The sequence below is a fragment of the Cricetulus griseus genome, chromosome 2, assembly GCF_003668045.3.
Source record: "Cricetulus griseus strain 17A/GY chromosome 2, alternate assembly CriGri-PICRH-1.0, whole genome shotgun sequence".
In the NCBI taxonomy this organism is placed as follows: domain Eukaryota; kingdom Metazoa; phylum Chordata; class Mammalia; order Rodentia; family Cricetidae; genus Cricetulus; species Cricetulus griseus.
In genome coordinates, this window is record NC_048595.1 from 202,651,758 (window position 1) to 202,794,886 (window position 143,129).

Here is a 143,129-nt window from a genome sequence, read left to right on the forward strand (position 1 = left end):
CCTTTCCCAGTCATTGCTCATTCCTTTAGTCCTTGACTTAGGGAAAGACCCAGAGGTTAGAGCATCCAAAGTGGTCCCTTCAGCCAGAATCCTTGGCTATGCACAAGCACGTTATGGGGGGTCCAGAGGGCTAGTCATTGCCATGAGAGGTCTTCCTTCTTGGCCTAATTAATGCCCACTCAACCCATCTGTTCATACTCTCCACTTCCTTGTCTCAGACAGGCTGGGTAGGACCAGTTCCCCAAGGGAACCTAACATCACCTAACAGAGCACCCAACCTGGCAGTCAAGAGAACTACTGTGATCCTGGGACCAGAGGACACAGATGTAGGAGGTCCTGGAAGAGACAAAGAGTTTTGTAACCCCATGTCAACATGGTCTGGGGGCAGGTACAGAAGACCTAGGCATAAGACCCTATCTGAGGCGGGCGTTGGTGGCGCACACCTTTAATCCCAGCATTGGGGAGGCAGAGGCAGGCGGATCTCTGTGAGTTTGAGGCCAGCCTGGTCTCCAGAGCGAGTGCCAGGATAGGCTCCAAAGTTACTCAGAGAAACCCTGTCTCAAAAACAAAAAACAAAAACAAAAAAAGACCCTAACTGATTATACAGATTATAGATTATAGAAAGGACATCAGTAGGGGAGAAAGAGTCATATATCCTCCAGGGAGTTTGCCCAGGTCAGGAGAGAAGCAGCCATCCTGAATGACAATCGGAGAGATAAGGCCTCTGGGGGGGGTGGTTAGAGGAAACTCCAGTGAGTTAAGAGGAAACCAGGACACAAGTATCTAACAACATTGAATGTGAAGAAGGGTGGGGCTGCTGCGGTGCCAGTCCTGATGGAGCTTGAGGGACAGAGCCCTAAACTAGAGGAGGGGTTGGCTCTGAAGTTCAGCCCTTTCAAATGTGGGTGTTGCCTTGCATTTTCGGCCTGTGCTGATGTTGGGTAGTGGGGCAGAATCTTCAAGGCCAACATCTAGGATCATGTGTTTTGGGCAGGGAGGAATTTCTTCCCGTATGGGGGGAGGTGCCAGGGCCATAGCTCCACAATGTGACTGTTACAATGTGCCTGGAATCAAGGCTATCAAATGTGCTTCCCGTGATTTTCACAATCCTAAGCAGATAAAATACATCCATCCTGTTACCTCCCCACACTTTGTCCTCCCAGCCAGCACCTCGGCTTCCATGCCCAGCTTTCGTTCCTGGATACCTTAGGGCAGGTGTCCTCATCCAGTCTCTAATCAGTGGAAGCAGGAGGAAGGCCTGAAATCTTTGGGATCTGAGCTCTGGAATGACGAGGCCCCCCTGTCATGTTCCCCAGCTCTTACTCTCTTCCCGAAGCTCTTGTATGCTGGGCTCCTCCAGCGTAGATCTGCTCAGTGGGGGAGGGGATGTACCCGCCTCCCCTAATAAATCAGTAGCTGCTCAGCCTCTAGGATGGGGGAGGGCGCAGGAGCAAGGCAATTAAGAATAAATGGGTTTTAAAAATAATATGGGTGAGGTCTCTGGGAAACCAGGCCTGCCATGCTTCCGTAATGATCCCCTTCCAGTCTTCCGTCTCACATCTCTGTCTCTGGGGAAACCACATAGGGACCAGAGGCTAATCCATCCCAGGCTTGAATACCGCGCCCTCCATCACCGGCCCCCCTCACCCCCTACCCGGGCGAGCCCCGAATCTGCCTGCGCACTCACACCACCAGGCGAGAGATGATCCAGGACACCATGGCGGGGCGGGGACCCAGCCCGGGCTAGGATGCAGCTGCCCGAGGCCGGCGGTGAGGGCTGCAGGAGCTGCAGTTAGCAGCGGCAGCCGCCGTGGGGTCAGCGGAGCGCGGAGTTGCCGCCGTTAAAGGGGAGGTCCCTGCCGCAGCAGCGGGCCGTGGGCGGTGGCGGCTCTTAAAGGGGAGGCCGCAGTGTCGGCGCGCCCCCCCAGCACCTGCTGTGGCTGGGCATGCGCCTTCACCCTCACTGCCCAGCCTTCCTCTCTAAATCGCTTGTTCATTTTCCTTGAGCTTCAAGCTGGAGGCCAACCTCCTGGCGGGGGACCCTTTTGGCTCCATCCTTTGACATCAGCTTCAGCCCACCTCCCGCCCTGCCCAAATCAGGTTGAAGGCTTAAATATCCCCGGAGGAGCAACAGCTGCTTTATTGCTTAACTGCCAGGCCCTTGTGCTTCGAGCTTCCCATGCTATTTCACTGAATCCTCACAACTACCCTATAAGGCAAAAATTATAATTATCCTCATCTTGAAGGTGGGGGTTATTGGTTTCACTACTATGATAAGGGTCCAAAACCACTAATTCATACTGTTACGATATGAAACTAACAAGTGTATTTTACAGGCTACATACTCCAAACACTGACCATCAAACCCTCCTCCCCCATTACTGGCTCCTGGGGCCAGGCACAGCTGCACCCGTCGACTCCAACACTCATCAATAACCGCCAATTCCCAGGTTAAAGGGAACCTGTCCACATGGTTTGATCGCACTTTCGGATGGTAAATTGTGCTGGAGGTTAGGGAGATGTGAAGTCCAATTTCATGGAGAGGGTAGGAGAGAAGAGTGGGTCTCAAGTCGGTGAAAAGTCCAGAGACCTCAGCTCCACCCCCATCAGAAAGTACCACTGGTAGTGGATGTCCTAATTCTGAGGACATTTATATCCAGAATGTAGGCTATCTCACTTTCTGATTTTCACCAAAGCAAGCCTGTTCCAAATCGCCCCTCCTCCACTGCCCCATTTTACAGCTGCTGTATCCCGGTGCCTTTATGTTGGGGAAAAATCCTTTTGGTGAGCGCACTAATATATTAACCTGTCTCACCAGGCTGTAAGGATATGTCCAGGGAGCTGTATTTCAAAGATATTATATATATATATATTATATATATATATATATATATATTATTATAATATGTTTTTTTTTTCGAGACAGGGTTTCTCTATGGCTTTGGAGGCTGTCCTGAAATTAGTTCTTGTAGACCAGGCTGGTCTCGAACTCACAGAGATCTGCCTGGGACTAAAGGCGCGTGCCACCAATGCCCGGCTTCAAAGTTACATAGTCTTAATTATGTTTCCGGGTTCAAATGCTTTGGAGAATGTTTTCAAACAGGTGTCATAGAAGCAGGCCTCTGATGATGTGTCTTGCTTTTCTGTACAACTTCCTTCTCAAAAGGCCACTTTTAACTAGAATGTAGTCTGTCCTTACCCAGCAAGAACACTTTAATTTTGCTTAATAAACAGAACCCCAGTTGGGTCCTCTTCCACCATTTCTGAGGCAATCTAGGGCCACACACTCTACCGTAGGCAGTTGCACAACCTCATAACCTTGCCAGGAGCTTTGTGCAGGTTGCCCATTGAGGCACTGTTCTCTCATTCTGCACCCTAGAGGAAGGAGGACCCTCACTTATCCCTTTTTGTTCATTGAGCATAAACTATAGGGAAACAACCCCTCGACCCACCCACCACTCAGGTGGCTCCTTGCCTAGTCTCATGCTCTTCCTCTCAACTGAGCACAACTCAGCGACCAGGAGCAGAGCAGCAAGACCACCTGAAACCAACTGCCATCTCCAACAAGCCCACAGTGTCGTTTAGGAAGGTTGGAACAGAAAGAATGTCTACTCCAAACAGATTTGTTAGATTTTTAATAAGAACATGGAAATCCCAATCAGCCCTTCAATAAAATTAAAGTACAGAAAGTGAAATTAAAAGTATTCTACAGTAAATGACTTTTATTAAAAAAAAAAAAAAGGTAACTGTGAACATATAAACAAGGCTGCAGGGCAGTACACCTGGAAAGAGATACATTTCCCAATGTACCTATGGGCCAGTGAATTCCATCATTTCCAAGTAAATTCTTAATAAAAACGCCACTGAGTAGGAAAGTTTTGCTGAAAATATTTTCAGACAAAACTCCAAAAAACAAAACCTCTTATATTGGAAACCAAACTTCCCACCCCATTTGGAGAGGCAGGCGGAGTCCCAAGGGAACGCTGGTGGTTTGCAAACGGCTCCTGGAGTCAGCAGTGTGCACGAAGGGGTAGCTCCACAGCTCAGACATGACACGGTGCTTTCTTGGACAACTGCTCCCTCAAGATAAAACTGAGAGGGAGTGGGAGAGACTAAAAGAATTCTAATAAAATGCCAATTCTTTTAAATTACGCTTTGGCTGATTTTGTGCTATAAGGGACAGCTGATTTCTAAAAATCATATCTTTTCAGAGTTTCATTGGAAGGAAGACTAGAGCAACTTGCCTTTCCTCATAGTCCAGGAAAACAACTGTTATTTCAAAAGTTCTAAAAATATCTACTTTCATGAAATAGTAACTATTTCACTACAAACCTATTTTTCACTAAATACACACGTTTCCTAATCCTGGAGTCTCCTGGGAAAAGCTGTGGGCTTTTCCTGGGTCCCAAAGACTCCAGTGTTCACAGAGAGTATGGGGAATGGCTGCATCCCCACCTCCTGGGATGGGCCAGGTCAGAAGTCATGTGCGGAAACACGGCCAGGCTTCCCCCAGGCACATGAAATCATCTTTTTACCAGTTATGATTTCCTCCGCCTCCAAACACAACCCCAATCAGCTAGGCACAAGAGGAACAGAGAATGAAGGTGTGCCCACACTCCTGGTTTCCATGGTCTCAAACCAGGAGAATGTGCAGGAAAGCCCAGCGATGGTCAAGCAACCTGGATTCCCAAAAGGCCACTGAATGGGAATGTGGCACCCTCAGCTTCAAGTCTGAAACTGTGTGTGTGAACAGTGCGACTTTCTTGTGTCAACCTTCAGTGTTGAGGCAGCATAGAAAGAGTGGCTGGAGAGTTTGTAATACTGACCACACTGGCTTGGGGAAGGGCCTCTGCTCTTGCAGAGAGCCCTGCCGTTCCCTGGTAAGTGTTGTGAGAGGCCTGCATCACAGGAGAGCTGCAAGTTTCCAATGCTTTAAGACCTTGCCAGTTTGGATTCGTGGGCCTTGAGAGTGCCGACGGCATCTTTCACTGCATGGTATATAATGTTCTTCACCTAGGGAAAAATCAGCAGTCAGTGCCAGTGGCTCACAGATGCACATCTAGGTCTTACTCCAACAGTAAGCTTACTGAGAAGCTTCCCAAACCAAGCAGGACATGAGGTTCACACTCAAGAGAAGAGTGTGTACGGCCATTATCACTTCTGTTCTCACTAGGTGCGGACACTGTCACTGCACTATTATGTGGACTCCTAGTTGATCATCGGACTCAGCTGCAAGTGGCTTTACTCACTGAACCATCTTGCCAGTTCCCCTCCCAACCTTTTGAGACAGTGTCTTACTATTTAGCCAAGGCTGGCCTCTAACTCTATGATCTTCTTGATTTAGATTCACAAGTAATGGGATTACAAGAATATGCCATCAGGTTAGAGCGTAAGTGTACATTTATCTAAAAGAGACATATTTTACATGTCATGTTGGAGGATTTACTTAACGCTATTAAAATAAATTGATAGGCTAAAGACTTTAAAAAGACTGATAAGATTATTTCTAGGGTGGAAAAGTTAGGTAGGACAAAACGTAAGGACACATTGGTACTTTAACAATGGTGCTGTTGTGTACAAACATGTGTGTATTGTATGAATACATATGACATCTTACTTCAAAAAAAAAAAAAAAAAAAAAAACAGGAGGCTTTGTGATGGGTACACAAGATGCCTTAACAAAATGCACTATGGACTGTGTTTCAGATTTGTTCGAGGGAAAGCTGTTGTGGAATATTAGTTTAAGATGTGCTACATTCGTTTCTGCTGTGGAACATTTGTTTAATGATGCAAAGATGTGTTGTATCTTTTATGTTGCATTTGTTTAACTCTGTGCAGCTGTGTTACTTTGCCTGTCTAAAACACCTGATTGGTCTAATAAAGAGATGAAAGGCCATTAACAAGGCAGGAGAAAGGACAGGCAGGGCTGGCAGGCAGAAGAGAATAACTAGGAGGAGAAAAGGAGAAGAGGATTCTAGAGGCCAGTTACCCAGCTACACAGCCAGCCACTGAATAAGAGTGAAAGTAAGAGTACAGAAGTAAGAAAAGGAAAAAAAGCCCAGAGGCAAAAGGTAGATGGGATAATTTAAGTTAAGGAAAACTGGCCAGAAATGAGCCAAGCTAGGGCCAGGCATTCATAAGAAAAAAATAAGTCTCCATGTGTGATTTATTTGGGAGCTTCCCCTCCCCCCCAAAGAGTAAAACAACCAACAACAGCCAGGCGTTGGTGGCATAGGCCTTTAATCCCAGCACTGGGGAGGCAGAGGCAGGTGGACCTCTATGAGTTCGAGGCCAGCCTGGTCTCTAGAGCGAGTGCCAGGATAGGCTCCAAAGCTACACAGAGAAACCCTGTCTTGAAGAACCAAAAAACCAAAAAACCAAAAAAAAAAAAAAAAAAAAAACAACAGAAAATTGTTAATGAAACAAATATCTGCCTTCACAAAGTTTAATCATGCTTACATTTTAACAAGCTAGCAACGAACAAGTCAAAGCATACACTATGTCAGATGAACAAAATGATCGATGGGACCTGGGAGTAACAGCAGAGTTGATGCTGCTATCATATTGTTTATAGAATTACATTTCCGTATGTGCATGTACACACTGAGTACCATAGGGCATGTGTGAAGGCAGAAAACAACTTGTGGGAGTTCACCACATGGGCCCTGGAATTAGACCCAGGTCACCAGGCTTGGCAACAAGTGCCTTTACGTGCTGAGCCATCTTGTCGACTCCAATATTGTTACTTTATTGATTATTTTAAAAGGTTTATTGTTATTTTATTGTATTGTGTGCCTTCGAGTGTGCATGTACACCATACATGGGCCAGTGCGTGCAGATGCCAAGGGAGGACATCAAGTCCTATGGAATTAGAGGCAGTTGTGAGCCCTGGGAACCAAACCCAGGTTCTCTGCAACAGCAGCATTTTTTTTTTTTAAATTCCCTGAGACAGGGTTTCTGTGAAACAGCCTTAGCTGTCCCAGAACTTAATCTGTAGAGCAGGCTGTCCTGAAACTCAGACATCAGTCTGCCTCTGTCTACTAAGTGCTGGGAATAAAGGCATGCACCACCATAACTGGCTAGCACGAGAAAGCTGTAAGGGAGATGAAGAGTTAGTTCAGTGCTTAAGGGGACACTCTGTTCTTCTAGAATGCCCTTAGTACCAGAGTTACTGTCCAGAACTCTAGCTCCAGAGGATCCAATGTTGTCTTCTTTTTTTTCTTCTCTTAAGAGATTTATTTATTTAATGTGTTCTATCTGCATGTACAATTTTATGCCAGAAGAGGGCACCAGATCTCATTACAGAGAGTTGTGAGCCACCATGTAGCTGCTGGGAATTGAACTCAGGACCTCTGGAAGAGCAGCCAGTGCTCTTAACCTCTGAGCCATCTCTCCAGCCCTTGCCGTCCCTGCCCCCACAATGCTTTCTTCTGGCCTCTACTGGCACTGCACCCACATGCACAAACCCATGAACAAACATGTAATTTTTTTTGTTTTGTTTTTTTCGAGACAAAAACAAAACCGTACTGCTTCAGCTGGGTTACAGGTATAAATTAAGATGAGTGGGTAGTTTTTTGTTTTTGATTTTGTTTTTGTTTTTTTGAGACACAGGGTTTCTCTGTGGCTTTGGAGGAATTTTTTGGTTTTTTGAGAAAGGATTTTTCTGCGTTAACAGCCCTGGTTGTCCTGGAACTCCCTTTGTAGACCAGACTGGCCTAGAAATCACAGAGATCTGCCTGTCTCTGCCTCCAGAGTGCTGCGATTAAAGGTGTGAAAAGCTTGCACCACTACTGCCCAGCCCAGATACATCATTTTTAAAAAAGTCATTAAGAGTAAAAAGACAATTTACCACTAGAGACCTGGAAGAGGTAGGGTATGAAATAGTACATTTATATTGCTTCTAAATTAATGTGATTATACATAATGTACGAATGTCCATCTTCAGAATAAGGAACATGTGATTGAGGCCAAGTTCAAGTTCCCTGACCACCAGAAGGCCCACTTGTTCAAATGCAATGCAGATGGATGTAAGGATGTGGTAGCTGAGAAGCTGCTCATCCCCAAAGGCTGTAGGGCCAAATACATCACCAACTGTGGTCCCTGGACAAGTGCAGGCCCAACACCTATGGCGCCTTCTACTGTGATGAATGATGAGTCCCACTTTTTAACTAAGCTGGGCCAGTTGGCACAGGCTTGTAATTTAAGCTACTCTTGAACAGCAGGCAGGTAAATCACAAGTTCTAAGCTAGCCTAGACACCTTAGTAAGAACCTGCCTTAAATTCTGTCTGATGTTGCTCAGCAGTGAAGTGCCCACCTACCATGTGCACAGCCAGCTTGTATACATCACTCCCCAGCACTGTAGAGGAATAGAAACCCTCCTTCCTTCCCTCCCTCCCCCCCTCCCTCCCAAATTAAAACCTTCCATAGTATTCTCCCCTGGCCAGTTTAAATCTACTCACTATCAACACTAAAAGAACTCCCAAGGACACAGAAATTGGGAAATGGGTAGATTAAAAGACCTCTCCACACATACAACACAGGCTGGCCTGGAACTTGTAATAACTGTACTGCTTCAGCTGGGTTACAGGTAATAAATTAAGATGAGTGGGTAGTCAATTCCTGTAAAGGGGCTGGAAATGGAAGGATCAGGAGTTCAAACTCAGCCTGGGCTACTTGAGACTGTTTCAAACAAAGCAAAAGAAAAACAAACCAATAACCAAAACTGAAAAACTCAACTGAAATGGTTAGGTATCTGTTCCCAAAAGGAAGCCTTTATATTGCCCAGACATAGTTTCCCAGAGTTATTTCTCTATCAGAAAAGACCCAATGAGGAGAATGTGTTGTCTGTGTGTATATGTGAGCATTCAATGGGAAGACAGTGTGAGTGAAGGAGACATTATTTACCTGTAGTTTATCCTCATGATTCGTGTGAGTGTTGGAGAGATGTCTGAATTCTTGAGTCAGGCGGAAGCAGTGCTTCACATGCTCTGGCGATACAAAGTCCTCTGCGACTTTTATGCAACTATATAGATTGTGAACCTGGGAGGAGGCAAGGATAGCAGGAAAATGTAGACATTAGAAATTCAGTAATTCATAAGAAAATACACTGGGTTTGAGGTTAGCCTGATCTTCATAGTGAGAGTCAGGCTAGCCAGGGCTATGTAGCAAAGCTGTCTCAAAACCAACCACCCAACCCCCAACTCAACCAACCAACTTTTTTGTTTTTGTTTTTGTTTGTTTGTTTGTTTTTCGAGACAGGGTTTCTCTGTGGCTTTGGAGGTTGTCCTGGAACTGGATCTTGTAAACCAGGCTGGCTTCGAACTCACAGAGACCCACTTGCCTCTGCCTCCTGAGTTCTGGGATTAAAGGTGTGCGCCACCACTGCCTGGCTCCAACCAACTTTTAAATTAAAAAAAGTTAGTATTTTCACAGAAAATTGCTTGAAAAATATCTAACACAATGCTAATATATTAGTAAGACTCCCTTGGGGAAGAAAACTAGATTGGAAGTCAAGATGAGGAATTTGGGATAGTACAGGTCCATAACTGTCACTATTTCTGTATAATCTGCATTGTTTAAAACATTCTAGGAGCCAGGCATGGTGGTGTACGCCTTTAATCCCAGCACTGGGGAGGCAGGAGGATCTCTGTGAGTTTGAGGCCAGCCTGGTCTCCAGAGCGAGTGCCAGGATAGGCTCCAAAGCTACACAAAGAAACCCTGTCTCGAAAAACCAAAAAAACAAAAAACCCAAACAAACAAACAAACAAACAAACATTCTAGGAGCTGGCTTTAATGGCGCCCACCTTAATCCCAGCACTCAGGAGGCAGAGGCAGGTGGATCTCTGAGTTCCAGGACAGCCTGGTCTACAGAGCAAGTGCCAGGACAGGTAGGGCTACATAGTGAGACCCTGTCTTGAAAACAAAACAAAAAATTTAGGGCTAGGAGTGGTGGTGCACACCCTTAATCCTACTGCAGGAAGCAGAGACAGATCTGTGAGTTTGAAGCCTACCTGGTTTCAAAAAACAAAACAAAACAAACAAAACAAACAAAATAAAAACCAGAAAACAAACAAAACAAGCATCTAAAGTTACAAGGAACAAAACTAAAAACTAACTAATCATGGTATTAGAGCAACCATTTGTCTAATCCTGCCATTTGGAGCTGTGAGTCAGTCTCCAGTGTGCACCCCACCTGGTGCGGGGCTCCAGCAGGTATGAAGACAGCATCGCCCAGGAACTGCACAATGGCCCAGCCTTGTACGCCATATTCCTCAAAGAGTCTCTTTCGGAGGATCTGGTCCAGATACCAACTTTGGTCATGAATTGGGTCATGATCAGGGGGATTCTCTTGGCCTTGCTCTTCTCCAACCTGAAGTCATAATCAAACCCCCCCCAAAAGGAAGAATTAAATATAGTATTCCTTTCTTACCCCCAGTTTCATTTATCCACAGCCAATCCTGCTCTAAAAATACTACCTGGAAAAGTCCAGAAAGAACTTGTAAGTTTAAAATTGTGTTTATTATGGTGTTGATATGGTGACATGAAAGACTCTCCTACTGTCTAGCAGCACATCATCCTAGACATGCTTTTCCCTTCTCTAGGACAGCTGTCTGTCTAGGCTCTGGCACTTAGTCACCTAACAGCTTTCTAGTTCAGATGGCTATAAAAGTTCCAGACAACATGTGTTCAAGTACTGGTTATGTAATAATGGCTCCCAAAGGACAAAAGCATTGACAATGGCAAATCAGAAGCTTCATGAGCCAGTTGTGGTGGCTCACACCCTTAGGATTTGCTGAAGGAGGCGGAGGCAGGAGAATCATGAGTCCAGCAGTGTTGATGCACGTCTTTAATCCCAACATTCAGGAGGAAAGCAGAGGCAGGGGGGATCTCTGTGAGTTTGAGGCTAGCCTGGTCTACAGAGTGAGTTCCAGGAAAGCCAGGGCTACAAAGTGAAATCCTGTCTTGAAAAAAAAAATGAACACAAAAGGAAGCTCCCATAAGAAGACAACCCTTTGAGCTGGCTGGTGGTAGTGCATGCCTTTAATCCAGAGTTGAATTTGAGACCAGCCTGGTCTACAAAGTGAGTTCCAGGTCAGGACTGCTACACAGAGAAATCCTGCCTTGAAAAAAACAAAACAATATGAAACGAAAAAACAAAAGACAACCTTTTTCTTGTCTGGTGTGTTTTAGTAGTATTGTTGATCTCTTACTGCCCTTATCTTAATATTTATTACCAGTATGCATATATAGGGGGAAAAATATGTAGGAAACCTCCTAGGAGTCATGGAATATATTACCTACCCCTTAAACACACAAAGAATATTAATACTTTCTTTATTCTGTTGAACATGTTCTAGTGTGAGCTCATGGCCTCTGGGCATTTTGAAAGGAGGTTTCTGTTAATTTTTTTTTGGTTTTTCGAGACAGGGTTTCTCTGTGACTTTGGAGGCTGTCCTGGAACTATCTCTTGCAGACCAGGCTGGCCTCAAACTCAAAGATCCATCCACACGTCTCTGCCTCCTAAGTGCTGGGTTTAAAGGCATGCACCACCACTGTCAGGCTTAAAAGACTTATTTTATGTGTATGAGTGTTTTGCTTGCATGTATAAGCCTAAAGAGTCCAGAAGATTTACAAATGACTGTGAACCTCTGTGTGGACGGTGGGAACTGAATCTGGGTCTTCTGCAAGAGCAACATATGTTCTTAATCGCTGAGCCATTATTTCTCCAGCCTCAAACTCTTGCCTTTTTTTTTTTGGATAGGGTCTCTGTATAGTCCAGTTCGGCCTCTAATTGTGATCTTTCTGACACAAGCAATCAATCATATGCTGGAATTACAGATGTGCCTTACCATGCCTTGTAGAAATAGGTCCTTACCACCAAGAGACTTCACATGAGAGACCTTGGTGGCTGCCAAGACTATAGCCTGGAGTAGGGCACAGGCCGGCATGAGGCATACCTTCCTGAGCAGCTCTCGGATCTTCTCTGCATCCTTAGCTGCATAGATGTGCCATAAAGCCCCTGGCTTCTCTTTTCCATCGTGAATTCTCTGCTTGGTCACCTCATCAGCATCTCCCTCATCAATCGTTTTGAGGACTTCTGAAAAGAACAAAGTGGTGATGGCAAAGTAACCAGTCTGATCAGGAACTCTAGGGGAAATGTCCAAGCAAAATGAGTCTGGTCTCTGCTCTTCTCTATCTGAGTAATATCACAAGAACCAAGAATCAAAATTTGCTAGGTATGCTGGAGCACGCCTTTACCCCAGCAATTGAGGCAGAGGCAGGGGCAGGTTGGTCTCTGTGAGTTTGAAGCTAACATGGTCTACATATGGAGTTCTACATAGAAAACCTGTTTGAAAAATCAAAACTCATATTGGTGCTGGTGAGATGGTTCATCAAATAACGGACTCACCTGGTGGAAGGAAACAGCAAGGGTCTCACTATGTAGCCTTGGCTGGCCTGGAATTCACTACATATACCAGGCTGGCCTTAAGCTCTTAGAGATCCACCTGCCTCTTCCTCCTACTTGTTGGGACTAAAGGTGTACACAACCATTCCCAGCTTCTTAAGGGAATCAAACTCTGGTCTTCATGCTTGCTTGACAAACACTTTACCACCTCAACTTTTATGTTTCATTTTGTGCAAATGACCTGACTTTGCCACTTATTCTACAGTTGATATGGTTAATGAGTCAAGTAGATGGGTCAGCCCGCCCATCCTCCTTCGCCCCCTCTGTCTCTCTGTGTCTCTCTCTCCCCTTCCCGCCCTCCCTCCATTTTTTTGAGACATGATTTCTCTATGTAGCCCTGGCTATCCTGGAACTCATTCTGTAAATCAGGCTGGCCTTGAACTCATAGAGAACCGCCTGCCTCTTCCTCCCAAGTCCTGTGACTTGTATGCCACCACTGGCTAGCAGTCCATATATATGTATATATATGCTTATGTGTGTGCACACGAGTATGTGTGGGCACAAGTTTACTATGTGTGTACCACATGCATGCAGGTCCTAGACGGTATCAAATCCCTTGGAGCTGGAATTATAGGAGGTTGTAAGCATCCTGCTGTGGGTGCTGGGAACTGAATCTAAGGGCAGTGTACTTTTAAGCACTGTGCCATGGCCCCAGTCCTCTCTGCCTTTCTTTGTCAGGCTACATTGAGCATTCCCTGAAAGGCAAGAATCTAGTTAAAGGTTTACAAGTAGCACTGTGTTGGAATTTCCTGTTGTCTAACAATATCCGCCAGGTATGTATGAAGCCTGTAAGAAGTGTAAGAAAAAGCCACTGTGTCTGACTTAAGAGAAGCATCAGTTACTCTACTTCTTAGGGCAAGCGAGTTTTCTAGAAATCCTACCTTCATCATGAGCACCCTCCCCGACAGGGATCCCGACATACACCATCACATTAACAGCATCAGACACGTCTAAATGAAGGTTCGTTGTGCCAACTCTCCGGTCTTCTGCTGTTATCAAGCCTAAGGTGGGAGGAAAACAGGAAAGGTAAGGGGCGCTATTCAAAGGACCCTTGTCAACCCTGAAAACATGCTCAAGGAGTCCTTCAAAAAGCACTCCTGGGGGAGGGGATAGCACCATGTCAACAAGTCAGTCCAGTGTGGGCACACAGAGAGGGAGGGAGGAGCAGGGTGCAGACTGACAGGGAGGCGAGAGGGGAGGGAATGGCATCTGCTAAAGCACTCTCCTTTTATACAGTTTAAGACTAATTTCTAGCTCGGTCTACATGGTATCAACACTCATCATGGAACCAAGCCACTTCTTGAAAATGGTCCCTTTCTTGAAATTCAAAACACATAAGCATTAGGGACATTCAGACAGAACTGAATTTTAACAGTATTTTATTTTACATCATTCTTGAACTTAATAAAAGCATGATAGCAAGGTATTTGGCAATGTTTAGTTTTAGCAAAATGAGAGAATAAAACTAAGAATATCTCTGCTTGAGTAGAATTTGCCTTTTTTTTTTTTTTTTTGAGACAGGGTTTCCCTGTGTAACAGCCCTGGCTGTCCTGGAACTCACTATACAGACCAGGCTGGCCTTGAACTCACAGAGATTTGCTTTGGCTCCGCAGTGCTGAAATTAAAGGTGTGCACCACCACTGCCCATTGAGGAGAAACTGTTTCCAATAGATATGTAAGCTTACAAATGTTACTCAAATCAGCACTGACAAAAGAAGCATAGTCAAAACCCCCTAGGTATGATTTTCCCCAGCATCTGTCACCTGCCCCCAATCATCTCTGTATATGAAATGAGACCAGCAGTCCCCCAAGGGGCAATTCTGTTCTCTCACTCATACCATAGGCGTTGTACATCTTGGGGCCCAGATCAGGTCGTACAAAGTAGCTGGGTAGCCTAGAAGCCAGATTGAGTCTGCCATCTCTTTTGGTATATTCTGGCAGAGGAAGATTTTCCATCAGATCTTCAAACCTAAGAAAGGGCAGGAAAGATGACTCAGTTTGTTACAGGGAAGACAAAGAAGAGGTAGTGTTCACTCTCTATGATTATGTTGCGCTGGTGTCAGCCAGGCACAAGCCTCTAAGGATGGCACCCCCTGAAATCACTAACCTTGTCGGCATCATATCCCGAAAATCTTCCCCAGGGGGCCAGTCTTTGAGTTTGAGCACCATTGGCTGCCCATCTTCTGACCGTAATCTCTCTAGAAGACAGACAACAGTCTCATAAACCCCTACTGCTATTCTTCTAGTCTCTGGAGCGAATCCTCCTATTTCCTAATGGACCAGCTGAGGTGGGCTTTGTTTTCTCCACTCACTGCTGTAGAGTACATGTCATGCCTCTCCATGTCATATGATTCTTGCCCCCGTCCTCAGTGCAAGCCACATGATACCTGAAGCACAGACCTGTTCTGGGAGCCACAGGACTGTCATACAGCTGTACAAAGCCAGCACAGAGTCAGAAGCCTCCTACCCCCAAACAAGAGGATATGGTTTGGTATTACAGGTGCAGGACCGAATATTTAGGCGCTTACTACCCACTAACCAGATAACAAAGTTACTTACTGCATATAATCTCGAAGCCATCCCAGAAATCCCGAACTTTGACATCAGAAATGATAGCACAATTCCGGCAGTTCACCAAGTCCACATCCTGATCTCCAAATTCCTGGCTAAAGGCTTCCGGCTTCCAGAGTTCAGATTTGAGCTTCTTATGTACCCCTGAAACCAGCACTGGCTATGGTAACAAAGACAACTCATCAGAACCTTCTAGGAAATATTGCTCTCCATGAAAATCTGTTGTTTTTCTCCAATATATAATCTACAGATTCCCATACATTAGCTAAAGAGAATGGTAACTGCCTCTACTCTATTGCTATACTGGGTTCTCCTCTGGGGGGGACATCCACTGAAGAAACTTTTCTTACTTGGCATCTATCAGAATTGTGAGTTGAGGAGACACAGCTGGCAAATACAAGTTTGAGACCATTTCCTCACAACACAAATGTAAACCAGTTGACTTCATAAACTCCTTCTACCTCAAGCACCTGCTGAAGCATAAACATCTTGGAGGACCATCACATTATCACATATACCACTAAAGACTCAAATACCCAGGACCCCACTACTCCAACTCATACTTAGGGATCCTCCAAAGGTGGTATCAATGGCAGCTCAATACCCACTGGAATTGCATCTGCCATTTACAAGTACAAAGTACTGCCTAACATTAAAAGATGCACAAAGTGTTCTTAGGGATCTCTTTGATTTTGTTTTGTTTTTCAAGACAGGGTTTCTCTGTATAGCCCTGGCTGTCCTGGATTGTTCTTTGTAGACCAGATTGGCCTTCAACTCACAAAGATCTGCCTGCCTCTACCTCCCAAGTGCTGGGGTTAAATGTGTGCCACCATTGTCTGGCTTTCCAAGTCAACTTGAAATAGCAAGGATATCTCTAATGATCTTCCTGGCAGAAGACCTTCTAGAAAGGCCTGGGATTGATTATCTTGGCAGCTGTGACTGCCAGGCCTTAGCAGGCTGAAAAACAAACAAAACAAAACAAAACAAAAACAACCAACCAACAACTCATCTGCTTACCTGGCCTTGTTTCCAGCATTCTCGGAAGATCTTCCAATTGTTTTTGTTGCTGGGGTCATGAAGACACAGAAGCCTCCCATCACAGAGCCAGGAATGAGAAGTATGGGGGTCTAGCACATTTAACCCCATCACCATCTCCTTCACTTCCTTTTGGGTATCTGTCAAGTTGCAGGACCGCTTTGAAGAATCTGAGGTTTTCTTATTTTCTACCACGGAGGCAATGATGTGGTCGAGAAAGTTGGGTAGGCTGGCTTTGCTCTTCACTCCCTTCACAGACAAAACCTCAGGTAAGCGTGACTCAAGCACCATAAGAACATTTAAAAAAGAACTGTTTCCCAGGTAAAGTTCCAAATTCTAATCTATCTGACTAAATCCCATAAAGTTAATAAGATGTCATCTGTAATTGCAGGGGGGACAAAAAGTCACTTTATTATCTTAAAATCCTTGACCTTGGCCAGGCATTGGTGGATCATGCCTTTAATCCCAACACTTGGGAGGCAGAGGCAGGCGGATCTCTGAGTTTGAGGCCAGCCTAGAGAGAGTTCTAGGACAGCCTCCAAAACAATACAGAGAAACCTTGTCTCGAAAAACAAAACAAAACAAAAAGTCTTTGACCTTTTGTATTTTCTTACATTTATGAAAGTACAGAAAGATCTTTTTTTCTTATATCGTTCATTCATTTGAGTCATAGTTTCTCTGTGTAGCCCTGGTTGTCCTGGAACTCGCTTTGAGTGCTGGGATTAAAGATGTGGGCATCTAAGCCTGGAAGGGAAGATAAGACTTGGGAAATACATCTTTAGCATTGAACTCTGTGTTAAGCACAAGCATGTCAACTACAGAGTTCATAAAACACTATAAGTGATTTAGGTTAATCTAGAAAAATCTCAGAGGCTAAAAGAGGGTATCAAATTCAGTCGAACTGAAGTTACTGAGGCTTGTGAGCTGCCATGTAGGCACTAGGAAGTGAACAGAGGTCCTTTACAGCCAGTGTTCTTAACCGCTGAGCCATTCCCTGTTTCAATTATCTTTCAATTAACTTCTGTACTCTGAGAATTCACACATTCCATCAGTACTTAGTAAAAATCTACTGAACAAACACCGTGGTACTAATGATATATACTAGTGCATAAAATGCCTTCAATAATGGCAAGAGAAATACAATAGAGCATATTATAGTAAGTGCTATGAAAGCAATTACATGTAGAGGAGTATAACAAAATCCCGGGTCTGGTGGCACAGGTATGTACTCTCAGAATTTGGGAGATAGAAGCAGGAGGATCAGGAGTTCAAAGACATCCATAGCTACACATCAAGTTTGAGGCTAGTGTAAAGTACATGAGCGAGCGCCAAAAAAGGCTCTAAAGCTACACAGAGAAACCCTGTCTCAAAAAACCAAACCAAACCAAACCAAAACCAAAAAACCCCCAAAATCCAAAAACAACCTAAGTGTAACACATAAAAAAAGCTTACTGAGTGTAGTGTGTTTCAGGAGGGAAGCAAAGGTGATGAAGCAAGCCTTATGTACATACAGGAAGGATGCCAGGTGCAAGGAACAAATACAAGACCTACAAAGGAAGTAGTCATGAACATTAAGAAAGGGGGTGTGGCTGGAATGTAGATGAGAGAAATAAGGTCAGAGAGATGACAGAAGAAGGGGCAGACAAACAGATAGACAGCGCCAAAGCTTCACAGCCTTGTAAGAAATATACCACAGAGGACATTGCTTTACTTCACAGGGGATGTAACTGATAAGAAATGAGTAGATAATGAACAAATCTAAAGATGAAACAGGAAGTTTTGCTGACTAACTATGTATGAAATGTGAGGAGAGTCCCAAATGATTCCCATTTTGGGATGACCATGACAGAGAAGCCACTGCCCAAGGGAAGAACACTAAAGAAGAGTAGACAATCAGGAGCTATCTTGGATGCTTTAAAGATTTGAATCCAACGAAGCACACCATGACCATGAATACACTGCTCAGCTTATAAAAAAAAAAAAAAAAAAAAAATCTAGTGTTTGCAAGTGAATCAATGTAATAACTTTCTGATGAAGAACAAAAAAGGAATGTTTTCATTTTTACTAAATTCCTATAAAAAGAATGTGTGTGTGTGTGTGTGTGTGTGTGTGTGTGTGTGTGAGAGAGAGAGAGAGAGAGAGAGAGAGAGAGAGAGAGAGAGAGAGAGAGAGGGTGGCATGTCTACATGGAAGGGTGCTTTTCCATGGCACCATGTGGATGTGAGAACAATTTTCAGCAGTAGGGAAGTTCTCTCCTTCCATTGAGGGTTGTGGGGATTGAACTTAGGTCATCACACTGAGAATTTTTACCCACTAACCCTCAATTTTTACTGACCTCAAAACGTGGTACCCAAAGTTCAATACTTAAAATGATCTCACTGGGCGTTGGTGGCGCACACCTTTAATCCCAGCACTCTTGGAGGCAGAGGCAGGCAGATCTCTGTGAGTTCGAGGCCAGCCTGGTCTCCAGAGTGAGTGCCAGGATAGGCTCCAAAGCTACACAGAGAAACCCTGTCTTGAAAAACCACACACACACAAACACACAATATGTATGTATGTATGTATGTATGTATGTATGTATGTATGTATGTATGCTGCACGCATGCGCGCGCGCACACACACACACACACACACACAAATAAATAAAATGATCTTAAACAGTCCCAGAACTTAACGTTAAAAGTGATCTTGTGGGGGCTCGAAAGATGGCTCAGAGGTTAAGAGCACATACAGCAGGCATACATGTAGGCAGAATACTGTATACATAATAGATAAATAAATCTTTAAAAAAAAAAAAAAAGTGATCTTGGTAGCTGGGAGGTGCTGTCGCACGCCTTTAATCCCAGCACTTGGCAGGCAGACACAGGAGTATCTCTGTGAGTTTGAGACCAGCCTGGTCTACAGAGAAAGTTCCAGGACAGGCTCTAAAGCCACAGAGAAACCTGTCTTGAAAAAAAAACCAAGAAAAATGAGAGAGAGAGAGAGAACTTGTTGGCTTGACCATGTAAAGAACACAGTCGCCAGGGTACCCTGACTCAATCAACTAAGTATGTGAAGACATAAGAGTTATAGATGGACACTTACTGCTGAAGATGCAGAGAAAACAGGTGGGAAGGGTATGCCTGTATCCAGGGGGGGTTGAGGAAGCTTTCCGGGCCCGGAGTGAAGGAGGTCTCGAAGGCTAGAACCCTCAGTTTTGCTGTTGGAGGCAGTGGGACCCAGTAACAGACTGTTAAAAAGCTTTGGAGTCAATGGAGAGACTTTTGCAGTGGAGTTGAATGAGTCCAGCCCAAAGGGTGAATGAGACTCTTTACTGAGCACCGACCTCAGGGTCCCTGATTCTGTAAGAACATAAAAAGATTGACCATTAGACAGGGAGGAACAGCCAGCAGACACTGACTCTTTTAACATAGCTAGGTGGGAAGAAGGAAAGACTCACCCCACCCCACCCCACCCTGAGTAGGATTATAATTGTCTGTGTTAAGGCTGAAAAGCTATGAACACAGGTTTCAGGGATACAGAAAAAAATCTCTACTTTCTTTTTGTCTTTGCTTATGCCACAAAATTTCCTTTTTCTTATCTACCTTTTATCTTCTAAGACTAAGCAGATCTTCAGGTTTCTTGAACTTGAATCATCAGGGATGCTAGTTAAAAATGGAGATCAGTCCTTATCTCAAGAAATTCTAACTAAAGGGTTCTAAGTGGGGTGAAAGAATGTGCATTTAGGGCTGGAGAGATGGCTCAGAGGTTAAGAGCACTGAGGTCCTGAGTTCAATTCCCAGCAACCACATGGTGGCTCACAACCATCCGTTATGAGATCTGGTGCCCTCTTCTGGTGTGCAGATATACATGGAAGCAGAATGTTGTATACATAAAATAAAATCTTAAAAAAGAAAGAAAGAAAGAAAGAAAGAAAGAAAGAAAGAAAGAAAGAAAGAAAGAAAGTGCATTTAAAAATCAATTCCCAGCCAGGCGTTGGTGGCACACACCTTTAATCCCAGCACTCAGGAGACAGAAGCAGGCGGATCTCTGAGTTTGAGACCAGCCTGGTCTACAAGAGCTAGTTCCAGGACAGCCTTCAAAGTAATACAGAGAAACACTGCCTTGAAAAAAACAAAAACAAACAAACAAAAACCAAAACAAAAAAATAATTCCCAGGTAGTTCTCAAGCTCATTTAAAATGGCTGCTCAGCAGATCACTGTGAGTTCTAGGACAGCCTGATCTACAGAAAGAGTTCCAGGACAGCCAGGACCACACAATGAAGCTCTGTCTTGAAAAAAAGCTAAACAGCGAAACCAACAAACAAAAAAGGCTGCTCTTTTCAAGGCCAGCTGAGAACCTGCTTCAAAATACAACTGCCTTTCTAAGTCTATCTGTAAAGTCTGGCTACAGAAACAAACAAGGAGGGAATCTCACTAAAAACTGTCGCAGTTCTGACTGAGGAGGTCTAGGTAAGGACCCAGGATTACTCTACTTTCTACAAAAAACAAAACAAAACAAAACAAACAAACAAACAACTGGAAAAGTGATTGGCCAGAGAAAGCAAGTGGCACCTCTCTAAATGGGCATGGTTATGGTCAGCTTGAAAAAGAAATTTGTAGGATAACCCAAAGTCCTTCCAAAGCCAGGGCATGGGTGGCTCATCTCACCTTTTGTTTCTTCTTTAGCCTTCTGAGTTGCTAAATCTGCCAACCAATGCAGGGCAGAGGAGGGAGGGGCCATGTCAGGGCACGGGGGCCTGATGGCTTTTAGTTCACTATTGCTATTTGATGCAGAGCCTTCTGCTTTTAGGGGCTCCTCAGGTCTGCTGTCAGCGCCGGTGCCTTTGGGAACTTGGTCCGGCTCTGGATTTGTTATCGCCACAGGTCCGCCTCCACCTCCGCCTGAGAAGGTAGTTTCGTTTCCAGAAGAGGCACTAGGGGTTATACTGGGAAGCTAAAGCACGGAAGGTTACAGTATAAGTTAGAAGAGGCACTAGGGTTACCCTGGGAAGCTAAAGCATGGAAGGGGAGACTACTAGTTAGAGGCACTACCGAGGGGTAAGCCTGGGTATAGAAAACTGAACTTGACAACCAATGGTTGGTGACACTATGTCAGTCTGGGAAGAATAACCCAAAAATTATTTCATGCATTCTCTGATCTAGTATACATTTATTGAGTCTACAGTGTGCCAGCAGTTTATACTAGGTTCTGTGGAGAACCAAGTAAATGAGACTGGAAATTCCTAACTTAAAGCATGTCTTAGATCATTCCTACAACAGAAAACTGGTGATTAAAAGTTAACCCCATAAGGGTTGGAGAGACAGTTCATTGGTTAGGAGCACTGGCTGTTGCTCTTCCAGAGGTCTTGAGTTCAGTTCCCAGCAACCACATGGTGGCTAACCATCTATGATGAGATCTGGTGCCCTCTTCTGGTATGTAGGTGTACATGCAGAGCACTCATACATTAAAAAAAAAAAGTTGATTCCATAAAATCATTCTGGGGAATTAAAAGAGAAATATAAGCTGTAGATTATGGGTTCTTATTTGTTGTTTTTAGTTTGCCCAGAGGAGCCTTAAAACTCACAATTCTGTCACCTCAGCATCCTGAGTAGTTGGAACTGATTTTTTTAAAGATGTTATACTTTTTAATTGAAAGCATTAATTTTTATTTTAATTGGCATACAAAATAGCAGGTCCCTATGGCATTTTCTTACACACTTAGTTTTGGTTGTCCCTGCCTCCCATCCCTGTTTTACCCTTCTGCACCGGCCCCCCATATTGCCTCTGCTGGAAACTAATTAAATAAAATTTTTAAGAGAACCCAAAATAAAAAAGAAAGGAAGGAAGGGAGGGAGACAAAGAGAGAGCAAGCAAACCCCTCTTAATTGTGTCCCCACACACTGTACCTGTGACATCCCATTGGTGACAGCAGGTCTCAACACAGATTTGCTTTGCCGACTAATGCAAGGGCAGTTTGCTTTAATTCCCCACTTTCCACGGGCAGCATGTACCATGTCTCCAATATTGTAAAGTGCTACAGGAGAAGGAAATAGTCAGTACCACTGGGACATGTGCATGTGGCACAGTGTACTAAGGCTCTTGCTTTGTTTTGAGACAGGGTACTCGTGAGCCTGGGTTGGCTTTGAACTCCTGAGAAAGAATTGCTGTAGTAAACTTCTGTCAAGATAGGTGCCATCTTCATAGACTCAAGGGTTTGGTTATGCTTAGCTGGATAACCCCCTGCAAGCTGAGTAAGAACCCAGGGCCTTGCTCTGAGCTACTTCCACCCCCACCTCTCAGCTGGGCATTATTATTATTATTATTTTTTTAAACCTGAACTTACTATGGAGCTCAGGGTGGCCTCCAAGACAAGGCAATCCTCTCCCCTACCTGCTTCTTGATTACTGGGGTTATAGCTATGAAGCATCATGGTAGTTCTCAGTTGGAGTTTTTAAAAAAACATGTTTTTTTAGAGTCAGGGTTTCTCTGTGTAGCCCTGGCTGTCCTAGTACTTGCTCTGTTTTGATTTTATTTTACTGGAATGTCTGCATGTATGCATGTGTACTTTATGCGTGCCTGGTTGCCCTTGAAGGCTAAGAGAGGGCATTGGATTCCCTGGAACTGGAGTTACAGATGGTTGTGAGCTGTCCTATGTGGGTGCTGGGAACTGGACCTAGGCCTTCTGTAAGAGTAGCAAGCACTCTTAATCACTGAACTGTCTGTCTTCACCCCTTTAGCTAGATTTTTATAACCCTAAAGCCACAAGTCTAATATGATGTTTTATCATCGTCAGCTTGATCATCAAATTTAGAATCACTAGAATTTAGAAACACAACACTGGGCATGCTGAGGCCTATTTCCAGAAAGGTGTAAGTGAAGAGAGAAGTCCCATCCACAGCGTGGCAGGCAACATCAGTAGGATTTGAGGCCCGGAACTGAATAAAAAGGAAAAGCAAGCCCAATACCAGCATTTCATTTCTGAATCCTGACTTTGAATCAATCCTTGAGTGACTTTTCTTGGGAGTTTCATCACAACAATGAGAAAAGTAGCAACAGGTCTAGTGACTACTCTTTCACTCTGGCTCAGCTAATTATCCACTGGTCCTAAGGTCAAGGTCTACTTATACTATGCAAAATCACTTTCTGTGGGCTGGGGATGCGACCTCTGTTGGCAGAGTACTTGCCTAGCTTGCATGAAGTGCTGGGGTCACCCCAGCATGTAGAAAACAGCATGTGGTGGCACACTCCTGTAATCCCACTACTTGGGAGCGGGAGGCCACAGGATCCTAGCTACAAGAAGCTTAGTTAAATATCGACTTTCAGACCAGACTGTACTTTTGAGACCCTGTCTCAAAAGGTTTAAAACAGGGCCTGAAGAGGTGGACCAGCAGTTAAGAGTACCTCCTGCTCTTCTTAACCACTGAGCCATCTCTCCAGCCCTGCTTCCTGATCTTCTAGGGGACCTGAGTTCAGTTCCCAGCACTCAAGTCAGGTAGCTCACAACTGCCTAGAACTCCAGCTCCAGGGCATCTGATGCCCCCTCACTCCCTGAGCTCTATGGGTACTTGTAAACAGATATACTACACAGACATAAATAATACAAAATAAAAACAAATCTTTGAAAAAGTAAGGAAAAATGCTAAAACAGTGGGGCTGAAGAGATGGCTCAGAGGTTAAAAGCACTGGGTGCTTTTACAGAGTACAAGGGTTCAATTCCCAGGACCTACACAGTGACCCACAACCCTTTATAATTCTAGTTACAAGGGATCTGATGCCCTTTTGTAGCCTCCACAGACACCAAGCATGCACCAGGCAAACATACAAGCAGATAAAACACTTACATAGTAAGTAAACAAAGTAAAAACAAAAATTTAAAAGATTAAAGAAAAACAAGTAGCCAAGTGGTTCTCTGTGAGTTGAGGCCTGCCTAGTTTACACATCGAGTTTCAGGCCAGCCAGGGTTACAAAGTGAGATGCTATCTCAAATACACACACACACACACACACACACACACACAACACACACACACACACACACACACACAACACACACACACACACACACACCCCCCACCCACCCACTCCACCCACACCCAACTAAACCAATTTACTCAGGCCAGCCAGGGTTACAAAGTGAGATGCTATCTCAAATACACACACACACACACACACACACACACACACACACACACACACCCACACCCACACCCACCCACCCCAACTAAACCAATTTACTCAGGCCAGCCAGGGTTACAAAGTGAGATGCTATCTCAAATACCCACTCACCCCAACTAAACCAATTTACTCAGGCTAGGGATGAAGCTCTGTGGTAAATTGTTGACCTAGCATGTAAAAGGCCAAGAGCTCAATACTCATCGCTTCAAAATCAAAACAAACACACACACACACAACACTTTATCATCACCCAATCTCAAAACAGAATGTCTTTACCTGTGCCAGGGATGATCTGTGTAGGCATGAGGTTTTCTGGTTCATGGGACTGTCCCTTTGCACACTTTAGCCAGGAGAAAACTTCTTCATCACCCATTTCTTCTGTCTCTGAAACAGAAATTAATTTCTTATTTTATGGGGTTATAGATGATCTCTCTCAGTGAGTGGAAGTTTCAGAACCTTAAAGGCCAATTTTCTCATAGCCAAAGAAAGCAACAGCTAAGTTAAAAAAAGCTAAACAACACAATCTGCTCTACTGTGTTACACTTTATAAAAAAAAGAAACCAACAATCTAAAGTAGATCACTTATCCTTCTACAAACTTGCACTTAATATCTTTCTTTTTTTCACTTTTTAAAGTTTTTTGAGACAGGGTTTCTCTGTGTAGCCTTGGCTGTCCTGGAACTCACTTTGAAGATCAGGCTGGCCTTGAACTCACAGAGATATGCCTGCCTCTACCTCTGCCTCCCAAGTGCTGGGATTAAAGGCATGTACCACCACCCGGCTAATAACCTTTGTTTAATCTTGGCCACCATTTTTGTTTGTTGGATCAGGTCTCATGTAGCTCAAGTAGGTATAGATGACACTTAACTCCTGATCCTCCTGCCTCTACCTGACAAGTGCTAATATTACAGAAATGGCTGACCATACCCAGGTCTTCATGGATGGTAGGCAAACATTCTACCAACTGAGTGACATCCCCAACCCCACTCATGAATTTTCTAATACTGAATTTTCCATGTTAAATTTTCATATAAATGGAAGGTATCTGTACTGTATAGATAAAGTCATGTGTATAGGGTACCACTTAAAATTTTTATTTTATTTTAGACAGGATATTGCTATGAAGTGGAGACTAAACTTGAGCATTGGTTGTAGTTCAGGTTGGCTTCAAACTCATAAACCTCCTGCCCCAGCCTCTGCCTGGCTTAAAGCAGGTTTCTTTTTGTTTCCTGAGGTAGGTTCTCATGGATCTCAGGCTGGTCTCAGGCTTGGTTTGTAGCAAAGTCAACTCTGAATACTCCTGCTTTCTTCTCCTTAGTGGAGGATTACAGGTGTTTGCTGCTAGATTTTTTAAAATTTACCTCACTTGTGTCTATGTATCGTACAGGTGCCTGCCATGGCCAGAAGAGGGCACTGGATCCCTTGGACCTGGAGTTAAAGGTGACTATGAACAACCTGATATGGATGCTGGCAAAGAAACACCTTCGAAAGAGCAGAAAACACTCCCAGCCAACAAGCCATCTCTCCAGCCCCCAAAGCTCTGACATTTAGTAATTGCTCTAGGGTCAGCAGTATTAATCTTAGTTATCATAGTCTATCATAGTCTATTTATCTTAGTTATCATAGTCTATTTTCAACTACTATCTTTAACTTATCATAGTCTATCTTTATAATGGTATAGTACTTACACACACACACAATTTTGTGCTACTATCGCTACACAAAACTTGTCTTTACACTATTTATTTTACTTTTCATTCTTCCTTTCTTGGTTTCCGAGACAGGGTTTCTCTGGGTGACCTTGGCTGTCCTGGAACTCGCTCTGTAGACCAGGCTGGCCTCTGCTCCCATGTGCTGGGATTAAAGGTGTGCACCACTACTGCCTGATACACTGTTTTTGTGTGCATAAAGGTATGTGCACCACTTGCATGAAGCATCCACAGAGACCAGAAGAAGACGCTGGATCCCCTGGAACTGTAGCTAGAGACAATTGTTAGCTGCCATATGGGCACTGGGAATCTAACCTGGCTCTTCTGAAAGTGAAGTCAGTGCTCAAAAAGACTAAGCCATCTCTTTCTAGCCCTTACACATTTACTTTTAAAGTTAAAAACTCCTACATACATTTTGTTTTTTAAATTTAAATTACATTTATTTATTTGTGTGTACGTGTGCTCTCATGCATGGAGGAATAGAACAACTTGTAGGAGTTACTTGTCTCCTCCTGCCATATGCATCCTGGGCTGAACTCAGGCAATTAGGCTTGGCATAAATGTCTCTACTCACTGAGCCATCCTGCCACTTCTCTTATTTTTGCTTTTAGCAACTATACTTATTTTTGGTTTTTGAGATTGAGTCTCAAACAACCCAGGCTGGCTCACAACAAGATCCTCCTGCTTTGGGCTGGAGAGATGGCTCAGAGGTTAAGAGCACTGGCTGCTGTTCCAGAGGTCCTGAGTTCAATTCCCAGCAACCACATGGGAATTGAACCACCCAGCTCACAACCATCTATAATGAGATCTGGTTCCCTCTTCTGACATACAGGCATATATGTAGGCAGAACACTGTATACAAGATAAATAAATAAGTCTTAAAAAAAAAAAAAAAAAAAAGATCCTCCTGCTTTTGCTTCCTAGGTTGTGATTATAGGTGTGCACATTGTATTTTGCCTAGCAATTATTTTAAAAATTTAATAAAAATGATCAGGGGAAAAAAGGTCTTTTGATATTCATTTCTTTGCGTGAACATCAACTATATCATACCACTTCATTTTTTTTTTTTTTTTTTTTTTTGGTTTTTCCAGACAGGGTTTCTCTGTTGCTTTGGATGCTGTCCTGGAACTAGCTCTTGTAGACCAGGCTGGTCTCCAACTCACAGAGATCCACCTGCCTCTGCCTCTGCCTCCCGAGTGCTGGGATTAAAGGCGTGCACCACCAACGCCTGGCTTTTCAAAAAAATTTTTAAGCATTTATTTATTCATTCCTATTTTATGTGCACTGGTGTTTGCCTACATGTATGTCTGTGTGACCATATCAGGAGTTACAGACAGTTGTGAGCTGCCATGTGGGTGCTGGAAATTGAACCCAGGTCCTCTGGAAGAGCTGTAAGTGCTCTTAACTGCTGAGCCAGTTTTCCAGTCCCATCATACCACTTTTTATTGCCTGAAAAAATTTTAATTTATTATAGCAGTATGGTAATGATTTCTCTTTTCTTTTTTAAAAATCTTATGTTGTGTATCTCTGAGGGAATACATGCTAAGGCATGTGTGTAGAGGTTGGATGACAATTTTGGAAATTGGTACTCTTCTACCATGTGGAATATGCAGATAGAACTCAGACCATCAGGGTTGGCAGCAAGCATCTTTATCTAAAGAGCTGTTTTGCCCCCCCCCCCCCCCCAGTTTTTTGAGGCATGGTTTCTCTGTGTAGCTTTGTAGACCAGGCTGGCCTTGAACTCAGAGATCCACCTGCCTCTGCCTCCCGAGTGCTGGGATTAAAGGTGTGCGCCACCAATGCCCGGCGTGTGTGTTTCTAATCCAAGTATCAATATCCTTTACAACAGGCCACTTGGCGCCTTCTATTGAGTAGCATTCAGGGTGCGTGACTCTCCGGCAGATTCTAGGCCATGGGCACATGGGGGAGGATGTTTTCCCAGTATGCATTGCTTTAGCAGATGTATCTGACCGTTTGACGTTGTGACACAACATCATCATCACCCACAAGGTTCATACTCAAGGATGGCATAATTGACTAACCCCCGCCCCAAAATAACTGCCAAAAAGACTTACAGTGTGTTAAGTAAGTTTACTATTTTGTGTTGGAGGCACACTCATAGTTATCATGGGCTACATGTGGTCCTCAGGCTGTAGGTCAAACTTACCTACTTGAAAGGAACTATTTAGTGGAGACTTATAGAGAGGAAGAAAACCCAGAAGTTTTGGGGTATGCCTACAGACAAAAAATCACTTGTACTCACTGTGCCCCATCCTCCCCTGATTTGTGTGGTTGGGACAATGTTCCTTTACTTGGTTTTTTGTTTATTTGTTTTTTTTTTTTTTTTGATTGGTTGCTTTTTGTTTTGTTTCTATTTCAGAGCACATGCTTACACTGTGGTAACAGATGCAGGAGATGCTGGAGGGTGCCTAGCATAGTGCTGGGTATACAAAAGGAGCTTATTAAACATTTGTTCAATTAAAAAATAATAATAAAAACAAATCTTATACATCTAAAAAAAATGTTATGAGAAAGACAAAAGAAGCTAAGCAGCTTAAAGAGGGGGCATAAGCCCATTCTTCTGATTCAACTGCCAAGGCTCATAAGTATTTGCCTACCAGACATGTTTAGAATTACCTAAGACAGACAGTATTTACTTACCACTTCGAGGACGGCTTTTCCTGAGCCGGTAACAGTCAAGGCAGACCCCAAATCCACATTTGCGACAAACCCAGTGGATGTTGAAGAGAGTTGTTTCACACACATCACACATCTCCCTCACTCCACGTACAGCTCGCTTCCATGCCACTTTCTCTGGTAAAAGAAGAATACTATTGGTAGTGACAACTGTGACTAACAGCATAAGACCCCAGATTCACTGACTGGCACTTATGGCATTTTGTCCAGTGATAAAAATCTAAAAAACAAAACAAAACAAAACAAAACAGGTTTGTGTTTCTATAATTCTAAGAGAAACAAATATATGGAACATAGTGCTGTTAGGAGGTTGTAGTAACAGTAGGTGATATGATAACCTAGTGTCAATAGGAAATTAATGTTGCATGTTATTAGTTGGAAAAACAATAAAATTTTAGCTGCATTTTGAAGGTGGAGGCAGGAAAATTAGGAGTCCAAAGGCCAGTCTTAGATATATAACAAGTCTAGAACCAGCCTGGGCAATATAAGACCCTGTCTCAAAAAAAAAAAAAAAAATAAAATAGTATAAAATCTTTAATTAGGGAGAAATTGACAAAAGAGAATTTGTCTCTTGCAATTTAAAGCATACATTTATAGTATAGTTTCCCTTGGTTTATGCAGTATATTTGCATTGTCTCTCTGTAATAATGAGATTCTAGGTGAGAAATAAAGCATTAAATAGCACCATGTCTCTCAACAAACCATTGGTACTGATGCAAATTTGTTCAAAGCAAACTGAAAACAGGGTGACTTAATCCCAAAGGGGTATCCAAATGCTTCCTTTGGCAGATGTATGACAAACAAGAAAGGCACACTAAAAAGGAGTTTCTGGTCTACTAATTGTCAAAGACTGAAAGAATGAGATCTGTTAGGTATAGTTGTGGTCTTGAATATAGGCTGCTACAAAGAGAGGGTCTTATCAGTCCTAGTTCATCCACAGCAGATATCTTCTCCTCCCAATCTTGTTCTTATAAAGAAAACCGAGACTACAAGTAGGAGCAGCTGGGAACAAGCAGAAGGGTGCTTACGGTGTGGCTCCACCATCATCATGGCCTCCTTCTCAGACATTACAAGCTGGCAGAACTGGTCCCCAACATTGGCCAAGATGTATTTTGAGGTTTCTAGGTCTATTCCTTCTGCTAGGGAAGAAGAGGGAATCCACAGGTTCATGGCATCAGGGTCACTCTGTTGAGGGCTTAGAAATCCTTCTACACGGAGTACCCCCTTTCGAGTGAAGACCAACCTAAGACAAAAAAGAGACAAGTCAAATACTACTGTCCCTTGGGAGCTGAGGGGAATGGAGACCATACTTCCTAGTGGGCCATGCTGCCCTCTATTTACCAAAATCTGTGGCTGATCAAGTCCCTCATATAATACGACACTATTTTTTCTAAACGTTTTTTGCATATTCTTTTAATTCATATATATATATGATCATATATAGTACTTAATAGAATGTATATAATATAATATTTATATATAACACTTAGTTTTTACACTATACTGTTTGCTTAAGGCCTGGGGATGGGGAAATGAAGGGATGGTCAATGACAATGAAATGGCTCAATGGGTAAAGACACTTGTTGCCAAATTTGACAATCTGAGTTTGATTCCCAGCCAGCTCCCTCAAGTTATTCTCTGGCTGCCAAATGCTGAACTTGGGTGTGCATATGTGCACATGTACACATATACATACAATGTTTGTAAATTTTTATTTAACAGAGGCCAGAAAAAGCATTGGCTCCACTGGGACTCAGGTTACAAATGGTTGTAAGCTGCCATATGTGTGATAAGAATCAAACATGGGTCCTCTGTTAAGAGAAATCAGTGCTCTAAACCATTGAGCCATCTCTCCAGTTGCCCATGCCCCCCAAATAAATAAGTAAACGTAAAAGTAAGGAATGAGAAAAACACAGTTTCTACAGGTTTGGTATACATGTTATAAGCCTAAGAAGTTTTCAATCCACTTATTTAAATCTCTGTGTGTGGAACCAGCACAGAGGGCAAACTACATGTGGTCTTTGCTAATAGAATGCTTAGTAACTCTCCATTCTTTAAAAAGCTCCCATTAGATCCCATTAGAGTTGTCCCATCCATCTGTTCCAGATCTGCAACCATGCCACTAAACGTGAATAGAGAAAAGCAGAGACAACCTCATCATCGCACTTAAACCTTTGACGGGCCCTTCCTGTTATCCAGCAAGCAGTCATAGTGATCCACTGATGCACTCCTCTGCTAGATGCTAGTCTTACACTTTCTTTTCATAACTGCAATATCCCCCTCTCCCTTACCTATTATCATACTGAGTATACAGAAACCAGAAAACAATATAAGTTCCCCCTGCCAGACTTGCTGCAAACAGACCCAAGTTCTCCATCTGATGTTCCATTTTTTTAAAAAAGCCTCCCAATCAATATCTCTATGTATATCCTACCCCTTGCCCCAACTCAAAGGCATAATTCCTCTACTAATTCTTTCTCTCTTTTGAGACAGGACCTCACGTAGTCCAGGCTGGCTTCAAATGTATAATCAATGAAAGCCTCAAACTTTTGATTTTCCTACCTCTGCTTCCACATACCTTCAAGCACTTACCATTATAAAAGTCAAGGCTCTTCTAACAGTCCTTTAAAATATGGACCCATCAGCTTTATCTTAGTTGGTAGACTGACTACCTAACTTGCAGCAGGCCCTGGGTTCAATCCTCAGCACCAATAAGCAGGGCACGGTGTGACATGCCTGTAATTCTAGCACTTAGGAGGCAGAGGCAGGAGTATCAGAGCTTAAGTTCATCCTCACCTTTATAGGGAGTTCAGGGTTATCCTGGGGCACATGAGAACCTATCTCAAAACAAACAAGCAACAATAAAATACAGACCCATCATGAATTCTCTCCAACCTCCATCTTTTCTGTCCGTTTGCTCATCCTAGCCTATCCACCCTAGTTCAATTTGCTTCCACATATCTTATTTAAAATAGCTGCTTTGCACGTGTGTGTGTGTGTGTGTGTGTGTGTGTGTGTGTGTGTGTGTGTGTGTGTGTGTGTGTGTGTGTGTGTGTGTGTGTGTGCGGCGCGCGCGCGCGCGATTGCGCACTCCACCACCACCTGACTAGCCCACGCTGGTCTCGAACTCACAGTGATCTGCCTGCCTCTGCCTCCCGAGTGCTGGGATTAAAGGTGTGCGCTACCACCACCCGGCTAGTGGTGTGTAACTTTAACCAGAGTACTTGGGAGGCAGAGGCAGGTGGATCTCTTGTGAATTCAGGTTCCAGGACAGTCAGGGCTATACAAAGAGAAACCCTGTCTCGAAAACACAAAAATTTCATCTGTTTTAATGTATAATTAAAAAAATTTCTATTTCATATACATTTTGTTTTGCCTGCATGTATCTACGTGTGAAGGAGTTGGAGCCTCTGGAACTACAGTTCCAGATAGTTATGAGCTGCCATGTGGGTGTTGGGAATTAAATCTGGGTCCTTTGGAAGAGCAGGCAGCATTCTTAACCATTGAGCCATCTCTCCAGCCCAAGAATTATTTTCATTTTCAGTTTAAGCATGTCTGTGTCTGTGTTAATGTATGCCAGGTGTGTGCAGGTCCCATGAAGCTGGAGTTAGAGATGTGTGTGTGTGTGTGTGTGTGTGATGGTTGACACAATAATGGTCCAATAAATATTTGCCAAATAAAGGAATTCATGCCAAACCAATAAAAAATTTGGATCTCTTAATTGATTTCTTTACTCAATAAATCAAGATTCTTAGTCAAGTGTGGAGGCAGACACCTTGTAATCCTAGCACTTAGATGGCTGAGGGCAGACTGAGTCCACTAATCAAGGCCACACTGATGAAACAAGTAAGACCTATTCCCAAAACAAGCCAACAGAAAAACAAAGGAAAAAAGAACCTTTACACTATCTCCTAATCCCACCCCCATCTTTCAGGTTACTAAAGAAGGGTAGGTGGTGGGGCGGATCTGTAATATAAACTGAGTCCTGCTTATACTACTAACTTCAAATGGAACCCACATTGAGAATAACTCAGAGAACAGCACAGGGCTACAGCTAAAACTGTTCAACTTCCATTCTCTAAGGACACAGTCACATGCCATTTCACCAGAGTGACTGGCTACTCTGAGAGAGCCTCACCACAGACTGTAAGAGCAAAGGTTAAGTAAGGACAGTGAGGAAGAGGGCAGGAGCCATTCAAAACTAACAAAAACTGGGAATTCAGTCAGATAAAGAAGCCTGGTACCTCCGGAAGTGAAAGAAGCGGCAGGCTACAGTAGAATCATCTTGCTCCTGTTCCTTAAACTTGCGATACCTCTCCAGGCGACACTCCCGACACTTGTGCAGGTGGGGTGCCACATTGATACAGGAGCCATCCTGCAGGAAGGGCTCTCCAGACTGCTTGAGCTTCTTCACTTTGCTTACATCTTTCAGCACCGACTGGCCAACTGTGAGGAGGAGAAGAGGCTTTCACAAGAGGTCTAACAGGGTGAATAACATGATCCTCTTAGAGACAAGACATACATCCTGACCTGAGATATTTCTCTTTGTGCTCCTTAGGAATGTAAACAAAAAAGTGCAGGAAGCAAAAAGGCTTCAGTTGGGAACTAAGAGCCACAGAGAACTTGCATTAAGTAACTCAGAATTGAAAACACTGGGTCTAGGCGTGAAAAACCCCTTAGGGAGAGAGAAGGCAGCTACCACCTGAAGCTGCTTCTTCAGTATATGGTTCTATCTTGGGCTACCAGAATATGTCAGCCCTGAAGGAGAAGGAAAGAGCTGCTTTTACCACTAGACTCTCAGCATATCCTGTTGTAGTTACTGGACCCTAGTGTAGGATTAAATGTCTTAAGAGAAGAACAATCTGAGGTTGTGAATCTATTTGCTTCATCAAATCTACAAAAAGTTCCTATGGGAACAATGATTATCTCTTTGTATCTCCCTGAAGTAAATTTAAAGATGGTCTAAAGTGAAATAGAAAGGAATGGAATATACACAGAAACCTAGTTCCTGGTGTTAAAAAAAAAAAAAGACTGACGAGATCAAAAATTTTCGTTGTGGCCAGAAAACCCTTAAAGTGACAACACAGAAAACAATGCTGCCCTGAACCAGGTTTGACGAGAGGACTCTGTCAAGCCCTTTGGCTTTGTAATACTATGAGAGTAACAATTTTCCATCAAATCATTTGAGGTTAGTGCTAGAGCAAAGCCCAGCTATGGGCCCAGCAGGATCACCTTTCAGGGGAGCTGTCCGAGGTCGGCCCTTTGGGGCCTGCTTCCCTTTGCCCTTGCCCAGCAGCAGCTCAGCACTGCGTTCCCCATTGGGGCCTAGCTTCCCCATCAGGTGCTCTGGAATCCCCTTCAGGCCACTCTTGGCCTGCAGCTGCTCCTCCGAGTCGCTCAGATCTGACAGGTCACTGTTGGTGCTGGAGTCTGAGTCCTGTCTGCAAGCCAAACTTCGCTCATCCAATGAGAACCTTCTTACAGCTTCAAAAGGAGCTTTGTTCTCCTGTGAAAACTCTGCTGGGGAGGACAGAAAGCTGCCTGAGTGCCTGCCAAAGACGTTACTGAAGGTTTTGAGGAGAGGATTGTCCTGTTGGCCAGGCCCCACAGTTGGCCTCTCTTCTGTGGGGCTGGAGGAGAGAGTAGGCATCTCAATGGGTTGGGTGAGGCTGCTGGTGGGTGAGCTGGAGCGGCCATTCCCCATGGCAGAGAGGCTTGGGCCCCCAGTGCTGAGAGCTGAGCCGAGAACACCAGATACCAGCTTGGAGGAGTCAGTTGTAATAAAGAGGGTTTTTTTCTTTGCTAAAGATGCAGAATCTGCAGAGGAGTGAGACTCAGGCCAGCTGGGTGTCACCTTTGAGGTGACAGTGGTAGCAGAGGAAGAGCTACCTGATGCCTGAGATGCAAAGCTGCTGAAAGGGCTGTGTTCGACTTTCTCCACAAACGCCAGGAAAGGGTTAGAAGGCTCTTCTCGGGATAGTTTGGGGGGCTGTAAAAATAGATTTTCATGACTCTCTGGGGTGCGGGTGTTGAGGAGACTCCGTGGGAAGGCTGGAGTGAGGGTAGGCATAGACTCTGCAGGCACTTTTCGGTCCACAGAGCTGCCAGCCTTGGGACCTGGTTTAGTGTCGGCCCCAAGAGCAGACCTGCCTTTACTCAGGCCTGAGCTCAGGCTCTCAAGGCTTTGTCTGAATGAGTCCCTGCTAGAGGAATCATCAGCCATACTCTCTGAAACCGTGGTGAAGTAGTTACTGCTGGGTACATTTTGGGACATGCATTGAAAAAACAAGTTCTTGGAGAGATCTGAGTCCTTCTGAGACTCTGATGCAGAGCTACAGCTGAAAGAGAAGCCCAAAGGCTTGTTTTCTGTGGTTAAAACTCCATTGGACTGGTTCCGTCCACTTCCAAAAGCCAATGGTTGTGACAAACTTGAGAGAGACACTCCAAATCCAGAAGAGGCCAGATTAGAATTTCTTGAATTCTGGAAGGAAGATTTTAGCTTCAGTTAGTGATGCTGACTACACTAAAGCAATATTTCTATAAGCCAAACAACTTTTCTCTCCTACATTTCATGAACATGTTTCTCCTAACTGGATTTCACTAGCACTGGTAGGGATGAAACTGGCTACAGAACACAGAAGTCATCTTTACTTTAGCAAGGTAAGCCAGAGATGGCAGGATGTCATTCAATCTACTATTCAACTGATCAGTATCTAGCTGGAAGGTAGTGCGATGCTAGGATGTATAGGAGTCTTAGTATCTACAGTAGTTGGGAAAAGACTCCATTAAGGAATTGGGGGAAAGGGTTCTTAAACAGTCAACTACTCTTACGTAACTAAAGACCTTGTGACATCAATCTACTTCCCCAATGTTCTATTATACAAAGGTATTGCTTTGCTTTTTGAGACATGGGCTCGTGTAGCCTAGGCTGGCCTCAAACCCCTATGTAGTACAGAATGACCTTGAACTTCTGATCTTCTTGCCTTTACTTTCCAAATGCTAAGGTTACACGACAGGTGTGTGACAACATGCCTGCTTTATGAGGTACTGCGGACTGAACTTAGGATTTTGGGTATGCTAGGCAAGCACTTTACCAAAAAGCTATATAGACAACTCTTCAATAGTTTTATTTAGCCAGGCAGTGACGGCACATGCCTTTAATCCCAGCACTCGGGAGGCAGAGGCAGGCAGATCTCTGTGAGTTCGAGACCAGCCTGGTCTACAAGAGCTAGTTCCAGGACAGCCTCCAAAGCCACAGAGAAACCCTGTCTCAACCCCCCCCCCCAGTTTTATTTACTTAAGCTGTTGTAAATAGTCAACATAACAGTTATTTCACTTTCTTTCTTTCTTTTTTCTTTTTGGTTTTTCGAGACAGGGATACTCTGTGTAGCTTTCTTTGGAGCCTATCCTGGCACTCGCTCTGGAGACCAGGCTGGCCTCAAACTCACAGAGATCCGCCTGCCCCTGCCTCCTGAGTGCTGGGATTAAAGGTGGGCGCCACCAACGCCCGGCTAGTTATTTCACTTTCATCACAACTCTTTGTACATTGAAGAATTTTATTAATTCGAAATTTTATAAAAATGGATCTTTTTGGAAATCAGCCACCTACTTATAGGTTCATGTCAACTTAATTAATTAATTTTTTGAAACAGGGTCTAAGTAGCCCTGACTGGCTTGGAATTCTCTATGTAGACAAGGCTGGCCTTAAACTCACAAGAGTTCCTTCCCCGTGTCTGCCTTTCTAGTGCTGGTATTTGACATGTGCACAACATGCCCTGCTCATTTCAACTTAAACTTGAATAGATGCTTCAAGTAACACTAAAGATTCTAATTTACAAAAAGCAATTTACTGAGACCTTTTGCAATAATCAGGTTCTATTAAGGCTCCCCCAAAGAAAATGTGTACATTGAAATATATGCCAAACACAAACATTTAGGATAACAAATTAGAGAATGAAAGAAACATTTGACATTTCTTTCTTTACCTTGAAAATGCCTAATTTTCATATGGTGAATGACTGTAGGACATTTCTGTGTGCGCTAGGCACCTAGCTCTAATACACTATTGGTTTAACTTAGCAATACTTAGATCCCTGCACTTGGCTTACAAATCATGTGCTATAAAAAGAGAATGATATACCTAAAAACTCACTTTAAAATATTGAAAATAAATATTAACCCATAACTGAAATATGCTATATTCTTTTGGTATGAGGAAAATCTCTGGAACTAGTAATGGTTCCTGCTTTATAACACAGTGAGTGTACTAAATAACCACAGAACTATATGCTTTAATGGTTACAGTGGCAAACTTTCTTCAGAGTAGCACAGAAGCCTAAAATACCAATGGTTTGTCTCCAGCTGGTATTTGCTACCAAGACTGCTTCAGGACATTTTAGAGCTAAAAAGTTCAAGTTCGCTTTCTTCCCAGTAACCACAAAAGTACTGACACACACACAATTTGCATGAAAGAGAGCAGGCTGACAGTACAAGGCTCTCCAGCTGTTTTACTAGTAGCATCTGGCCAGAAGCCCGACACCTGCAAGCCGTATAAGGAACTAATGCTAAACAGCTCATTCTACTAAAACAAATAACACATGGGTGATAGTAATTTGGCTGCTCTTTTCTTCAAATGATTAAATTCCAAATCCTTTTTTTATAAGAAAGTGATGAAAACTGTTGCAACTCAGTCTTTAGGAGAAATTTCTTGGTGGCTGTTTCTCTAATTCAGATTAAGAGACTGTAATGGAAACACGGCTATATTTTGATTCTAGAAGGCAGGATGAAACATTAATAAAATGCATGATAGTCCAGAAATTTCTCCAAAAAGTATTTGCCTTTTTTATGGGGTGAAGTAAGAGGTGGGGATGACTAGGGACTGAACATACCAGGACTGTGACCATACTAGGCAAATACTCTATCAATAAAGTATACCCTAGTCAACCAATGGAAAGAAATACCCTTTGAACCCAATTACTTACATTTCCTCAGCTTCTCTACCTCAAGAATAGAAGCATTCTATAGCACATAAAATTTGTCTTCTTTTATAAGCCCATTCACACTCATACTAACTTTGACACTGTTAATTTTAAATAAACTTAGGCACTGTGATAACTTATCTGCACTAGGAAGCCACATAAGAACCACCCGTACATTTGCTAACACTGGTTGCCTAACAGAAGACAACCATAAACAGTATTGCTTTTACAGGCCTCTCTTCTGTCTGGAATTTCATCTCACTCCCTATCCCTGAATATCAAGGATTTAAAAACTTTCATTTCCTGATAGGGAAGAAGTTGAATGAAATCAATAAGCCATAGGTTTTGTTGTGGCTGGTTTGTAATGCTGGAGACTGAAACCTGGGCCGTATACACAATAATCAAGTGCTGTGCCATTGAGCTACACCCTCAACCAAATACCATTTTATCGGCATTCCTAAACTTGAAATGATTTCATTTTATTTAGTAGGCGAGCTCCTCCAAACTGGGATTTTTCTTTTTACACAGGGTTTCATGTAGCCCAGGCTGGTCTCAAACTCTTTAAGTAGCTGAGAATAACCTTGAACTTTCTGATCTTCTTGCTACCTCCAGTTTTCATATATAATATACAGTACTTAGCACACAGAACTTTTCTATATTCAAATTTTTTGTTTGGGTTTTCTTTTAATTTTTTAACAAAGTCTTACATTGCCCAGGCTAATTGTCTTAAACTCCTGGTTCAACTCCAGAACCCTTTTGCCTTAGTTTCCTTAGTACCTGAGACTATAGGAACATGACACCATATCCAACTTACATACTTTTTTTTGTTTGTTTTTTAAAGACTTATTTTTATTTTATGTTTAAGTGTTTTGACTGCATGTATGTCAGTGTACCACATGTATAGGCTTGCAGAGGCCAGAAAGTGCCAGATCCCCTGGAACCAAAATTATAGTCAGTTAAGAGCCACTATGTGGGTCCTAGGGATTGAAGCCGGGTCCTCTGCAAGAGCAGTCAGTACTCTTAACTGTGCAGCCATTTTTCTAGCTTCCAACATACACACATACATGTATGTATGTAATTTTTTTAAAAGTCAAAGATTTCATATTCTAGCATGCATTAACAGCCTGTTTGAAAGAAAAATGTGACTAACACCATAAATTATACTTTGGTGATCAAACTTGGTCAAAGACCATATAAAACTAATTTTTATATTGTCCATTTTAGCTTACATATATTGATATACAATATCAAATTAAGCACACAGTAAACTGGGAACTGTGACTAAATCCATCAGATTTTACAGAATGCTCTTTAAAATGGACAAAATCAGCAAGATAAAAACTTAACAGCCATAGCGAATAATAGCAAACAAGCCACCCACAAGGAAAAATATCACAGATAACGAAGAACTGAAAACAGGGCAACATCTTGTACACACAGCCTTCATTATGGTGTTCACTGTCATCAACAATGTAATCCATTAACTTTGACGCTCAGAGTCCTAGTAGAGGCTTAAAACTATGTGAATTAAACAGATAACTGAAAGAAAAAGATCCCCCACCAGATCTTTTCCACATTTCATTCAATTGAATCGTCTACTGATTTTAAATTATCTCAACTGATAAAGTTATTAAAGAAATACACATTTGCCAAAAAGGAGAGTACAATTTAATTCCATATCAGAACTCTTCCTTCTTGGGGCATTTTAAATGCTTTTCAATGTATTAACAATGAAGGAGGGTGGAAGGGTTAACCCAAATCTGCCAAGTCTGCCCTAAAGCAACTCACCTCTCCTGAGGCCTGCGACCAGCTGCCTTTCTGTTTGTCCGGCCCAGTCCCTGATGCAAGGCCAGTGTCTGAGATCCTCACCGTAGTTGGGGTGGAGCTGGCGGTGGTGACTACAGCTGCTGAAGCCACCATGCCCTGGCTAACTTGTTCCAGTGTTTTTCCTGCCTCTTTGTTTTCAGCTCCACCTACCTCTGAGGCCAAAGGTGTCTGACCTATGGCTGAAGAATATGGAGTGAAAGGTACAGGCGTGTCCCCACCTACAGGCTCATCCTGCACCACCAGAGTCCTGCCGTTTTCTTTGGTGTAAGTGGCAAAGCGAATGTTGCGGTTAATCTGGGGAACAAATGTAGACGGTGGCTGCTTGGCTCTTTGCTCCAGCCCTGGCTCTCCACTGGCATTACCTCCTTTCCAGGGCCCTCGGCTTGCCTCACCTCCACCACTCCCATTACTGTCTACTTCACCCCTGTCTTTTAATTTCTTTGTAGCAGGGTCACACCCAGAGTCCGAAGCACTTTTCCTCCTCCGGCCATCTCTCCCCTCTATGCTCTCTCTCTTCTTCTTTCCTTTGGAAGATTTTACTGCTTTTATGGTACCCCCCTACAAAACAAAATTCAAAAGAGGTTTATTGTAAGGGATCTTTCATTCTATGAAAACCATTATCCATTACTGCTTTCCCATCCTTAGAAGCAGATAAAGCAGGCACAGTTCTGATACCAGCTTTAAGACATTTGGAAAGTTCCAATCTTTTGGTGGCTCACTTTACACACACATACATTCAAGACAGTAGCTACTAGAGGTTAACTTCCTTGGCAAACGCCTGCAGGTGAAGTATACTACTTCACAGGGATTTTTTTTTTTTAAACATTTCAACAATTTGTAGAATTTCTGCTATAAAACAAATTAGGCTAGGCTGGGAATATATTTGGGTTCTATTGCTAAATACCAGTTCTCTTAAAGAGCAGCCAGTGCTCGTAACTGCTGAACCATCTCTCAAACATCCAAAAAAAATTTCAGCCAGAGGTGGTGGCATATACTTTCAATCCCCCACCACTAGGGAGGCAGAGGCAGTTGGATCTCTGTGAATCTGAGGCCAACTTGGTCTACAAATTGAGTTCCAGGAGAGCAAGAGCTGTTACAGAGACCCTGTCTCAAAAACCCAAAAGAAAAAGAAAAGAAAAAGTTATGGTCAGGGTGGTGGTGGTGGTGGCTGGAGAGAAGATTGAGTGGTTAAGAGCACTGGCTGGTCATCTAGAGGACTTGGATTTGACTCCCAGCACCCACATGGCAGCTCTCAACCACCTGTAACTCCACTTCCAAGGGATCAAATGAACTCTTCTGACATCCATGGGCACCAGGCATTCTTAGGTACACAGGCATACATGCAGGCAAAAACATCCATACACTAGGGGGAGCTCATTATGCCACGCTGGACAGCCTAGAAGTCCCTATGTAGCCCTCAGGTTAGCCTCAGACTTGGAGTTTCTGCCTATCCTACCTTGGCTGTTTGTGATAGGTTTACATTTCAAGTGCTGAAATAGAAAAACTCCTCTATTTAGATTTCACTCAGCCAAAAACATGTGAATCCTGACCAAAGGAAAAGCAAACCTAACAGAATTGAACTGCACATAGACACAGTTGACTTCCAGACCTTACTCCAAACCTTTAGTCAGAGAATGGGGAAAAAAAAAATAACAGACCAAACCACAAATCTCTTTTCTAGAATCTCATAATATCAATGATGTGATGTGACTTCTTTGAGAGGCCAGACAACGAAGTATGGATTAGAAAGGACATCCCTTCTCAAGAAGTAGGTTTTAGGCGGATTCAGAAACACTGAAAAGTATTGAAGTGGTAGTAATAAGTGCTGTGTGTATCGATGAATATCTACCATTTAATAAATCTGCCTTCACTATCCTTAATACTTACACAGCACCTTTACTGGGACCATTATATCTGATATGTCAGCTTTTTAAATATTTAAAATTTCCTTGGAGCTGGGAGGAGCAGTACATACATGCCTTTAATCCCAGTAGAGGCAGGCAGAGCTCTGAGTCGAGACCACTCTGCTCTACAGAGAGAGTTCCAGGACAGCCAGGGCTACACAGAGAAACCCTGTCTTAAAAAAAAAAAAAAAAAAAATCGCCAGGCTTTGGTGGCACACGCCTTTAGTCCCAGCACTCGGGAGACAGAGGCAGGTGGATCTCTGTGAGTTCCAGGCCAGCCTGGTCTCCTGAACAAGTTCCAGGACAGGCTCCAAAACAATACAAAGAAACCCTGTCTCGAAAAAAACCAAACCAAACCAAACCAAAACAAAAAACAAACAAACAAAAAACACAGTATTTTTCTTCTTGCTAATTTCTGTATTTTTCTTTCTTTTTTGCTGTCTTCAATTTCCCCCCACTAATTTTCTTATAAAACTTATTTTTAAAAAGATTGACTTATTTTATGCATGTGTGGGTGTGTGTGAGTGTGCCTGCATCCGCCATGTGCATACACATGCCTTTGGAGGCCAGAAGGGGGCATCTGATCCCTGGAACCAAACTGGAGTTAGAGGAGATTATGGGCCAGCATGTCAGTGCTGGGAACTGAACCCAGAACTTTACAAAAGCAGTGAATACTCTCAGATTGTGAGTGTGAGTCATCTTTCCAGTCCCTCCTATAAAATTCAAAACATTCAAGATTTACTTCCATCTCTCCATACTTCTGGTAATATTACCCAAGTTTCCAGAGATAAGTTAACAGCTGTGAACAAACAACATACTCACTATGACTAAGCACCTATCATATTTCTGGTAATATTACCTAAGTTTCCCATACTTTTATTCAAGAATTGAGAACACTTTGTTGAGCATAATTTTTATTTCATCCTCAATTAAACTATCCATTCTGCAAGTTTTCAGTCTACCTGGCGGAGCATATTCTTTCTTGTTCATTCACACTTAAAGGAGATGGGGAATTGATCTTGGATATCTAAAAATAGTTATTGTAAAACTTGGCACATTATCAATAATAATTGTTAGTCAAAAATATAGTCATATCATGACAAAGCCAAAAAGGGAATAACCAGGATCTTCAGTTAAAATACATAGATCCAGTTTCTAACTCATGGTCAAACTGCAGAATTGGCTCAGAGCAGTCTCCTCCCACTCTCTCTAAACAACCAATGTAGGTCTTGTTATGCTGAGCTGCTCAGTGTTAGCAGATAGCATAGGCAGTGAGAGGTACACAGGCTCTGCAGTTTCATCTAACCAACTGAGCAGTACCTATTACATAGTAAGTAACAAATTTAAGCAAACAAATGAAATACAGAAAGAAACAAAAGTAGAACTCAATACATCAAAATAGGTATTTGAAGCCATGCACATACAGTTAAGGGCTTATCCTATTCATGGGAATGTAACTAAAGTGCTATTACATTTAATCTGGTTCTTTCTTTTCCTTTTGATATTGTTTCAACAAGAATGACTGCACAGCAGTACATGGCGGCACACACCTTTAAGCCCAACACTTGAGAGGCAGAAGCAGGCAGATCTCCAGGCCAGCCCAGTCTACATAGTGAGTACCAGACATACCCAGATCCTGTCTCATTAGAAAAGAAAGGACTGCATACTTGTCAAGAAAGAACGAAAGAGGAACATTTACAGAGGTATTAATACTTTAAGAAATATGAATGTGGGCATTTGCTTTGTATTTTGAAGCATGGCCTTAAGTAGACCAGGCTGGTCTGGAACTCCTGATATTTTTGCTCCACCATCAATGTGCTAGGATTCATTGTCAAATCTGGCTGGTTCAGGAAGATTGTTATCATAGCCTTCTTTGTTGTTTGTTATAATAATTTTGAATGAACCAATGGTTGGCCTGGTTCACAGTATTATAAAGCAAACCACTGTGTTCGGAGCACTGAACTAGGTGTTTAATTGGATTCCACTACAAAATATAGAATTTCAGTCTACCTGATTAGGGGTAGGGAGGATACAGCTTTTCCTTTATTTCCTATTATTAGGTAGACTATTATTATTACTATTGCTCATTGCAGTTTAACTATCTATTATCTTGCCCTTGGAGAATGCAAGAAGAAAGAGGCCATGGATTTTACAACTAGAGGACATAACTTTAGGTCATTTTCCTAAGACTGTTCTCTCTTAACTAAACAAATTAGAAAACAGAAAAGAATGGCCAGAGCCAAGCAACTGAAGGGTATCCATATAAAACACATATACAAGGGATCCACATAACAGAGTAATTAATGCAAGCTCATGAATCTAACTATTACTGTACCTCACTCTGTGGTGTCGAACTGTCCATCAGCATCACATGGATGAGCCTGGGATCTACTGACTTCATCTCACCAGTCTCCAGAGAAGGAAAGCAGAAATCAGAAAAAAAAGGGTAAAAAAATATTTAATACCTTGACCCCAAAATATAATGCTGTACATTTTTATTAATATAGCTACCTACTTATTTTTACTTCCCTATGAGATGGAAAAGAGTGATATCCAGTAACATTATTGTAAATAATATCTAGACTATGGCAAAGATCAATAAATTTGTTAAGTTAATAAATTAAAGAACTAACTGAGTTCAAGATCTAAGGATATCTTTAATCTAATAATGTCTCAGCAATATTCATTTACATTTCTGTATCTCTATGCCAACAGTCATTAAAAGAGGCACTCGACTATTAAAGAAAAAAATTAAAGCTTTAGGAGTGGGGACAATGTGATAAAGCACATACTTATTCTATCTGGCAACTACATACTGAGGAATTTATTTATTTATTTATTTACTTATTTATTTATCATGTATACAGTGCATGCCAGAAGAGGGCACCAGATCATATTACAGATGGTTGTGAGCCACCATGTGGGTGCTGGGAATTGAACTCAGAACCTCTGGAAGAGCAGTCAGTGCTCTTAACTGCTGAGCCATCTCTCCAGCCCCAGAATTTATTTTTTAACAGACTTATTTTTAATTACATGATGTATGTACATTTGTGTGGCTATGTGTACATGAGTACAAATGGCCAGGAGTGTGGGATCCCTCATAGCTGGAGTTACAGGCAGCTACGAGCCACCCAACATGAATGCTAGGCAACAATCTCAGGCCTGCAGGAGTACCAAGTGCTCTTTACTGCAGAGTCACCTTTCCATCCCTACATTAAGGATTATTTACTAGAAAACAACCTGTGTGAAAGAATGCATAATTCTTTGACTAATTATGTCAATACCTGTGTTAGTGAAAATACTGTGCTTGAGTTACAAGTCTCCCAATTTAGTTTGGCAATGGTGGCATACACCTTTAATCCCAGAACTTGGGAGGCAGAGGCAGGCAGATCTCTGTGAGATCAATGACAGCCTGGTCTACAGAGTGAGTGCCAGGGCACCTAGAGCTACATAGAGAAACTCTGTCTCAAAAACCAAACCAAAACCAAAACAAAAAAAGCCCTCCAATTTTAGACTAAATTATGATATATCAATTTAGAATACACATATATTTTAAAAGGATGAGTCAAGTATCTGTATTGATAAATATACAGCACATAACAAACATACATTTATGCTCAAAAGATGAATTGTGCCTATGTACCAATCACAACTCACACAACTATACTTAATATAATAAATACAAGCTTGACCATGCTCTAACCTGTCTCTGGAATTTGACAAGCTCCCCAACCCATGGAGTTTGACTCACACCTTGAATGTACCCTGATAAGATGTTCTGCCAAATAATTCTGAAATGTTTAATAAAGGCCAATGTAACCAAAATTCTTCTTGAAATCCCCCAACCCTTGGAAACCCTGAAGCCTTGAAGTTTGGAGGGCTTTATAAATCCTACCTTCTCCTACACTTAATGCTGTTTTCTCTCTGATTTAGGGAGACAGCCTTGTCTGACAGAAATGAAGCTTGCAGAGTTTGACCAAAGAATTTGGGTGATGGTCTTTACAACTGTTCATCGGTAATAACTCTTCCAGAGGTCTGGAACTCCATGTACACACCCAGCTTACAAGCGCATTTCAACATTATCCCAATGTTAAGAAGTCAGTGCGATTTTTTTCTTTCTTTCTCTATGTAACAGCTCTGGCTGTCCTGAAACTCACTCTGCAGATCAGGCTGGTCTTGAACTCGCTGAGATCCACCTGCCTTTGCTTCCAGATGCTGGGATTAAAGTTGTGTGCCACCAGTGGAGTTTTACATGTTTACCTCTAGCTCATTATTCAGCCTTCCTTATGCTCACTCAGAAGCAGAGGCAGAGGTAGAAGCTAGTCTTACAATGCAGAAATACTTACTTTCTCTGTCATCCTCACTAAGGCAATGGCTGTACCCATTACACAGTAAGAGCCTCACCTCGGTTATAGACACCTCCATGAGACGGGTGATTGTGTCCTGACGGCTTACAATACCACAGAGCCATACTTCTTCTCCTTCTGGCTGGTATACTTTAACCCTGTGACCTTGAACACTATAGGGACCTAAAGGAGAGACCAATTAGAACTGAATGTTTGGGCTAATCACATAGGTAAACACAACATTTTCTGTGAAGAGATGAAAGGAACCACTCTAGTTTTTCATACTCAGAAGAATAAAAATGAAACATGTTTTTTTTCTAGTGAGTTTTTTGTTTTTAATATGGAATACTTCATGAATTTTCATGTCATCTTTGCACAGGTGCTTTGCTAATCTTCTCTGTATCATTCCAATTTTATTATATGTGCTACTGAAGCAAGTACTCTAGTGAGTTTTAAAAACTTTTCATTCTAAAGAATCTCCCAAGTCCCCAATTCTATATTTACCCCCTCATTCTTAAAATTCTGAAAGGTCAGCCTAAGCTATAAAGCAAAACAAAACAAACCAAGCCACTAAGCTGAATGTGTTATCAGGTAAAACGGCCATAGGGACACTAAATGACCACTAATGTCCTGCTATCTCAGTTTCAATGCTATTAGGTGGAGAGTTCAATTCATGGTGAAAATATGGGACCTAGGCCATTGTATATTTCACAGAAGCTCTCTACCACTGACTACAACCTCTAGCAATATCCCCCTCTTGACTTTTGTTGTTAATAAGTCTGTGAATGAACTGCTTTATGCATATACTTTGCTGGCATTAACAAGCTTTTAGCTCATGAGAAATTTGTAGATGGTAAGCATAAATATAACAGCAAAGGTTTTCTCTAATTGCAGTATCTCTATCACTTAATTTGTTTAGTATGTGGTTAACTCCTTGATAAACACTTAAGAAAACACAACAAAACTTTTGTGTTTTGATACGCAGAAAGAAGATCTAGGGGACTATTAATTGGTGGAAAATAAGGAGACTTTATAAATTGAACCCTGAGGGCTGGGGAGATGACTCAGAGGTTAAGAGACTGCTCTTCCAGATGTCCTGAGTTCAATTCCCAGCCACCACATGGTGGCTCACAACCATCTATAATGAGATCTGGTGCCCTCTTCTGGCCTGCAGGGACACATGTAGGCAGAACACTGTATGCATAATAAATAAATCTTAATAAAATAAATTGAACCCTCTACCCAATGGTAGAAAGTCACATAGTAGAATCCCTAGGGTCACTATACATAATAGCCTGAGTAAGAGGCTATTTTTTTTTTTCCAATTTTTTCTAGAAATGCAGCTAACTACAGATATTCAAAACTTTACTCAGGAAAAAGAAGAGCAGAAAAATGTTTATAGCTGTGTGGTACTGCATTCTCTCCATCAATACTGAGCCCCCACCTAATCTAGAGTCCAACAGAAAGATGCTTTTCTTTTGTTGTTGTTTGTTTGTTTGTTTGTTTGTTTTTTGAGACAGAGCTTCTCTGTGGCTTTGGAGGCTATCCCGGAACTAGCTCTTGTAGACCAGGCTGGTCTTGAACTAACAGAGATCCACCTGCCTCTGCCTCCCTAGTACTGGGACTAAAGGCATGTGCCACCAATGCCCAGCTGAAAAATGGTTTTCTTACCTCGGCTGAATATCTCTTGTAGCTTTTGGTCACTGATCAAAGCATTAACTGTCTCTCTTAATGCAGCATGCTCTAGAAGAATCTGGTTTTGAGTATCTGTTGCCATCTGGTAAAGAAACAATAAACACCCGATGTTAAAATAAAAGGCAGTAAAACTTGTTAGATGAGAAAAACCATACACTAAAGAGTCCTGTGTCATCCACACACACAAGGAACATAAAGATGAATGAAGCAAGGATGCTGAGAGGGAATGACCCCCGATGAGGAAGAATAACAACAACAAACTACCATTAATACCTCATAAATGTAGTTTAGGAAATATTGCTCTCCCAATGAAAGAGTAAAACCTTTACAATTTTCAACTTTCAGATAGCCCATACAAGCAAGAAAAAAAAATAGCATCTTTCTTTAAAATTTTTTTTATTTTCGATTTATTTTATGAGTGCTTCGCCTGCATGTTTGTGCACAACACATGCATGCCACGCTCTCTTGGAGGTCAGAAGAAGGTATCAAATCCTTTGGTCCTGAGTTATGGGTAGCTGTGAGCCACCCTGTCTGTGTGTGTGATGGAATCAGGTGCTGCAAGAACAAGACGTATTTTTCATCTCTGAACCATTTCTCAGGCCAGTAGCATCTTAATGAACCTAACTCAGATGGTAGTCTGTTTAAAGTATTCACTTATTGCCTCTCCCTCTGCCTCCCCCCCCCTCTGTCTGTGTGTGTGTGTGTGTGTGTGTGTGTGTGTGTGTGTGTGTGTGTGTGTGTGTATCCAATATTTCATGCTGCTGGGAACCAGCTGCTACTCATTCCTGGTCATCTGCCACTAAAATAAACATAAGCCCCATCCACTAAGTTCCAGTTACAGGGGTTAAGAGCTCTTCCAGAGGTCCTGAGTAACCACATGGTGGCTCACAATCTTCTGTAATGGGATCTGGTGTCCTCTTCTGGCATGCACTGTATACATGATAAATAAATAAATCTTAAAAAAAAAAAAAAGAAAAGCAATCTTAGAGAAGCCCCTTTTCTATTTATGTATGCACATATTTATTTTATGTTTGTGTGTATAACGTGTGCAGGTTCTCTCAGGAGCAGCAGAGTGTATTAGTTCCCCTACAGCTGGAGTTACAGGCAGTTGTAAGCCCCAGGATGTAGGTGCTGGGAACCAAATTCAAGTCCTTTGGAAGGGCAACAAATGCTCTTACACTGCTGAGCCATCTGTCTAACCCTGAGAGCCATTTTTTTCTGAAGGAATTATTTATTATACAGTAGTCTTAAATCCTGGGTGGCTTTACAGTGGGTGGAGGCACAGAAGAGAAAAGAAGTGTCAGTCACCAAATGTACTTTTTAAAGAAGCAGAAAACTTTTAAAATGCATAGGGTAAACTGGTCGGTGGTGGCACATGCCTTTAATCCCAACACTTGGGAGGCAGAGGCAGGTGGATCTCTGTGAGTTCGAGGCCAGCCTGGTCTACAGAGTGAGTTCCAAGACAACCAAGACTACAAAGAGAAACCCCGTCTCAAAAAACAAACAAACAAAATGCACAGGGTAATTTATTACAGGAAGCAAAGTCATGTTAATAGAAAAGAGTAAATATCCATATATGAATCAACAAGGAAACGAGCAAGGAGGTAAGTAACTAAATAAGCCCAAGACTAGATAGCCAAGTACCTGGAACAGATGCAGTCCATTAGCATCTGACATGAAACGCAGCTCTCGATCCACAAGGTATTCAACTGGCACCACAGAACCCAAACCCAGCTTATCTACCAGGGGGGTGAAAGTCTGTGAAGCACAAGTACAACAAGTTGATTAGAACTTGGAAATGAAAGTAAAGGACAATTCAATTCAGCTCTGACTTCAGAGAAAGCATCCACCATTACTCTCCTCTCATTCCAGTGAATACAGACAAGCTAATGAACAAGGCCTTGGAAACATTCTCAAGACAGCATCTGCTCCTCAAACAGGAAGCAAACCAAAAAGAAAGTTTGCTCAATATTTTCTTTTTCTTTCTTATTTCAAGAAAGGGTTTCTCTGTGTAGCTCTGACTGTCCTGGAACTCACTTTGTAGACCAGGTTGGCCTCAAACTCAAAAGAGATCTGCCTGCTTCTGCCTCCTAAGTGCTGGGATTAAAGGCGTGCGCCACCATGCCTGGCTATGCTTGTTCAGTATTTTCTAATTTCTGTTTGTTTGGTTGTCTTTTGGATCAGGTCTCACACTACAGACCAGGCTTGTGAGGGATTTGTAGCAATCCTCCTGCTTCAGCTACCCGAATGCTGGAATTACAGGTGTGAGTCACCACGTCTGGTTTTTAATAATTTTATGTTGAAAAGGGGCAACTGGAATAAGAAATTAGCCATTGTCATTAGGGATCTGACTAATCATGCTAGGCTTCATAAGGGCTAATCTGTAGATGTCCAGGGTAAGAGTTGTAGTCACGGTGTGGTAGTACAAGCCTATAATCTCAGCACTTGGGAGATGGTCAAGGAGACCTCCCCCTGCCTCAATTGCCCCTATCTTTGCAGCCCGGAAACCTTTAGGAGATTTATAAATTACTAGGATAACCAGGTATGATGGTATATGCCGTTAACTTTTGATGTCAGCACTTGGGAGGCAAAGGCAGGTGCATTCATGAGTTTAAGGCTAGCTTGACTTACAAGGCCAGCCAGAGTTACAGGGTGAGACCCTACCTCAAACAAAACAAAACAAAACAAAACAAATTGCTGTAATACTTGTTTAGATCCCTGGCTGGCCTTGAGCACTCTATAAACTAAGAATGACATTGAACTTCTAAATCCTGCCTCCAACTTCCTAGGTACTGAATTACAGGTGTGTACCAACAGACCAGCTTTTTTGTTTTGTTTTGTTTTGTTTGAGACAGGGTTTCCCTGTGGCTTTGGAGGCTGTCCTGGAACTAGCTCTTGTAGACCAGGCTGGCCTTGAACTCACAGAGATCAGCCTGCCTCTGCCTCCCAAGTTCTGGGACTAAAGATGGGCGCCACCACCCTCGAGGGTTAGACCAGCTTTTATGTACTGCTTTATATAAAACCAGGGGCTTTATGCATGTCAGGCAAGTACTCTACCAAATGAGCTGTATGTTCAAATCTCCTCTCCCTCCATTTCTTTAATTATATTTATTTTCTAAGAGTGTATGGTATGCATATACACGAACAGCAGCACCAGAATACTTGTGAATTTAAGAGGAAACCTTGTAAGAACTGGTTTTCTCCCACCATGTGGAATCCATGAATCAAACTCAAGTTGTCAGGCTTATTGACAAATGCCTTCACCCACTGCGACAACCTGCTGGGGATGGACACACACACACACACACACACACACACACACACACACACACACACACACACACACACACACGCGTGTGTGTGTGTGTGTTCTCGAGTGCGTGCACACACGCTTTGAAAGAGCCTCAATATGTAGCCCCTTGGTGGGGTGGTGGTGGCACATGCCTTTAATCCCAGAACTCAGGAGGCAGAGACAGGTGGATCTCTGTGAGTTGGAGACCAGCCTGGTCTACAAGAGCTAGTTCCAGGACAGCCTCCAAAGCCACAGGGAAACCTTGTCTCAAAAAACCAAAAAAAAAAAGAAAAAAAAAAAAAAAAGTAGCCCCTTAAAGTCCTACAGGGCCAAAGCCATTTTGGGGATGAGGATATAGCTCAGTGGGAAAGTGCTTGCCTAATATGTATGTGTTTGGATTTGAAAATCAACATGGTATAAACAGGGCTGAGTGGCACACACCTGCCTGGAAACCAGTCTGCAGTACTCGACCTCTTATCTTCAACTCAACCCCAATAAAATAATTACGTACAAATAAATAAAAGCTACTTACTAGTGCTGGCCACTGTGTAACTGAGACTCGAGTGCCTTGTAGAAGGACTGGGTCCTTCCGGGGTGCCCACACAAGTGATCCTTCTAGTAGAAGTACAATTACTTCTTCAGCATGAACTTTAACCCAGGAGTGTTGCTTCCAGTTACAGCCATCAAATTCTACAAAGATCTGCAAAAGAATATCAAAAGCAGTTTGAATGCCACAATTGGGGAAATGCTATATTATAATACATAAAAAAACAATTTTTCCTGGTTTTGAAAAGACTAAGAAAATTTCCATAAACTTACTTCTAAGATCATTTGGTATTTTCTTTTACTTAAATGAAACACAGTGAATTTATTTAGGGTGTGTGTACATGCATGTGGAAGTCAAGAGAAAAACGTGTGGGGTCTGTTCTCTCTTTCCACTACATGGGTTCAGGGCTACAACCCAGGCTTAGGGGACTGAGTTATCTTTTTTTTGTTGTTTTTTTGTTTTTGTTTTTCGAGACAGGGTTTCTCTGTGGCTTTGGAGCCTATCCTGGCACTCGCTCTGGAGACCAGGTTGGCCTTGAACTCACAGAGATCCTCCTGCCTCTGCCTCTCAGAGTGCTGGGATTAAAGGTGTCACCAATGCCTTTTTTTTTGGCTGAGTTATCTTGACCTGATAACCCATTTCACTGTAATTTTTATTACATTTATTTTCTTATTTTGTGTGTATGTGCAGAGTACAAACATGGATGGAGGACAACTTGTGGAACCACTTCTCTACTTCCACAATGTCTATCACAGTCCAATGCCACCTCCCCCAAACAGGGTCTCATGTATCCCACACTGCCCTCAACTGGGATGGGATTACATGCACGTGTCCTTATCCCTGTTTTTGTTTGTTTGTTTTTTGTTTGTTTGTTTGTTTGTTTTCTGAGACAGGGTTTCTCTGGAGACTGTTGTCCTGGAACTCTCTTTGAAGACCAGGCTGGCCTCCAACTCACACAGATCCACCTGCCTCTGCCTCCCGAGTGCTAGGATTAAAGGCATTCGCCACCAACGCCTGGCCTCATACCTGGTTTTATGCAGAACTGGGTATCTAATTCAGCTTTGTGCATGGCAGGCAGGAAAAAGAATCATAAACTAACAAAAAGCAAGAAGCTGGGAAGATGCTCAGTGCTTAAGAACATGTGCTCTCTTGCAGAGGACCTGGCACCCTCTCCTGGCTCCTTCAAGCACCAAATATATGTGTGGTACATATACACACAAATAAGCAAGCACTTATACAAATAAAATAAAATGAACCTTAAAAATACCCAAAACTTGGTCTGGAGAGATGGCTCAGAGTTTAAGATCACTGACTGCTCTTCCAGAGGTCCTGAGTTCAATTCCCAGCAACCACATGGTGGCTCACAACCATCCGTTATGAGATCTGGTGCCCTCTTCCGGTGTGCAGATATATATGGAAGCAGAATGTTGTATACATAATAAATAAATAAAATCTTTGAAAAAAAAAACAAACCAAAACTTCAGGGCATGGTGGCACATCCAATCTCAGGACTGGGGAGGCAGGAGGCAGGTTGGTTTGAGGCCAGCTTGGTATATGGATTGAGACCTCCCCTCCCCCCAGTCAACAATGAAAGAAGCAAAGAAGCATCAATGATGTTTTAAATTCATTTCAGTGACCTTAAAAATAAAAGGAATTTTTATAAACTCAAAATCAACAATAATAAGGGATGGTGAGGTGGCTCAGTGGGAAAGGAGGCTTGGTACCAAGCCTGGCACCTGAGTTTGAACCCCAGGGCATGTATGGTACAAGGAGAAAATAAATTCCTGCAAATTGTCCTCTGATTTCCAATAGTCATTTCAGCATATGTGCAAATTTCCCCTCATACAAAAATTATATAACTTTTAAAAAGTGTCAGGCATTGGTGGCTCATACTTTTAATCCCAGTACTCGGGCGGCAGAGGCAGGAGGATCTCAGTGAGTTCAAGGCCAGCCTAGTCTACAGAGTGAGTTCCAGGACAACCTCCAAAGCGATACAGAGAAACCCTGTCTAAAAAGAACAAAAAACAAACAAGCAAAAAAAAAAGTTGGGTGTGATACACAAAGGCAGGTTAATCTCCAAGTTGGATGCCAACCTGTTCTACATAGAAAGTTCTACACTAGCCAGCCAGGACTATATTACCTGTCTCAAAGCAAATAATATAAAATCTAAAGAATACTTCAACTTTGATGACTAATGATAGAAGCAATCTAGCTTTATGTCTGTCATGTAATCAGTTTGGGTACTGGCTGCTTCTCAAAAGCAGTTACTACAGGTGATAAAACTGTTGTTCATTTATTCATTCACTCAAAAACATGGGTGCTCCCCCAACCCATCCAAGACTATCAAGGTAAACAGGGTAGGAAGATGATCTCCCAGAGTGGGTAACAGAGTCACACCAAGGCAACAGGAAAGACCTATCATGCTATGCTTGACTGGCTTTCTAGCAGATAATATCAGCAGAGAAACATGAAAGATCTGGTGTTCTGGGAGGAAAGGCGGATGGCAAAAGCATTGCACAAAAGGATAATGAATGACAAAATGAAATCTGTTGGCAAAGACATCTTTAACTGGTACAGTATTACTCTTTTCAAAAGATTTATTTTAATTATGCATACATGAGTGCAGGTATAAAATGTATGCTGATCCCTCTGCATGGGAACAGTTCTGATACTGAACAACAAATGTTACTATTAGTTTTCCCAGGACTTGACCATTATCCTAATATAAACAGGTATCCATCAAATTCAAGGATTTGACTCAAGATACAACTCAAGAGAAGAATGTGAGAGCTAAAGTTACGATTTAAGTTTTAATTACTATTCCTAAAAGATCCATGAAACACAAATGCCTCTGATCTGCAAGCCCCTTGCCCAAGGACAGACAAGTTCCTGAATTATGCTGGAGGTTATTGGTTATGGGAGATAACAAGTCACATGTTTTCACTCTCCTAAACAAGTCTGTTTGACCCATCTGCACAGATGTGCTTGATCACATGTGGGCAGGAGGTTCACAGGCTGGAGGTATGTCAAGATGTATGCCTGCCCCCAATTGGACCTGATGGGATGCAATAAATTATGGGTTTCCCTTTTTAAGTCCTTGCCATACTTGATTCTCGGCCACTTTCCAGGAACCTGGGTAAGGACCTGGCCAGAGCCAGAGCCTATCCACCTGGCCAGTATTTAATTAAAGCTTGCTTCAAATTTGGCTTTAAACTGTGGTAGTGTGCAGGGTGGTGGTGGCCTGCTCCTTTAATCCCAGCACTTGGGAGGCAGACAGGTGGATCTCTGAGTTTGAGGTCAGCCTGGTCTACAGGATGTTACACAAAGAAACCCTGTCTCAAGGGGGGAAAAAACAAAACCGTGGTAGTGGTCTTATTCTTGCCACTGGGCTTAACGTTTTCTGGAGAGTTAGAGGGGTAGAAAGTTGTGGTGGAGACCAGACTTGGATCATCTGCCAGAGCAGTAATGCTTTCAACTGCTGGGCCATCTCCTTAGCACATTTTTCTGTTTTTGTTCTGCAACTCCCATCTATACCCTGTAACAGTTTTTATTTGTTTTAGTTTTTCCAGGCAGGATTTCTCTGTGTAGCCTTGGCTGGTCTTGATCAAAGTCTGGGACATGCCCACCATCCCCAATGCACCTGCCCTCCCATCCCCCCTGTGCTGAGATTAAAGGTGTGCACTACCACTGCCCAGTGTATTTGGGGGGTTATTTTTTAAAATACACTTTTTGTGTGTATCTTGACTGCATATGTCTATGTACCACATGTGTGTCCAGTACCCACAGAGGCCTTAAGAGTCATCAGATCTTCTAGAACTGAAGTCAGAGATGGCTGAACAACCATATGACTGCTGGGAATGGAACCTTGGTCCTCTGGAAGAGTAGCTAATGCTCTTACCCACTGGGACATCTCTCTAGAAACTCCCGCCTCCATTTTTTTTTTAAAGATTTTATTTATTTATTATGTATACAGTCTTCTGCCTGCATGCCAGCAGGAGGCACCAGATCTCATTCAAGGTGGTTGTGAGCCACCATGTAGTTGCTAGGAATTGAACTCAGGTCCTCTGGAAGAACAGCCAGTGCTCTTAACTGCTGAGCCATCTCTCCAGCCCCATTTTTTTTTTTTTTTTTTTAACTTTTAAAAAAGTGGGTGTGACCAGGCAGTGGTGGCCCATGCCTTTAATCCTAGGCAGAGCCAAACTGATCTCTGAGTTAAAGGCCAGCCAGGGCTATTGCTCAGAGAAACTCTTGTCTAGAAAACAAAAACAAAATTAAAAAACAGTGTAGACTTTCCCTTTGGGGGCATTGGTTTAAATCATAAGACTGGAGACATTTTGTGGGGGGAGATTTTACAATATACTTGTTACAAAATGCAAAAAAATCCAAAACAAACAGTGTAGAGATGTGTGTGGGTCAGGGGTTGTGTGCTGTGCAAGGGGTGATGCATAGGTGCCAAAAGAAGCCAGAAATGTTAGAATCCCCTGGAGCTGGAGTTGCAATCAGCTGTGAGCTAGCCACCATGGGTGCTGAGAATGGACCATATCTTCTCTCTGCAGGAGCAGTAAGTGTTCTTAGGCACTGAATCATCCATCTCTCCAGTCTCTCTTGCTTTTGTTTTAGTTTTTTCCTTTAAGAAAAAAGAAAAAAAAAAATTCTGGGGCTGAAGAGATGGCTCAGATGTTAAGAACACTGGTTGCTCTTCCAGAGATCTTGAGTTCAATTTCCTGCAACCACATGGTGGCTCAAAACCATTTGCAACGAGATCTGGTGCCCTCTTCTGGTGTGCAGGGATACATGCAGGAAGAACACTCTATATATAATAAATAAATCTTTAGAAATATTTCTTTAGAGCCGGGCATTGGTGGTGCCTTTAGTCCCAGCACTCGGGAGGCAGAGGCAGGTGTATCTCTGTGAGTTCGAGACCAGTCTGGTCTACAGAGCTGGTTCCAGGACCGGCTCCAAAGCAATACAAAGAAACCCTGTCTGGAACCCCCCCCCCCAAAAAAAAAGTTTCTTTAAAAAAATATTTCTGGACTGGAGACATGGCTCAGCAGTTAATAGCAATGGCTGCTCTTCCAGAGGACCCCGGTTCAATTCCCAACACCCACATGGTGGCTTATAAACATCTGACACCCTCACACAGACATACATGAAAGCAAAACACAAATGCACTTAAAATAATGTATTTCTACATGCCCTATGAGTACAGATGCCTAGAGTCCAGAAAGGATATCAGATCCCCTGGAGTTGTAATAATAGAGGGTTGCAAGCCGCCTGATGTGGATGCTGGGAACTGAATTAGGTCCTCTAAAAGAGCAGGACAGGCTCTGACCCACTGAGCCATCTCTCCAGCCCCTCTTTTTAGTTTTTTCAAGACAGGGTTTCTCTGTGTAGCCCTGGCTATCCCGGAACTTGCACTGTAGACCAACCTGAGCTTTAATTTAGATCTGCCCTGAGTGCTGCCTCCTGAGTGCTGGGATTAAAGGTGTGCGCCACCACACCTAGAGCGCCTCCCTTGTTTCTAATGCACATCTGAACATCTCTAACAATTTACTCACACTCTGGCAGCTACTGAAATCCACCACACCCTTCCGTATGTCACTTTGCATTTTGTTTTCAGACACTACCTACCTGAGGCAGGCTTTGAACATTGCCCTCTTGTCTCTACCTACATAGTGCTGGTATTACAGGTATACGTATCAATTTTTGCTCATGTTTTATACTTTTTTACATTGCCTTTATCTTCTTTGCATTTGTTTTGTTCTTTTGGTGGATGGATTATCCTATTTATTTATTCATTCTTTTTACTATCCAGCTAAGAACAGTCTTAGATGATTCTAAGTTTTTATTGCTTGTTCATAGAACTTGAAAGAACCATCATTCTTCTAGTTAAAGTTAGCAGGGAGTCATTTCAACATAATTTTTGGAAAGACAATGCCACTTGGCAAAATAAACTGCTTAAACAGAAAATCAAAGTGAAATTAGAAAGTATCTTATAATTAGATGTCTAAAATACAACAGATACTACTATGGGATAAACAGAAATGGGTGTTAAAAGTGATATCTACTTAGCTAAGTGAAAAAACTTCAAGACATGAGGATAAAAGCAAGTTACAGACTGTAGGACACTAGGTAGACTTCTGTTTTGTGACCCATTTATTTTAACCAGGGCTAGCTATGTGACCACTGGTTTGGAACTATTCAGTGGAGCAGGGTGGGGTCACCAGTGGGTACACAATTGAAAGCAATGACTCTGTGCTCCCAGAACCTTTCAGTAGCCAATAGTTAGTACGGTCCCAGGTCCACATGGACTATTGATTGGGCCCATTTTGGTGCAGACCCAATGCAGGCATCTGCAGGCCCCATGGGTTCATGATTGCAATGATATGGCTGTGTCTTGCCCAGGACTTTCACGGCCCTTCTTCCCATCTTCAGACCCTCACATTCTTTCTGTCCCCTCTTCCACTATGCTCTCTGAGCCTCAAATGGGATAGTATACATGTCTTGTTTAGGGGATAGTATATGTGTCTTGTTTAGGGTGCACATTCATCCATCATTTACTTTCAGGGACTTGTGCAGCCATGAGTCTGTACTCTCACTGTAGTTCATTGAAGAGATGTTCCCCTGATCAACGAAGAGAGGAGCATTTATCTATTTTTATCAGATGCTTTTTCTCTTCAATAAATGTATCACTTTTTAATTAGGTAATTAATTTTAAAAGAAAATTTAATTTGGCTTAGGCTTAAAAAAAAACTATGGAGTAAAGAAACTGTAAGAAGCCCAAAGAAAGAAGTTGAAAAAGGGGGAAGATTTAAATGTAAAGTGTATTTGAGAAATTAGAGATAAGAATAACAGGATATGTTGATGATTGGCAGAGAGTAAAGGAAATAAAGATTAATTACTGAGATTCTTGATTTCTTTCTTCCTTTTTATTTTATTTTTTATTTTTTGAGACAGGGTTTCTCTGTAGCTTTGGAGCCTGTCTTGGAACTCACTCTGTAGACCAGGCTGACCTCAAACTCAGAGATCTGCCTGCCTCTGCCTCCCAAGTGCTAGGATTAAAGGGGTGCGCCAACATGGCCTGGGTAAAATTCTTTATTTCTAATTTCTCTTCCTATTTCTAAATGTGAATTATGTGCAATTTTACAAATTTGTAGGATACGTGGACAGCTAACGTGAGTGATGAAGGATGACTACATGCTGCTATGTTCAAGTAAATAACAATTTTCTCTTTACAGTTTATTTGAATTTCCAAAAGATTTATCTGTCCATACCAGCCTAATAATGAGTATATTAAATGTAAGGTAGTTGGGTGTAACAGTGATAATCTGATTAAAATTTCAAATACCTACAGCATTTTGAGGAGCTGTGAAATCAATGGCAGGGATTTGTACCCCAACTCCCCATGGTTCTGCTCTATTAGCCTCTTTGAGCCTCAGAGGATTGTCTGGGGGATTAGCACTCATTCCCTCAGCAAGCTTGCATCCCTTACTGTCATGGTGTAAACTAGTACAACCTTTAAGAAGTGTTCTGTGATAGAGTATGCCTATAAGCCCTCTAGGTCTACTGTTCCCAGGAGACAAAAGCAGCATTGGGAGTTCCAGGCCGGCTTAAGTTAAGACCCTGCCTCAAACAAGACAAGAAAACAGAAAAATGTATCTAAAAATCTTACGAATGTAAATAATTTTGTGATACCACTCCTATAATGATCTTCTTTGTTTTGTTTTTCAAGACAGGGTTTCTCTGTGGCTTTGGAGGCTGAACTCTGAACTCCTGGAACTAGCTCTTGTAGACCAGGCTGGTTTCAAACTCAGAGAGATCCGCCTGCCTCTGCCTCTGTCTAAAGGCATGCGCCACCAACGCCCAGCTCTCCTACAATGATCTTAATTACCCTAAATACAGAAGTCTACTCAAAATTTCTCATTACTAAGGTAGGCAGGTTGGTACATATCTGTAATCTCAGCATTCAGGAGGCTGGGGCAGGAGGACAGAAAGCTCCCACAACCTGAAAGCTCCCATAACCTGTAGCTACACAGATGCCCTAGCATAAGCCAAAAAATAAAATAAATTAAAAAAAAATCCCCCAGCACCTGCCTGGTGCTAGGATTATAAGTGTATGCCATACCTTTGCAGGGTTGGAGCCCAGGGTTTCACATACCCTAGCACTCTACGAATTCAGATATATCCCTAGCCCCAGATAGTTTTGTTAGAGCTGAGGTCATTATATGTATAAATTCACTATGTAGTGAACTCTGAACTGAATCTGAAATGATCCTTTTGCCTTAGCCATGAGGAACACACCACCATACTAGTTTATCTTTTTTTTTTTTTCCTTTTGAGACAAGGTCTCAATGGTCCAGCCTCGGTTAGCCTCAAAATTTATAGAAATACACCTGCTTATACCTATCTTATCTTTCTGCAATAACATCATATTGCCTAGGTTAATCTAAACAAGACATTTGCCAGGTAATAGTGGTACTCGGCTTTAATTCCAGCATTTGGGAGGCAGAGTCAGGCTGATCTGTAAGTTTGAGTCCAGCCTGGTCTACAGAGTAAGTTTTAGGACAGCCAAGGATAAACAGAGAAACCATGTCTTGAAAACCAAAACCAAACCAAACAAAAAACCTAAGCTGAGCATGGTAATGCCTACCTTTAATCTCAGCACTTGGGAGGCAGAGGCAGGTGGAATCTGTGTCTTCTAGACCAGGCTGATCTACACAGAATTTCAGCCAGTCAAGGCTACATATTGAGACCCCCTCTCAAAAATAAAATAAATAAACCCTGTAATCCCAACAATCAGGAGGAAGTAAGTAGGTCATTCAGGGTTCACCTGGGCTACCTTAATAAGGGTGTGGGAATAGAGGACCACAAAGTGAGGGCTGCTTGCTATAAATATCTCTGGGCCACACCCAATTTTCCTTGTCTAATTCTTCACAATGCAAAAATCCTTACCTTGAGCAGATGAGAGGATTTTCATCTCTATAGGTATAGGTATATCCTCCACTGTAAATTAATAACCTTGCATATGGATTTTCAAATCAGTCTCTAGAGAATTTGGTTAGTGAGTCAGTCCCCTAGAGCCCCATTACCTAGGAAGTCACTAAAAATATGGTGCTTACCCTCTTGTAAAACTAAGAGGCCATACCACTTGAGTAACTTCTAAACAATCAGGGAGGTTTTACCCATCTGGAGAATAAGAATAAAAGACACTTTAGCGGTGGGCACGATGGGTTTTGGAGGGATTAAAAATCACCAACCTATCAAAGGCAGTGGAAAATTGAGGAGTAACAGGTGTTAAGTGTCCCTCAGGCCTTAAGGCAGGAAAGCCTACAGGCACACACCCACCACAGCTGTTGTTAAAAACACCAACAGAAAATGTTTCTTAACTCCTATTCTGGGACTCTTTGTAAAGGAGAGACTAATTCAACCAGAACAAGCTAGCAGAACACACAAGTGCTTACAAGCTCTTGGCAGATGAGGAGTTAGTGATGCGGATCCCTGGTAAACAAATGGGCAATTAAGAGGAAAGATCCAGCTTGGAGTGCTAGCACACACCTACAACACCAGGCCAAGCCAGCCTGGTTACAAAGTTCCAGACCAGCCAAGGACACATAGCACTGCTCCACTTTAAACACAAAGCAAAACCTAGCTAAGCTAGGCAGGATGGTGCATGCACTGGGGAGGCAGAGGCAGATCAGCCAAGACTACATAGTGAGACCTGGTCTCAAAAAACAAACAAAATTATAACAACAAAACCCCAAATGCAAAACAAGGAAATCTCATAGTAGGTAGTGAATGAAGGCTGTACAGGGTGATGTGAGTGGGCCTGTTGTACGACTTTGAAACAATGGGTTGCAAAGACAGGCCTTTAAACGTGTCAGGCAGCAGAGCACACCTGGTATTTGAGTGCTTGGAAAGCTAAGGCAAGGGATTCTCAAATTCCAGGCTATCCTGAGTTACACAACGACATCCTTATTAGTTAGTTTAATTTTGTTTATGCTGCCCCATAACACACTATATAGCTCAAACTGACCTTGAATTCTCCCTCCTCAGGTCTCTGCTAGGAGTAAAGCCATTCACCACTACCCCTGGCAAAATAATTTCCTTCCTTCCTTCCTTCCTTCCTTCCTTCCTTCCTTCCTTCCTTCCTTCCTTCCTTTCTTTCTAATGAACAGAAGCCAAGAGTGGTGGTGCTTTCTTTGAAGCCCAGAACTCAGAGGCATGTGGATCTCTGTGGAGTCTAGGCCAGCTTGGTCTACACATCAAGTTCCTGGTCTACATACTGAGTTGCATATTGAGACCCTGTCCCGTCCCGTCCTGTCCCTCAAAGAAGTAGAAGCCAAGTCGTAGTAGCCCACGCCTTTAATCCCAGAACTCCAGAGACAGAGGCAAGTGGATGGATCTCTGTGAGTTTAAGGTCTACAAAGCAAGTTCCAGGACAGCCAGGATTCACAGAGAAACCCTGTCTCAAAAAAACCAAACCAAACCAAAAAAACAAAAATAAAAAAGTGAGACAGCCTGTCCCAGAACTTGGCAGATAGAGGCTGGAAGAATGGGAGCTCAAGGGTAGCCTGGACTACAATAAAAACACTGTCCCCAAAATAAAGGAGGCTAGAGGTTAAGAGTGCTCTTTCAAAGGGCCGGTTCTGGCACCCACACGGTGTGGCTAAAACAAATGCCTCTAACTCTAGTTCCAGGGAATCTGATGCCCTCTTCTGGCCTTTCCTAGTACCCATACCCACTTATCCTGTATACTTCACAATTGAAATAATATAAATGGATGGATGGACTGATGGACGGATGGATGGGGTTTTAGATTGGTTGGTAGTACGATTTCCTTCAAGCTCCAAGCACTTAAAACCAGGTCTAGAGTTCTAGAACTCTGAGTGAGAGGTGTTTCTGGTGTGTGGTTTTGCTTTTTTGAGATAGGGTATTACTCTGTAGCCTAGGATGGCCTTAAACTTATTTTGATCCCCCTGCTTTAGCCTCCCAAACACTAGGATTACAAACATGAGCTAGCACATCCAGTATAGCAAAACAACTCATGGACTAAGTCAAAAGAAAAACACCTAGGTGGCGGTGGTACATGCTTTAATCCCAGCACTTAGGAGGCAAAGGCAGGTAGATTTCTGAATTTAAGATCGGCCTGATCTACAAAATGAGTTCCAGGACAGCCAAGGCTACCCAGAGAAACCCTGTCTTAAAAAACACCAAAAACAAACAAGAAAAGAGTATATGATTACAATAAACTAGAGAGGTACTACTCCGAGTTAATAACTAGCTGGGCAGTGGTGATGATGCTGGGACCAGAGGCAGTCAGGGCTCTGTGAGTTAGAGAACAGTCTGATCTACAAAGTCAGTTCCAGGTCAGCCAAAGCTGAACACAGACAAATCCTGTCTTGAAAAAAAAGTTAGCCGGTGGCGGTGGCACACGCCTTTAATCCCAGCACTCGGGAGGCAGAGGCAGGCGGATCTCTGTGACTTTGAGACCAGCCTGGTCTACAAGAGCAAGTTCCAGGACAGCCCCCAAAGCCACAGAGAAACCCTGTCTTGAAAAAACAAAAACAAACAAACAAACGAACAAACAACCACACCTCATTTCTCAAGTGAGCAAAGGATGCATAAATAGGAAGGAAGAGGAGGAAATACATCCAGAAAAAGACCAGTAGTCATGAAAATATTAGATACTATTCCTCACCTCCTAGACTGGCAACAGTAAAATATTAATAACACCATTTGACAATAAAGATGAAGGAAAACAAGAACTATACCACTGCTTGTGAGAGTATGAGACATTCTAATGAGCAGAAAATAACCATGGATTACTTAGTGAAATTAAAGTATACATACTCAACAACTCACTTTTTTTGTTTGTTTTGTTTTGTTTTTTCGAGACAGGGTTTCTCTGGGTAGCTTTGGAGCCTATCCTGGCACTCGCTCTGGAGACCAGGTTGGCCTCGAACTCACAGAGATCCGCCTGCCTCTGCCTCTGGAGTGCTAGGATTAAAGGTGTGCACCACCAACGCCCAGCTAACAACTCACTCTACTCTTGAATGCCTAAAACACACAAATGAAACCTGGATCACAAAACACAATTGTACTAAGGGCAGATTAGTATATTTAGTGCCCCTAAAAAAAATTTAAATAAAATGGATGTTCACCAAGAGAAAAAAATAAATTACTAAGTCACAGCACACTCATTTTATAAAATATGAAGGGATTATAAGCAATGATGAAGATTTTCGAGTGTTGCTCAGTGGTACAGTACCTACCTAGTATGGGTAAAGCCCCTGGGAGAATTGAGGAGAATTGGGAAGTGTTTACAATATAGGTAGCTATTGATGTTCACAGTATACATAACCTAGGGCTGGAGAGATGTTTTACTGGTTAGGTCCACTGGCTGTACTTACAGAAGACCAAGGCTCTGCTCACAGTACCCATATGGTGGCTCACAGCTGCCTATAACTCCAGTTCCAGAGGATCAAACACCCTCTTCTGACTTTCTCAAGTACCAGGCATGCACATGGTGCATATGCATATATGCAGGCAAAGACACTCATACACAGAAAATAAAATAAGTTGTTTTTTTAAAAGAGTTGGTAGCAGATATTGTGTAGTAAGATAGCATTTGCTTATTTTTTTTTTAAAAAAGCAATCCTTTGTAGAGATTTTTACAGGTGTGCACCTACCACCATGCCCAGTTTCTGCAGTGAGGGAATTGAACCCGGGGCCTCGTGCTTGCTAGGCAAACAACACTATTGACTGTGCTCTAACCCTATCCTTTTCATAGTTTTTGTATGAAAAAAAAAAAAGCATATTCTTCCTTGCTAGGTTGGAGCTGGCAGGGTCAAGCTTTGTTTGACACTTTATACCAAGGGAAATCCATGGTATTTTTGCCTGTGTATCTATATATGTAATGGTCTCAAAGACTCTGGAACTTACATGAACGAATAATGATTTAGAAACTCAAAGTACAAAACTAATTAAGAAATAAGAGAAATGCAAAATCCAGTAATCTTGCAACATATTTAAAAAATAAATTAAAAAACCCACAAACGACCTATTTTGGACAACAAAGCCACTATTCCAGTAGAAGCAGAGCGGGGAAGTTTGTATCTGGCTAAAACAAAAAAGCAAACAAAAAATAAACAATAGTTGCTTGTCAAAGAGAAGTTTGATGGTGAAGCCACCTACTCTTAAGACCATCATCAACAAATTTCCCAAGGAATAGAGTATTGGTTTTCATTTTTTTCTCCACACCACACCTTAAGTCAGCATATGGAATTGGTAATAAACTCAAAAAAGATTCATTAAATGTATCACCAGTATACTCATGTATTTCTGGGTCAAAAAGTAATTAGAAAGAAGGTATTAATGGAGCCTAAAATTGAGAAATGTGTTTTCAATCACTTAAGAAACTCATTCATCCAACCCTTAATTACTCATCCTTAACAGGGGGCGCCCTGCTATGCATTACTCAAAACCAAGCATGCCTGAGAACTTCTTAAACATAACTGAAAGAAAATCTGCCCAATCACGGGCCAGTTGCTGGCAAACTCCACCCTTGAGTACAGGAAAAACACTTTTGATTGGAAGACAGTTGTGTTTACTACAGTGTGTGGTACAAATTGGAAAGGTCCACATGCCTGGAGTCCAAAGACATTTTCGTCAATGAGAAAGGAAAACAAAACGGCAAATTCAGATTCCTCACTACTCACAGTCTTTAACAGAACTTCAATGTAACAGCAATTCTAGAACAGTTCTGTAAGAAGGTTAAACAAACAAAAAAACCCCTAAATGGCCCAGAGTTTTGTTGTGACTTTTCTTATATATGTCCCTGGATAAAAATACAAAACAAGCACAAATATATTCACCAAACCCAAAGTTATCTTTGCTTCTATATTCACAATGCATCATACAAGACCTCAACACAGTTATAAGAACATCTTGCTTTTTTATAAGAATCACTGCAAGTTATTAGTTGGTTGGAAAACCCAATTCCACTGGCCAAGTGGTAAAATTAAGTATTTAGCCCTAGTAGGTGTCTAGCATTCAATGTACTTCAAAAACCTCTGCCCTCCCAGAGACCAATATACAACAGAGCGAATGGGTAGCCATTTCAGGTGCAGAGCTCATTAGTTCAATTTATTTGATAGAGGAAACGTGGGGAAAAACTATTCAAAGAACTGGGAAGTAACCTGTAACAACAATGCCTCGGGTCAGAATATGCGCATATAGGTGGATCTCAAGAATGCTTTGCCTGGGGCTGGGGAGGGACCTCGAACCGACCCAAGCCCATCTTCCATAGGAAGGGCAGGAATTTTGGGTCAAATTCCCATCTTATTCACCATCCCGACCCCTTATTGTCGTGGTATCTTTTTACAAATTCACTCCACCCCAACACCCCCCGACACACAAACACACACAAAGGTTGCTTGCTTATCAGATAGAAAGACAGCCCAACACTTTATCACTAGGATAAAGCAAAACCAGCAGCAGACAGCTACATTAATCCTAAATCTTATAAAATATGTTCCTGTTTATGAAGTGAATAAAATGTCTGCAGAATCAAGTTAATCAGGAATATTCACTTTCTGTTTACTGACCAATAGACCATTTTCAAATACCCCTCCCGCCATTTTTCATAGCTTTATCTCACCAAAGAAGCAAGGGCCACTATCAGAATGAGGAACTAAAGAGGCTTGACAAAACTCAAGGGTAGCATTTTGCCGCCACATTAGCAAAAATAAAAGCTCACGGTCTCGAATGCTACTTCGTATGGAACAACTTTCACCATAAAATATACCGAGGCAAACGGCCAAACCCTAATACAAAGTTTCAAAGCAAAACCTCTCTCAAGGTTAGGGGAGTAACCGCGTTAGAAGAAAAAAATCACCAGTCAGCAGCCTTATTCGGCTACTAGCACAGATCTCAAACTTATCGAAAAGCTAAAACAGCAGCTCCTGTCACCCAGAAGCGCCAAAAGAAGGGCGTTCGAAACCAGACCACAGAACTGGCCTTTCTGGGGACCGCCAGGCCGAACCCTGCTCAAACAAGGAGGAAGTAAGTGCCAGATTAAAAAAAAAAAAAAAAGCCCCGAGCAGCTCCAACTGCAGCCTCTGAGCCTCCCGCAACTACCCACATTCCGGCCGCACTCGGGGCTCCGGGAGGAAGGGAACCCGGTGCGAGTCCCCCGAGACGGCTTGGGGACTCCAGGACCGCGTCTTCTACCCGAATTTTGCGGGACCCGGGAACCCAGGGTTCGAAAGCTTGCTCGGAGGGCGTGGGGGGGGGTGCGCTGAGCAGGGTCGCCCAGGAGGCGGGGCCTGCCTGCTACAAGCAGCGGCAGCGGCGCCTCGCACCCCGGCCGCCCCCCAGGAGAAACTGGGGCGCGCACCCCGACGCGGAAGCCACGCCGGCCAGAGCCCGAGTGCCCAGGCGCCGAGGTGCCGGCGGGGGGCGCTCAGGAGAGTCGGGGGCGCGGAACTGGGTCACCCCCGCCTCGCCACCCCCCTCACAAAGGCCCCCGGGGAGGCCGCCCACAGGCCCCGCAGCCCCGGCCTCGCGTGCCCGCCTCGGCCGCCACTCACCGCTAGGTCCTGGGGCACCGCCCCGCTCATGGCCCGCACCGTGCCGGCTCGCCAGGCCCGAGTGCGCAGCGCAGGCCCAGGATCTCCGCTCACCGCTGCAGCCGCCGTGGGGGCCGAAGCCGAAGCCGCAGGGTCCGAGAACAGAAGCAACAGCCGCTTGCCCACCGGGGAGGCCGCAGCGTCCGCCATCGCCAGGGCCGGCCGGACCCGCGCTCCCGCCCGCCGCCTCCCACCACCTCCGCCAAGCGCCCGATCCACCCGCAAGGCCTCCCTCCGCACCACCCGCGGCCGCCGCTCCCCCCCACCCCCAACAGCCACCACCAACCACCGGCGCCGTGCAGCGCCCCCCGTGGCCGGGAGCGGAGGCACAGCCAGGGCCGCGCACAGCGCCCCCAGCGCTCCGGAGCCAGGCAGCGGCTGTCAGCCCCTCGGAGCGCTCCGCCCCAACCTCCCTGGGGCCTGCAGTGCCCCCTGCGGCCGGGAGGGGAATTGCACATTCGACTAGGGGGCGGAGAGATGGGCGGGTCTTTCATCTCCCCCACCCCAGTAGCACCATCCCTAGTCCCAGTCTTACTCCAGTTCAGGTGGTCACGTGTTCAGCTTATGCTTAGTCTCCTCAGACAACACCAAAGACTTTTTAAGAAGGTGGGGAGATGAGGCAAGGTACCTAAAAGATGGGTATTTTGAGCTAACCCCAATAACCCATTGATATCCTATCCTAAAACGAGTTACTCTCCTGTTTTCTGTTAGTAAATATCTGCCCCATTAACCATTGGTCACTACCTTCCTTCTCATTGGCCCATCAGTTGTTCAGTACTTGATACGTTCCTATCCCATTGGCCAATGCATAACCCTCCATTGGGTGTGACTATGATTTCCATTGGCTGAAGACGAATGTGCCTTTAACATCTTGGTGGTGTGCGTTGATCCCACAGTGCTTTTTTCCTTTTCTAATGGGTCAATGTTATTGTTTTTGAAGATTTAGCCAGGTGCGGCGGTGGCACTTGCTCTTAACTCCAACATTCTGGAGGCAGAGGCAGGCAGATCTCTGAAAGTTGGAGTCCATAGTTGATGTAGTGAGAACCTGTCTTAAAAAAACAAAAACAAACACACACACACACACCAAACAAAAAACCCATTTTAGTATTTTGTGTGTGTGTGTGTGTGTGTGTGTGTGTGTGTGTGTGTGTAACGCGCATGCGCGTGCACCACTCTGCAGGCCACAAGAAGGTGCTAGATTACAAAACTGTTGTCATGTGGATGTTGGAAATTGAACCCAAGTCTTTTGCAAGACCAAGCAACAGCAAGTGTTCTTAACCAGAGAGCCATCTCTCTATCCCCAGTCTGCCAATGTTAGGTTACTCAACTTATAGGGAAATGGGAGAAACCACCTAATTTTGTGGCATTTCATTTACCATGGAAGTAATAGGGTTGAAGACAAAAGTACAGTAGTATTAGAACTATTTCAGGAATGAGATACTCCAATCTCAGTTAGAAAAGGAAGGTTGATACCAGAGGGAGACTTTGGCTAGACTAATTGACAATATGCAATGTTAGACTACCTTGTTTCTAACAATCTCTTGAACACACAGACTAAGTCTATACAAGAGACACGGCCTAGTCATAAACCGTGATGGTTGTTCTAAAAGTGGCTAGTTCTTCCATCATCTGTCCAGAGCATCTGTGACTACCTAGTTATTTCCTTTTCCATAACCTTGTCTATACCTTTGACCTACTTTTTTTTTTTTTAAGCAAATACTGGGATGGGAGATACCAATTTTATAAATTATAAAATATCTAGGGAAATCTTTTTAGTACCACCCTCTGGAGCACCATGGAAACAAAAATTTCCTCCCTGTTCCTTCCAACCTTTCTTGTTTGTTTTTTAAGGGTCTCATTATGTGTCCCAGGCTGACCTGGAGTTTACTATGTAAACCAGTCTGCTTCTGGGGTAAAGGCATGACCCAATCCCTTATTCCTTGCAACTTCTCTCTTCCATAGCAAACCTGAGGCCAGGGTTGAGCCCTTCGAGCACATGGCTCATACATTATTCATAAAAGGAAAATGGGTAAATCCATATAGGACCTATCTGCCTTGCATCTTTTCTACCAAGATTGATGACTGAAGGTTTTCCTCTCATATGGAGCCTTAATCACTACCCCAGTAGTTAAGGCTGGATTTTCACATCACAGCACTAGTGATAACTATATTTAAGCTCAGGGATGGGATGGGCAAAGGATAAATTCATCCAACAAATAAAACAGGTACTTTTTCATATGCCAACAAATTTCCAAAGTGTTGAGGCCACAACACTGAATAAAACAATCCCCCACCCTCATAGAATTTACACTTCTTTCCTGTAAGAGACATCAGCAATGAAAGTGACTAACACATTTGACTGCACAGAAAACTAACAGAAAACAGAACCATAGAGTTGGAGGTATAGCTGAATGAGAGAATATTCATCTAGCATATACAAGACCCTTGTTTTTTTTGTCCTCAGCACTACACACACACACACACACACACACACACACACACACACACACACCAAAATAAAATGAAAAACATTTAAAAACAAAATAAATAAAACTAAAAATTAAAAATAATGAGGGACAATGTCATTTAAGAGTAGCTGTAGAGAGAGAAAAAGCAGTAACAGAGATTTAACCACATGTGTCTGCCTTATCCATCTCCAAAACCCCTCCTCCTTTATTTCCAGGACAGGTGGCGACTCCCACTCTCTACCAGTCCTGCCCTGTACACGTCACTGGTATTCCCAGATGAGTACCATAAATTTGAAGTAGAAAAGCAGACATAAGGTGAGCACCTTGACTCTCCGTACAGCCTGATAAAGGCTGAACTTCATGGGCAGAAGCCCTTGATTGGCTAAAGTAGCCGTATTTCATCAATACACATTAGAAAATTAACATAAGGGTGTACTAAAAAAGCCAAGCCTTGGGGCTGGAAAGATGGCTCAGAGGTTAAGAGCATCGACTGCTTTTCCAGAGGTCCTGAGTTCTCAGCAACCACATAGTGGCTGACAACCATCCCTTATGAGATCTTGTGCCCTCTTCTGGTGTGCAGATATACATGGAAGTGGAATGTTGTATACATAATAAATAAATCTAAAAAAGAAAAAAAGCCAAGGCTTAGGGAACATGTCCTTTTCTAGGACAAAAGAGCTTTGGTATTAGGATAATTTTGCAAACAAGATTTTTTTAAGATGGAGAAGTTACCCAGGTCTTTGGAATATGAGTTCTAATGACTAAAACTCCATCTCTCCAGATACAGCATGTGAAATTCTTATGAAGGGATTCCTTTCTGTCTTCTACCACCCAAAGCCTATGAGTCAGCCTAGTCAAGTGTCTAACTTATACCATCAAGCATCTCTCAGGGAACTGGAATGTATCAGTACTTGATTTTAACCAACTGGAAATGAAAGTGATGGCAGACAACACATGTAAGTACCAGGAAACTGGGAGCAAGCTGTAATAACAGACCCAGGCAACAAGGTCTGATCACAGAAGGGTCGAGGAACCAGATACAGCCCTTTGGGATGGCCTACCCATGCCTTAAAGAGATTGGGAAGTTAGCCTTCTCACTGTTTCTTCTTTCACTGTGTGTGTGTGTGTGTGTGTGTGTGTGTGTGTGTGTGCACTAAGTGAAAAAGACACTATAGTACACAAGGTTGCTTGGGAAAATGGATTATTCTAATAAAACTTTATTTTTTTCAAACACAGCCACAGAGGCAGAACCTCATGTTTTAACACACACAGACTTATGGAAGTTTTTAATATAAAACAAAGTTTACGAAAAATTTTTTTCCACTTTTTGTTTCTGTAATCCCATTAGCACAGGGACTTTGGCAGCAGGTGGGAATGAAGGGCAGCTAGGGCTGCCATTGGGCAGTCACTGGGCACAGGAAGAGAGCATCAGCCTGGGAGTGGCTTCACTCACACACGCAGTAATACTCACCTACCGGCCAGCCACACCACACACGCAGCAGATGCAGACGTCTACACAGCATCAGCCACAAGCCCCGGAGGTGTGCTCCACTCTGGGAAAGCCCAAATGTGAAAACCCAGATAACGAAACCAGCTAAAGTAGAGGGAGGTTGCTTGCTTTACAAAAGAAGCAATCATAGACTGCTTTTAAATGGCCAGCAGTCCAAATGCATTAAAAAATAGCGTTTGGTTTACACAGAACTGTTGGAACAGATCTATTGTGTAAGCAAAATGATTCACGTCTTGAAAAGGCTTGTTCCAGGGCCAGAGGCATTTAAACTGGGAAGCAAGATGATAGTTCTGCCTAGTTTAACATTCCAGACTTAAAGGAATGGAATTAAAATATGACAACTGTAGGCCTCGCTCCCTAAGGGTGGGAAAGCCAGGATGGAGGCAGAACCACTGCCTTTACTTAAACTTAGGGCCTTGCAAAGACCCCATTGGCACTGCCAGTGACCTATTGGAGGCTGACACTGCCATCTGCAGCAGAGAGCCCAGGGATGAGGATGCCCCAGGTGGAAAAGAAGCTGGCACCAGGGAAATTATGGACCAGAGAGGGAGAACCAGGGAAGGATGAATCAAGGATAGGTAACTCCTGGGCTCAGTTTCCCTGGATTCTCAAGAGAGCCTCTCTTAGGCCCTTAGAGACTGGTAGCCCAGTGGTAATATGTGGTAACTAGCCAGGAGATAGGGAGGAGCCTTGGAAAATAGAACCTCTGAGGGCCACAGGCTCAAGAAGACATGGCTACCTCCCCTGAAGACACCCTGGAAACTGAACAGAAAAAATGCCCTTATTATAATAAACTGGAAGGGCAGGTCCAATTTCTGTTATACAGGGTGTTCTAAACAAAGCCTCATAGACTGCAATAGTGGCAGCTTCTAAACGCACGGCACTGGTGCCAACCCACCCAAGGTACCTGCAATCTTTAAGTCCATTACTGTAGCATTGGGACCTGCTGCACTGGCTGAAGTTGTGGGCAAAACAAAAAAGGAAATTCAATCCAACAACAAACAACTCCCAGATGCTTCTCATAGCCTTTGCTTTACACATCCCCAGCCAATCCCTCAGTGAGCCCCAGCCTCTCTGTGGTCTCTCAGGGCCAATTAGAGGCAAATAAACATTTCCTGGCAAGAGTGGAAGACAAGCAAACTATTAAATGCTGAACGCCCTTCCTCTTTCTCACAGATCAGAAAGAGACTGGGCCTAGATCTTGCAAGAATAAGTTTCCCTACAGCCAGCTTCAAAAAGGCAGTGCTGGGGTGGGCTCAAGGACTTCTGGGGACTAAATGTCACTGCTCCTGCTACAGGTCTGCCTCAACATATTCTGGAGATCAACTTTGTCTCTGAATTGAAAGATGAAAGGGTCCCTTGGTGAAGAAGTGAGACCCCCCCTCAGCTCTGGCTCAGCCGCCCATGTTTGCACCGACTCAGAGAACGAGAGGCAGGCTGTGTACAGCTCAGAAAATCTGATCAACACAATGAATGTGACTTTCCTACAAGCCCTCAAAACTAGATTTATCTAGTGGGAGAGGATGGGACTGAGGAAAAGACCATTAGCTGAGGTCACCATACTTAGACCCCAAAACAGAGCCATCTGCAGAGCAAGTAATGCTATGACCTTAAAAGCCTGGCTCCAGAGCTATTAAGACCAAAAACAAACAAACAAAAACAAAAACAAACAAAAAAAAAGCCCCCTCTACTCTTGACACCTTGAACAAGCCCAACATCATATTCAAAAAAAAAAAAAAAAAAAAAATCAAGGTTCTGGGGGCATCCTGATGCTCTGCTGTTAAAGGAGCAACTGCCTTCCTTCCCTAAGGCTACACAAACACACCTTTCCTCAAGTATACGCCCATGCACACACACACTCACACAATTTCTCCAAGGAGGCTGACTGAACGCCCCCACCCTGGCCAAATTCTAAGACACAAGTGCCCTTTGAAGCAAAGGGGCTAGTGAAATTCCCCGAGCTGGGGTCAGCAGACCCCTTCCTTCCCTGCCCATTGCTCTCTCAGTGGCAGGGATACTCACACTCAGGGCCGCCATGGGGAGGGTCTGCTCTGGGGCTGTCCCTCCCGCCACCAGCTCTGTTTATCTTGTCCCGGCCAGTCTCTTGGCATGGTCGAGCTTGCTGGAGCGAGAAGACTTCGGCTGCCCTGAGTCGGAGCCCTCCACTCACCCCCTTTCCCAGGCTGGGCCCTCAGCCTTGGGGCCTTCACACGTGTTAGTAGCCATTAGACAGTCAGTCTGTGTGGCCCCAGGAAGCAGCCTCTCAGTTTTAGTTTTCCTCAATCAGATTCAGGTCCAGGTCCCCAAAGTCCTGCTGGCACAGTGTCCGCTTGTTTAGTGCCTGCCGTCCCCACCGCACAGCCCCCTCTTCTTCCTCTTCACTTTCACTTAGCACGTGGGATGAACCCTCAATAGGACTGCAGGAAGCAGAGAGAGGTGGGGGGCTACAGGCCATGAACCATGGTGGAGAGATGCTGCTACCTTCTCGAGCTGTTTCTTGGAGACAGAGACCTCCTGAGTATGGTTTCTGTCAAACAACAAAGACAAATTTTAATTTCCCAAAGTAACCTAAAATTTAAAAAAATTTCCATTGATTATTTTATGTATTTTGGGTGTTTTACACAGAACAATGCCTGCAGAGGCCATTAGAGGGCATCAAATCCCCAGAAACTAGAATTACACTATGTGGGTGCTAACAATCAATTTCAGGTCCTCTGAAATAGCAGCTATGCTCTTAACCACTGAGCCATCTCCTGGCCCTCCAAAAATAAATTTTAAAGTGTCCCTCTCAATTACACTTGAAGGCAGAAATTCTAGGCTTTAGAGTGAGGTTCCAAACCATAAAATTTGGAACATTTAGTATACATGTACATTCTCTGAGGAAAGAACCACAGTTCCCACTTTTAATCCTAGCACTCGGGAGGCAGAGGCAGGCAGATCTCTGAGAGTTCAAGTCCAGGCTGGTCTACATAGTGGGTTCTAGACTACAATAATGAGATCCTGTCTTAAAAAAACTAAACCAAACCTATAACAAAGCATAGAAGCCTGGGGGCTGAGGATTAACAGTGGCAGAGCACGTGCATAGCATGTCTAAGGACACAGGCTCACTCATAAGCACCACAAAAGAGAATGGAATCTATGAGGATGATTGAGCGTGATGGTATCTAAAGGCTCAGAGCTCAGAAGGCTGAAGCCAACCTAGGATAAATAGAAAGACCTTATCTTTTTGTTTTTGGAGACAGGGTTTCTCCGTATAGCTTTGGAGCCTGTCCTGGAACTTGCTCTGTAAATCAGGCTGGCCTTGAATACACAGAAATCCAACTCCCTCTGTCTCCCTAGTGCTGGGATTAAAAGTGTGCACTACCACTGCCCTTCGAAAGACCTTATCTTAAAAAACAAATAAAAACTATTTATAAGCTCCATGCAGTCAACAATACCATCTGCTTATTTGGCCACTCTCTGTTCTGCCAGTGTCTAAGCAGAATCAAGGACATGGATTTTGCCATGAATGCTTCCTTGAATGGCTGGGTGACTAAAGGAACAAATTCTCAGAGACCTGTGACCAAGTGATCGAGAAAGAAAAATATGGAAAAAGTAGACAAGCTGCTCTCAGGCTAGGACTTTAGTAAAGTGCTTGTTAAGCTTGTTTAAGCCTCCAAAGTATCACATGAGGCAGTGAAGTGCAGGGGGTAGAACTAACCCAGAACACAAGAGTAGGCATTGGTGACAGGACTTTTGTGGCTTAAGAGTCCTCTGAGAGAACTGCCTCTGGTAGAACAATTAGGAATCCCTGTCTAAAGGTTTAATGTCTCAGTCTAGTTTCTTTGAACACCAAGGACTAATCTGACAGGACAGGAGACTTTAAAGGTTAAAACTCAAATAGTTCCAGGCAAGACAGAATGGTCCTCCTAGAATAAACTCTAGAGAGAAGAGTTTCCAGATATACCTACAAGGAAGGTGGTGCTAGGAGATGTTTCAACAGTCTTTCCACTCTGTCCATGCTCTTCTGGTCTACCAGTCTCACCTGATTCATCTTGTCAAAGTCCAAGGAAGGCCGTAGGCGCCGGGAGTCCTCTTCATGACGCCGCTTGACCCCAGTTTTGCGGGCATCCAGGTCACAAGGCTGCGAGCGGCTTCGGGGAAGATTTCGGAGACCTCGAGGTCTCCAGGGCAGCTCGGGGGAAGATGCAGGGGAACTCCGGGCAGAGGGCAGGAAGCGGCTTGCCTGTGGGCCCAGGCTGGGTGACAGGGAGAAGCGGCGCTGGGGTGGGCAGGGTGACAGGGACTCAGCATCACTCTCCCAAGAACCATTCTGAGGGGAGGTGGCGCAGGTTTGAGAGGAATCTTGGGCCAGGGCCAGGCTGAAGAAAGGAGGGCTGTAGGGTCTGTGGGCTGGGGCACATTGAGAAGAGGCACTGGGAGCTTGGAGGAACCTGAGGCTGGAGACCCGCTTCGGGGGGCTCTGGTGAGGCACCTGCGGCCCACCCCCTCCAGCACTGCCCCGGTGCTTGATGGGAGTCCACAGCTTGGAGGGGGCGGGCCGCCACACTGGCTGCCAACGAGACAGGTCCACAGGCACCGAGAGTGAGCGGCAGTGCCTCTTGGATGGAGGAGCAGGGGGCACAGGAAGCTTCTCTGGGTCTGGGGGTTCAGGTCTTAGTACTTGGGGGAGGGGCTGCTCCTGCGGGGACGTTCCCCGACTGGGTGGTCTGAGGTGCAGGCTTAGGCCTGAGGGATGGTAGCTGAAGTTGAGGCTGTCCTGGAACTCAGCACAGGAACAGTGGGGCAGGCCCCTCCAGGAAGCACCTTCTGAAAGGCATTCATAATAAAAAGTATTAACAATAGCGAACATATGATAAGAGCTTATGCATCACGTAATGCAGTCAATACTTGGTGTGGCTTCACAAAAATCTTCATGGAGGTACCATGATTATCCCTTTTTTAGATGACTGCAGCCTAATTGGCTCCAAAGCATGTAGCTATCAAATGAACAAAATAGGATTCAACCTTTACTATGCTACCTTCGTCCTAAGAACATCCTCGAATAAAGAACATTTACACAGTCTGCCACTTCTCTAAGGTGAAACCGTGAAGAGAAACCTGTATGTCTCTGTGTATGACCTACTCACCCCCAATATTCTAGACCAATCATATCTACAACCCAGCTCTCCCTGCTCCCAGCCTGCCTTCTGAAAATCAGGCCTATGTTCGCCTTCCCTGGTCTTTTCCTCTTACATGTCACCAGGACCAAGGAGGGCAGTGCTGTCTAGTGGAAGTAATCAAGCAACTGCTTTTACTGCTAGAGAAGGCAAGGAAGATGTTGGTGGTCGATGGTAGAACATGTGCTAGAAAAACTCTAAGATTCTGTATTATTTTTGTTCTTTTATGTCTGTGCGTATACTCTGGTTCCCTTCCCCCTTAGACCTTCAGTATAAATTTTTGGAAAAAAAAAAATTTTTTTTTTTTTTTTTGAGTCTAGCTCTCACTATATAGCCCTGGTTAGCCTGAAACTTGCTATGAAGACCAGGCTGACTACAAACACACAGTGATCACCTACCTCTGCCTCCTAAGTGCTGGGATTAAAGGTATATACCACCATGCCAGGCTCTGGGCCTTTTAATGTCAAGTAGATTGGAGGAACAAGTGGGTATAGTAGCTCAGACCTATAATCCCAGAATTCTGGAGAAGCAGGAAATGAGTTCATGTAATTATTTGATAATCACATGTTGAATTTGAGGCAAACCTGGGCTACATAAATAACATAAAAGCAAACTTCCTATGTCTGACAAAGATAAGGGAAACAGGCTAAAAGGAATGATCCTTACTCACTACATTCCAACCAAAACTGTAACTTTTGGAGAGTGGGAGAGTGAGTGAGTGTGTGTGTGTGAGAGAGTGTGTGAGCGTGTGTGCGTGTTATGTGTGTATGGGTGTGTGTGTGCATGTGTTCGTGTGTGTATGTGTGTACATGTTCATGTGGGTATGGGCAAGAGCCCACATACGTTGACCTCAGAGGTCAACATCTGGTCTTGCTCAATGGCTCTCTACCTCATTTTACTTTTAAATTACATTTTATTTATGGGTATATGCATGTGTGTGTGCGTGTATGTGTGTGTACCAACACCACAATCATGTGTATGAAGATCAGAGGACAACTTGGGAAGTCATGTGGGTCCTATGGATGAACTCAGGTCATCCAGCACTTTATGACAACCTGTCTGCTCCCCCCCCCCCATTTTTTTATTTTTATTTTTTTGAGGTAGGGACTCTCACTGAACCGGTCACTCATCAATTTGGATAAGCTGGCTGGCCAACCTGTCTATACTTCTCTAGGCACTTGAATTAGAGACTCTGCCCACTCCAGGATTTTCTGTGAATGCTGGAGACCCTGACAAATCCAAACACTCATAACGCAAGCACTTGACCATTTTTCCAGCCCCCATCCCCCAACAGTGTCTTTTTTTGAGACAGGGTCTCATGTAATCCGGCCTCAACCTTGCTATATAACCAATGCTGACCATGAACACCTTTTATCTTACTGCCTCTACCTTCCCACATAAGATAGATTTGGGGGAAATAGCTCACTACAGGACAATGGGCCTATTCCAAGTTTTCTCAGTAATTCTTTAGAAAGGGCACAAATAAAAGTATTTAAATCAGACTTGATGACAGCAAGTATTTGGTCAACAGTTCTTCACCTTACTAACTTTCCTAAGGCAGGATCATGGATCCTTATGACATAATACCTGGCTTTCAACAAGTGCTTAAGAGAAAGAGAATGAATGCAACTGCTTCTGCCAACTCACCTCCCTTTCTGGGTATCCCAGAAAAGGAGACATGTGCAGTCTTTACATGGGTCAGACAGCTTCTGTCTGTCTTTTTATGCTCATACTCATAGGTCCTGAGATTAATTCATACTATAGGAATTTACATTGCAGATGCTTTTTCACATATCAAAAATAACCTAGGGACAAAGTTATTCACGACAGTTCTGGGTAGGGTATAGAAAACTAGTCTGGAGAGGTGGCTAGTAGGTGAGAACACTTGCTCTGTAAGCATGAGAACCAGAGTTTAGATCCTAGCACGAATAGCCAGGCATTCCCACCTAAGTCTGTAGGATGGAGACAGGAAGTTCTCTGAGGCTTGCTAGCTGCCAGCCTACCTCTAGGTTCAATGAAAGACTGTGTCAAAGTAGTGAAGCAGAAGGATAGAACAGAACATCTGACATCCTCCTTGGGCTTTAGTGCAATAGTATCCATACATACACATGTGCATATATAATACATGCACACACACCCCAAAATTAGAAGACTGCAAACTGCCCAAATCTCCATCAGCAGGGATTAGGTAAACTACTACAGATCCATGCAGTGTAGGAATGTACAATTACATTAAACAGGAAAACGCTCAGCACAGACAGGGAAAGGCACTCAGCTGCACTAAGCTATAATGAAACACAGACTAGCAGAAAAAAATACTGCGGATAGACTTATATTTGCTTCTACTTGTATATAGATATCCAGGTGCTAGTGAGATGGCTCAGAGAATAAAGGTGTTTGCTGCCACGCCTGATGACCTGAGTTCATCCCTGAGATCTACACAGTAGAAGCAAAGAACCAATCAACCCCCACAGGCCATGGTACACATACCCACACCCCTCCATAAGTATTATTTTAAAAAACTAGAAATTATGAGTTAAGTCTGGTAGCATAGACCTGTAATCCCAGAGGCTGAGGCAGGAGGTTACAAAGCCAAAGTCAGTCTGTGACATTTAGAAAACATGATAAAAAAGCAAGCTGGGCATGGTGGCACACACCTGTAATCCCAGCACTCAGAAAGTGGGGGCAGAGGATCAAGAACCAACATCAGCCTCAACTACAGAGCAAGTTCAAGACAAAATAAGAGAGTTGAAGATGCAGTCCTGCTGTGGAATAACCCTTCTGTACACTATAAAGATGTGTTGCTCTCATTGTTAATAAAGAGATGGCTAGCCAATAGCTAGGCAGGAAGAAGTTAGGCAGGAGAGCCAAACTGAGAGGACACTGGGAAGAAGGGCAGAGTGGAGGATTCCCCAGTGAGAGCAGAGGGATCAGGAGATGAACATGCCCTGATGAAAAAAGGTACTGCCATATGGTAGAGTGTAAATAAGAAATACGGTTAGATGTAAGATCAAGTTAGTAACAAGCCAAAGCTATCAGCCGAGTATTTACACTTAATAATAAGTCTCACTGGGCATTGGCGGTGCACACTTTTAATCCCAGCACTTGGGAGGCAGAGGCAGGTGGAGCTTTGTGAGTTCAAGGCCAGCCTGGTCTACAGAGCAAGTCCCAGGACAGGCTCCAAAGCTGCACAGAGAAACCCTGCCTTAAAAAATAAAAACAAAAACAAAAACAAACCCAAAAAGTCTCTGTGTGATTATTTGTCAGTCCTGTAACAGAGTGCTTACTTAGAATGTCTTAGTCCGAGGTTCAATCCCAAGTACTACCAGAAAAGAAAAAAAAAAATTCTAGTTGGATATGTATACAAGAAACTAGTCAACAGAGCCCAAGCAAGAAAGCTCAACAGATAAAGGTGGTTGCTGTCAAGCCTGATGACTTTACTTGGATCCTGAATCTCTAGAAGCTTCATGGTAGAAAGAGAAAACCAACTCCCGAGGCAAAGTGTCCTCACCTCCACACATGCACTTGGCATTCATGCGTGCACAGTCCCCTGCACCCCATATAAAAAAGAGAACAAGAAATTTATAGGTCAACAAGATGGTTCAAACGGTAAAGGTACTTCAGGCCAAGCCTAATGGCCTGAGTTCAGTCATCCCCAGGACCCATGTGGTGGGAGAGGTCTCATTCCTACAAGTCATTCTCTGACCTCCACATACTATAGTACACATTTGCATATATTTTATATAATAAACATAAAAAAACCCTAGTAATAGGAGCTGCCTCTCCATGTCATACATAGTTCTTAAGAGCAAAAGAAGAGCCTCACATATGCCGGCCAAATGCCCTGTTACTGAGCCACAGCTTTCAGAAGTTGCTTTTAGGAAGGAACTGGAAGCTAACTAGGAGCTAAATGGTTTGGAAACAGGAGACGATGACTTTTATCAACATAATATTTTTGCTATTTTTAAACTATGTAAATGTATTACTCATCAAAGCAATAACATTAGAAAAATTAAACTGATCTAAGCTCACACCTGTAACCCAATACTCAATAGCAAGACTTTTAAGAGTTCTAGGTCAGCCTGGGCTACAAGAGCCTGCCTCAAAAACTAAAGAGCAAACTAAACATGATTTTCCTACAAGACAGTAAAATAGAGATAAATAGCACTCTCAGAAGGTGGCCTTGACAAAAAAACAAAAAAAACAAAAAAAAACAAGCTGGTAGCCGGTGGTAATAGTGGCACCAGTGGCACGTTTTTAATCTCAACACTTGGGAAGCAGAGGCATGTGGATCTCTATATTCAAGGACACCCTGATCTACACAGAAAATTCCAGGACAGCCAGGGCTACACAGAGAACCCCTGTCTCAAGAAAAACAAAAACAAGTAAAACCAAAACAATAAAGCAAAACAAACAAGCTGGTGTGGTGGCAGGACACCTTTAATACTACCAATCTGGAGCAAGAGGCAGGAGATCTCTGTGACTTCAAGGCTAGCCTGGTCTACAAAGTGAGACCCTGTCTCAAAACAAAACAAAAAGACCACCACAAAAACCAGAGGTAGGCTAACCAGTTCTAGTCATTAAAAACTAATCAAGGAAATGTGTCGACAGAAGCACAAACAAACATACATATATAAACCACAGATTCCTTACCAGACACAAGCTGGAAAGGGTTCCCACAGTTGGATATGTCTGCATGATCAGGCAAAGGCTAAGAGAGAGATTATCCATCATTATTTGGGTTCATGACATGGACATTTCTAGAGAGACCTCATACATTATTCCTATTATTCGTGGACTATCAGGATATTAGAGATTCCTGTGTTGTTCTCTTTCTATTGTGTTCCCAAAGTTGGTGAGAAACAATCCACACCTTCAAACATTACCCAAATTTTAGTGTCCCTGACCCTTTCCTCTTGGGCTGGGTTTTGAGCCATTAGTGGGGCTTTTCCAGTACAAGCACGTTTCATACAACACAGAACAAGGGTAAAATCATAGCAACAAACAGCCTCAGGAAAAAAGGGGAAAGATCATGAAGAAGCAGAAATACTGGTCTTTTACCAGACTGATGCTGAAGCGTGTGCATTTCAGCTCATCCAGAGTCTGCTTCTGTAGCTGCTCAGTGATCAGGGTTATCATGTTTTGCCCAGGATTTGACTTGTACACTTTGGAGCAAATGATGGATGTCTTCCCTGTCGTTCTTCCAGATCTCACTCGTGAGCCGTCTTCTGCCACTGCAGCACCGTTCTAGCACCATTGGGACTTCCCTCTCCAGTCATGCCTGCTGAGTCTGCCAATTACAGAGGGGTTGGCCCCAAGTAACATTAGAGATATACCTGGTGCAGAGATAGAAAATACATGGCACACATACCACGGCATCCCTATACCAGACCTCTGGCAGACATCATTAATTGATCATAGCACACTCCTGGTAAGCCTAAAGATAGCCTCAGAAACACACTGAACTTGGCACTCTAGATACCCAGTAAAATAAACTGGAGTTGGCAAATTGAAGCCTGTTTACCATCCCTAACCTGGCTTATGCTGCTCTATTGTGTCTATTTAGACTATCAGCACCACTTAGAAAACAGCTCAAATAAGAGAGATGTCCAAATGGTTACTTCCATACTGAATTAGCGCAACATTCTCTTTATCTTACAGTGAGAAGCCAAGAAAGGAACCTTCTCCTAAACCACAAGGGCTTAGTGCAGGGAGAGGAAAAAGGCATGGCTTTCTGCTTCAGATCAGAATAGGATTTGAAGTCCTCCTATGGCCTAAATATCTGATATATCATTATTCCCCAGTAGATACTGTGGGTACTCTCTTATACAATGAGAAGGAATGGTCAGGGTGGTTCCCATTACATTTCAACTATACAGATATTAAAAACAACTCCATGACTTCATTCAGCCAAGTTTTTTTTTTTTTTTTCATGATCCCACTCAAAGACCATGGATATAATTAACCAAGATTCTTCCTTATGACTGAAGCAAACTACTTTTTATCAAAGAGCAAGCTTCAAAATCACACACATTTACTACCTGAGGGGCCGTGGCTTGCTCAGGGAGGAGGTCAACATGTTTTTCTTCTACCTTTTCCATGAATGACCAACAGAGTACAAGGAGCATTAACTAGTACCAAACAATCAACCAGCAATCCCACACACCTGGGATCCCAGCACTTGGGAGGTGAAAGCAGAAACAAGAGCTCATCAAGGCCAGCCTAGGCTGCAAACCCTGCCACCACCACTACCAAGTCTTACTTCAACTTGCTCAGACAGTTTTGGCTAACCACATAACATTCCTGCTTACCCATACACAATATTAGTCTATCACAAGAATGAGGCTATATGACATATCAAACTGTACAATACCTTACCAACTGGCCTATAAAAACAGGAGCTTACATAGGCTCTTGTTTCTTATCTTTCCTGCTCGATGCTATGCAAAGCCTTGGCATGCCCGAAGTGGTGATATCATCAAAGAAAGCAATAGGGTCTGTCTCTGGCTGGATGTCATCACCCCTCACTTGCTCACCAAGGAAGAGTGTAAGGGCTTGGCTCTTCTTCCCGTGACCTTGGGGAGAAGCCCACCCCTTACCAAAAGAAAAAAAAAGGGGGGTATCATCTCAAAGGAAGGCAACAAAGAAGAGCAAAGCACCCTAGGATGTATTTGGAGTTCTTTGGAAGAAAGGTAGAGAAGTCAATCATCACTATAGTTAACTATCATTTCCATGCATAATTATTACTACCATTCCGAACAAAGTTTCAGCTTCCTGAGAACTCCCTTCAGCTGCTTCCCCCGTGTTCTGGTGGGAGAAGCTAAAGCTTGAATCACTTCTGCTCCTATTTTCGTAACTCTGTCCTCAAAAATCAACAAGGGAACCTAAGTGGAGACTTTTACCCTAGAGACCCCAGGCTGACCAGCTATGAGGAGCAGGGAGTGAAAAGCTTCCAATCCTTTCATAAGGCATTTGGACAAACAGCAAACTCCCAGCCCTCTCTAGGAGCAGCTGAAGAGAGTGATTTTCTATTTTTCTGCATTTTAATTGTTGGGATGTGGCCACACACAGCGGTAATTGGAACAATGCAACTACCACCACGCAACTGATACTCTCAGCCTGAGTTTCCTAAAACAGGCCAGGCTGAGAGGGGGAACAGAACGGAAGCCATAAGGAATCAAACCAGGACACAAAAGAAGGCAAACCAGCTCTGCAAGGGGGCCTCCTCGTTCCCAAGCAGACATTAAAAAAAGTGTGAGAAGGCCTCTCTGGCGGCCTTCATTCCCCTTCCATTTTGTGTATCTGAAGGGTAGACAGCCCTCAACATTCACTAAACAAGTTAAAACTTCTCAGCTTAACATTGCTGGCACAATGTTAAGCATTCACTGAGCAGCAGGCCGCTCGGCCCTCCCAGCAACCCCACCAGGCCTAACTCTCAATCCAGGATCTCCCTCCTCCACCAGCCCCCTAAGATAACGTCTAGACCCCCATGCCTATTGGATGAATGTAACCCCTGACAGTTGTGTTTCAGGGATACTGAGGCTGTGCTGAAACCTGGACAACCTAAGATCTAGTCAGGCCAGAGGAAAAGAAAGTCATAAATTCCCTGGGGGCATTCCCCCCAGGTCCCAGTCCCAAACCTCTGGGAGAAACTGAAGAAAAACATAAGCCAGGCAGGGAGGTGCAGAAAAAGATAAGTGGGCATCAGACTGCTCTTCTTCCATATGGTTCTGGTGAAGATAGGGGTGACAAGTGGGGTGCACCCATCCCCCCCACCACGACGAAAAAGCAAACGGCTAGGCTCCCTCTAATCTTCAACCTCTCCCTCTGTTGCCCTGCCTGTCCCCGCGGGGTGGGGCATGGGGCATCTACTGCCCCCCCGGGGGGGGCACTCCAGGGTCTGTTCAGGGGGACTGTCGCTCTCCTCTTTCCATTCGGGTTTCCCATCTGACCGCGGGAAGCGAACTCAGGACGCAGAGGATGGGGAGGGTCCGGGACATGCACTCTGCCACCCCCTCCCCCACCGGGTCCCGTGCTCTCCCGCCGAAGCGGCCTGCGAGGCTCGGCCGCACTAGCGGCTGAACTGGGGGAGGGGAGGGAGGGAGGGAGGGAGGGACGGTCGCGGTGCCCGCCCCGAGGCCCCAGCACCACCTGCCCTCCGCTACCTACCGCGGCTCCTCCAGCTCCCAGGGCCGCGGCCGGAGCAGCTCTGAGCGCTCCGTTCGCCCCACGGTGCCCTTAAAAGGCGCTGGCACGAACCAACCGGCCCATAAGGAGAGTAAGGGGATCGCTCCTGTTCGCAGAAGCCCCCGGAACCGCCCGAAGAGGCCCGAGCCCTAAGTGGTTTCTCCCTCAATCCTTTCCGGAATAGTGCCGTCGGAAAGGAGCCTAGACCTGTGATTTGGGGACGGGATTGTTTCCTCACTAACCTATCACCCCCTCCAAAATATCGCAGCAAGTGGATGGGCCCAGTTGGAAACATATCCTCAAGCCCGTAGGGGAAGCCGTGTCGGATAAAGGTAAACAAAGCCATTGTCTACTCCTTCCATTGCTCCATCTTCCCAACTGAACTGTCTCAATTAACTCAGACCCCGAAACAGTATTAGACACAGCCTTCTCACCTGGTCTCCTGTCCTTTCCGAAACAGCCACCTTTTTGTGAACATCCCCCCCACTTCCCCCGTCAAAGGATCGATCCTCAGTGTGAAGGCTGCTGGGAAATGTAGTCCAAACGCCGATCAGGGCCTGCTCTGAGTCCCCAGAGCCACTCTTCTACCTGCGAGATCTACTGGAACCTTTATAATCCTGGGATGTATAACGGTTGTGGAGCTGTGTCCTCTTATTCTGTAATTTGTCCTCACCCAAAATACTTTGTAAAGCTGAGGCGGGCTCGAGGCTGTTCACTCCCTCCCTTCCCTATCTGCCTCACCGCCCCCCCCCAGCAGGATGAGGTAATGGGATTGTGATTATGACATCATAGGTGGTTCAGTTGCGGGGTGTGCGGAGGGGGGGGGGGACGGTGGTTATGGCTGGACCTCTTAAGACAGAGAGAGGGAGGAAGCTGACATGTGAGGAACTGATGTCGACAGTACTGTATTTCCTCTTCAGGAACTGGAAACCACCTTTTCATTAAGTCTCTACCACCACCACCATCTTTCACCTCAGGCAAAGTTTAAAGTCCTTTTACAAGAACTCAATGTTGATGAAAGTAAGGGGGGGGGAACCCATAGAGGTTCCTGGAGGTTCCTGGCTCTGCTGTAATTTGGAGTCTCAGCTGACAAAGTTTTCAATAAATGCTCTCATGCTGTGATCCCTAGTAGGGCAGAGTTTTAGATTTCCTTTTTAATTTGTTAAAGAGTGGTCATTCCAGTCACTTCACTATTACAGTAGTAGTAGCAAGTCCCTAAAAACATGTTTTCTTTAAATATTTTGCACCCTGCTTATCTGTGATAGGTAAAGAGCAGCAGACCTAGCGGTGGAGATCTTCCTCTTCGAGCTGGGGGGGTGGGGGGGACAGGACCCTTCAAGGAAGCAAACTGAAAAAGAATGAAAGTAAGAATGGAAGTGTTAATCAAAGAGTGAAGGTGGGAAATGAGGTATGGTGCCGCACATCTAAAATCCCAGCACTTGGAAGAGGCAAGCCTGGTCAACATTTCAAGTACAGAGGCCAACCATGGGTTACATAGTGAAACCTAAAACACAGGAGGGGGAGGGTAGAGATTTACTTTGCATTGTACATTTGACAAAAAGTATAGGAGACACAGTTTCCAGCAATTGCACTGTGTTACATACTTTTTACTTGTTTTTGAGACAGTTTCATGTAGCTCCTGCTGACCTCAAACTTACTATGTAGCTAAGGATGTCCTTAAATTCTGTTCTTCCTGCCTCAGGCTCCCAGATGCTAGGATTACAAGCATGAACCACCATGTCTAATTGCACTATATCCTTTTGGTTTTGGTTTTTTGAAACAGGATCTCTTTGTATAGCCTTAGCTATCCTGGAACTTGGTCTGTAAACCAGCCAGGCTGTCCTCAAACTCACAAGCAATTCACCTGCCTCTGCCTCCCAAGTAGTGAGATTAAAGGCATGCACCACCACTGCCTAGCTTGCACTATATGCTTTAAGTAAATATATTATCTTTTTCCTTCAATCACCAAATGAAAAAAAAATGAACAACAAAACTACCTGAAAGGGCATGGTGGCCGTGGCACACGCCTTTAGTCCCAGCACTAGGGAGGCAGAGGCAGGTGGATCTCTGTGAATTTGAGACCAGCCTGGTTTACAAGAGCAAGTTCCAGGACAACCTCCAAAACCACAGAGAAACCCTGTCTTTTGAGAAACGAAATGAAAAAAAAATGACCTGAAAGGTTAAATGACTGCCCAAGTAGCAGATAAAGGTGTTATCAAAATCTGAGACTCTAACATCTTGTTTCTTTTTGTTTGTTTTGTCTTTTGTTTTGGGACAGGGTCTCACACTGTGAACATCTGGCTATCCTAGAATTTACTATGTAGACCAGGCTAGCCTACAATTCACTGAGATCCTCCTGCCTCTGCCTCACCAGTGCTAAGACTATGGACATGGACCACCACACCCAGTAATACCTTGTTCCCTTTTTATTACTAACCATGCTTACTAAAGTTAAATGGTTGTGTGACTTTGTGACTCAAACTTGTAATCCCAAGTTTGAGAAATGTAATGTAATCCCTACTTGAGAAATGTAGGCGCGTTGCCATAAACTCAGGGCCACCTTCAGTTGCACAGTGAATTCTAGGCCAACTTGGACTATGGAGTAAGATGCTATCTCACCTCTCCATCACCACCAAATAAATAAATAAGAAGGAAAGGAGACAAAAACAAAACAATCCTAAGGACAAGGGGATAATATAGCTCAATACTACAAAACAAAATTTAAAAACACTGCAAGTCATGCATAAGAACTCATTTGAAAAGAAGGGCACACCATGTTTCACAGTGTGACCTAAGATAGCCAACCAGCAGAGCTCAACACTGTCCATAATTATGTTTCTTTCAATTTTCAAGGGTGTTTTTGATTGCCTTGCTTTTTTTTGTTTGTTTTGTTTGGCAAAACTATATATATATATATATATATATATATATATATATATATATAATATTGTAGCTGAGACTAGCTTTAAACTCATGATCCTACTGTTAATTTCTGTAATAAAGAACTCTTCATGTTTGATACAAATCACACTTTAAATGACAGAAATAAATAACTCCTGATCCTTTGCTTCCACTTTCCCAGTGCTGGGATTCCAGGGGTTCCCTTTGTCTTATTTGTGGTGAAAGAGAGCAAACTCAGGGCCATAAGTGTGTAAGGCAAGCACTCTATCTCCTGCCTCCACCTCTTTTGGACTTACTTGTGTGCTCATGGGTCAGACCCCATCTTTTTCCCTGTTCCAAAGGTTTTTGGCAAAGGACACTACCTGGGCCTCTTTCTGGCCTTTGTCCCAATTTTCTGAGGATTCTGGGGCCTGGAGCCAGTCATCCAGGAGATCATCCAAAGGAGTAGGATCCACTGGCCCTAGGGAGTTCTTAGTCTCCTTCCTAGGGAGGCGGCAGAGTGAGAGAACATCCACTCCCTCAGATACCCCCACTTCCACCCAATAAAACCTAAGTCTTTGCAAAATGGAGAAAGTAGGGCTCAGCCTACAGAACTTGCAGAATGAGCCAAATTAGTGAACACACCCCTCAGCCTCCCTTTCATGCAGAGGCTGCGCCTTGGGGGATCCCAGGTATGCAGGGCTCTTCTCCATTGCCTGATCTGGGCATCCCAGGATCGGCGGCTGTACCTCCTGTTTTTGTTTGGTGTTTGAGGGTGAAATCCAGGCTGTCACTGTGCCCTGGCAACAACAAATATGGGTCAGATTGGGGTCAAAGGAAAGGGATACTGTTCATTACTTATCACAGTGAATCAGAGGCCCAGACAGGGATTACCCAAGGACAGGATAATACTACAATCCAGCAAATTCAGTGAGGCCAGGCCTGGTGATACATACCTAGAATGAAAGTAAGAATGAAGTGTTAAACAAAGAGTGGAGGTGGGAAGTTAGGTAGGGTGGCGTACATCTAAAATCCCAGCACTTGGAAGAGGCAAGCCTGGTCAACATGAGACTGTCTAAGAGCCACGGGGGGGGGGGGGGGGGGGGAAGAAGTGATGCTTGCTTCAGCAAGCACATATACTAAAATTAGAATTATAGAGAAGTTTAAAGTGGTCCCTGATAAGGATGATATCCAACTTTTTGATGCATTTCACATTGTGTGTGTGTGTGTGTGTGTGTGTGTGTGTGTGTGTGTGTGTGTAGGACATGAAAATAGAAAGGGAACTACAGAGGAAGTAGAGGTAAGAGGTGTAAAGGGAGCAGAGAGGAGAGAATATTGGAGTACATGTGACATAAAAACAGAAGAGGGGGCCTGGAGAGATTGTGCATCTAGGTTTGAGTCCCAACACCCATGTGGTAGCTCACAACTGTCTGTAGTTCCAATTCCAGGGGATCTGATAGCCTCTTCTGGCCTCCACAGGCATGTACATGGTACACAGACATACATGCATGGGAAACACCCATACACATAACAAAAACTTTTTTTTTTTTGAGATAGGGTTTCCCTGTGGCTTTGGAGGCTGTCCTGGAACTAGCTCTTGCAGACCAGGCTGGTCTCAAACTCACAGAGATCCTCCTGCCTCTGCCTCCCGAGTGCTGGGATTATAGGCGTGCGCCACCACCGAAATTAAATGAACAAAGAATTATGAAATACATTCATATAATGAAAACATCACAGTAAAACCCATTCCTTTGTACACTAACAAAGAAAATAAGAAACATGGTGCCAACAAGATGGCTCAGTAGGTAAAAACGCTTGCTGGGGGAGAGGGGTGATGATCACGAGAGATCTCCAGGAGAGCCTATGCTAGAAGCAAAGAACCAACTTTTGCAAGTTATCCTCTGACTTTGGCAGGCACATTTGTACTCACACAACTCACACATTCAATGATAAAAACAGCAAAACTAAGACTTTAGAAAACAAGAAACATGGACAAGCTTTCAAAGTCTTCTGGGCTAAGACCTTTCCTACTTGAGAGAAATCTCAAACTTATTTTTAGGGCCTAGATTTCGGGAGAATTGGTCATTCTTCACCTTTGCTAGAGCACTTGGTTTCCAGTTCTCTTTCCATCACTTGACAATGAGCTACAGCCATTTGGTTGACATTCTTGTTGCGACCACCCACAGATGCACTCACTTGGGGGACCTGCTGCAGAAAGCACTGGTAACCAGGTGTGCACTTGCCATAAACTAGCTACTTCTACCTCTGCTGCAGGACCACTTCATCTGTCTCGACTTCCCACCTGCAGAGAAGTAGACGGTGCCTCAAAAAGTATGACTATAGCCATCAAAGCAGAAATAAACACATCTCATACTCCCTTAAATCCCAGCCTTATTTTCCAACTTACCTGGCATGACAAGGCTCTGTGATGACTCCCACACTTACCATCTCTGTCCTAGAGGACAAAGACTTTTTACACACCCCCTTTCTGGGGGAGCAGTTTCTGCAGATAAAAGGATATTAATATAGAAACAGGATGAATATCCTGCATCTTTCAGCCACTGTCACCACCAAGACCCTCATGGCAGATAAAGGTTTGGGTTGGTTTGTTTTGAGACAGGGTATTTCCCATTTCCCATAGCCCTGATTGGTGGTTTGAAATTAACTAGCATCCACATTGTAATGATTTTCCTACCTTGACCTCCAAAGCTCTGAGATTGCAGGAGTGAGCCAAGTGCAGCTTTTTTTGGGGGGGGGAGGGGAGTATGAGATGAGGTTTCTCTGTGTAAAAGCACTACCTGTCTTGGAACTTCCTCTTCCTTCTGCATGCTGGGATTAAAGGTATACACCACCACCATCACTGTTTTTTTTCCTTTTCATATGTGTGTGGGGTGTGTATGAGTATGTCTGTTCACATGTGTGGATACATATGTGTGCTTGTGCATTAGATCAGAGACTGAAGGCAGGTGTCTTCACCTTGTTTTTGTTTTTGCTTTTTTTTTTTTTTTTTTTTTTTCCGAGACAGGGTTTCTCTGTGGCTTTGGAGGCTGTCCTGGAACTAGCTCTTGTAGACCAGGTTGGTATCGAACTCACAGAGATCTGCCTGCCTCTACCTCCCGAGTGCTGGGATTAAAGGCGTGTGCCATCACCGCCTGGTTGGTGTCTTCACCTTGGTTGGTGTATATTAAAGTAGGGTCTCTCACTTGAACCCAGAGCTCACAGATTTGGCTAGTCTAACTAACCAGTTTGCTCCAGGTGCCTTTGCCTCCTGAAGGCTAAGATAACAGGCAGGTCATCATACTACCTAGCATTTACGTGGGTTCTAGGAATCTAAATCTGGTCCTTATGCTTGCTCTGCAAATGCTTTATTGACTGAGCCATTTCTCTGGTCCTCAAATCCAGCTTTAAAGGTTATTTTTCTGACTTTTCTTAAAAAGTGGTCTGCAAACCAGTAGCACCTGGCAGCCTTGATCATTCCTGGGCCATAATCTATATATCTATTGGTCTGTACTTAAAATAGTTCCTAAGGTTTTATGTTAAAGCATTTCGTGCCAGGCAGTGGTGGTGCACGCCTTTAATTCCAGCACTCTAGAGGTAGAGGCAGGCGGATCTTTGAGTTCAGGGCCAGCCTTGTATACAGAGCAAGTTCCAGGACAGCCTCCAAAGCTACACCAAGAAGCTGTCTCAAGCCTCCTCCCCTAGCCTCTCAAGGGCTTAGACTGCAAGCTCTCACCCCCAAGTTCCCCACATTTTCTTTGATAATGGGTCTCATTATGTAGTGAAGACTGGTAATTCTCCTTCCTCAGCCTCTGCCGAGCTGGGATTACAAGTGGGCATTGCCATACCCAGCTTAATAAATTTTAATTATGAAAAATTTCAAGATAGGTGTGGTGACACATGCCTGTAATCTCAGAATTTAGGTGATTTGGGCAGGGGAATCATGAGTTTGAGGCCAACCAGAGCTATATGCCAAGATCGTGCTTCAACTAGCCATTAAAGGGGAAAAGGAAAAGGGGCTGGAGAGATGGATCAACAGAAGAGCATTGGCTTCTCTTCCAGAGGACCTAGGTTCAATTCCCAGTGCCTACAGGGCAGGGATCTGATACCTTCACACAGACTTACATGCAGGCAAACATGAATATACATGAAATTTAAAAAAAGCTATAGAAAAGAAAAAAAGTAAAATCTATTCTGAAGCAGAGTGCAGGAAACTGGATGACTACACATGCCTGTAATCCCAGAATTCAAGTGGTTGAGGTGGAGGGATTTCAAGCTGAAGACAAGTTTAAGATAAATGACACACAAAAAGTACAGCCTAATGCTTTGCTTCTCAAGAGTATGGCCCTGGGGTCTCATACCCAGACCTACTGAATCAGAATCCACTTTCTCAGGATCTCCAGGTGATTAGTATGTACATTAAATTTCCCACCCAGACGTCACTCCTAGTCATGCCAATTATCTTATCTATACTCACGCCCACTCGCAAAAGATATGAAAGAAGAAAAACAACCTAAGAATTTCTCGGGCTCAGGGCCTGGAGAGAGTTGTGGTTAAGAGCATGTATGGCTCTTGCAGAGTTTGGTTTTTTTAGCTCCCATGTTGGGCAGCTCACACTGCCAGTAACTCCAGTACTGAGGGATTGCCTCTGACCTTCCAACTTGCACACATACAATTAAAAAATAAGTCTAAAACTAATTTCTTGAGCCAGGTAGTGGTGGCTCACGCCTTTAGTCCCAGCACTCGGGAGGCAGAGGCAGAGGCAGGTGGATCTCTCTGAGTTCAAGGCCAGAGCGAGTGCTAGGATAGGCTCCAAAGCAATACAGAGAAACCCTGTCTCGGAAAAAAAGAAAAAAAAAATCTTGGACTGGGTAGTATCAGCTAAATGACAGTAGTTGTCCAGCGTTCCCAAGGCTTGGATTCCATTCCTATTACCACCCCCACTACCACTACCATAATAACTCTCCTCCTGCCCCCCTCCTCCTCTTCCTAGCAGTGTCTCCCTCTAGCCCCGGGTTATCTGGAGCTCACTCTGTCCTCCTATTCGCACTCTCTCAAGTGCTGGGATTGCAAGCATGAAACCACACCTCTCCCCACATATAAATACAATTTTGTTAATGTTCAAAGCCGCACAAATAGCCAAAGTTTAAGATCCTTTAGAATGTCGTGAGGATTACGTCAAAACGTTCAATTCTCCTACTCTCCCTGAAAAGGAATTTCTACCCAGAAAACCTCTTGGAATGGGTCAGGGGCGGCTCAGCATCAATACACACCTGCCACGCCCCAACAACTGCCACACTGGCGGCAAATGCTCCATTTCCAGCCGAAAGCTAACAAAACTCAAGAGAAACGACGCGAGAAAGAAGCAAGGAGAAGAAAACACTTCACGCAAGAATAGTTCCTCCAGACCGTCATCGTTAGCGGGGCTCGATTCAAATCTCCCGGGGTTGCTGGGGCTGGGGGAATTGAGTACTTGAAGGGTGTGACGATTGGCCAGAGGGAGAGCCAATGAGCATCAGACTCTCTGTGTGGCGGAGATGCCTAGTCGACCAGGTACGACCCTAGCGATTGGTAAGGGGGCAGGGTCCTAGTCTCGCACGCTGATTGGCTGACGCTACTGGCATAAGGACAGTGATAGGCTGTTGAGAGAGCGGAAGGTTTGAATGGTCAGGCCTATGGCTGTTGGTCTTGCCCTTCTGCCAATTCCGGAGAGAAGCAGCAAATCTGGACCTCGAGCTAACTAGATACCATTTTAACTCGAAGACCCTCTTCTCTTCCTCAGATTCCTTCTCATTCGCTGGAGTCTTCGCTTCCGTCCAGTTCTGCAGGAGTTTCTTTCTCCAAATTCAAATCTGCCTCTAAACTGAAGGTAAGCCGAGAGCTGTGTCCGTTCGGGAATCTCGGACACCCGATTGTCCCTGCAGGGTTCTTGCGGGGACCGGAGGTCCGAATAGCCTTATCGCGTTAGGTAGATCCAATTCTTCTGGCCAAGAGTGTGAAGCTGAACGATCCGGATCAAGCCAGTCTTCTCTCCGTTCCTCCTTTGAAGGCCTGAGCTTGCCAGGTCTCTGTAAATTTTTGCCCTGAGCAGTGTGACATTCCAGCGTGTTATACTTGATCCTTTGGGGATCCTTTTGGGGGGTGCTCCTCCACCCGGGCCTAGGCAGGCACTGGAAAGGGCGGAGAGGTTGGGAAAGCTGAGTATCTGTAGTGTTTTTCTCCTAGATAGCCACCCCTCTTCTTCCGTGAAGACTCCGAAGTCATGTCTACAGGACCCTTTCCATCTGCAAGAAAAGAGGGAAGTTTTGTTTCAGCACCCAGTTTTAGGTCCAATCAAAGGAAGATGTTAAACCTACTTTTGGAAAGAAACACTTCTTTCCCAGATTTCCCCAAATCTCCAGGAGACAAACTTCTCGACTCGACAAACCTAAGCATTTTGTCTGGGTAAATTTATTTTTTTAAAGATTTATTTTTTAATGATGTGTAGACGTGTGTGTGTGTGTTCCAAACGTGGGTATGTGTTTGTGATTATAGGTGGTCTCAGAGGGTCAGAGTTTTGTACCTGCCTGAAGTTATAGGTGGTTACTCTGCCTTAAGTGGGTGCTGGGGCCCTAACTGCAGTATTCTGGAAGAACAGCAAGCTTTTTTTTTTGGGGGGGGGGGCTGTTTCTAGACAGGGTTTCTCTGTGGCTTTGGAGGATGTCCTGGAATTAGCTCTTGTAGACCAGGCTGGTCTTGAACTCAGAGATCCTCTCACCTCTGCCTCCGGAGTACTGGGATTAAGGGCGTGGGCAAACCCCAACCCTGGGGAACAGCAAACTCTTAACCATTGAGCCATCACTCCAGCCGGTAAATTAACTTTTAGTTTTATACCTTGTCTTTGGTTTTATGAACAGGTTTGTTTTCAGAATTATACTGTTTCGAGGTTCAGGGTTTGTCTCAGCCATGACCTTGAATGTGTGACTCTTTTGAGTCACATTGGGCTTCCTTTCCATGTAACAAACAATAAAAAACGTCTTTTTTTTTTTTTTTAAAGATTTATTTATTTCATATACATTGTTCTACCTTATGCCAGAAGAGGGCACCAGATTGAATTGTGGTTGTGAGCCACTGTGTAGTTGCTGGTAATTGAACTCAGGACCTCTGGAAGAGCAGTCAGTGCGCTTAACCTCTGAGCCATCTCTTTAGGGCCCCCCCGCCCCCCCGTAAGTGTCTTTTTCTAAATGGGACTTGGTGGAGGATGTTTCTGATCTCACCTTTCTGGAAGCTGAGTCAGGATGACCACAGGTTCAGCCTGGGCTACTAGTAAATTTCAAGACAACTAGTGGGCTCCAGAGTGAGGCCTTATTGCAAACAAACAAATAATAATAAGAAAAATCATTTTCTATCTTAACAGGAATAATCTTTTCCTGTCATGCCAGAATCAATGTGATGTCTATGAAGAACTCTGAAAATTCTATTATTATGTTTTATGAGTTGGTCACTTTAATTGTATCAGTTTTAGTGTTGTACTTTAGAGTCTAGTCATATTGTCTTTACACCTCGTAGCAAACAGGATTTGAGGAATAGTAGAGATTCCGAGGAGAAATTGAATTTGTGTTCAGGGTGAACGGGGTAGAGAATGTGAGGTCAAGATCCTATTTACTGGGCAGGTGAGATGGCTCAGCATGATGGGCCCAGGTTAGAGCCCCTGTCTCCTGGAGTTGTCTTCACACAAGTATGTGCTCATACAAAAAAATGTGGTAAAAATTATAAAAAGATCCCTTTAGATTCTCATTAAATAAATCCCATCTCCATATGTTGGTGAGAAGAAAATTAGTCTCACATTTTTGTTTTTGTTTTGATTTTGTTTTTTGTTTTTTTGCTTGTTCAAGACCAGGTTTTTTTTGTGTAACAGCCCTGGCTGTCCTGGAACTCACTCTGAAGACCAGGCTGACCTTGACAGAGATCCACCTGTGTCTGCCTCCCTGGTGCTGGGATTACATTACTGTAATAGAGAAAAAAGTAGGGGATTGCTTTTCTCAGCCCAATCTGAGCTATTTCCAAATAGCAGATTTATTTGGATGTTGTTTAGATCTTTGTGGTAGTAATTGAGAGTGAAGACATGATCTCTACCTTTTTTAGGATAGTACTCCCTAATGGAAATCTTGATATATTTTTATGTCTCAACAGAGGAACCCCAAAACGTTGCCTTGATCTTTCAAATCTTAGCAATGGAGAGATGTCTGCTTCTCATCTTACCACTTCTGCTGACTTTGATGAAACAGGTAGGGGGACAGTCTTTAAAGAGAAAACTAACTTTAAGATTTTTATTAAACTTTTATGTGTATAAATATTTTTGCTTACATGTATGTGTACCACATGCATGCCTGGTATCCTCAGAGATCAGAGTATAGTTGCGAGTTGGATCCCCTGGAACTGGGATTACTGACTGTTATGAGTTACCATATGGATGCTCGGAAAGGAACCTGGATCCTTTGGAAGAATAGCAAGTACACTTAACTGCTAGCCATCTCTTAGGCTGAAGAGGTGGTTCCGTCTTTAAACACTAAGACTTACAAATATAAGGAAGGAGGAAAGGACAAGGTAATAGGATAAAAATTGAAGATGGTGAAAATAGGTTAAAAAATCAGGTGTATTAGCTTATGTAAGCCTAGCACTTGGAGGGCTGAGGCCAGCCAGCGCTACTACATCCCAAAATCCTGAGAGAAAACATTTGCCTAAAATTTTGAGGTTAGTTAATTTTTTAGTTGAACGATAAATGGAAAGAGAAAATAACAGTAATAGAAATTGCTATGTAGCTGGATGGTGGTAGTGCCTGGTCTACAGAGTGAGCTCCAGGACAGCCAGAGCTACACAGAGAAACCCTGTCTCAAACAAACTTAAAAAAAAAAAATTGTTATGTATTAGAAAAAGTTCTTCACTGGGCGGTGGTGGCGCATGACTTTAGTCCCAGCACTTGGGAGGCAGAGGCAGGCGGATCTCTGTGAGTTCCACATCAGCCTGGTCTACAAGAGCTAGTTCCAGGACAGCCTCCAAAACCACAGAGAAACCCTGTCTCGGAAAAACCAAAAAAAAAAAAAGAAAGAAAGAAAGAAAGGAAGAAAGAAAAAGTTCTTCAAGGAAGGAATGTATTTTGTTGACTGATTGATTAATGGTGGAGATGAAAGTACAGTAAATATTTTTTTATATCTCAATTTAGTCTCAGATCTCAGTAGAAGCAAAGAAATTGGCCTAAAGAAATACTTTGTTCTACAAGACCCTTCATTCAATCCCCAGTACCCTCCGAACACTTTGAAATACTTTGTCAACTAATTGGGCTCTCTCTCTCCGAGTGTGTGTGTGTTTCTGAGTCTAAAAAAAGTTTTGCTAGTAGACCATTCTAATATTTGCTTTAAGTTGAGATTCCCGAGTAGCCACTTCCTTTTCTGTTTGTTTTCTTTCTTTTCTTTCTTTCTTTCTTTCTTTTTTTTTTTTTTTTAAGATTTTATTTATTTTTTAGTATGTATACAGTCTCCTGCCTACGTGCCAGCAGAGGGCACCAGATCTCATTCAAGATGATTGTGAGCCACCATATGGTTGCTGGGAATTGAACTCAGGACCTCTGGAAGAACAGTCAGTGCTCTTAACTGCTGAGCCATCTCTCCAGTCCCTCTGTTTGTTTTCTTAGGGAGGGGAGAAGATGTTGGCTCAAGATAGTTTCATGTAGCTCAGGCTGGCCTCAAACCCACTTTGTAGCCTTTGAACTTCTGATTTACCTGATTTTACCTCCTAAGTGCTGGAATTACAGGCACTTTTGTGTGTGTGTGGTTTTTCTGTTTGTTTTGTTTTTGTTTTTGTTTTTTCGAGACAGGGTTTCTGTGGCTTTGGAGGCTGTCCTGGAACTAGCTCTTGTAGACCAGGCTGGTCTCGAACTCACAGAGATCCGCCTGCCTCTGCCTCCCGAGTTCTGGGATTAAAGGTGTGCGCCACCAACGCCCGGTGCTCACCATGCTTTTATGCTGTGCTGAGGATTGAACCTAGGACTTTGTGCACGTTAGGCAAAAACTGCCAAGTAAGCTGCATGCTCAGCACATTATTCTTCATAACTGATTGCAGGTTCCTTGGATTCCTCAGGACCTCAGGATGTACAGTTAGCTGAGAAGTAAGTTCTGCTGTTAAATAGTCTGCATGCCTGAGCCTTCCCTCATCAACCACAGGTTGTCCTATGTGGACTCTGCAGACTGTGAAGTACTTCACTTGGGATATTAGTGGGCTTGGAGGCCTAGATTCTCACTTGACAGCTTTTAAGTTTTCTAGTTCTAAATAGCATTGTGAAATGCAGGCTATTTTAAACCAGCATACACAGAAATATCTTGTTTTTACGTGAAGGGAAATGGTATACTGCACTCATGCCAGGGCTTCTTCTTACACGTGAGAGGTGCCGTATTTTAGTGGCTCAGGATACAGGTTCAGGGATAAGATTGTCTAGGTTCTGGTGCTTTACTACTTCAACAGCTGGGTGTGACCCAATTTCTTAACCCATTGGATCGAACTTTCTTTCTTTATAACATGCGATAACAGTGGTGCTCTGTAAACAGCTATTGAAAAGATTAAAAGTGAGAAGGCTGGGCCACCTGAGACACTGTCTCAAACAAACAAAACACCACTCAAATCAACAATAAAAACAAACACTAATCATAGCCAGGTAATATGGTTTACATTTGTAATTCCAGAACTCAAGCCGTCAAGGCAAGATGATTGTGAGTTCAAGGCCAGCCTGGGCTGTGTGAGACACCATCTCCCATCTCTTACTTCCCCCCACCCCCCCAAAAAAAGAAAGAAAAAGAACAAAACAAAATATGTATCTAGCAAATACCAAGCATTTTATGTTTATTGTTATAACTATGATGAAGTATTTCTTGGAGATCCTAAAATATTTAGCTGGGAGTGTACATGGAATAAAAACTGATTTCAATTCAACCCTTTCAAAATTGATACTAGGTGGTGGTGGTGGTGGTGCAGGCCTTTAATCCCAGTATTTGGGAGACAGAGGCAGATGGATCTCTGTGAGTTCAAGGTCAGCCTAGTCTACAGAGCAGTTCCAGGACAGCCTCCAAAGCAATACAGAGAAACCCTGTCTAGGAAAACCAGAAAAAAAAAAAAATCAAAACTTATTAAAAGCTTTCTATGGCAGTTTTTAGGAACATGTGTAAAAATTCACTTGCATTGTTCATGTTGTCTTTGAACTGATTTTTCTTTTCTTTCTTTCTTTCTTTCTTTCTTTCTTTCTTTCTTTCTTTTTTTTTCTTCAAGACAGGGTTTCTCTGTATAGCCCTGGCTTGTCCTGGTACTCTTCAGAACATGCTCCAGAGTGCTGGGATTAAAGGATTGTGACACCACCACCTGGACTGATTTTTCTCTTTTATATTTTTTTCTTGGAGGCAGGGTCTCATTGTAGTCCAAGTATGACCTTGAACTCCTACTTCGGCCTCCTGAATGCTGGTTCTATAGTATAGTGGTAGACCACAGGCCTGGCTTTGGGTTACTGTAAATAGCCTGTGTTGTATATTCTGGGTGGAAATGGAGGAAAGGTAGAAATTCAATCATTAAAAAGAGCCTCCTGTCATCAGTGTTAGAACAGTACTAAGTCATAGATTGTTCCTGTGTAAGATGTGAGACAGGAGTGGCAGGTGTATACTGGTTGAATGCCTAGTTTATACAAGGCCCTTGGTTCCATCCTTAGCACCAGAACAGGAATAAGAGATGTAAGGCAAACTCCCTTTGGTACCTATTTATCCTGTCTGGTTTTGCTGGTGAACTTAATACCCTGCATATTGTTGTTGAAAGAGATAAATAAACAAAAACTAGTGCTCCTTGAATAGGAGAAAGGAAGAACTGGGGTGCTCCTAAGCACTGAAGAACCAAACTGTTTGGGGATTACCTGACTAGTTGGTTTGTCTTTGTTTTACTCTACAGGAATCATCACCAGGACCCAATGAAAGGCATCCCAGTAGGTAGACCAACCTACCCACCTGCCTACCTTTCTTCCTTCCCTTTAACAGAGGGTCTCACCATGCTTGGCTAGCTGGGCTGGAGCACTGTTGAGTGCTGAGACTTGAGGCATATGTCACCAGGCCCAGGTGAGACTCTCCCTATGGTTTGTTTGACTGTGGGTTTGTTTCTCAGGTGGGAGACAGGGTTCCCAGCTGGCGGTATAGATAATGGATATTGGATGCCTTCAGTAGACAATGTCTTTTAGGTGCAGCTTCTCTGTAGTACTCCAAATGCTTTGGACCATGGCCACAGAAAGAAAGATGCAGTGCGTGGCTTATCTGCAAATAAAGAAAACGTAAGTATTTAATGGAAACCTAGATATATTAATTTTATTTCTTTAAATGAACAATTGCTTAATGTCATGAAACCTACAGTTGTTTATACTTCAGTATGCTAGCCAAGCAAATTCCATCATTATAACAACAAAAAAACCCTGTTTTTCTACCTAAGGTTTAACCAACCTTAGGACAAAAACCTAGTACTGTAGCAGGTTATCAGTTATGTTCAGTTGATCAGTTTAAATATACAAATTGCTGTTACCATCATGTAAATAACTGTTTTGAAATCATCATGTGTTTGTAAGTGTAGGCACTACGTGCATATGTAGTATACATATATACGCAAACATATCTTCCCAAGCAAACTTTCGTCTCTATCCTTTTGCTTATGATGATAAAATTTGTATCCTCCAAAGCAAATCTGTGTGTCAGACATGATATCCAAAGCATTATCTATCTTCAGATACACGTTTAATGATTATGTGTATGCGTTTCATGAGAGCTATGCATGGTTTGATCAGATGTTATGCTATTGGCGGGCATTATTACTAATTCTCGTCCTCCAGCCAGTGCCATTTTTCCTTATGTAGATGAACACCCATCTAAAGACACTGGAGTGGGAGGCACCTAGGACCCCAGCGTTTCAAAACAGGCCTGGAGACCCTCTGGCTTCCCCCCCTTCTTTACTGGTGAGTTATTGAATATCATCAAGTGATGACTGGAGTATCATGGGCTACAGAGTAAGCTGTGGACTCTGGCCTGTTGACGTTTCCTCAGCTGACTTGGGTGAGATGCTGAATCGAAGCAGGCCGAGAGGGAGCTATGTGCCCTCTGATCTTTTTAGTTGTTTAAACTGTAGAGTGAGAATTTTTCTTAGGCCTTGGGTTCCTTCTTTTCTCTTCCTTTCTTTTTGGGGCTTTGAGACAAAGTCTCACTCTGTAGTTCAGGTTAGCCTGGAAGTTGCTGGAGAGTCCAGGCTGTGTCCTCAAACCTGCAACAATCCTGCTATCTCAATCTAGGTGCTAGGATAACAGCCTGCACCAGGATGCACGTTGCTAGTTTCTTTATTCTCTTTTGAAATGAGGTTTCGATGTGCTGCTCAGGCCTGCCTTGATTGCCTGTACTCAAGCTGTCCTCCTCCTCAGTCTCTTGAGTCCTGATATTGTAGGTTTCTGCCACTATAGGTCACTTCATCTGAGAGCTGTATACTTTTAATTCCTACATTTATATTGTTAGAATATTTTGAGTCAGTCTTTGTACATGATACAAGTGTTGTGAATGAAGTAAGGGCTTCTTGTTTGTTATTTTTAATTTTTTTCTTTCATTGAGATAGAATTTGAGTATGTAGCTCAGGCTTGCCTCAGACTACTAATCCTTTTGTATCAGGCTCTTGATTAGTGGGATCACAGACGTGTGCTTTCACACTCAGTCCTAACTGGGTTTTAATCTTGTCGATATAATTGACAGGAAAATGGAATCTTGATGGAAAATGAAATGAGGTATCTGGGCAGTCCCATTACTACAGTTCCAAAACTGAGTAAGAATCTAAAGCTAGAAGACCAAGAAGGGCTTTCAGAGGATTCAGTGGAGTTTTCCCTGGAAGACCAAGATACCAAGGTGCAATGTTCTGTTACTTTTCATTTTTCATTCTTTTGTTTTCATTTCATTTGTTGTGTGCATGTGTCTGTATGTTTATGTGTATATATGTGTTTATGGCATATCTGTGGTGTCAGAGGACAACTTGTAAAAGTTTTGTTCTCTCCTGTCATGAGGGTCCAGGCATCAAACTCAGGTCATCAGGCCTCACAAAGCTGAGTCAGCTCAGTGGCCCTTGGTTTTTGGCACAGTCTCAGCCAGGTGGTGGCATACACCTTTGATCCCAGCACTCGGGAGGCAGAGGGGGGCAGATCTCTAAGAGTTTGAGGCCAGCCTGGTCTATAGAGCAAGTTCCAGGGCAGCCTCCAAAGCTGCACAGAGAAACCCTGTCTCTTAAAACCAAAAAAAAAAAAGAAAAAAAGAAAGAAAAGAAAAAGAAAAAAGAAAAAAGCAGGGTGTCATGATATAGTCCAGGTTGTTGACCTTGCTGTTTAGCTAGAGTAGCTTTGAATAACAATCCTCCTGTCTTAGTCCCCGGAACACTAAGATTATAGGTGTGTAAACTTGTGCTACCTTACCAAATTTTCTTTTTCATTTTGTTTGTTTGTTTGTTTGTTTGTTTGAGACAGGGTTTTACTATGAGGCCCAGGCTGTCCTAGAACTCTCTTGTAGCCAAAGCTGGTTTGGAATTCACTGTATAGCTCAGGTTGGCGTAGAACTCCTTGAAATCCTCCTGCCTCAGCCTTCCAAGTGCTCAAATGACAGACCTGAGCTTCTACATTTGTTTCTAAGTAAACAACATTGTATACCTATTATACTAGGGCTGTGAAAACAAAAACAAACAAAACCCCAGTGTTTTAGTCATGATACACACGTATAATTTGAGAGGTTGTGAGTGAAAAGCCAACCTTGATTACATAGTAAGACCTGATCTTAAAACACTCTGGTAGTGAGGTAGAGAAATGGCTCAGCAGTTAAGAGCTCTGGCTGCTCTTCTAGAGGACCAGGGTTTGAGTCCAAAGATTTTTTTTCAATTAAAAAAGAAAGTCTTTAAACTCAAGATACCTGACAGATAGTGTCATGTCATCATGGAGATCATCCTATTACTGGATGAGAAATATAGTCAGTAATTTGCATCACTATCAAAAGCAATGGCTGGAATAACATAGCAGTATCTTACAAGTGTCTTACAAGGTCCTTCCCCCATCAGTACGAGATAATCTGAAGTTGCTTGTGCCTTGTAGGTGTGTGTGTATGTGTTGACATCATAGAAATAGTTTCTGAGGTGTTTAGCACTTCTGAATCAGCTTCATTTGTTTGAAATGAGTGTGGGCAGAGACATGTTTGTATAGGTGTCTGTGTAGCTACAAGATTGTGTCAGATCCACTGGAGCTCCAGTTACTAGTTGTGTTGGGCCAGCATGAGAGTGTTAGGAACCAAACTGTGGTCCTCTGGAAGAACAGCAAGTGCCTTAACCACTGGGCCATTTCTTCAGCCCTACTTTATTATTGTCAATGATAACTGATAAAAGAAGGAACAGCATTCAATAAATATTATGATAATAATGTGTGCCAAGTCATATACTACAGTAGAGGACAATTGTAACTAAGATAGAGAGGATTCCTTTAGGAGGATAGTTCAGTTTGTGGCTGAAGAGATGGCTTGGTGGTTAAGAGCACTGGCTGCTCTTCCAGAGGACACAGGTTTGGTTCCCAGCACCCAAATTAGTGGTTCACAACTACTGTAACTCCAGTTTTAAGGAATTTGATTTGCACTTCTGGCCTCTGTATGAGTAGTAGGCACATACATGGTACACATTCTTACATCCAGACAAAACGCACATAAAATAAAAATAATACATCTTAAAAAAAAAATAGCTCCAGTGGCTAAGTGCTTTCTATGTAAGCATGGGGACCTGAGCTCCAGCTCCAGCTCCAGCACCCACATAAAGAGCCAGATGTGGTAACACTTACATCCCAGTGCTAGGGAGGCCACCAAGGGAGGCTGTCCAATCTTGTCTAATCAGCAGGTCCCAGACTTAACAAGAAGGACGACTACTGAGAAATGATACCCAGGGTTGATCTCTGACCTTCACCCACAAGAGCACTCACATTTACAAAGAGAAGATTCATAATAATTGTACAGGAGATCCTGGGTCCAATCCCTGGCATGGGGGGTATACATATTTCTGTAGTGTCTTATGATACTATTTTATTGTTCTTTTTTTTTTTCCTTCTTCAATTTTTGAGACAGGGTTTCTCTGTGTAGCCTGGCTATCCTGGAACTCTCTCTGTAGACCACGCTGGCCTTGAACTCACTGAGACCTACTTGCCTCTGCCTCCCGAGTGCTGGGATTAAAGGCGTGTGTAGTTTATTGTTCGTTTTTAAGGCAGAGTCTTACTCTATAGCCCTGATTGACTTCAAACTATTGTCCTACTGCCTTAGAATTTTAAATGCTGGAATCGAAAGTGTATGCCAACATGCCAAGCCCATGTAATGTCTTGATAGTGTTTTCAGTGTTGGGAATTGAACCCAGGGCCTAGCAAATGTTAGGCAACTACTGGGCCATTGAACTCTATCCCAATCTATATAATATATTCAAATAGAACAATTTTATACTTAAATTTTAGGAACTACCCTATGGCAGTATATCATTTTATATTCCTACCAGTAATACACAAAAGTCTCCACATCTTTAAAAAAATTATTTAAAACTTTTTCTTAACCCAGGATAGCCAAAACAACCCTATACAATAGAGGAACTTCTGGAGGCATCACCATCCCTAACTTTAAGCTCTATTACAGAGCTATAGTCCTGAAAACAGCTTGGTATTGGCACAAAAATAGACAGGTAGACCAATGGAATAGAGTTGAAAACCCTGATATTAACCCACACACCTACGAACACCTGATTTTTGACAAACAATCCAAATTTATACGATGGATGGAACAAAGAGAACATCTTCAACAAACGGTGCTGGATGCAAACATGTAGAAGACTACAGATAGACCCTAGCCTTTTGCCCTGCACAAAACTTAAGTCAAAATGGATCAAAGACTTCAACATAAACCCAGCCACACTGAACCTACTAGAAAGTAAAGTGGGGAAATACCCTTGAATTAATCAGTACAGGAGACTGCTTCCTGAACATAACACCAGTAGCACAGACACTGAGATCAACAATTAATAAATGGGACCTCCTGAAACTGAGAAGCTTCTGTAAGGCAAAGGACATAGTCAGCAAGACAAAACGACAGCCCACAGACTGGGAAAAGATATTCACCAACCCCACATCTGACAGAGGGCTGATCTCCAAAATATACAAAGAACTCAAGAAGCTAGTCTCCAAAACACCAAACAATCCAATTAAAAAATGGGGTACAGAACTAAATAGACAATTCTCAATAGAGGAATCTAAAATGGCTGAAAGACACATAAGAAAGTGTTCAACATCCTTAGCCATCAGGGAAATGCAAATCAAAACAACTCTGAGATACCATCTTACTCCTGTCAGAATGGCTAAAATCAAAAAATACCAATGACAGTTCATGCTGGAGAGGATGTGGAGAAAGGGGACACTTCTCCACTGCTGGTGGGAGTGCCAACTTGTACAGCCACTTTGGAAATCTGTATGGTGACTCCTCAAGAAAATGGGAATGAGTCTACCACAAGATCCAGCAATTCCACTCTTAACCATATACCCAAAAGAAGCATATTCATATAACAAGGACATATGTTCAGCCATGTTCATAGCAGCACTATTTGTAATAGCCAGAAACTGGAAGCAGCCTAGATGCCCCTCAACCAAAGAATGGATAGAGAAAATGTGGTACATTTACACAATGGAGTACTACTCAGAAGAAAAAACAATGGCATCTTGAAATTTGCAGGAAAATGGATAGAACTTGAAGAAACCATTCTGAGCGAGGTAACCCAATCACAAAAAGACAAACATGATATGTACTCACTCATATGTGGACCTGCTTTATGATACATAGTAGTGACCGTGCTTTATCAGAGCTGTTTTGTTTGTTTGTTTGTTTGTTTGTTTGTTTTGGTTTTTTGAGACAGGGTTTCTCTGTGTAGCTCTGGAGCCTATCCTGGCACTCTCTCTGGAGACCAGGCTGGTCTCGAACTCATAGAGATCCGCCTGCCTCTGCCTCCCGATCAGAGCTGTTTTTAATGATGTTGCTCAGAATGGTTTCCTTCCAGATGATGACTGAGAAGCTAATTAAAAAAAAAAAAAAAATGGTGCCAGGTACCACAAGAGTAACAGAACTGGCCGAGCTTTGGTGGTGCACGCCTTTAATCCCAGCACTCGGGAGGCGGAGGCAGGCGAATCTCTGTGAGTTCGAAGCCTGGTCTACAAGAGCTAGTTCCAGGACAGCCTCCAAAGCCACAGAGAAACCCTATCTCGAAAAACCAAAAAAAAAAAAAAAAAAAAAAGAGAGAGAGTAACAGAACTGTGCTGTTTTCTGGGATTTTTTTTTTTTTTAATGGAGTGTGCTGATGTCTCTACAATTTTGTTCAAATGACTACAGAACCTGGAAAAGCTGTTGCTGCTATTGATGCATAACATACTGCTATTATTGGTCTTTTTATATAATATATATATATATATATATATATATATATATATAATTTGAATTTTTGGAAACTTTAGCTGTGCTGTCAACTTTGGAAAAAAGTATCCCAGTTTACCATGTTGAGTTGGCAGTGTACAAAAATTAACAGCCATATTGGTCTAGGAATGTTGCACTTAATTTTTTTCCATTTGTACAGGGGTAATGCACTGTATTAAATATGTAAGGTCTTAAAAAAAAAGATTCAATACCAGAAGCACAACAAAAGAATTGTTTGGTAATTGACCTGTAAATCAATTGCAATAGCCTTCATCATTAGCCTTCATCAAAATCATTAGCCTTCATGAAAACTTAAAAGCATTTGAGTATCAGAAGTTTTACCAAAAAGCAAGAAGATAATCACAATCAGATAAAAATATTTTCAAATCATGTATGGTGAAGGATTGGTATTGAAAAATCTGTAGTCTCAATAAACCATGGACAAATGAAAAAAAAAAAAAATCCTTCACTGTTGATCCTGTTTAAATGAGTTTGTAAGGGCCAGCCCTTTAGTTAGCTAAAGACCTTTGTCATTACTGTTATGTCCTCCCAAAATGACCTTCACGGACCTACCTAGCTTCACATGTTGCTTTCAAGAGTGGCTTCTTCAGAAAGCTGGTCCACATTTTTAACAGTTAACCTCTCCTGGGAGACTAGCTCTTTTGTTCACATTTAAGGCTTCCTGTTGCTCTGCTGTTTTAGCCCTGATGCACAACAGCTTTGTGAGCATTTGTACTTCATGCCTGAAGTACAATTAAAGTACCAGGGAGAAGATGCAAGAAACAAATGGTGTGAAGAGAGAAGACTGGATCAGGTTCTTGTTGGCGGCCAGTGCTGTTTATGATTGCTCTTGCTGGTGACAGATGTTGAAAACCAACACATTTCAGCATGTTTCAGACTCTGGTTTCTGGTACATAAGAGAGAGGAAAAACTGAGGGCTGTGTCTTCCCAGTCCCAGGCAGCCTCTATTTAGATATTCCTGAGAGCAGCCCAGACCTCAACTGCATGTGCTTGGGATATAATAGTAGTCTTGTATGTTGAATAAACTGTGTTTTAAATTAAAGTTTAAGCTTTATTAAAAAAACAAAAACAAAAACTTTTTCTTAGATTTTTATGTATATGTATTTAGGGGTATGTGTGTGTGTAGAGGCATGCACATTCATATGGAGGTCAAAGAAGTTTTTGTTTGTTTGTTTTGTTTTTTGGGATAGGATTTCTTTGTGTATCCTGGCTGTCCTGGAAACTAGCTCTATAGACCAGGCTGGCCTTGAACTTACAGAGCTCCAACTTCCTCTGCCTTCCAAGTTCTGGGATTAAAGGTGTACACCACCACTGCCTAGCTAGAGAACATTTTTCTGGAGTTGGTTCCCCCTTCCACATTTATATAGGTTCTGGGAATTGAACTTAGGTTGCCAGGCTCCAACAAGTACCTTATTTACCGAGCTATGTTGCCAGCCCTGGTCTTTAAATCTTTAACATGAGAATTGGGGTAAGTGAGAGTTTTGTCATTTCAGGGCTTAAGTCTAAAGAAGATGGTCTCTCTCTGTGATATGAATGCCATTCAGATGGAGGAAGAGCCTGACCAAGGGCACCTTATTGGTGATTTCTCCAAGGTGAGTTTAGTTATGTTTGCCTTTACTACCTATGTGTGTGTGTAGGGGTGTGCATACACTTGCCTGTGAATATACATGTGTGCCTCTGTGTGTGTGTGTGTGTGTGTGTGTGCGCGAGAGAGAGAGAGAGAGAGAGAGAGAGAGAGAGAGAGAGAGACAGAGAGACAGAGAGACAGAGAGAGACAGAGAGAGAGAGTGTACTGGGATCAAAGGCGTGAGCCACCAACACCTGGCAGAGTCATTTTGAATTTTAATCTCTGCTTGCAGAGGATGCTAGAATGCTAGATAAAACCATACATCCTCACTAAATGCTCTTTGTTGACTTGAAGGTAGAGTAAACCTCAACTCTAAGTCCATCTAATAAGAATTGATTATCCGGCTGGAGAGATGGCTCAGAGGTTAAGAGCACTGGCTGCTCTTCCAGAGGTCCTGAGTTCAATTCCCAGCAACCACATGGTGGCTCACAACCATCCGTTATGAGATCTGGTGCCCTCTTCTGGTGTGCAGATATACATGGAAGCAGAATGTTGTATGCATAATAAATAAATAAAAATCTTTAAAAAAAATTGTTTATCTAGGAAAATCCAGAACCCTGGTACGTGTATGAAACTTTTTTTTTTTTTTTTTTTTTTTTTTTTGGTTTTTAGAAACAGGGTTTCTCTAAGGCTTTGGAGCCTATCCTGGAACTCGCTCTGTAGACCAGGCTGGTCTCAAACTGACAGAGATCTGCCTGTCTCTGCCTGCTGAGTGCTGGAGGAAAGGTGTGTGCCACCACTGCCCAGCCAAGTACATCTTTTCTGAGGCAGGATAGTGAGTCTGGGCTGTGTAGTGAGATCCTATTTATGAGCAATAGTGGACAGTTTTCAGTGAGGGCTGGGGAGGTAACTCAGTGATAGAATATGTGCTTAGCATGTGTAAGGCCCTGGGTTCAGACCTCAGACAACCAATCTTTTCAATAGTAAACAGTTATTTCATCATTTGTCTTTGTTTTTTTATTTTTATTGTTAATACATTTACTCTTTTAGAGCAAGCATATGTGTGCATAAGAATGTTTATGTATTCATATCATAATTCCAGAGGACAACTTATGGGAGTTGGTTTTCTCCTTCCACTATGTAGGTCCTGGGGTTAACTCAGGTTTTCAAGCTTGGTGGCAATTGCCTTTACCCACTGCCCTCTCTCTGGTCCTATGTTTTTGTTTTTTTCTAGACAGGATTTCTTTGTGCAGTAGTCCTGGCTGTCCTGGAGCTCACTATGTAACCAGGCTGGCCTCAAACTCATAGAGATCCACCCGACTCTGCTTCCTGAGTGCCAGGATTAAAGGCCCATGCTCCACTACTGCCCGGCTATATGTTTTTGGATTGTTTTTTCAAAACAGGGATGTTTTTGTTTCTTAAGATAGCATCTCATATAGCCAGCAGTGGTGGCACATGCCTTTAATCCCAGCACTCAGGAAGCAGAGTCGGGTGTATCTCTGTGAGTTCAAGGCCGGCTTGGTCTACAAAATGAGTTCCAGGATGGCCAGGGCTGTTACACAGAGAAATCCTGCCTAAAAAACATGCATGCATGCATACATACATACATACATCCCATCCCATCTCATAGCTCAGGATCCTTCTGCTTCAGTCTCCCAAGTGCTAGGATTACAGATGTTGGGCATTTAATCTTTTGGTTTTGGGTGTGTAGGGGTTACTGTGTGTGCTTTAGTGTGTGCATTCATGTGGAAGCCATAGGTCAACCTTTAGTGGTGTTCCTTGGGAGCTGTCAGCATGTTTTTTAAGATCAGGTCTCTCACTGGCACCTGGTGCTTACAGATGAGTCTAGACTGGCTGGCCAGCAAGCCCCAAGGATCCTTGTGCCTCTGCCTTGCTAGTTTTGGGATTGCAAACACATACCATCTTGACTTTCTTTTTTTGTGGATGCTATGATCAATGCAGGTCCTTATACATGTATGATATTGCCAACTGAGCTATCCCCCCAGCCCCCATTTTATTGTCAACAACAACAACAATAAAAGAATTATTTATTTTTATTTTGCGTTTTTGATATGCTTTGCCTGAATATATGTATGGGCAAGTGAGCCATAATGTGGGTGCTGGGAAATAAACCTTGGTTCCTTGCAAGAGCAATGTCTCCAGACCCGTATTTTACCATTTTCAGTAGCTATTCATTAGTTAATTCTTTGGCTACTCATGATTTCTTTCTTGTGGGATATTTAGTTTTATAATTTTCCTTATGAATAAAATAGGCATATTTGTGGAGAAACATAAAATTTTGTATGCATCCTTGATAAGTTCCTAGGGATCAGTTCTTAGAAACAGAATTGCTGTGTTTGTTTTGTTGTGTGTGGTTTTTTTGTTTGTTTTTGTTTTGTTTTGTTTTTTGAGACAGGGTTTCTCTGGCTTTGGAGGCTGTCCCAGAACTTGCTCTTGTAGACCAGGCTGGTATGGCACTCACAGAGATCCGCCTGCCTCTGCCTCCTGAGTGCTGGGACTAAAGGCGTGTGCCACCAATGCCCGGCTTTGTTTTGTTTTCTAATATCACTTGGAAGCAAGATGTTGTGTTGCATACCTTTAATCCTAGAGGCAGAGGTGTGTGGGGGAGGGGATCTCTGAGTTAGGGCCAGCCTGGTCTACAAAGTGAGTTCCAGGACACATCTACACAAGGAAACCCTGTCTCAAAAACAAAAACAAAAAAAGACTTACTTAGAAAGACACCACAAAAATCCTTGATTGAGTCTTGGATTGGGAATTCTTGCTCTAATTTCAGTTCTTGGGTCTTTCTAGTTGTGTGCGCTGCCAACGGTGTCAGGGAAACACCAAGATTTGAAGTACGTCACCCCAGACACAGTAAGCAAATTTCTGGAGATGGTAACTGGGCATATCATATCAACTGAACTGATTTGTGCTTCTAGAAGTAGTTTTAAGTTTTCTCCTTTAGATACAAATCTCACCTGATTTCTGAAAAACTCAGTGAATGGGGAACTGTTTCCCACGTCTTCTCTGGGTTCTCTTCTGGGTTCTCTAGCTACTACCTTTGCTACTGATGTCTCCTGAAAGGCTGACTGTGGCCATGCTTGCCTCAGATAGCCTCAATGTCAGTCATTTGGGTCCTCTATCCAGGCATTTCTACTCATTTGTGGGATTGGGCTTAACCATTGGCATGTTGCAAATACAGGCTAAATCTGGAGGTTGTGCATACAGTGCAGTCTGGGGTGACTAATGGGAATATGCAAAAAGACATTGTGTGGCTCCTCTCTCTCAGAGTGACGGTGAACAGCATATTCAGTCATCTCTTTCTGTACAGGTGGCTGCTTTACTGTCTGGAAAGTTCCAGGATCTGATTGAGAAGTTTTACATCATTGATTGCCGCTATCCATATGAGTACCTGGGCGGACACATCCTGGTGAGGTTATACTGTGAACACTATCAAGAGAGAGGCGGAGATTTGGGTTTATATGGGCAAAGAGTCCTGTGAAATCTAGCAGTAGGACAGAGATTATACATTCGGATCACATCAGAGGAAGTCCTTATTTCTGCTTTAAGTCTGTACCTTGAGGGAGCCCTTTCCTTCTTTGGCAATCTCCTCCTTTTGTATGGGAGCCTCCAAGTAAAAACATCCCAAGAACCAGGAAGCATCTAATCTTCACAAACAGTTCTCCGTTTAACCTGTGCTCCGGTGGTTCAGTTCTGTGAACATGTGTGGTGCAGCCACATACCAAACTATGCCAAGCCCTAGAGTATATAATAGAGAAAGGCTTAGGCTCTTGCCCTGGAATTCCTTCTTGCCTAGTTTTCTGGCCTAAATATCCCAGAATAGTATCCCAGACATTCCTGAATATTTTGACTGTACACAAGCCCTTGAGGGAAAACTTGCTGACATCCTTTTTCTACAGGGAGCCTTAAACCTGTATAGCCAGAAGGAACTGCATGAGTTCTTTCTGAAGAAGCCTATTGTCTCTCTGGACATCCAGAAAAGAATCATCATTGTGTTCCTCTGTGAATTCTCCTCAGAGAGAGGCCCCCGAATGTGAGTGTCTGTGGTCGGTGATGGTAATGGATCTTGAATGAGACTTGACAGACCAATGTAGACAGAATTAACCTGAATGAGCACCTTCCACTGCAGTTTGATGGTGTAGAGATTTTGAGACCTGGATCTTGGCTAGTGCACATAGGCCATGGGGGTGGGCCTTGAGGGTTATAGTCCAGCCCTATTTCCTGTCCCATACCTGCTTTCTGATCCACCAATATGTGAACAAGCCGTGCAATAACCTCCCACTGCCAGCAGTGGGGCTACAATAGCCTTCATGCCTTAGGGCTACTGCAGTAGGGTGTTTCCAGATTCAAAAGTTTGAGCACTAAAGGAAAGAATTGAGCACTGGAGATGTAACTCAGCTGGAAGAGTGTGTGCCTAGAATGTATGTCCTTGGGTTTGGTCCCCAGTGTTGCATAAAACTGGGCATGATTGTATATAATCCCAGCACAGAAATGTGGGGGTCAGAAGTTTAAGCTCATCCTGGGTTCTAGATCAGCCTGGGCTAGAGAGTCTGTCTTAAAAAAAGAGCCAGATATGGTGGTGCAGGCCTATAATCCCAACACTTGGGAGGCAGAGGCAGGCAGATCTCTGTAAATTTGAGGCCAACCTGGGCTATATGGTGGGACCCTGTCTCAAAAACAAAACACAAACAAAAAACCATGTAAATACACACACACACACACACACACACACACACACACACACACACACACACACACACACACGAAGAAGAGATTTGGGAATGAAGCTTCAGTGGAGGAAAGGGAAAAGAGAATGTTATCTGGACCTTGGTTAGCAAACTTTTGTGTGTTGGGGGTGGTAGCTAGGGATTAACTCTGTCTTCTGTATACTTGACAATACTTTACCCCCAGCTACATCCCAGTCCTAAAGGTTCTTATGGGAAGTTAGTCGTGGTCTGTCCCCACCCCAGGACACCCATGGGCTGCTGTCACCCCACCCATCTCTGGATTTTCTCTAAAGGTGCCGTTCTCTGAGAGAAAAAGACAGAGCTCTGAACCAGTATCCAGCATTGTACTACCCAGAGCTGTATATCCTCAAAGGGGGCTACAGAGACTTCTTTCCAGAATATACGGTAAAGGGACAAGGCAGCAGGAAGGGGGGAGTGGAGGGAGGAGTGGAGTAGGGGCTCAGACTCAGAGGAGCCAGCTTTAGCATGCAGCCTCCAGGGACTATAAACATCCTAAGAAGAAACTGCTGTTCCTCAGCCACTCCTTAGTAGGCAGAGCTCAGGAGTCCAAGGAGTCCTTGACCTTGTCTCCTACCTTTCAGGAGCTGTGTGAACCACAGAGCTACTGTCCTATGCACCACCAGGACCACCAGGCTGAGCTGCTGAGATGGCGAAGCCAGAACAAAGCCCAGGAAGGGGAGCGGCAGCTTTTGGAGCAGATTGCCCTCCTGGTGAAGAAGGATGTGAACCCACAATAGTGGCCATGACAGTGGCAGTGAAGTCACTGGAAGACACTGGACACCCTGAACATAGTCATCTCTGTCACCAACGACAGGATCGTAAAAAAGTGTCTGCAAACACTGGGGATAGTCAGGCATGGTTCAAACACCTGTAGTCCCAGCACTAAGGAGGTAGATGCAGGAGGATCTCTGTGAGTTTAAGGCAGGCATGGGCTACACTTGACCCTGTCTCAAAAACAAACAAATAAAAAGCAAACAAAACCCATCAAACAAAAGCCTCCAGACCATCTACAAGCCAATAGGCTGTCATACTGATGAAATGCTAACCCTGAATACTAGCTTGGTGTCAGTGAGCTGCTGGCTGGGTGCTGGATGATTAGCAGAGGTATTTGCATAGCTTCAGAGAGTTCATATAGTTTTCTTCCAGGTCTCCCACATCTTACCATAAACCAAACAGTTAGTTCTCTGACCAGACATGGCTTTTTGAGATCGTTGCTTGCCCTCTTTCTTTGTATTTTCTTCCATTGATCTTAACTGGAATGGGAAAGTAAACATAGGAGAAGTGTGATTGTGAACCCAGTCTCTTCCAAGAAGATCTACATAAGGAGAAGAGTCATGGATGAGGCTCCCTTAAGGGCGAAGACTGTGGTGTGTGGTAGATGGCTTGCCCAGCAGTCACAAGAACCTTGAGTTTGAGCTCCAGCACTACAAACAATTTAAAACTACTGTCTTAGGAGATGGGTCAAATGAGTAAAACATTTGCTGCATGAACATGAGAACCTGAGTTCCAAACTCAAGAAGCCACATAAAAACCGAGCACTGTAACTGCATCTGTAGTATGTACCATGAAATGGGGATGGGGACAGAAGTGCTGGAAACTCAGGCCAGCTAAGCCAGCATACACATGAGTGAACAACAGAAGAGACCCTGACTTACTTATGGTGGAAGATGAAAGTCAACACCTGAAGTGATGCCCTGACTCTCTCTCTCTCTCTCTCTCTCTCTCTCTCTCTCTCTCTCTCTCTCTCTCATGTGTTACTCATGGCTCACTTCAGATTTTTTAAAAAGATTATATTTAAAAAGTCAGTGCTGTCTGCATGTATGTCTGTATGCCACAATAGGGCACCAGATCTCATTATAGATGGTATGCATAGATGGTGTTTTGTTGCTGGGGATTGAACTCAGGACCTCTGGAAGAACAGCCAGTGCTCTTAACCTCTGAGCCATCTCTCCAGCCCCTTCACTTCAGATTTTAAGTCTGAAATTCTGAGGTTATAACTCAACAAAACTGAGTTTTAAAACCTTCTGTTGCCAGGTGGTAGTGACAAACACCTTTAATCCCAGCACTTGGGAGGCAGAGGCAAGAGGATCTCTTGAGTTTGAGGCCAGTCTGATTTACACAGCATGTTTCAGGACAGCCAGGGCTACAAGGAAAACATCTCAGAAAAACAAAAATCAATTTCTGTCAAGTATGGAGCAAATGCCTATAATCTGTGTCCTTGATGAAGTAGACCTAGGAGGACCTGAAGTTCAGGTCATATTCAGCTCCATGCCAGTTCAAGGCTACTTCAGCTACTTGAGACCCTATCTCACAAAATCATCAAAACAAAACAGAAAGATTTCTTTTTCCAGGTAATTTGATGCACCTTGAGGCATAGTAACCATTGCTCTGGAACTAAGGGAAAGTTTCAATTGTATTCTTAAACTGGACTTGGTGGTAAATGTTTGTATCCCTAAGAGGTTACAGCAGGAAGATGATGAGTTCCAATGTAAGACATATAGTCTGGTGAGGTTTTTCATTGTCTTTTCTTTGAAAAGAAAATTCAAAGACTAATTTATGTGTATGAGTCTTGCTGTGTGTGCCATTTGTGTGCCTGGTACTGGAGGTCATCATAGGACACTAGATTACCTGGAACTGGAGTTAAAGATGAGAGTAAGCCACTGTGTGGGTGCTGGGAGCAGCCAGTGCTCTTGACCACTAAACCATCTCACTAGCCCCTGTTTTTCATTTTTCATTTTTTAAATTATTTCACTCTAGCTCAGGCCAGTCTGGAGTAATTGGGTTGGTGAGCACTTGTCTAGGATGCACGAATTCCTGGGTTCAGTCTCCAGCACCAGGATGGGCATGCTGGATACATGCCTGTAATCTCACCTACTGGAGATAGAAGGGACATTAGACAGTCAATGTCATTCTTGGGTGCATATCAGCAAAGGCTACATAAGACCATGGCTTTAAAATGGCAAGAAGGGGACTGGAGAAATGACTTAGTGGTTAAGAGCACTGGCTGTTCTTCCAGAGGACCCTGGTTCAATTCCCACAACCCACATAGCAGTGCACACCTGTTAATAACTGCAAGACCTGACACCCTCACACAGACATTTGCAGACAAAACACCAATGCAAATAAAATAAAAATAAATTATTTTTAAAAATGGCAGGAGGGTGGAGAGGTGTTTTGGCAGTTAAGAGTATTTGTGGTTCAGTTCCCAACATTGTCATCAAGGAGCTCACAGCCACCTGTCACTCCAGCTCCAGGGGATCCAATGCCTTCTTATGGCCTCCATGGGCACCCACACATGGCAGACACTTAAAATTTATTTTCCTTTAATTTGTCTTTTTTTTTTTTTTGTAAAGAACTGGGAAGATGACTTAGTGGTTAAGAATACTTGTTGTGGGGCTGGAGAGATGGCTCAGAGGTTAAGAGCACCGACTGCTCTTCCAGAGGTCCTGAGTTCAATTCCCAGCAACCACATGGTGACTCACAACCATCTGTTATGAGATCTGGTGCCCTCTTCTGGTGTGCAGATATACATGGAAGCAGAATGTTGTATACATAATAAATAAAATTTTTAAAAAAAGAACACTTATTGTACTGGGTGGTAGTGTTACTCACCTTTAGTCCCAGCACTCCTGAGGAAGAGGCAAATGGATCTCTGTGAGTTCGAGACCAGGACAGCCAAGACTACACAAAGAAACCCTGTCTTCAAAAACCAAAAAACACGTTGCTTTTGCAGAAAACACCCATATGGTGGCTCACAAACCATCTCTAATCCCAGTTATAGGGTATCAGACACCCTCTTCTGGGGGCATCTGGCACACATGGGATTTATATACATACATGAAGGCAAAACACTCAAAAATCTAAAAAAATTATACCCACATACATATATGTATCCATGGCCATGTTGCTCATGCAGTGATCAGAGGATAAATTGCAGGAGTGGATTCCTGCTTATTACCTAACTTGAAATGAAATCTGGGACATGAGGCTTGGAGGCAATGCCCTCACAGACAGCTATCTATCTCACCAGCTGTGCTGGTTAGTTTTTGATGGTATTTGACAGGTGCTATGGTCAGGTGGAGAGAAGGAATCCAAGTCCCTGCATGGGGTTAGCCTATATATAGGTAAGTCTGCAGGACATTTTCTTGATTGACGGGTGATGTGGGAGGTCCCAGCTCACTCTAGGTGGTGCCACCCCTGGGCTGGTGAGCCTGGAATAAAATCAGTCAGGGCTGGGGAGATGGTTCAGTGGTTAAGAGCACTAGACAGTCTTCCAGAGTACCTGGGTTCAATTCTGACCACCCACATGACAGCTCATAGCTGTAACTCCAGTTCCAGGGTATCCGACACCCTTATATAGACATATGTGGAGGCAAAACCACCAATGCATATGAAATAAAAACAAGTATTTTTTTTAGAAAAGAAGAAAGCAGTCTGAGCAAGCCAGTAAACAGTGTTCTTTCATGGCCTCTGTATCAGCTCCTGCTTCCAGGTTCTTGCCCTGAGTTCTGTCTGACTTCCCTTAGTGGTGGATTGTGACCTGAGAGTTATGACATAAACCCTTTCCTTCCCCAGTTGCTTTTGGTCATGGTATTTATCGCAGCAGAAAAAAACAAAAACAAAATAAGATTCTCTACATCAAGAGTTCCAGGACAGCCTCGGCTACAAAGAGAAACCCTGTCTTGAAAAACAAACAACAAAAAGAAAAAGAAAAGCCACACTTCAGCAGTGGTCTGACAGTGGCTTCTTGGCCATGGCTTCATATGAATTGCCTAAAAATGTCCTAGGCAGGTGGCAGCTCTGAGTTGGTTTCATAATTTCCTTGTCTGTAGCTGGGGTTTTGTTTTGTTTTTCTATTTTTCCAAACTACTCCATTCTATTTTATATCTCAAGGATAAAGTGTAGGATCTAGGTTAGTTGGAAATAGAGATTTGTGTTATATAAAGGTTCGAATAGAAACCTGGGCATGCCCTTAATCCCAACACTCTGGAGACAGAGGCAGGTCTGTGTGGAGGCCAGCCTGGTCAACAGAGCAAGTTCTAGAAGAGCCAGTGCTACACAGAGAAATCCTGTTTTAAAAACAAAACAAAAAGAACAAGAAGGAAGAAAGAAAATAGAAGTGCAAGGAAAGACCAGTTAGACTTCAGGAAGATCTTCCAAACTGCTCTGCAGTGCTCTGGACATTCCCAGAGCTCTTGGAGGTGGGCGGGCTTTCATTAGCGAGACACACAGCTCTGGTACTAGTGACTGAGAGCTCAAGATTAGGAAAGGAGGAAGCACTCCAACACATAGACTAGAGACGACAAACAAACAAAACATTCTTGATGTAAGTGGGTAATAAAGAGGACCGGAGCTGTGGCATGGCCTTGTCTGGCCTGACTGTTTCTTGTGCTTCCCAGCAGAGGGCACTGCTGCGTTCTCAAAGACAGCTTGAGCCTATACTGCAGCTGGCTGTGGGAATGAAGGCTACCACCCTTGCTAAGCAGCCCTTGAACTCAGCCTCTGAAAGTAGAGAGTGAGGGCAGAGAGGAAAGCACCGCTCCCCAGTTCTACCCATACAAGTGCCAGGACCAAGATGAAGTTCCCAGTAGCCTGAGGAAGAAAGTACTCAAAACACCTGACTGTAAGGGGGGAATTCTGGACTCGTTACTGTCCCTAGTAGGTTAATTCTTGATAAATCTCCCCAGATGTAGATTTAAACCCCAATAAGATACTGGTGTCTGTGTGTTCACATTTCAGTAATCTTATTTGTCTATTTTTGGTTTTTTGAACCAGGGTTTCACTGTTTCACCAGCCCTGGGTGTCCTGGAACTCACTCTGTAGGCCAGGCACATACAAGATTTTCTAAACTCACTACATACATACAACCTAATTTTCACAACAATCCTACTGAAAGAAATTGAACAGAGAGGATAACAAAACCACATAACTGCCCCACACAGTGGCTCATGCCTTTAATCCCAGCAGTCAAGACTGAGGCAGTGGGATTGCCTAGAGTTTGAGGTCAGTCTGGATTACATAGTGAGTTCTAGGGTAGTCTGAGCTAGCGTGAGATCTTGTCTCAAATAAACAAAACAGAAAGGCAGATATGGCAGCAGACTTGTAATCCAAGTACGTGAGAGGTAATGGCAAGGAGGTAAGGAGTGGAAGTGCCTTCACAGTGGGTTTAGGACCAGTCTGGGTTACATGAAATCCTGTCTCATAAGGGAGAGGGGCTGGGAATGTAGTTCATTAGAGTGCCTGGCATTCACCAAGCCCTGGGTTTGAGCACAACTATAATTCCAGCATGGTGGAGGTAGAGACAGAGGATTGGAAGCTCAAGATTATCCTTGGCTACTTAGTTAATTCATGAGCAGCCTGAGATACTCAAGAGTACATGTTACAACACACACACACACACACACACACACACACACACACACACACACAGAGAGAGAGAGAGAGAGAGAGAAAGAGAGAGAGAGAGAGAGAGAGAAACTAGTAAATAGTAGTAAATAGTAGTTACCCTTCATGGTATTTTGCTGTTGTTATTTGTTTGTTTTTGAGTTTAAAGCAGCATTGATAAGGATCTAAAAAATTAAATTCATTCTTTGACTTTTTCACATATACATATTGTTATATGTATATATTCTGATTACTCTTCCCTCTACCCGCCCTTGTATCTGTCATATACTTCATGAATTTTGTTGTTACCAAACCCTTAACCAACAACTGTGTTCCTTTTTGGCAGTGGGTGGTGTATCCGGCTTTAAATCTGTATGACATTTGTAGGTTCTTGAGAACTCATGCATGGCTTAGGCTCAGAAAAATAGATCAAGCCTGGTGGTGGTGGTACACACCTTTGGTCCAAGCCCTCAGGAGGCAGAAGCAGGCAGATCTCTATGAGTTTAAGGCCAACCTGGTCTACAGAGCAAGTTCCAGGACAACCTCCAAAGCCACAGAGAAACCCTGTCTTGAAAAACAAACAAACAAACAAACAAAAACAGAAAGAAAAATAGACCAAGAGCAGACACTAAAGCACAAGGGGGCATAGGACTCACTGGTGGCCTTGAACTAACTGATAATTTTCAGGTAATAAAGAACAGAAGTTTTTTGGTCTAAAAATGGAATAGTTATCAGTGTCAGCTCAGTGTCTGGCTAACTTTATTAGAAACAAGTGGGAGGCATAATCTATTTCTCATTAAGTTCAGGCAAATATTACCCAAAGTACCACGAGGTGGATGAGGTGGTACATGTCTATAGATCTCAGCACTCAAGAGGTAGAGACAGGAGAATCTTTGCAAGCTTAATAATGACATCCTGGTCTACATAGCCAGCTGCAGGTCAGCCAGGACTACATTGAAAGTCACTGTCTAGGAATATAGAAAGGACAATTGTTTCAAACATGTATATATAGAATTATCAATTCTTGGTGCCACCAGTATTTAAATGTGACAGAATCCCTGCCCTTAGGAATCTGAGGAGGGATTGAGAGAGAGAGACTGACGAGGTGCTGTGCAAGCCTAAAAAGCTCTTTCTTCTCCAATTTGTCTTCGTCATGGTGTCTGCACTACAATAAAACAGAAACTGAGACAGTTGCTCTCTGACTTCCACACACATGCTGTGGTACCCTCTCACCCACACTCACACACACAATGATAAATAACAAAATGAAAAAGGAAATGAAACTTACAAGGTAAAGTCAGGTATGATGGGGCAGTCCAGTAACATGAGCACTTGGGAGGTGGAGACAGGAGACTCTGGGGTTCAAGGTCATCCTCAATCATATATAGAAATGAAGGCCAGCCTAAGTTACTTGAGACCCTGTCTCAAAACCAAGCCACCAAGCCAAAGCACAAGATACCAATCCAGCAAAATAAAGAAATGCTGACATTTCTTGTTCCAAATCTGCAGGCCAGGTGGTAGGAGCTGGCAAAGTTCACAGAATAATGAACTCCTGGACTCCACTTGAGACGACAATTTGTTCAGTGCTTTCTCTGCTGAGGGCATTTGCTGAACTCCACATCCAGTATGTACTTACTTAACTCCCATAAACAATATATAATATATTGTCCTTAATTTTATAGATGAGGAAATGGAGCACAGTGTCAATATACTGTATTGTTGCTCTACAAAGTGCTGGAGATAACAATGAACCTAGGCAATCTATAATGTGTACTTTTCACTATTCATTATTCTATCATTCCAGTTAAGAAATCAAAGCTCAGTGGTACAGCCGTATCTGATGGGAACAGTGACAGTCATAAGGCCAGCACAGCTGCTTAACAAAGATCCAGCAAAGCTGAGCTGCATGATGGCCACTAAGCCACTTTTGTTTTTGATCTCTGCCTGTTGCTACTTGGGGGACTTTTAATATTTGTTCAATTTGGGGGATATTGGGTTGATGGAAATTTTCCTATGAATCACTTAAGACTTCTCCCAAGAGTACTGCTTCCCAAGCAAAGTCCTGAACACACCACCCCTCCTGCTTTTAGGAAGATATCCTTATCTACTTGAAGGTCTTCCTTATGCCTTAGATGTTGTAACACACATAAAGAAGCCAGAGGTCTCTACATGAGGCTATGAAATATTCTTGAAACATCTATCCCTGCACTTACTTAGGAGCAAGATAATCAACACAAAGTAAACTCAAAAAGATCAACAAGTTTCGGTGGGCTAGAGGAGTTGGCCATAGATCAGATTACAAACCTCTTCCCACTATACACTCAGGCAATTACATGGCATATACAGCAACAAAGACAAATTAGCTGGTTACTTCTGCTCTACACAGAGACTGTACACAGATAGGTAAAGAATGATATAGAAAGATGACAAAAATGAGATGTCAGGACCTCCCTTTCTTAGAAAAGTTAGCACATGCAGAGCCACTGTGATGTCTTATGACCAAAGAACAAAAGAATGCCAGGATTGCACATATAAACGAATTCTATAAAGATAAAATGTAAACATTATATTATGCCAAAATTGAATAATAACTGCAGCAGCTTTAGCCTGAGGATTTTTCTTAGCCACTCTGACCATTAAGAGTTAATAATACACTGCTCAGGACATAGGAATCTGTCTGGGTTGGCTTGGAGATTTTGTTTTGGTCTAGCAGGCTTGAAGCCACAAAAGCTACATGCTTGAAGCCTGAGAACAAGCTGTCATATACCTCTAGATTCTTAAAAATTGGGATGTGGCTTGATGAGTAAAAATGGTTATAAAAGATAACTGTTGATCAATGATGACTAAACTTGAGGGAAAAGTGATTGTAAAAGATAACTCTGTTCTGTCAGGGTTTATCAATGATGACTAAAAGATATGCAAGAGGAAGTGAAGCACATGCCCCAAACCAAAAATGATATGACCTATGTTTTGGGATAACATGAATCTATCCCTGCTTACTGAATTGTGTATAAAGAAGCATTCTGGCTGCTAATCAGTACATTGCAAGATTCTCCCGACCATCACGCCTGGCTCATTCTTGCCTGGCTGCTAACTCCTTCTCTCCTCTCAGGACCTGTCAACTTCCAGGGGCTAGTCCCCAGCAGCTCAATAGGGAGGGGATATGGCAGAGTGCACAATCCTTTAGCCTAATCAGAAGAGAAGAAAATCAACATTGCAAATGCAAGTGCAGTAGAACACAGGGACTTTGGAACTTTGGGTACCATTAGTGGATCGTAAAGCCTTCCAAAGCTGGGTCTGTGTCTTAATCACTTTGCACTAGCCAAAGCTGTGCATGTAGTCAATCTTAAGAAGACGCTGAATGATGGATAATATCATCTTTGCAGAAATGACTGGCTCATTTGCCATTACCTGTAAGTTTTCCAAGGGCAATGCTATATACTTCTCAGGTGTTGACAGTCTGGGGACATGGCCAATGGGAAGAGTATCTTAGGGGGCTGGCCATATTGGTCTGGGAGTTGTATTTGCAGAGGTTTCCTCAACCATCCCTAACCCTGGTTACCAATCCTCTTTAAAGCACAGGGATGGTAAACTCAGACAGAAAAACTACCTCGGGCATCTCCTTTGCCATCAAAAAAAGGCTGGTCTCTTTCGGGTGAAAGTGGGCAGCTCTAGTTAATCTGCCTAGCCTTGTTCCTGCATTTATTTTAAAAGCTAGGTCTCTCACTATGTAGACCAGGCTGGCATTAAACTCACAGAGATTCATTCACCTGTCTCTGCCTGCTGAGTGCTGGGATTAAAGGTGTGTGCCATCATGCCTAACAGTCCCCATATTCTTGGTCATTCTATGAGAGCAGTATTGGAAAGATATTTTTTGGTACCCTTCTTCAATGAACTGGACATAGTTTGGTTGCTGGGGAGGTGGGGAGTACCCTTTGGCCATCCCACATCTTTGTGAGTTCTTGGAGCTTGGTTCATTCCTATCATCCTGCCTGCCTGAAATCATTTCCTTTTCTTTGTGAATTACTTTTGAAACTCCTTCAAGAATGAAGTGCAAAGTTGAGGCCATCAGCTAGCTCCCCAGCTGCAGGTTTCCTGATATCATTGGAGGGAAGGCTTGGGTACTTAGGGATGGGGGTGGAGTTGGGAGCAAACCGGCCCTGTGCAATAGCTGGGTAGCCAGATGTTCACTTTCACAGCTCTCCTGTAAAACTGGCAGGGCAGATATAGATTAAAATGCAGCACAAACTCCATTTAAAGTGCATTACAGATCAGGAGCCAGCTCCCCCCTGGGCAGGAGAAGGGAGGGAAGGGCACAGAGGCCACATCACTCCTCTTCTTATCTAGGGCCACATGTCTCTCTTCTAGCTTTGTGAAGGGTGATTTACACCCCTGGCTGGAATGACTCTCTTTCTGGGCTGATTACATCTGCAAATGCCCCCCAGAGGCCGCAGCAGGATGGCCATATTCAGACGAAGCAGCCAATAAATCTCAGAGGTATATTGTACTTCACAGTGCCTTCCCTCTTGGCCCTCTGCCAGTCGGGCTGTGGAAGGTGGGGGGGTGCTCAAGTTGAAGGGTTAGGAGACGAAGCCCTCCTCTTTCGTCACTCTTTACTCTTGTCCTTCTAGACTCTGCTAAATTCTAATTTTTTCCTAGTCAGTTTTTAGTCTGGAAACTGGTGGGAATCAAGCCCAGGTCTGACAATTCTCCTTGTTCTCACCAGTGCCACACTGTGTTCTAGACTTTGCAGTTCCTGGTTCAGCAGCTGGCTCACAAACCCTCATCATCTGAAAATGGGCTCCTAAGTGATGTCTCCAGTCACTCTCTTCGGTGATTTGGAGGGGTCGGGGAGTGGTTGAGGGCAAGGTCTCCAGTCCAGACTGTTTTGCCTTTGAACTTGTGGTACTCCTACCTCTGCTTTCCAGTGTTGCGCTGGGGACTGAACCCAGAGCCCCACTCTATCAACCATGCTACATCTTAGTTCTGGTTAATGTTTGATCTGGTTAGCAGGGACTGGGGGGAACTAAGAGTCACAGTGGGAGGAATATCCTTTTGACTACTGCTCTCATAGGTCAAAGGGGATTAATCTTGGAGCAGCTGGATTTACCAAAGCTCCTGAGACCTGCCCTGGTTATGCTCCCCTCTGGCATTTCACCAGTCTGGGACCATTTTTCAGAATCTTGATTTTAATAATCACAAAACCTTACCCATGGAAATACTTACCAAGGACAAATAAGATAATAGATGTGCAAACTCTCTCTCTCTCTCTCTCTCTCTCTCTCTCTCTCTCTCTCTCTCTCTCACACACACACACACACACACACACACACACACACACACACCACAAAATCAAGATACCTTTGTGATGCTTCAAGGTTTCTTGGTTTGGTTTGGCTTTGTTTTTGGTTTGGTTTTGTTTTTCGAGACAGGGTTTCTCTGTGTAGCCCTGGCTGTCCTGGAACTAGTTCTGTAGACTAGGCTGGCCCGGAACGTACAGGGATCCACCCTGCCTCTGCCTCCCAAATTCTGGGATTAAAGGTGTGAGAAACAATGGTGTCACTCTGTAGCCCAGACAGGTCTGGAACTCACTATGTAGGTTAGGCTAGAATCAACTCACTCACAGCAATCCTCTTGCTTCTGTCTCCGACATTTCAGGAGTGAACCCACACCTGCTTGATTCCAGTGTTGTTACAAGGTTTCATTTGTGGCGGTTATTGTTCCTCGACAGCCAGGGGGTTCGGAAAGAGAAAAAGTGGTTTGTTTCTAGCAAATAACAGCATCTTGCCAAGGAAATTGGCAGCAGACAGTAGGTTTGGCAGACTCTAGGAGCTCACGCTGTTGACTCCAAGCGGCCCTAAGCTCTTGTCCCGCTCTGGGTCCTGGAGAAGCAGCCGCCCGATGCTGCCAGGCGCTTCAGAGTTGGAGGGCGGTGCCCGCGACCCTAGTGGGAGAGTGGCGGCGCCGGGAGGAGGGGCGGGAGGCGGCCGTGGGAGGTGCCGGCCGAGGGAGCCCAGCTCGAAAAGTCCCACGTACAGAGGCAGAGGAACGCGGCACCCTGCGCAGGCAGAGCTCCGGGAGAGCGGACACCCGGCGTCCACACCTCGCCATGGGACGCTCCCGCAGCTCACGACCGCCGCCGCCGCCGCTGGTCCTGCTACTGGTGCTGTCGCTGTGGCTGCCACTTGGAGCAGGTAAGTGTCGCCCGCCCGTGCATTCACTTAGCCAGAGCCCTCAGGGGCTGTAGGGCAAGTGGAACTAAAAGTGTTGGGACGCAGCTAGCTGCCTTGTGGTCTTGATCTTCTGTCCCTCCGAGTCTGGGGAACTAGAGTAGGAAGCCCAGAGTGTCAGAAGGGGGCTGCTTTCCAAGAGTGTGGAGCCCTAGCAAATCCTGGCCACCCACGCATCCTCGCCCCTGATTCTACTTCTTCCCTCTTTTGAGGTGCATCTAAACTAATCATTGGACAACCTGAATCCAAGGCACTACCAAGTCATCATTCTCACTACCAAGAGGTGAGAATCTGACCAGAGGCTGCCATTGGCTCTGAGTGGCCTTCAACTCTTCCATACTGCTTAAAGGAAGTAGAAACTGAAGAATTGGTGCAGACTTGACACCAAACAGGCTGGTAAACTGAATTTACTAGCCTCATTACCGTGTTGTATTGTTAAGAATGTTGCCACCAGCCTGCTTTCTTCCTACACTGGGTTATGATTTTTAATTAATTAATTGATTGATTTAATTTTTTTTTGTTTTTCGTCATAGGGTTTCTCTATGTATCCCTGGCTATCCTGGAACTCACTCTGTAGACCAGGCTGGCCTTGAACTCACAGATCCTTTTTTTGTTTTGTTTTGTCCTGGAACTAGCTCTTGTAGACCAGGCTGGTCTCTAACTTACAGATCCGCCTGTTTCTGCCTCCTGAGTGCTGGGATTAAAGGCGTGTGCAACCACCGCAGGATTTTTATTTTAAAATCAATCAATCAATCAATTAATTAAACTTTAAGACAGAGTGTCATGTAGTGGCCCTGTTCTGGGACTGGCTATGTATAAGAAGAGGACTTAACTTCTAGCCCTGCTCCTGCTCCCATGTGTTGGGATTACAGACGTGTGCCTCTCCACTCTCTCTCCTGTTTCATGTTTTGAGGACAGAACCACAGGCTTTGAATATGCTAGTAGAGCACACAACTGAGCTACAACCCCCAGTTTCACTAGATATAGGATGTTGTTTGTTTGCTTGCTTGTGAATATTTTTGCTTGTTTGTTTGTATTTTTTCTTAGACAGGGTCTCACTATGTTGCCCTAGCTGGCCCAGAGCTCTATATAAATCAGGCTGGCCTCAAAGTCACGGAAATCCACCCGCCTCTGCCTCCCCAGTCCTGAGATTAAGTTTTTTGTATTTTAGATTTTTTTTTTGAGTTTTTAAAATTGAAAATAGATTCTTCTTTCATACTGTCATCCTGATGACAGTTTCCCCTCCCTCGTCTCTCCCAGCCCCATCTACTTCCCTCTCCCCAAGATCCACTCCTCCTCTGTTTCCCTTCAGAAAAGAACAGGCCTCCAAGAGACAACAACCAAACATGACAAAACAGGATACAATAAGACAAGTCAAAAGCCCTCATATCGAAGCTGGACAAAGCAACCCAGTAAGAGGAAAAGAGGCCCAAGAGCAGGCAAAAGAGTCAGAGACACATGCATTCCCACTATTAGGAATTCCACAAAATTGGTGTAGAGAACTCCCTGTCAGGCCATATGACTTTCCCTCAGCAGGGTGCCTGGTACAGTGCCTTCCCCAGAGGATAATTGATCCACAGTAAATTTTATGGGATTATATGATTCAGGGCTGATTCAGAACCATACTCTTCTGTCCCAAGGAAGAGAATCCTAAGAGCCAGTCCCTGGAAAGAATGATAAAGACCTTAGGAATGAGGAAAGGTACTCACTGTGGGCTTCCTGCCAGAGCCCAAGTGGGAAAACAAAACAAGACAAACAAACAAACAAACACAATCTACCCGAGTTGAAGAAACCTTGAGCAAGAGACCATGCAAAACAGAGGTGGTGCTACAGAAATACAGTCAGGCAGTGCTGTAATCCTAGCACTCTCCAGGTTAAGACAAGAAGATCTTGAGTTGGAAGCCAGCCTGGAGTAGATACACAGCAATACCCTGTCTCCAAAAAAGGTCCAGGGCATGGGGAAGGGGAGTAGAATATGCCCGAGGAAATGGCTCAGATAGGTATCGTATTTGATGTACAAGCATGAGGACCTGAGTTCCATCTCTCCAGTAGTTAACATAAAACCTGGGAGCAACAGCTCACATCTGTAGCATCAGCAGTAGGGGTGGGGTGTAGGAGAGTGGAGACAGGGGCTTGCTTGCCAGCCAGTCTAGCCAAAATGATGAGCTCCAGGTTTGGTAAGATTTGTCTCAAAAAAATGAAAGTGGCCAGGCTGTGGTGGTGCACACCTTTAATCCCAGCACTCAGGAGGCAGAGGCAGGTGGACCTCTGTGAGTTCATGGTCAGCCTGGTCAACAAAGATACACAGAAAAACCCTGTCTCGAAAAACCGAAGGAAAAAAAGAAGAAAAAGAAAAAGAAAGAAAGAAAGTGGAGGACAACAAAGGAAGACACCTAACATGGATCAGTGGCCTCCACAGGCACATGATACACAAACACATTCATGTTCACTCAAGCACACATGCATGCATATGTATACAACACACACACACACACAACAACAACAACAACAACAACAACAAATAGATGAGAAAGGAAAAAAGGGAGGGACTAGTTGGTACAGCCTGTCTCCATCAGTAAATCTGGGCAGTAAGAACTCATCATTCAGACTTGGCTGCCCACCAGGAAATTCCACTAGTCCCAACATATGGCTGCTTGTTAGGGTCAGAGATAAGCATTAAACAGATACCTTCCTCATTAATTGGTGAAGCTGAATGACAGACAGGTCCATTCCACAGTAACACTTGTAATGATTTTGGCTCAGGTGGCCTTACCAGGGCCTAGGGATGTAAGTGTACCTGTCTTGCATCATTCCTAAGGCCCTAGTACTACAGCATGTGTGTGCATGAGCTCCTGCACACACATGCACACACACATACACACACACATACACACATACACACACACCCCACTGTTGTCCAGTAGCTGCAAGTGTTGCTTATGAGCAAAGACTAACAGGGAGTTTTTAACAACTGAGTAGAGAAGATCAGTGCTCACCCTACAAACATAAAGGGGACTTTCCACTCTCGGGGATGTGGCAACATGACTAAAATCATTCTAAATTAGGTAGAAAACATGAGTTCTAGGTTCTAACTTTGAACTAGGCTGGACTGACTACATGCCCAAATGCTTGTTGTTTTTCTCAGCTCATTTGTCCATAAATAGGTGTTCATGCAAGGAACCACACTGGAGAGAAACAGATGAGGTTCTTGTGCCCCCAAAGTAGAGGCTGCCAATCAGTCCTTCTCTAATGAACCCAGTTAGAACCAGTTAGAAAAGGCACAACATGCTTACATGGGGTTGCCATTACTCAATGCTGGATGTAAGATTATAGGCAGGGGAGCCTGAGTGTGTCCACCCTTCCAAGAGAAATCATCTGGCTTTTTAAAGTTTTCTTCTTGAGACTGGGTCTCACTATATACCCATAGCTGGCCTTGAACTCACATAGAACACCTGCCTCTACTGCCTGAGTGCTTGGAAAAGGTATGTGCCACCATACCTGTGGAGCACCATGCTTTTTGTTGTGTTTTGTTTTGAGTTTTGTTTTGTTTTTTGGTTTTTTTTGAGACAGGGTCTCTCTACATAGCTCTGGCTGTTCTATAACTCACAATGTAGACCAAACTCACAGAGATTCACCTGCCTCTGCCTCCTGAGTTCTGGAATTAAAGGTGTGCACCACCATGTCTGGCTTGTCTAGCTGTTACATAGCCAGCTGTTACATAGCCACTAATTACATCTCTGAAAGATTTTCTTTAGGTCAAAGTAGGTAAGGAAAAGTTGTTGTGGTGTGATCTCAGTACTCATCAGTCTGACTGGGTTGCCCACTACTTCTAACCTGTGGCTGCATGTTAGGGTCAGAGGTAAACATTAAACACCTTCTCCATTACCTATCGAAGTAGAATGAATGAGGTCTATTTGACAAGGTCATCCTGATTTACATGGTGAGTTCTAGAGCCATTAAACTACATAGCAAGCTCCAACCAGCCCTGGATACCTAGGAAGACTCTGTCTCAAATATAAATAAGTAATACTAAAAAGGAAAGAAAAAAAAAATACAGATCTGTGGTAGCACTTGCCTCACTTTCAATCTCCAATTGTCGGCACAGAACTTCAGATAAAAATAAAGAAAAGAAAAGGATTAGGGATCTAGCTGAGTATTGGACCTGTTGCCTAACATGAGCAAGGCCCTAGATTCAGTTTCCCAACACCAGCCAAGAAGAAAAGAAAACATATGTGTCAATCAAAGCAAACATCTCTGCCTTGTATCAATTTATGATCTTGCCCTGAATTAAGTCCCTGTTTCACAATCCAGGAAGTAATCTCTGCTTTTTTTTTTTTCTCTTGAAATTTAAATTTAAATCCCTTCAAGTTCTTTGTGACCTGAGGGACTCGTGAATCTGCCAGACTCAGGCTCAGTCAAGTACCAGCAAAGAGAGCTTTCTTTTTGAAACTGGTTAGGACTCAACATTTGGTCCAGTTAAGTGTTTGTTTAGTTCAGTGACTGCAGTGAGACTGAAATCTGTGACATTTTTCTCAATCAACCACTAACCCAGACTTATTTATAATAAGCATCTCTTTAAGCTTTCTAGAATTCCTCAACTTGTTTAAATCCTTTTGGTAAAGGCCTTTCCTTTCCTTTCCTTTCCTTTCCTTTCCTTTCCTTTCCTTTCCTTTCCTTTCCTTCCCTTCCCTTCCCTTCCCTTTCCTTTCCTTTTCTTTTCTCTTTCTCTTTGAGACAGGGTTTCTATCTGTAGTTTGACTATCCTGGAACTCACTATGTAGACCAGACTGGCCTCAAACTCACAGAGATGCTCCTGCCTCTGCCTTGTGGGTGCTGGGATTAAAGGCGTGTGTCACCATGTCCAGCAAGCTTTTTCCAGTTTTGTTCAATATCATCCTTAGTCATTAGGAAAATGCACCACACACACACACACACACACACACACACACACACACACACACACAGAGTAAATAAATAAATCTCATGCCTTCCTTAAGTATTTTTGAAAATTCAAGAGCTTTGCCCCCATCTTACACATATGAAGTTATCTAGTAAAACTTCTATTTTTATATTCATGCATATTTTGCCTGAATATACTTGTGTTCCACATGTGTACATAGTCCTTGAGGTCAGAAGAGGGTGCAGGATTTCCTGGAACTGGTGTTACAGATGGAAGAATGCCATGATGTGGATGCTGGGAATTAGGCATAGGTCCTCTGCAAGAGGAGCCAGTGCTCTTAATCTCTGAGCTCTTCATCTCTAGCCCCCTTCTTCTTCTTTCTTTTTTGAAGATTTATTTTATTATTTTTGTGTATATGTGTATTTGTGTATCTCTCTCCTTTTCTAAGTGAGTGCAATGCCAATAGAAGCCAAAAGAGTGTTGAATACCCTGGAACTGAAGTTGCAGGCAGTTATGAGCTGCCTGATGTGGGTGCTGGGAATTGAACTCAGGTCCTCTGGAAGAACATTATTCTCTCTTAAGAGCTGGGCCATCTCTACAGCGCTTTCTTCTTCCTCCTCCTCCTCTTCCTCTTTGTCGTGGCCTGGCTTGACTCAGTCCACAGAAGCCATGAGGTCGGCCTGAGTGGGGGAGCATGGACTTGGAAGTTCCTAGCAACCCAGCAGCCACGAAGACCAGACACAGGCATCTTATCATCTTTGGAGAGCTCTCAGTTCCACGCTGCAGACTGGAGTCTCCCATTTATTCCAGCATCTTCCTCAACTGCTTTCTAACCGTTCTTCTCTAACACCCGAGACTATTTCTCCTCATCCCCTCAGCAGATACCTCTAAACAGTCTCTCCTCACGTAGACCTAGCCCTCCACCCTGGTGCAGGCCTATTAAAATGCTTAGTTCTGTAGAGATGCAAAACTAGGGGACATTCTCCACTGAGGCTATGCCATTCAACAGCAAATCAGCTAGCATCTGCAATACAATGCAGACTAGAGCTCCCAGATACTGGAACCAGAGGTCTGGACCCCCAAGAAATTTTCTAATAGCATAATTTTCAGCTCCCAACACATCTTCATCTTTTATATTTGTTTACTTATCTGGGGTGATGGATGGCACACATATGGAGGTCAAAGAACAAAAGAACAACCTGCAATAGTTTCTCAGGCTTGGTAGAAAGTTCATTTTGCCAGTCCAGACAAGTCTTCTAAACTGGGCGTAGTGGTGCATGCCTGTAATCCCAGTTTTTGGGATGTAGAGTCAGGAATATCAGGTTCAAGGTCATCTTCCACTATAGAGAGTCTAAGGCAAACCTTGACTACTTAAAGCCCTAGTTCTAAAAACCAACATGGTTTGTGGTGGCTCCTGAGGGATTGTCTCCAGGCCAGCCTGTGCTAGGCTACAGAATAAGACTCTTATTTAAAGAAAAGGAAAGAAAGCAAGGAAGCCACATGCTTGGTAAGTGACAGAGTTACTGTCACCTTTTCATGGATTTTGCAGTTTACAAGTTCTCATCATTATGGGTAAATTTCACAAATATGTTACTGAGCAAAAGAAGCTTTGTCCTTCATGATGGTTTATACCTGTAATCTCAGCACTCAGGAGTCTGAGGAAGGAGAAAGGGTTGAGAGTTCAAGGCCAACTGAACTCCTGGGGTACATTAGGCCATTTAGCAAGAAAAAGAAAAGAAAACCACTAAAAGGGGGGGCTAGAGAGATGCATCAGGAGGTAAGAGTGATTACTTAGTAAGCATGAGTATTTGAATTCAAATCTCTATAATCCACAGGGGGCAAAAACAAACAAACAAACAAACAAACAAAAAAACAGTCATGGCTGTGTGTACTTACAACCCTGGCATTATGGGGCAGAGACAGGCAGATTCTGAGAGCTTGATGGTTAGCCAGCCAAGCCAAAAAGATGAGCTTCTGGTTTAGTGAGAGATCCTGTAGCAAGGCAACAAGGCAGAGAATAGACAAAGATGCCCTATATCCTGCTGTGGCTTCTGCATGTACTGCACACAGGCAATACCCCACACAAATAAATAAATAAACAAATAAATAAATAAATAAATACACACACACACACACATATATATACACACACTTGCCAAGATGCAAAAAAAAAAAAACCCACATATTAAGTGATTGAAAATAAAACTGATCTCTTACGTATGCAGGGAATTGAACCTGGGTCCTCTGGAAGAGCAGCCATTGCCCTTAACTTCTGAGCCATCTCTCCTGCACCCTCCACATGTATTCTTAAAGGGCTTTGTGATACCCTAAGATGTGCTCATGATTTCATTGGAATCTGCCCTGCCTTACCTCATGATAGTATTCCCTGCAGATTTTGTGGCCTCACTCGATTTCTGTCTTTACAGGAGACTCCCTTCCCACAGAGAGCAGGCTTGTGAACAGCTGTATCCAGGCTAGAAAGAAATGCCAGGCTGATCCTGCTTGCAAGGCTGCCTACCATCAGCTGGAGTCCTGCACCTCCAGCCTAAGCACCGAATCACCCCTAGAGGAGTCTTCCACGTCTGCAGACTGCCTGGAGGCAGCACAACAGCTTAGGAACAGCTCTCTGATGGGCTGCACATGCCACCGACGCATGAAGCACCAAGCTACTTGCCTGAACATTTACTGGACTGTTCACCCTGCCCGAAGTCTTGGTAAGGCCACTCTCCTAGAGTGTACTAAGCAGGGAAGGGAGATTTGGGGAAGTCGTTTCGAAATGGTATCAGACCATATAGTGGATTTTGGTGGGGATGAATGAATTCTTCATGTGGCATCAGTAAGAGATGCAGAGAAAATTCGGCATTGTTTTATTGGGTCCTCTACCTATTTCTGCCTTTCTTTTAAAAATATTTTTAGGGGCTGGAGAGATGGCTCCGTGGTTAAAATCACTGGCTATTCTTCCAGAGAACCCAGATTCAATTCCCAGCACCCACATGGCAGCTCACAACTGTCTGTAACTCCGGTTTCTTGGAATCTGGAATCTGACACCTTTACACCAACACACATAAAATAAGTTGAATAAATTATTAGAAAATATTTTTAGCCTTTTTTTGTTACCACAACATAGTTCATTAAAAAGCTGACTAATGGCCTGGGGGTAGTGGCTCACACCTTTGATCCCAATAGTTGGGAAGCCGAGGCAGGTGAGTGGGCCTCTGAATTCGAGGTCAGCCTGGTCCACAGAGTTTGTTCCAGAATAGTCAGGGCTATACAAGGAAACCCTGTCTCAAAAAACAAACAAAAATATTTATTTATTCATGTGTGTAGATATATGTGGAGGTCAGAGGACAATTTTGTGGAGTTACTTCTCTTCTTCTACCATATGGGTTCTAGGAATCAAACTCGGGCTGTCAGGCATGTTGGTAAGCCCTTTTAACTGCTGAGCCATCCTGCTGGCCCCTTGCATCCACTTTCTTGCCTGTATCATCTTCTTCACAAAGCTCTTAAGCCAGGGAGATTCCCAGCCTGAGGAGTTCCTGAAATAGGATATTGAGAGAAAATGAGGAAAGTGGTCTCAGCTCATAACGGGTTGAAAACACCACGGGGCCTACTGACTCAGAGAGAGTAAGAAGTCGTACATTATTGAAGTTTGTAACAGAAAGGTTTTCATTAACCAGACAGGAGGCAGCTAGAGCGAAGGCACAGAGGAAGCCAAGCAGAAAATTCTCTACCCATCAGCCCCTGTCTCTACTCATCAGCTTTGTGTAGCCCTGGCTATCCTGGAACTCACTCTGTAGACCAGGCTTGCCTTGAACTCAGAGGTCCACCTGCCTCTGTCTCCCAAGTTCTGAGACTATGTGGTGGTGATAACAAAAAAGACTTCCATAGGTGAACATGGAGGCTTATAATCCCAGCACTGGAGGGACTGAGGTATGAGGACCCCCACAAATTTGAGGATAGCCTAGGGTAGTGAGACCCTGTCTCAAACAGCAAAACAAAACAAAAACCCAAAACAAACAACCAAAAAAAAAAAAAAAAAAGGGCTGGGGAGGTAGCACAGTCAACCTTGCAAACATAAGACCTAAGTTTGATCTCAGAATCCACATTAAAACAAAACAATGCCCATGTGACATTTGTAATTCCAGTGCTGGGGAAGCAGACAGGCAGATCCCTGGGGTTGCTGGCCGGATAGCTGAGCCTGCTTGCTGAGTCCCAGGCCAGTGAGAGGCCTTCTCTAAAAAAACAGACAAATAAGAAAACAAAACAGGGAGTGGGTTGGGGAGGGGGGCTGGAGAGTTGTTTCAGTGGTTAAGAGCACTGGCTGCTTTTCCAGAGGACGTGGGTTCAATTCCCAGCACCCAGGAGGTGACTCCCAACCATCTGTAACTTCAGGTCCAGGGGATCTGATACCCTCTTCTGGCACTGAACACTTTTATGCTTTTGCTTAAGGGTGTTAACTATGAGTCACAGAATGACCTTAGATGTGTGTCCTCCTGCCCTCAACCTTTGAGTGTAGAGACCACGGTATATGTCCTGGATCATGAAAATTTCTCTGCTGGTTCTGGATCTGGCTCCTCTTGATCTAGAAACCCATACATTGGAAAGACAAGTCATCCGCAGGACACAAATAACGCACAGAAAGGGGGCGCTGGGAGGCGTAGGACACACTGATTCACAGCTCATGTCCCTAAGAAGAGGGGTGTTCCCTTTGCTGTGGGTGTGCAGTTGCCCTGTCCATTGTTCTGTAGGACTCTTGGCCCAGCCCTCTGCCAGGTTCTTGCTTTTCAGTTACTCTCTCTGGCCATGCTTAAAATGGGCATTGGAGACTGCAGTCTCCTTGGGGACTGAGCTCTACTCTCAGCCTGCTTCCTGCCTGAAGGATGTCGGGGATTGTAAGTCTGAGTCTCTTTTAATATGGGCTGGTAGCTCTTGGCTGTACAACACATAATTGCTTTTTATATCTTTGATTTCTGTCATCTCGTGGGCCCAGTAGCCTTTCCCACAATTTAAGACATGTGCTTTCTTCTAGACCGAATTAAAAGTCCCTTGCCCTTGTTAGGCCTCCATGGGAGTCACTGCTTTAATTTTTTTTTTTTTTTCTGACTATATTTGTCCAACTGACAGGATTCACTGCTAACCCCCTTGATCAATCGAGAGATCCCAACGACCACCAGGGCACCCATGTGTTTAATTTGTCTTTCTTCCTCATTGAGTTATGACCAACTTTATAACTCAGAACCCTTTCCAGCCTTGTTTTCTGTATGAATCAGAGAGAAAATTGCATCTCTTAATCCTGAAAATCCTGAAATTCCTGATCTGTTTTTGTTTTGTTGTTGTTGTTTTTTGCAATGGTGCTTTTGAAACATGGTTTCTACCTGTATGATCAGACTTATAAACAGCAATGTGTGTTTCTGCTTCCCAGGTCTTTTTTTTTTTATTTATTTTTTACATTCCAATCCCATTCCCCCTCCTTTCCTCCCACTCCCTCCATTCCCCTCCCCCATCTGCTCCATGGAGAGGGCAAGGCCTCCCCTAGGAAGTCTACTAAGTCTGTCCCATCATCTTTTTGAGGCAGGATCAAGGCACCTCTCCCACATTGGCTGTGGGGACACACGATACAGCACAGGAATGCGAGTGAGGACAGGTACTGATCTGAACCAAAATGAGAAAACCAGAGGAAAGAAAGACTTGGTGACCGCACAACCAACACCTCTTTCCCACTCATCCTGTGGGGTTCTGGACTCCTGAAGGGCACTTACTAGGTTATAAGCATTGTGGGTCTCAATAAACCTGTGTCTAGGTTGAGCAAGGTATCTCTTGCTTTTTGCTTTTTGAGACAGGGTTTCCCTATGTAGTTTTGGCTGTCCTGAAACTTACTTTGTAGTCCAGCCTGGCTTCAAACTTAGAGATCTCCCTGACTCTCTGCTGTCTTGAAAACCAAAAAAAATAAAAAAATAAAATGCTAGATTAAACAAGGGCTTTTAGAAAGGGAAATGCATTTCTTGTTTTACATCTGCTGCCAGCTACCATCAGTTGACTTTGCTCTACCTTCCATCTTCATGGAAGGACCCAGACTTGTAGAGAGACAAGAGGAGCAGCAGAATCATGTGATGGGTCTAAAACTTCTGCTCAGATATGATTTACATCATTTTAGCCTAAACTCCATAGGCTGAAGCAAGTCACATGGCCAACCTGACACCAGTGGGCTGAGCATGCATTTTCCTCTCACTGGGGACATGGAAGTCCCATGGCAACAGTTGGGAGGTGAAACCCTCCCCCAGGATTGGGTGGTGGGGCAGTGACTGGAAGTGGGGACACCATCCACTGCATTCCTTTTTCCTGTTCCACTACTCATTCCTGTCGTTCTCTTTTTGATCTTCCCCAGAGACATCTTCTGAGGCTCTGCCACTTCCTGCTGCCAGGTCTTTCTTAAAGCCCACTCTCCTCTGTTTGACTGACATCCGTGGTCCTGCAGTCCTCAATATGCATTTACAAAGGCCTGTTGGGTGACACCAGCAAGCTCACCTCTTTCTTCCAATGTGATCAATTTAGAGACAGGGTCTCAGGTACCCAGGCCGTCTTCTGACTTTCTATGTAGCCAAAGATATCCATGAACTCTTGATCTGCCTACCTCTACTTCTTCAATGCTGGCATCACAGGCAGGAGCCACAATACCCAACTTATTGCTGGTGCTGGAGGTTGAACCCAGGGCTCTGTACATGCCAGACAAGCACTCTAATCCTGAGCTGCATCCCAGCCCTCAGCAGCATTTATTAACTAGCATTTATTGAGACCCACAATGCTTATAACCTAGCAAGTGCCCTTCAGGAGTCTAGAGGCCCACAGGATGAGTGGGAGAGAGGTGTTGGTTGTGGGGTCACCGTGTCGTTCCTTCCTCTGGTTTTCTCATTTTGGTCCAGGTCAGTACCTTTCCTCACTTCCATTACTGTGCTGTATCATGTGTCCCCACAGCCAGTGGTCAAGCCTAGAAACAGTTCATTTTTGTCCCTTCTCTAATGGCAAGAGAAAGCGAAAAAATCTCCTTGCTTGACTGTGTGCCCACAGGCAGTATCTATACTTAGGAGCAGAAATTCTGGGAATCAGTATAGATTTTATATCTCCCCCACCCCCGCCCTCCGCCCCTTTATTTGAGACAAGGTCTCACTATGTAGCTCTAGCAGTCATGAAACTCACTATACAGATCAGGCTGACCTCTAATTCATAGAGATCTGCCTACCTTGTCCCTGCCTTTCCTCACAGGGGTGAGGAAAGGTGTGCACCACCATGCCTATCTCAGTTCCCCTTTTTATTAAGCTAATGTGAATCTAAGCAACTCAGGACCTCTCGTCCTCGGTTTCCTCTTACCTCAGTGTGTGTGTGTGTGTGTGTGTGTGTGTGTGTGTGTGTGTGTGAACCAGTGAGTTTAACAAATGATAGCTCTTAATTATTCTCATATATTTATTCATCGGGCCTAACCTGTACCTTCATGGTTCTGAATTTTTCTGCACAGCTCATAGCTCCCTAGGTACGAGGCCTTGCAGTCTGACCCAGCAATTTCAGCCCTCCCTGCTCCCTTTCACAAGTTCTTGTCGTTGGCGTTCACATACTCCCTGTTCTCTCTAGGTGACTACGAGTTAGATGTCTCCCCCTATGAAGACACAGTGACCAGCAAACCCTGGAAAATGAATCTCAGCAAGCTGAGCATGCTCAAACCAGGTGTGGAGGGCAAGCATAGAATGGGGAAGGGGAAGCTGGGCCTGGGCTCTGAGGGGAGGGTGTCTGAAGGGAGCATAAACTGGGGGTGATTTGTGGGGAGAGTTTCTGCCTGCTGTGTCAGGATGTAAGTCTGAGCTGTGGTGCATGGTCTATGTTCACAGGAGTGATTAAAAAGTAGCAGTTACTAGGGAAACCTCCAGAGCCCATTAGGGCCATTGGTCCTCAGGAAGGGTGTGTGGGACCAGCAGCGGCAGAAAACATGCTGAAATGGAGTATTTACCCACATTGAAGGTGGCCAGGAAAGCAGTTTCTTCAGAAGTCCCTAAGGACTAGGAAATTGCTTGTTATCAACCATTCTAATGGGGTGGGTGAGAAGTTGGGCAGAAAAAAGTAGCAAGCCTCTCATTCCTCACAGGGGTCACTCAGGGTAGAAGCTCTCAGTCCAGCAAAGGCTGTGATCCACATTTTCCCCAGGAAAATGAGGCTGTGAACTAATTGAGCAAGAACACAGAAATGCACTGTGGGGTGGGGTATGGGGGTGGTGTGTGGGGGGGGCGTAGTTCATGCCTTAATCTAAGCTCTTAAGAAGAAGAGGCAGGATGATCAGGAATTCAAGGTCATCTTCAGCTACCTTGAGTTCTGGGACAGTCTGGGCCACCTCTTTAAAAAAACAAAACAAACAAACAAACAACCCAAAGAATATGTCCAGGCACTAGTTTTTAAGATACAAGTAAGATTTATTATATAGTTGGTTCTGTATTTTTTAAATTAGAATTTTTCTTGTTTTTGAGACAGGGTCTTGCTGTGTAGCCCAGACTGACCTTGAGGTCTTGCTCTTTATTCTTCTGCCTCCAAGTGCTAGAATTATATGAGTATGCCTGGAATAATTACTCGTGTGTGTGTGTGTGTGTGTGTGTGTGTGTGTGTGTGTGTGCGTGCGCGTGTGTGTGTGTGTGTGCTCTCGTGCGCGCACGCCCGCTTTTTGTTTGTTTTTTGTTTGTTTGTTTTTAGTCCTGGCTGGCTTAGAACTCACTATAAAACTCAGACTGGTCTCAAGCTCACAGAAAGTCACCTGCCTGTGTCTCCTTAGTGCTGGAATTATAAACCTATGCCATTACATCCAACTTAAGAATTAGAATTTTTATTAAGGATTCCCCCCCCAAAAAAAACCCCAGGGTTTCATTGTGTAGCTATGGAGGCTGTCCTGGCACTCACTCTGTAGACTAGGCTGGCCTCAAACTCACAGAGATATGCCTGACTCTGCCTCCTGAGTGCTGGGATTAAAGGCATGAGCCACCAACGTCCGGCTTGAGTTTTATGTTATAGTCAGTTATGTATATTAGAATTGGATTTTAAGGAAAAACCCCACAAATTTATACCTAATAAACCCATTAAGAGAAATTAATAAATAACCTGTAAAAATCACTGACTGGCTGGGCGTGATATCTATATCTCTATATCTCTATATCTATCTATATAGATATATAGAGAGATATAGAGATATAGATATATTCATTCTACTTTTCAAAGTTTCAGAATGTGGGAGAATTTTCATATGTGAATCAGTAAATGAAAGACGGGCATGGTAGCTCATACCTGTAACCTCACACTTGGGAGGTAGAGTAAGAAGAGGATGAGAAGTTCATGGGCGTCCTTGCTAGACGGTGAGCTCAAGGCCAGTCTGGGCTACATGAGTCCCAGTCTCAAATACAGGACGGATGAGATGGCTCAGTAGATGAGGGCACTTGCTGCCAAGCCTGACCACCTGGAACCCATATGGTGCAGGAAGAGAACCAACTCCCTCAAAAGTTGTCCTGCAGCTTCCACACACACTCTGTACACACACACACACACACACACACACACACACACACACACACACACACACACACACACACACACACACACACACACACACACACACACACACACACACACACACACACACACACACACACACACACACACACACACACACACACACACACACACACACACACACACACACACACACACACATTAAAAAAAAAAGAAAAAATATCTCCTCAAAAACAAGCCTTGTTCTGCTTGTTTGTTTGTTGCAGAGAGCTTCTTGGTTGTTGATTCCCACCACCAGGTCTCACTGCATTGGATCAAGGGCCCCCCACCCCCTTTGTTTACTTGAGCGGTCTCTTGCTAGGTTGCTAGATAAATGAGTGGGTGTTACTTGTATGTGGGGGGTGGGGGTGGGGTGGGGGGTCGGGGTGGTGGTGATGATGATGATGATGATTTTACCAGACCAGGTAAGAGCAGGGAAGGAGCTAGAGTTTGTGAGAGGATTGTTAGGAGTGGATTAATTCACACAGCCCTTCCTTTCTGCCGCCTCAACTACTGAACTACTGGTCACCTCAGGGTTTGCTGGGTTGCCTAGTGAGACTCACCTGGTGACTGCTCTCCCCACAGACTCGGACCTCTGCCTCAGATTTGCTATGTTATGTACTCTTAATGACAAGTGTGACCGCCTGCGCAAGGCCTATGGGGAGGCATGCTCAGGGTTCCGCTGCCAGCGCCACCTCTGCCTCGCACAACTGCGCTCCTTCTTTGAGAAGGCTGCAGAGTCCCACGCCCAGGGCCTGCTGCTATGTCCCTGCAGTCCCGAAGATGTGGGCTGTGGGGAGCGTCGGAGGAACACCATCGCCCCCAGTTGCGCCCTCCCTTCTGAGATCCCCAATTGCCTGGACCTTCGGAGCTTCTGCCGAGCGGATCCTCTGTGCAGGTGCCCTGTGAGGGTGGGCAGGATGGGCAGGGATGTGGAACACCTCTGTATCTGGGTCTGGCTATCCTTCTGCAAAAGCTGCATCTGATTCCCCACGAAACTGAGAGCCTGATAGCTGTTTGGATATTTTGTGAAATCCTCCCTCTGGCCCTTCCTTCTTCCTTCCTGTAGCCCAGGATGTCCACCACATTATGTAGCCTACGCTTCCCCCTGGATTTCCTGAGTGCAGGGGATTATAAAGACACCCCACTGTTCCTGGTCATGAGACTTACTTTATTTTACTTTTTGAGGCAAGATTTCATATAACCCTGAACTCCTTTGATCCATCCCTTCACCTCCTAAATGACCACACAGGGGCACAAAGTGAGATGCTGCCTAAAAACAAAAACAAAACCAAGTTAAAAACAAACGAAACCCCCTATGTTTATTTATTCATTTATTTAAGGGGTGAGGAAAGTCGGGTAGGCCTGCAACCTCAGAGTTGCACTTGTGGAAGCCAAAGGTCAACTCTCTCCTTCCACTAAGTAGGTTGTGGATAAAAAACTCAGTCTTCAGGCTTGGTAGTAAGTGATTTCATGTCACTGGTCCAGAAATTTTTTCTTTTCTTCCTTCCTTCCTTCCTTCCTTCCTTCTTTTTTTTTTTTTTTTTTTAATTTTGTTTTTGTTGCTGCTGCTGCTGCTACTGTTTTTTTGAGAAAGGTCTCTCTAGGAACTTTCTAGGTAGACCAGGCTGGCTTTTAAACTCAGAGATTTGCCTGCCTCTGCACTGGGAGACTCTGGGATGTGGTGGTTTGCGCCTGGAGCGCGAGGCAGAGACAGAATGATCTCCAAGAGCCTCTGGAGCAGGCAGCAGCAGAACTAAGAAAGACTGTGTCTCTCAACAAGTGGAAGGCGCGAAGTGACATCACAAGGTTGCCCTCTTATCCCTGTACACATACCATGGTTCCCTAACCACCGCCGGTGTAAATAAGCGGGGGTGGGGGGGGGGGGGGTGGGGGTGGGGTGGGGGGTGGGGGTGGGGGGGGTGGGGGGTGGGGGGGAGGTGGAATCTCTTTTTCGAGACAAGGTTTCTTGGTAGGTTTGGAGCCTGTCCTGGAACACTGTAGCCCAGGCTGGTCTCGAACTCACCGAGATCCGTCCGCTTCTGCCTGCCAAGTGTTGGGATTAAAGGCGTGCACCACCACCGCCCAGCAGGAAAATATTTTTAATTAAAAATTTAAAAAGAAAATAATTTAAAAAGAAATAAAATTCTAATCCAAGATAGTGAACTGAGCTCTCAGCATTTGGAGCAGAAATTTAAGAACACCATCGTATGCATCCTGAGCTTGAGGCCAGCATGGGCTATGTGAGACCTTGTCTCAGAAAGACAAAAACTAAAACAAATCAAAATTAAGTTCTTTACGAACGGTAACATTCACCGAGCACTTACTCTTCCCCACAAGGCCTAGGACTCTGAGCAAGTTAACTCTAATCAGAATCCCGTGAGATCTGTAGTGGTAGCCTAGTTTTTATAGAAAACTACATAGAACCTTGGAAGCCTGAGGCAGGAGGATGCTTGAAAATTAAAAGTGATGAGAATGTCTTTACAAAGCCCATTATTGTAGATAATTAATATATGCTAATTAAAAATCCAAAAATATACTAAAACATTGCTTAGCATTCTTTTTTTAATAGATTTTATTTATTTATTATATATACAACATTCTGCTTCCATGGATATCTGCACACTAGAAGAGGGCACCAGATCTCATAACGGATGGTTGTGAGCCGCCATGCGGTTGCTGGGAATTGAACTCAGGACCTCTGGAAGAGCAGCCAGTGCTCTTAACCTCTGAGACATCTCTCCAACCCCATTGCTTAGCATTCTGTCACTATTCCAGAGAGCATTCCCCGACAGACATTCCTAGACTTTCATATAGGATGTGCTTCTCACCTCACAAGTGATTTTTTGTGGAGCCAGAGTAGATATGAATAAGATGTTTCAAAGTCAAAGTTAAATACTTGTTGAGGTGCTAGCGAGTTGTCTCAGCTGTAAATAGCACTTGAAGCTGTTGCAGAAGACCTACCTGAATTCAGTTCCCACATGAAGGCTCACAATTGTGTATAATTCCAGTTCTGGGGGATCCAACTCCATCTTTGGCCTCCATCGGCACCAGGCACACACATGGTACACACACAAACATTCAGGCAGACACCCATACATATAAAATAAAGAGAAATTAGTCTTGTTTATTAAAGCTTATACTGGGAGCTCTCAATAATAATACTAACATTTCTAGTTACTTCTTACGGACTTGAGGATACTTTAAATACTTATTATTTACTATTTAAGCTTCACAAGAAACCTATAAGATGGTTGCTATTACTATTCTGTATCACCCTCAGTTTACAAATGAGCAAATCATAGTAGAAAGAAGTGAAATAACAAGGCTGGGCGGTGGTGGCACATGCCTTTAATCCCAGCACTTGAGGCAGAGGCAGGAGGATCTCTGTGAGTTCAAGACCAGCCTGGTCTCGTCTCCAGATCGAGTGCCAGGATAGGCTACAAAGCTACACAGAGAAACCCTGTCTCAAAAAACAACAACCAAACAAAACAAAACAACCCCCCAACCCCCCCAAAACAAAAACAAAGTGAAATAACATGCTGAAGGCCTATAGGCAGAAGCTGGTTTCTTTCTTTTCTTCTTTTTCCCTTACCTTTTTATTGTCATGGGATCTTTCTATGTAGGCTTGGCTGGCCAGGAGCTTCCTAGGTATACCAGGCTGGCCTCAAACTCTCAGAAATTTGCCTGGCTCTGCCTCCTGGGATTAAAGGTGTGCACTACCGTGCCAGGCAAAAGTCAGATTTCTAAATTTGCTTTGGAGGGCAGGAATGTGACTTAGTCTTTAATTATTCTGCACTCCTGACAATGACTGTTCTAGCAGCCATTACTATAATTCCACACATTTTAAAATGAGTAAAATACTGGCCCTGCCGTTAAGGAGTTCCTAGTTGAGTAGAAGTAATGGAGAAGTAAACAATTAACCTAGCACAAGGCAAAATGTATTACACATTGAAGAAACATATACAGGATATACTCAATTTTAACACACAAAGATAGCTGGTATGGTGGGTGGATTTTGTTTGTTTTGGTTTTTAAGATTTATTTATTTTATATATACTTTCTCTACCTGCATGTTCGTCTGTGTACCATGTACA

The 143,129-nt window shown here is 43.6% G+C and overlaps 5 protein-coding genes and 1 non-coding gene across 11 annotated transcripts in view; 2 read left to right on the top strand and 4 right to left on the bottom strand.

Moving 5' to 3' along the window:
• The window catches only part of Reep2 (receptor accessory protein 2), an 8,636-nt gene extending 6,639 nt beyond the window's left edge, over positions 1–1,997 (bottom strand). The window contains exons 1-2 of the mRNA XM_035438739.1: positions 1,932–1,997; positions 1,635–1,786 (exon numbers count right to left, since the gene is read on the bottom strand). Of these exons, the coding sequence (XP_035294630.1) occupies positions 1,635–1,786; positions 1,932–1,997 (218 nt within the window). The remainder of the gene's footprint in view (positions 1–1,634; positions 1,787–1,931) is intronic.
• A 1,621-nt stretch (positions 1,998–3,618) lies between these two features.
• On the bottom strand, positions 3,619–67,051 carry Kdm3b (lysine demethylase 3B). Of its 2 annotated transcripts, XM_027400734.2 has the most exons (24): positions 66,816–67,051; positions 51,211–51,378; positions 49,031–49,144; positions 47,363–47,468; positions 45,750–45,874; positions 43,681–43,755; positions 39,403–39,999; positions 33,869–35,117; positions 32,881–33,082; positions 29,665–29,879; positions 28,601–28,753; positions 24,508–24,615; positions 21,963–22,090; positions 20,724–21,009; positions 19,158–19,414; positions 16,056–16,322; positions 15,027–15,198; positions 14,575–14,665; positions 14,306–14,436; positions 13,349–13,468; positions 11,959–12,098; positions 10,194–10,370; positions 8,906–9,040; positions 3,619–5,013 (listed from the first exon to the last, which is right to left on the bottom strand). In XM_027400734.2, exons 1-24 carry the CDS (start codon positions 67,002–67,004, stop codon positions 4,933–4,935), a joined length of 5,286 nt encoding a protein of 1,761 aa, XP_027256535.1. In that variant the 5' UTR covers positions 67,005–67,051; the 3' UTR covers positions 3,619–4,932. The 2 variants fall into 2 exon arrangements, with proteins under 2 accessions (XP_027256535.1, XP_027256536.1); XM_027400735.2 differs by lacking the exon at positions 39,403–39,999.
• Positions 46,026–46,132, bottom strand: LOC113834038. The gene has a single exon (XR_003482298.1). It is a non-coding gene; the product is annotated as a U6 spliceosomal RNA (small nuclear RNA).
• Positions 67,052–70,506: 3,455 nt separating the features above from the next.
• Positions 70,507–84,726, bottom strand: Fam53c (family with sequence similarity 53 member C). Of its 3 annotated transcripts, none has more exons than XM_027400732.2 (5): positions 84,613–84,726; positions 81,053–81,281; positions 80,645–80,702; positions 74,857–75,641; positions 70,507–73,359 (listed from the first exon to the last, which is right to left on the bottom strand). In XM_027400732.2, exons 2-5 carry the CDS (start codon positions 81,128–81,130, stop codon positions 73,102–73,104), a joined length of 1,179 nt encoding a protein of 392 aa, XP_027256533.1. In that variant the 5' UTR covers positions 81,131–81,281; positions 84,613–84,726; the 3' UTR covers positions 70,507–73,101. The 3 variants fall into 3 exon arrangements, with proteins under 3 accessions (XP_027256533.1, XP_027256532.1, XP_027256534.1); XM_027400731.2 differs by lacking the exon at positions 84,613–84,726 and adding an exon at positions 84,161–84,300; XM_027400733.2 differs by lacking the exons at positions 80,645–80,702; positions 84,613–84,726 and adding an exon at positions 84,161–84,300.
• Positions 84,727–92,718: 7,992 nt separating this feature from the next.
• On the top strand, positions 92,719–113,750 carry Cdc25c (cell division cycle 25C). Of its 3 annotated transcripts, none has more exons than XM_027400728.2 (14): positions 92,719–92,924; positions 93,281–93,499; positions 95,228–95,322; positions 97,154–97,199; positions 99,014–99,047; positions 99,297–99,386; positions 99,960–100,058; positions 100,837–100,986; positions 107,103–107,201; positions 109,988–110,050; positions 110,508–110,606; positions 111,097–111,230; positions 112,218–112,329; positions 112,527–113,750. In XM_027400728.2, the coding sequence occupies exons 2-14, from the start codon at positions 93,318–93,320 to the stop codon at positions 112,680–112,682; spliced, it is 1,359 nt and encodes a 452-aa protein (XP_027256529.1). In that variant the 5' UTR covers positions 92,719–92,924; positions 93,281–93,317; the 3' UTR covers positions 112,683–113,750. The 3 variants fall into 3 exon arrangements, with proteins under 3 accessions (XP_027256529.1, XP_027256530.1, XP_035296092.1); XM_027400729.2 differs by having other exon boundaries at positions 93,285–93,499; XM_035440201.1 differs by lacking the exon at positions 93,281–93,499.
• A 10,173-nt stretch (positions 113,751–123,923) lies between these two features.
• The window catches only part of Gfra3 (GDNF family receptor alpha 3), a 21,676-nt gene continuing 2,470 nt past the window's right edge, over positions 123,924–143,129 (top strand). Inside the window, exons 1-4 of the mRNA XM_027400726.2 lie at positions 123,924–124,523; positions 131,886–132,173; positions 137,083–137,175; positions 139,618–139,930. Coding sequence (XP_027256527.1) covers positions 124,439–124,523; positions 131,886–132,173; positions 137,083–137,175; positions 139,618–139,930 — 779 coding nt within the window. The 5' untranslated portion in view covers positions 123,924–124,438. The remainder of the gene's footprint in view (positions 124,524–131,885; positions 132,174–137,082; positions 137,176–139,617; positions 139,931–143,129) is intronic.

Bases quoted from the DNA above. Each gene is read 5' to 3' on its own strand.
- Kdm3b (XM_027400734.2), bottom strand. From the start codon at position 67,004: ATGGCGGACGCTGCGGCCTCCCCGGTGGGCAAGCGGCTGTTGCTTCTG. The intron at 51,379-66,815 runs GTGAGTGGCGGC...ATTCTTTTGCAG, and splicing joins CGGTGCCCCAGGACCTAGCG to ATCTTTGTAGAATTTGATGG. The intron at 22,091-24,507 runs GTAAAGACATTC...CTTCTCCTGTAG, and splicing joins ACAGATCATCCCTGGCACAG to CACTTTACAATATTGGAGAC.
- Fam53c (XM_027400732.2), bottom strand. From the start codon at position 81,130: ATGATAACCCTGATCACTGAGCAGCTACAGAAGCAGACTCTGGATGAG. The intron at 75,642-80,644 runs GTAAGGAATCTG...AATGCCTTTCAG, and splicing joins CCCTTTCCAGCTTGTGTCTG to AAGGTGCTTCCTGGAGGGGC. The intron at 73,360-74,856 runs GTGAGACTGGTA...GTTGTTTGACAG, and splicing joins ACTTTGACAAGATGAATCAG to AAACCATACTCAGGAGGTCT.
- Cdc25c (XM_027400728.2), top strand. From the start codon at position 93,318: ATGTCTACAGGACCCTTTCCATCTGCAAGAAAAGAGGGAAGTTTTGTT. The intron at 95,323-97,153 runs GTAGGGGGACAG...AACTGATTGCAG, and splicing joins TGCTGACTTTGATGAAACAG to GTTCCTTGGATTCCTCAGGA. The intron at 99,048-99,296 runs GTAGGTAGACCA...AATGTCTTTTAG, and splicing joins ACCCAATGAAAGGCATCCCA to GTGCAGCTTCTCTGTAGTAC.